The sequence below is a fragment of the Anabrus simplex genome, chromosome 6, assembly GCF_040414725.1.
Source record: "Anabrus simplex isolate iqAnaSimp1 chromosome 6, ASM4041472v1, whole genome shotgun sequence".
Lineage (NCBI taxonomy): Eukaryota > Metazoa > Arthropoda > Insecta > Orthoptera > Tettigoniidae > Anabrus > Anabrus simplex.
Genome location: NC_090270.1, coordinates 130,618,226 through 130,762,404, shown reverse-complemented (window position 1 = coordinate 130,762,404; position 144,179 = coordinate 130,618,226). Strand labels below are relative to the sequence as shown.

Sequence of the window (144,179 nt, the reverse complement as noted above, 5' to 3'; positions counted from 1 at the left end):
ATGGTTTTCCGTGGTTTCCCATTTTCACACCAGGCAAATGCTGGGGCTGTACCTTAATTAAGGCCACGGCCGCTTCCTTCCAACTCCTAGGCCTTTCCTATCCCATCGTCGCCATAAGACCTATCTGTGTCGGTGCGACGTAAAGCCCCTAGCAAAAAAAAAAAACCCCTGAGCCAAGCCTTTCTACATTTACAATTTAACAAAGTAAGAATCCCTGTCAATTACTAGCTACAGCATTTTAAAATGAATTCTCCGTACCCTTCGCGTCATGCATAATAGAATGGCATTACTCAGCCTTGTTGTTCCTCAATGACATCTCGGTTAGCTGTAGACTGCATCTGCTGGCTGCGAATGCTACTGCAAAAAACTCCATGGTCCTAGGCACGGAAAATATTCAGTATATATGGCACAGATCCAGCCACAGTTAATACCCGTTCCGTTCGTATGCGTCACCGCGCATTAACCGACCCGATTTCTGATTCAATGTCCCGGAATCAAATATATTAAAACTGGGTATTTTAATCGTATCCGTATAGCTTATTGATAGCACGACTCCGAATTAACCCCTGTATCACTGCTCATTATATCCGCCTCCCTTCTTTGTCTCGGGCGACAGAGATAATAATTCTATTATTTCAGACTTATTGTTCAAATATCGTCGAAATAATTCGAGCGTGCAATCAATTACATCCCCGTTCTTAACCCTCAAGGAGTCACTCACTCATCTGAAACGTTAGTAGTCGCGCGGGGTGTTGACAACACCCCGACTATCATTTCACAATACAACGTACCTAAAGACTTTTTTCTCCAAAAATGTATTTTATTATGTGTAATATAGATTTACAAACGAGACTAGCATATGAAAATCTTGAAATGCGCATTATTCATCTACAAAAATCCAAGCATACGAAAATATTGACATTTTTAATAAATTTCTGCATTTCAGGACCAACAAATTAATGCAAGTATATTTTTGAATTATACTCAATGTTTCTGTTATCAGATTGAAGTAAAGACATGTAAGAATACATTCAACATAACACAAGGTCAGAAACTTGGTCTGTATCACTTTGTGGTTCACCCGAATCTTGGTAATATTTTTTCACATATATTCCTCGTGTTTTAGACACATCATTCTACAACAGCGATCACAGTACGATTTAGGCTTTACATCTTTGTTTCTGGGGCATAGTGTGCACTGTGATTGTATCGGAGCTCGTTCTAGGATGTTTGCAGTTTTACTGGGGTCATCAGCACCAGTTAGTTTTTCCACCTTTCTCCGAATGGTTTTCGGCAGGCTTTCGGTATAGACGCTTTTATGCATTGTGGAATTCACTGATTCCCTTCCAGGTTTACGCACATCATCCACGAGTAGCGATAAACACCCGAGCACTGACTTAACACTTTTAGCACGGGTCCTGCCACCAGGGAGATGTAATACTATGTTTTGTTGACGCGTCCTAACGTTCCTTGGAGGGGGATCTTTCTTTCACTTAGTCTGTTTATCTTTACCCAAGTAATGATTTCCTCCTTCATGGTGAACTGAATCTTTATTACTCTGTCTCTCATTATCTACTTCACTATCAGTCTCTGTATCACTGCCTTGGATAAGTTCCTCACAATTGTCGCTTTCTTCTGGATCTGATTTATCGAAATCTTCTTCATAACTTTCATCTTCTTCTAAAACTTTGCGTATTCTAGCCTCCTGTCGTTCATAGCTACACATTTTCACAGAAAATGAGACTATCACCACTAAAGCGAGAACTGAGTACTGAGCCGGAAATGTTACGATAGTGGTCGCTTGGGGGTATGGCGACACCCCGCGTGTGTAGGAAGAGCGCTAACGCCTGTCACAACAATTCTAATTATAAGCACCCGCTCAACACTTCATGATGAAGGTCACATTGAGAGGTATAAGGGATTACAGCACGCTAAACGAAGTCGATCGCAAGATTTCGCCTACAAAATGAACGTGGGGTGTTGTCAACACCCCGCGCGACTCTTTGAGGGTTAATTCTACTCATACACCACTTGAATTAAGTCGTTTAAACTATTCTCTACATTAAAAGTTCACACACAAAGGAAACTGCAGCCCGAGCCTGACACACGTGCGTCCCTCGCGAGATAAAAGCGAGGAATGCCGCAAGGTAACGCCTCCCGCTTCTTACAATATCAACTAGGAAAATTTACCCTTTAAAAATGTCTATACATCCAATTCACGGGGTATTTGAGGCGCAATAGTGCGATAAACATGTGACCGGTGATCTTATAAGATGGTTAAGTTTCTCCCGGACGATATCTGATCTCACAATCCAGACAGGCCCCGATTTCAAGTAGTTAGCGCCCTGGGCAAACAATATTTAGCCGCCCGCCCCTCTGCTCGTTCTAAAAAAATAATTATTTACAAATTAAATATTACAGTTTTCAAGATTATAAGTTTTAAAACATCACATTATGCAAATACAGTTAATTCTCATAATTAAAGTTATCAAAGCCAAATAAAGATAAGAGCCAAATAAGAATGAGGCTTTTTTTATTTAAAAAGCCGTTGGTTCAGTTTGATAGTTTGTATGTAAGTAAATAATTTTAGAAACAATACATGTTTTCTTCATAAAATTTAAATATATAGATTACATTCAGGTTTTAAAGTTAGAATAGTTTAAAGTGTTTTATATAGTCTAATAAAATAATTGGAATAATTTGTGGAATGTAAAAGTAATTTGAATGTAATGAATTTAAGACGTAATTCACGCAGGCCATAATTACTCGATCCGCCGGCCGCCGCCCCTCAAAAACTGGCGCCCTGGGCAAATGCCCAGTCCGCCCATTTGTAAATCGGGGCCTGAATCCAGAGTAATAAATAAATACATGTCCTCATTTTCAACTAACACAAGGGACTTCCCCGCTGTCAAGTGGCTGTCGAGAAAATAAACACATGGTCCCTGTAACTTTCCAGTCTTATATAACCACTTATTCCTTCTTTTGTTGGAAATTATCGCCATAAAGGACGTCACAAACCCTCATAAAATTCACTGATGACGAACAGCTCTTTTGGATTTCTGTATAATGCATTATTATTAAAATCATTAATTTCCTTGATATTAGAAACGAAGTTGGCCATGCTGTTTTTGAAAAGTGGGTTCGAGATTACGATTGCGAAAAGTTTTCCCTCCCCCTTTCACAGACCACTTGTGGTCGGGATAACCCCACTCCTCTTGTCATCCTGGGATTACCTCGCTCAGCTTGGTGGAGACACATCCCACCTTCATGCTAGGCGTTCCACGCTTCGAGTTCCCGCGTACTTGCTTCCAGACAAATAAAATGCGTGTTCTCTTGATCCTTCGTCCTTGTTTCATGTGTCCCTGTCGGGTACACTACCCTCCCGCCAAGATTGCACGGAGAGAAGTTCGAACCAAGACCCTACCAGAAGCAGCCAAACATACTCCTCCAGCCCGTTCTCACTTCCATATAACCGCCTTCATTGCCGATAAACAACTAATTCTTCCTAAATTAATCGAAGCACTGGAAGCAAAGATCACCGAGGCGGTGCATTTAAATACACTGCAACTATGCTGCCTTTCTAAATTAATACCGGTGATAAGTAGTTCTGTCGCAAGCTCAAGCAACATTGGGCGTGGTTGGTACCTAGATGGGTGACCATCCAGGTCCCACCTCATAACACAGGAAAAATCGTAATAACTGTTATATATGTTAGCCATGTCATCATCGGTGCTTCTACGGAACAAATCGTCTTCTCCATCCACAATATCTATAATCATTTAAAGTCAATAATTATTGCACCAGAGGTACACCTTCTCCGTCCATTTTAAACGACACGCCTTCTAGAAGGCCTTCTGTGCGGTGAACCCTGAACTATGTGTCTGAAGATACTTGGCTCTTTTATCTTCAGATGTCTCTACATCGGTCTATGTGCCGCCTCTGGCGAGAGGACGCACAGGTAATTTTTAAAAGAATGTTGTATTTTCTATAGTAGTAAACCTTAAGTGTTTGTATTTTTTTAATGTGCTGAGGTTGTTAGCACTACTACGGCGTCCTCCTTCCTCATGTTATGGACCATTCATAAAATTGTATGTTTATTTTTCTAGCCAATTAAAATTGGGAGTGTGTACAGGCATTCTGCCTAGGTCGAGAGAGATCTGGAACCTTCCCCTCTGCTATAAAAGCTGGGCGCTTTAGGGCCGTTTTGTCATCTTCATCGCTCCGTTCTAAGTGCTTGTAGTCGGAAGGCCCAGCAACTGAAGGTAATGGCAGACATCTTTTAATATGTAAAGTAAACTCGTGTCCTCATCCCGAGGTGGTGCAGCTCTTTTCAAGCACACCCCCAATGGAGGTGAGCTGCATCGAACCACCCCCCCGAGGACGGCAGCTAATAACACTAACCGTTACACTACGGAGGCGGACCTTTTAATATGTGATAGCTCCAGACAATTAAATTGAGGGGAGGGTTTTCTAACTTATTTCTTAATGTAAATTCCTATAGGCTAGTTTAAGATCGCCTTTTAAATATAAATTTTCGATAAGTCTAAGGACACTGTTCAAATCCCTGCGGGGGAATATGTAAATTTAGGGAATAAAGACTATTCACCCACTATTAATTCCCATTTAACTTGATATGGGAATCACTATGATTTTCTAATACTCTAAATTCTTCAAACCATTTTGGAACTTAATATGTCGCATCTAGTCATCCCTCTGTAGTACAGGCTTAGCCTCTGTAAATTCGGGCCAAAAGCCCATGTAGGATTTTAAGTGTATTTCAAAAGAAGTCAGTGGCGGCGCGTTCTGTATGTTCAGTGGTTCAGTGAACCCCCTAGAAATAGATAAGTCTAAGTAAAATGATTTATCAGAGCCTATTCCTTAAATTTGCTCTGTATACAGCGCGCGTAGCGGTATTTTTGACATCAACACTCGGTTGCTCTCCGGAACCAGCGAAGAGGTTCAATTTCAGGACTGAACGCGCGGGGCCGTGAGACGTATGGAGGGTGCGCATGGCGAGGGGCTATGAGGAGCAGGGAAAACATAGCCCTGGAATCGCTGGCAACTGGACCAGCGATAGACACGAGTTACATCGAGCAGTTCCGGAATTAGCCGAAGCATTGTCAGAGCGCGCGGTTAAAATTTGCTGTATGTGGTAGGTTTTGAAGGGAATTTGGCGATTTTGCCATTCTGATGTAATTAACCGCAATGAGCCAGAATATTTTGCTAACTACGGTTTGGATAGCATCAATAGGCGTAAGTGGCCTAAGTTTATGTAATCAAATGAAACTTTTCATTAGTAATACGTGTTTTATGAAAAGTAAACAGCAAAATACGTCAACAAATAAATAACAGCAGTCTGCCTAACACGTTCTTGAAGAAGTTATTCCTGCGTAAGCAACGTCTTCAAAATGAGGGGAAATTGGATCAGCTTAAAGTAATTGCACCTCATATCCTCTGCCTTTCATTCTTCATTGTTTGGGTAACTTCTTCGAGCTGTAGCCGTGTCTCTGCAAAGCAAAGTCATGTTTCTAATCAAGCAATGTCACTATTTTACATCTATGTAAACATCAAGTAACAATAATAATCTGAACACGTTATTTTCCACAGCAGTGAACCCCCACGCGCCGCCACTGAAAGGAGTGCAAGTGTTTCGTCTCCTAGCATTGTGTTCATGGTTGAACCTCTTAAACCTTTTCTTTTGTACTTCTAGGCCATTTAGTATGGGCATTCATTACCCCTGTTAAATCGTAATTATTGATAGGCGAGTGTATAATAGACTGTCAAGCTGAAATGACAGTAAGTACAGTTTTCAAAGTTTACCTAGTGTAAATTTGGATAAGAAATTGGTGCCTTGAAGAGGCTGTATTGTATTAATGTTTGAAGCTCAAAATACTCTACGATGTAAGTAATTGGAGCAAATATGCTCTTTAAAATAATGTACCTTTAGAGCTACCATTCTCAATCATTTTTAAACTATTGTATCGAAAATCTTCCCCATTGTACCTGACTTTTGACTTGAAGTCATTGTTGTTATTAGAGCTGTCGAGCTCATCGTTATTCCATTTAACTGTTATTTGTTGTTGTTCATTCAGATTATCTTATCAAATTTTAAACTCAAAGAAAAAAGGAAAGAAGTAAAAGTTCAAAATTGAGTGCTTTAACTTATACTCTGATATTTTCTTTGTTCACCCATTCACCCTGGTACCTTATTACATCTCTGTAAACCACGGAGATCCCGTAACAATAATAATACACAACTCTACAATTTTTTTAACTAATTTCAAAATTCATCTGCACACATTTAAGCACTCTACTCTATTCCAATGGTATAATCAACCTATTTTTCTCTTTCTATTTATTAAATAGAAATTCTCATTAACTAAAACTACAATTCATTTCTAACTCTTAACAATACCGGCAGAGGAGCGCTTATAGCGCAGCAGTACCAATTACATCCGGCGCCAATGCTCACCTAGGAGGTAAGCGCCCCCAGCGGTGATTCATTACTTTGATGGAGAACATTATGAAGTGAAGTGTAATTTCAGCGAATAGTGTAATCTCAGGCTCCCACTCAGTGCTTCAAATAATAGAAGTGCAGATAAAATAAAGTAGTGCCGCGCTCAACATTGCAGTACCATTTCAACATATACAAATGCAGTTATTATTATTATTATTATTATTATTATTATTATTATTATTATTTCCAACACCAGTATTGCTATTATAAATATTCAAATATAAACATTGCAATATTATTATAATTATTAGTAGTAGTATTAATATTATTATGATTATTTAGTATCTCATTCCACCTCTTAATACTGCAGTTACCAAGCAAATCGTTCTCAATTACGAGTTCTCAAGTAATCAATGACCAGATGTTAGCGCATTTACCATATGTTTTGACAACACTGACACCCAAAACAGTGTCCGCTACTTTTAAGAATGGAATATCTTAAGAAATCGTAGGTTCAATATTACTATCGTAATTGTAAAATAATAAGAAAACAAAACACCTGAAGTTAAGGATATGAAGAACTAAACGCCAAACAAGAAGCTTGCAAATCACATATAAAATGTGTACAAATGTATCTGATACACTACGTAAATAAGAGTATACCATGTATATTTGAAGATTTCAATAAACGGGGGATAGCGGGGGAAGATTATAGTGGGGTACAATGCTGGTCTCTCCTCGGAGTGTACCTTGGGGGCTAGGTGATCTCTGCGCCAGAAATAAAATAAAACCATAATTAAATTTACGTATGCACTAACATACACGTTTATATATTAAATAAAACTCTTATACTTCCATTCAAAGGCTTAAGAGCTACCCGTTTAGCTGGCGGTCCGCCTGTCCGAAAGCAGGACAGGAATGAAACAACTTCGGTTCGGTTCGGTTCGTAACACTACTACTACTACGTAGAAACAGTTTAAGTTAATGTTGAATTTCTAGGTTCTTCCTTCGGGATTTTGTGAAAGCATTTGAATGCCCTTCTATCATATTGTTTCTCACGGCAGCAGGTGAACGGATACTTTTGAGACTATTTCCTTCTTTGATCCCTAACTGGTGACTGGCAGTGGAGCCAAGCCCCCTAGCCAAACTGCTAGGAGAGCTCTGAACAATGTGCACGGAATTGCATCACTTCCTTACTGTTAGTGGCGAAGACATGGCGTCGTTGATGTTAAGACGTGGCCCTTCCTCGATGTTCTTGAGCCAGGATTTCTAATACGCTGTTCGCTGGATCGCCTATAGCAGAGGTTTCAAAGTGTGTTACGCGTACCACTAGGGGTAAGCGGCTTCATCTCAAGGGGTGCGCAAATGTATCGTAGCTCCTATCTGTTTTCGGCGAAAAATGAAATGGCGTATGGTTTTTTGTGCCGGGAGTGTCCGAGGACATGTTTAGGTCTTTTGATTTGACACCCGTAGGCGAACTGCGCGTTGTGATGAGGATGAAATGATGATGAAGACGACACATACACCCAGCCCCCTTGCCGGTGAAATTAACCCATAATGGTTAAAATTCCCGACCCTGCCGGGAATCGAACCCGGGACCCCTATGACAAAAGGTCAGCACGCTAATCATTTAGCCATGGAGCCGGACTCTGTTTTCGATAAGCAGTTCAGAAAAGAAAGAGTTGAGCCAGCTCATTTTCAATAAACTCTTGTTTGGATTTAGTGTTTTTGTCTACCACTACACAGACCCTTTTCGAACTAATAATTGACTAGGATCGCAAAATTCCTAACTTATGCTGCATTGCTCTTTTTAAAATATTTTGTATCGAAATCCACTAATTCACTTCAATTGTTCTTCAGTAAGTATGTATAGGTCCGCCTCTGTGGTGTAGTGGTTAGTGTGATTAGCTGCCACCCCCGGCGGCCCGGGTTTCATTCCCGGCTCTGCCACGAAATTTGAAAAGTGGTACGAGGGCTGGAACGGGGTTCACTCAGAATCGGGCGGTTAACTGAGTAGAGGGGGGTTCGATTCCCCCCTTTCCCCCTCAGTCATCCTGGAAGCGGTTTTCCATCGTTTCCCACTTCTCCTCCAGGAAAATGCCGGGATGGTACCTGACTTAAGGCCACGGCCATTTCATTCCCTCTTCCTTGTCTATCCCTTCCAATCTTCCCATCCCCCCGCAAGGCCCTTGTTCAGCATAGCAGGTGAGGCTGCCTGGGCGAGGTACTGGTCATCCTCCCCAGTTGTATCCCCCGACGCAATGTCTCACGCTCCAGGACACTGCCCTTGAGGCGATAGAGGTGGGATTCCTCGGTTGTGTCCCATTTGCGATCAGCCCCATTTGCGATCACAGCAAAAGTTGTCCCATTTGCGATCACTCCCATTGCACTGGAAAACAAGACCAGTTCGTGTCCCATTTGCGATCACTGTAGCAGCCTAGCAGGGTTTTCCAACGTCCATGTAGCAGGGGGGCTGCTAATTAGGGCGTACTCCACACAACCTCTCTCTTGAAGGCTTTTTGAGGTAATATTACTCTGTAGTTTTTAACATACTGTAATTATTCCAGCTGTAGACATCCATCGTTGATGTAGCTCTTGTTGTTATGTAGTTATCGGCGTGCAGGTTATTGAGACGAATAAAAGCAAGCCTTGTGTTTTATGTAATGGATACTCTTACAGAAATTCACGGAAAAGTCAGGAATGTTTGGTGACATGGGTTTTATGTCGCCGGCTTTATATCGGACCGACACAGATAGGTATTATGGGGACAATGGGATAGGAAAGGGCTAGGAGTGGGAAGGAAGCGGCCGTGGCCTTAATTAAGGTACAGCCCCAGCATTCCTTTCCTTGTTGTGAAAATAGGAAACCAAGGAAAACCATCTTCAGGGCTACCGACAACGTGATTCGAACCCACTATTTCCCGAATGCAATCTCATCTTTTCGCGCTATCATTATCGGATTATCATTTCTCAACTTATTTTAATCTAAATATTTTCTTAGCATTAAGTTCTAGAACCTTTTACATCTAATCCGAGCTTACGGACAAAAATTATCATTTTATTTATATAGGTGAAAGTAGGCTAAGTGGCCGCGCGTTTAAACGCGCTACGGCTATGGAGACAAGCTCTACATTCGGGAAACGTGTGGGTTCGAACCCCACCGTCGGCTGTTTTCAGAATGGTTTTCTGTGGTTTAATATTTTCACTTCCAGGCAAATGACGGTACAGTTCCTATTCATAGGCCAGAGCTGAGTCCTCCCACCACTTACCCAATTTCTTTCACCATAACACATTTCATCTTCATTAGCTCCTTAACTGAGTTTGGTGCCGGGAAGGGCATCCAGCCGTAGAAACATCCCGGATAAATTAATCTAATCTCATCCCGACCTGGTATCAAGAAATGAGACTAAGGGGTAGACATACATACATATAGATGAAAGTAGGCTAATTATATTTTGAGCAACTGCTTACTTAACGTGTCAGTATGATGTTTGAACAGTTTGAGCATTATTTAAGCAGTAATTTAATAGTGTTCCCTACTGTATAAGAAAGTGTAGGTAAACTGTTAAGTTTAAATGAGATAAGTTACAATTGCTTCAAAAAGGATAGCACGATCGAAGAAGCAAAGTGTTACAGCAAAATCCTTTGTTTTGAAATTGGAAAGTGTAAAATTCAACGGTTTTAATACGCCCATCGCTTGTCCTACTTCTTAAAACTCATTTAACCGCCTTTACGCCCACAACCATCTAGTAACTCTAAATAAAATGTTCATTTGAGTCCTATTTATTCTCTGTCAGTCCCGATATTATCGCATCAGTCCCAAACGGTAAATATAAGTAATTTAAATGAGTTTCAACATACGATTCGTAAGAATCCTAGTATGTAGTTTCGCCAGTTACTTGAGGGATGCCTTCCTGTACCAGACCTTCAGATGTCACTGATAAGAGTGATAGCAAATGGGACGACACCGGTTCCAGGCTGAGTCCGAGGGAAAAACCAACATTGGAGGGTAAGTAGATTAAGAAAGAAAAGAAAGTGTGTATAGTACAATACTAATTGTCTAATTGTTGAATAAATAATAGTACTCGTATCGTTGCTAGGTAATGAAAATTCACGAGAAAACCACGTTCTCCACCTGCCTTGTGAAGGCTTGAGAATAGAAGACTCCAACGGTCGAAGAATTGAGCTATCGTTAAGCACTGAAAATGGCAGGAATAGTTCTCCGACCCTTGCTGACCGCTCAGTTTTGGCTTCTTCTGTAAAGTTTACTCCGAAGGAGTTACGGGGTTTCCTTTGACCAGCGACGATATACACACAATACATTATTGTTATTATTTGGGAGTGGTGGTGGTGACTATTGTTTTAAGAGGAAGTAAAACTGGGCAACCGTTCTCTGTTATTATTGTGTCTGCCTTCTATTAGAGGAGCTAGAGTAAAACGGAACGTCGAAATTGACGTGCAGACAGCCAGATGGCGTCAAATTGAAATGTCTGCACACGGTAGCTGAGGTCATACGATTATTTATTTATTTATTTATTTATTTATTTATTTATTTATTTATTTATTTATTTATTTATTTATTTATTTATTTATTTATTTATTTATTTATTGGGGAACAGGGTAGTGTAGTGGCTTATCTGTTTGCCTGTCATCACGGCGACCGTGGTTTGATTGCCGGTTTTGCTGGGGTGGGATTTTCACCCATGGTGTCAGGAAGGGCGTGCGAATATAAATCCCCGGTCACAACTCTTTCATGCCTCAGAGCGTGCATGGAGCGGAAAAAAGCTGCGGAAGATGGTTATAATTAATATTATTTGGCATCCACCAACAATCATTTGTTATTTCTGGTACAATCGCAATATACCCGTACTTCAGGGGTACGAAGATAAAACAATTGGATTTTGGGGGTACGCCAACAAAAAGTTTGAATAACACTGATTGGTCCATAGGGTTAGTCGCTGTCGCTAGAGTAGTTAGTGCAATAGTCGAGTAGTCTTTATTTGAAAAAACATGACCAAAACATTGTGATGCAGTACCGTAGTCGCTTTTGAGTGTATCGTTGATGGGTGCCTGGTGGACGCGCATTTCACGAACGTCTTCGTTTCTAATACGTTCGTGTATAAAAATCGTCGGTATCTGACGTACGGTAGCGCATTTGGAATGCCTCGAGGTTTTCGAGGTAGTCCTTGACGAGTGCTATAGGAGTTTCAGGAGGATATGTGTCCGAAAGAGGCGGCGTAATATTCTTCCTATTCCAAAAAGGTGTTAAGTAGAAAGTTATAGCCTCTTGGATACTGTCGGAATCTGAACTTTTATATATATATTTTTTACTAATTGTTTTACGTCGCACCCACACAGAAAGATCTTATGGCGACAATGTGTTAAGAAAGGGCCAGAAGTGGGTAGGAGGCGGCAATGGCCTTAGTTAAGGTACAGCCCCAGCATTTACCTGGTGTGAAAATGGGAAACTCCGGATCTTCAGGACTGCCGACAGTGGGGTTCGAACCCACTATCTTCCGGATGCAAGCTCACAGCTGAGCGCCGCTAACCGCACGGCCAGCTCCCTCGGTGATTATGTTTATTTATTTATTTTTTGCTATTGGCTTTACGTCGCACCGACACAGGTAGGTCTTATGGCGACGATGGGACAGGAAAGGGCTAGGACTGGGAAGGAAGCGGCCGTGGCCTTAATTAAGGTATGAAAATGGGAAACCACGGAAAACCATCTTCAGGGCTGCCTACAGTGGGGTTCGAACCTACTATCTCCCGAATACTGCATACTGGCCGCACTTAAGCGACTGCAGCTGTCGAGCTCGGTCGCTGATTATTGTTTTAAAAGGAAGTTCAATTGGGAAACCATCCTCTATTAAAACTAATTAGAGGGGGAAACTAGAAGAGTTCCGACACTTCGAAAAATGAAGGTATCGGCAAAAAAAAGGGAATGGCCATGAAGGGTGTGAAAATGAAAACCGTCTGTGGATGGTGGCGGTAGAATAACACCCATGGTATCTCCTGACTGTCGTAAGAGGCGACTAAAGGGGGCCCCAGTGGCTCTGAACTTTGGAGCGTGGGATGGCGACCACTAGGCCATGAGCTGAGTCCTGGCATTTTTTTTCGACTTACTTGTGCCAGGCTCCTCACTTTCATCTATCCTGTCCGACTTCTCTTGGTCAACTCTTGTTCTTTTCCGACCCCGACACTATTAGGTTTGCGAGAGCTAGGGAGCCTTCCATTTTCACGCCCTTCGCGGCCCTTGTCTTCCTTTGGCCGATATCTTCATTTTTCGAAGTGTCGGATCCCTTCCATTTTTCTCTGATTAATGTTATATAGAGGATGGTTGTCTAGTTGTACTTCCTCTTAAAACAATAATCACCACCACCACCACCACAACCTTCCGTTTTTTCCTCTGATTAGTGTTATATAAAGGATGGTTGCCTAGCTGTACTTCCTCTTAAAACAATAACCACCACCACCACCACCACCACCACCACCACCACTGTGAAAATGAAAGACTCCCTAGTTTTCGAAAACGTAATGCTGGGGTCCAGCAAGGGGACTCGAATCGGCTAACCACGGAGTCGGAACATTAAAGAATGGACGACTTAACGATCATGGCCACCAGGCGTGTTATCCAGTTTCTTTGAAATCATTTAGGAAAAGGCTAGGAAAACAACAGATAGGGAATCTGCCATTGGGCGACTGCCCTAGCAGATCAGTATTGATTGATTGATTGATTGATTCATTCATTCATTCATTCATTCATTCATTCATTGATTCATTGATTGATTGATCAGTATAAAATTGTATCTCACGTTCTTTTATGTGCTCTTCTTTGTTATTAGATCTGCATATATTTATTTGATTAATTTATGTTACAATGGCAGTTAGTTACAGCGTCCGGATATTGGGATGAGTGGCCAGTCTGTTGTACTTCGGTTCAGAAGGCCCCGAGTTCGATTCCAGGCGGGGCCGGAGATTTTGTGTATGGTTAATTCCTATAACTCTGGGACTGGGTGTTTGTGTTTGTCCCAACACATTCCTCTTCAAATCCACACAACACACCACACTACTAACCACCAAAGAAACGCGTAATAGTAAATGCATCCCCTCACATAGGGTTGGCGTCAGAAATGGCATCAGGACGTAAAACAGGCCAGATCCCCATGTGCGACACAGTTCGCGCCCGCGGCAGAAGAGAAAGAAGAAGTGGCAGTTAGTTACGGCGGAAGATACCTCTGGTTCTTCTTGTAATTATATTTCTATTCAACGTAGAGTATGCTGCACCCCGGAATATCACGGGACATCCGCGTTTTTTCTTTCTTCTGTTTTTTTCGTGGAATCCAACCACAGGGACGTGAATTTTTCATTTCATAAATCTACCCAGGAGAAGTAGTCTAGGATGATAGAGTCCGTTTTGAAATAATATTTGCCGAATAATTATTGTAAGTCCTACATTATGGCGAGACTTGTGGAGCCGTACGTTGTCCTGCTGATGAAAAAATGGTGTTCAACCTCACTGGTAGGTGAATGCGTAAATGATGTCTGAACAATAGGCACGTGAATCCACGGAAGCGTTAACAATTTGGTTCACTATCCGTGCTGTTGATATGACAATCCAAACTCCGATTTATTATAAATGTGAAAGGATGTTTTTCGAACCTCACGAGAATTTTCTGATGAACAGATGCATGAAATGTTCTGAATGAATAAACCTGGAATGGTAAAACTACGCCTTGTCAATGAGAAAATTTCTACCAAAGGCGTCAAGTCCATGCCAGTTGACGACTGCCTAAACTACATCAATCACTACTGATCTGTTAGGGCAGTCACCTAGGTGGCAGATTCCCTATCTGTTGCTTTCCTAGCCTTTTCTTGAATGATTTCAAAGAAATTCGAAATTTATTGAACATCTCCCTTGGTAAGTTATATCAATCCCTAACTCCCCTTCCTATAAACGAACATTTGCCCCAATTCGTCCTCTTGAATTCCAACTTTATCTTCATATTGTGATCTTTCATACTTTTATAGACACCACTCAGACTTATTCGTCTACTAATGTCATTCCACGCCATTCCTTCACTGACAACTCGGAACATACCACTTAGTCGAGCAGCTCGTTTTCTTTCTCCCAAATCTTCCTAGTCCAAACTTTGCAAATTTTTGTAACGCTACTCTTTTGTCGGAAATCACCAGGAACAAATCGGGTTTCTTTTCTTTGGACTTTTTCCAGTTCTTGAATCAAGTAATCCTGGTGAGGGCGCCATACTCTGGAACCATACTCTAGTTGGGGTCTTACCAGAGACTTGTATGCCCTCTCCTTTACATTCTTAGTACAACCCCTAAACACCATCATAACCATGTGCAGAAATCTGTACCCTTTATTTGCAATCCCATTCGTGTGATGACGCCATTGAAGATCTTTCCTTATATTAACACCTAGGTACTTACAGTGATCCCCATAAATAACTTTTACTCCATCAACGCAGTAATTAAAGCTGAGGGGACTTTCCCTATTTGTTAAACTCACAAACTGACTTTTAACCCCGTTTATCATCATACCATTGCCTGCTCTCCATCTCACAACTTTATCGAGGTCATTTTGCAGTTGCTCAGTACCGCACTGTCTTCTCGCTATCTGTCTCCCTGAATTCATGAACAGCTGCATATTTTTAGTGAGAAAGTGGAGATTTCTCGCTACGGCTTATGCTGTCTGGAAAGATACAGGTTTCTTGCGCTAATTTATGAAATGATTTACCGGGCTTCGCAATATCGCATAGGAGATTTCATCCACTTCTTCCTCAGCTAAAACTGAAGACCTACCACTTCCCGCGACATCGTCTGCATGTCTAGCATCACGAAACTTCCTTACCAAATATAGCACTGCTCTGAATACAAATAAACTAAAGCACCTTGGCCATGTATTTTTCCAAGTTTAAAATATTTACCGATGCACAGTTATGTGTAGTAGTTGCGTTAATGGTCTCGTTTTTATGGTAAATTAACGATGTTCCTGCTGTTGTTTGTATAACGGCTCTTTAGCTCTTCTTACTTGCAATTTCTTCCGGGTTGTTTTGCTGAGGTTCTTTACTGCTAAGAATATCTCAACAATTATTATCAGACTCTCACAATAGACAGCTGAGAAAGAGTTCCGCATTGTAGAGCTTCAGAGAAACGGTTTTAATTCCATCACGTTGGTCGCCACCTTCATCGCGCTGATTTGACTGTAGTGGTGGTGGTGATTATTGTTTTAAGAGGAAGTACAACTAGGTAACCATCCTCCCTTGACACTAACGAGAGAGAAAATGGAAGAGATCCAATACTTCGAAGAATGAAGGTATCGGTGAAAGAAAGGGAAGGCCAACACGAGCGTGAAAATAAGACTTCCTAGGCCTCGCGAACGTAATACCGCATTTGTGGGAAGAGAACAAGAGTTGAATGAAGGAGGCCAGATGAAATGTGAAATGTCGTATGGCTTTTAGTGCCGGGATATCCCAGGACAGGTTCGGCTCGCCAGGTGCAGGTCTTTCTATTTGACCCCTGTAGGCGACCTGCGTGTCGTGATGAGGATGAAATGATGACGAGGACAACACATATACCCATCCCCCGTGCCACGACCCGGCCGGGAATCGAACCCGGGACCCGAAGGCCAGTACGCTGACCGTTCAGCCAACGAGTCCGACAGGGAGGCCAGATAGGAAAGAATAATAATAACTGTTACGGAGATTTCCGTGGTAGTTAGAGGTGAAATAAGGTGCGGGGGTGAACGGGTCTCAGGCTACGAAATTAAAGTTAATTTAAAATTTAACAAGGTTATATTTTCTTTTCAAAATTAAGAAATAACAAGCATGGCAGGTACAGAGTAGCAAAGCCACTATTCGAGAATGTACAATTACAGAGTTACAGGATGGGCTCCGAGAGCCAAACCCACAATACATGAACAATTAGCCCAATCTTACGATATACAGAAATTCAACAAAGGGGCAGAAGACCCCAATCATGCCCAGGAGCACTTGTTCCCAATTACACAGTAAAGCCTCCTCGAGGCATACAACACTCAATTTTCGAGAAAGAGCCATTCGCTCTCAACATTAAGCCTATTAAAGGCCACACCAAACTCCACCTTCAAGTTGTCCTCTAAGGACATAGATACAGGGGTAAAATACCCAACCTACTGAGGCCTATTAAGTAAGAAAAAGGTTAATTACATGACCTCTAAAATAACCACTTGAGAGGAGGCGATCTGCACTCCTAATACACTTGTTTAAAAACCTAATCTGGCACTAGGCCGCTAATGCAAGGGCTAATCCCATACTAAAGAGGTGACTTAAGAAAGAAACAATTTACATTACTGTTACGGAAGAATCGGTTGAGAAAAATAAGTTCACCTCAGAACAATATGAGTGGGAGCTCGAGAGGGTTAAGCACTCTCTATCCCAATATGTAGTTTAAAAGATAGAATAAATACAAGGTGTCTTTACATTTTAGGGAAAGTTACATGGTGGAAACGCTTCGGACCCGCCCCGAGAGTTAAACTGCTGAGCTAGCAAGAAAAGAAGTTATTATACGGCCATTACCTGTTGTTGAACTGCTGCCCGAAGAAAGAGGCGCTACCCGCCCCCTGCTATGTACTTTACACACTGAAAGTTAGTACTGAAGTGGCCCGGAGACCCTAAAATCAGCAGTTTATATACTCTCGCGGAAAGTTCGAGGCGTTTGGGGAATGAGAACACCCTCCCACAAAAACTTTATTGGCTAACCAAGAAAACCCCTACACAATATGAAGAAGAAACACATAATTGGTGGAAAATTAATTCAAGAAATTCGGGATTGGCTAAATTCAAAACAAGGGGAAAGAAAGGGTTAATATTGCCAACTTAAACAATGACTGAAAGAAATTTAACAAAGAACAAACTTATGAATTCAAAATTTCTCCAAAAGCATAGTTCTTTCACTTCACACTAGGGTGCACCATTGTAGTTCTTCAGTAGTGTCCTCTAGAAGAGAAGGTTCACACTTCTTACTACAGGTAAAACAAAAATACATCGAAAACGACCCAGTTCAGAAACTTCAAAATTTCCAAGTAGTGACATCTTCTGAGAAACTTGAAAATTAACACCTTAAATAAAGTTCAGACTTTCTCCAGCAGAGGAGTTTCAACTGGCGCAAAATTTTAAATTAGTGGTGTGGAGGTGTACCGCCCGGTACAATAACAATGCCATTTTTACGTCCCATTAACTACTTTTACGGCTTTCGGAGGCGCCGAGGTGCCGGACGTTAGTCCCTCATTAGTTCCTTAATGTGCAGTAAATCTATCGGCAGGAAGCTTACGTATTTGAACACCTTCAAATACCATCGGACTGAGCCAGGGTCGAACCTGCCAAGTTGGGATCAGATAGGAAAGATAAGTAGCCCAGTGACATGAAAGATTTAGCCTGCTAAACATATTCGTTACTGCGCTCCTGACTGAAGCTCAGTGAACTACGGCCGCCATGACAGTTGCAGGCAAGAGAAGTTGACACTTCGATACTGGGCAAGCCGCATGTCACTTCAGCTTACCCGTATTATCAGTTCATGAATAGATGTGGCTATTTTTGTTGCAAAAATAAAGTCATTTAAAAGTAGCAAGTTCACGCGTTGTTTGAAAACATTGTTAAAATTATATTAATAATAGGACTTTTAATGAAATAAGCGCACCAAATCTGGCGGCCGTTTTGATTGGAAAGAATATGAACCGCATTAATTCGTAATAATATGCGATTTCCATTGTACCGGCTGGTACACCTCTACGCCACACATTTTAATTTTCCGCCTTAAAGTACTCCTCTACTGGAGAAACTCTGAACTTTAACAACTGTATCAACTCATAAGTTTTCTCAGAAGATGTCACTACCGTAAATTTTTTGATTACGAAGTTGTCAGTACTCTGTGGAGTTCAAATTGTTTTGTTTTCTATTGATCAAGAAGTGTGGACATTCTCTGATAGATGTCTCTACAAAAAAAACTATGATCATGCACCCTGGTGCGAAGTTAAGGAACTTTTTGAAGAAATGTTGGATTCATAAGTTTTCTCTTTACTAAATTTCGTTTTTTTCATTTGTGGGTTGGCAATATTAATCTTTTCTTTCCGCCAGTTTTGAATCGAGCCAATCCAGAATTTCTGTAATTAATTTTTGACCAATCATGTATTTCTTCTTCGACTTTGAGTGTATTTTTAATACGGACCAATAAAGAAAGAGGGTGTGGCTTGATTATACATGAAAGGTCTCGAATCTTCCACGAGGGTATAAAACTGCTGATTTTTTGGTCTCTCGGCCATTTGAACAACATCTAGCATAGTGTATGGAAGTGTAGCAGGAGGCGGGAAGCGCCCCTTTCATCAGGCAGCTGCTCTTCAACAAGGTAATGGCCGCTTAACATCTTTATTTTTTGCTAGCTCAGCAGTTTAACCCGCGGGGAAGGTCCGAAACCTTTATTATGTAACCTATCTTCAAACATGTAAATTGCCGTCACTTTTGTAAAACTTCATATATCTTTAATTGTAAATCGGGGATAGAGAGTGCTTTGCCCTCTCGAGCTCTCCTTCATTTTGAATTTGAGGTGACTACGTTTTCGTAACCGTTCTTCTACCCTTCCTTTATGTGTTAAATTTATTCGGTATACGAGTCACCTCCATAGTTTGGGAATAGCCCCTGTTTCATCGGCCTAGTGCCTCTTAAGTTTTAAGAAGTTTCATGTAGGAGTGCTGATTCACGCCTCCATTCAGTTTTGCATTTTGGGCCATTAACCTATTATTTTTCTACTAAGGCCCATTCGGTTGGGTACAAGATACCCCTGTTTCTTTGTAAGTGTGCCTTGAGGGCAGTTAATAGTAAAGTCTGTTGTGGCCTTTGATAGGCTCAGAATATTGAGAGCGGGTCAGCTCTTTTATTTGTGGTAAATGTGCCTCTACGAGGCTTGACATTGCTAGGTGGGAGCAAGTGCTCCATGTAATTAGGGGATTTCTGCCCTTTAGTAATATGTGGTTGTGAGCTGAGTGCTCAGAAATTGTAAAAATTAGGGCTTGTGGCCCGGATTGTTAAAGTGTCTCTAAATCTTGGCTTTCCTAGTCTTGTACCTGATTTGACTTGTTATTATTTGTTAAAATCTGAAGTTTTATGTGAAAATTGTTAAGTTTTGCTATTTTTGAAAATATAACCTTTAATGCAATTTTAACCAATATCTCAGCTTTGTAGTTAGACCCATTCCACCGGGCGAGTTGGCCGTGCGCGTAGAGGCGCGCGGCTGAGAGCTTGCATAGTAGGTTCGAATCCCACTATAGGCAGCCCTGAAGATGGTTTTCCGTGGTTTCCCATTTTCACACCAGGCAAATGCTGGGGCTGTACCTTAATTAAGGCCACGGGTGCTTCCTTCCAACTCCTAGGCCTTTCCTATCCCATCGTCGCCATAAGACCTATCTGTGTCGGTGCGACGTAAAGCCCCTAGCAAAAAAAAAAAAGACCCATTCCAGCCCGCACCTTCTTTCACCTCTGCATTCCACGGGTAACCCCGTAACATCCATTATCAAGGTGCCCATGTCATGAGCAGCATTTAACTTCATCAATCGCCATCAGAAAGGGGTTAACGTTACATTTCACAAGTAGGTCCAACGTATGAACAACTATTTGCAAGTTGTTTTAGGTATAAGCATAAACCCAATTTCATATCCAATATGCTATTCTAATTATGACATTATTTTTCTTTAAGGTTTCCTTTGAACTCCCCCTGTGGGTTGTGGCGGTAGATTAACACACACAGCATCCGCTGCCTGTTGTAAGAGGCGACTAAATGGGATTGGAATCACTTACCAAGGGAGATGTTCAATAAATTTCCAATTTCTTTGAAATCATTTAGGAAAAGGCTAGGAAAGCAACAGATAGGGAATCTGCCACCTGGGCGACTGCCCTAAATGCAAATCAGTATTGATTGATTGATTGATTGATTGATTGATTGATTGATTGATTGATTGATTGATCAAAGGCTCTTAACTTGGTAGCGTGGGTTGGTGACCATGGGACCCATACATGAGTCCTCGTGTTGCTTCTACTTGTTATTTGTTATTTTCTGACCCCAGCGTCATTAGAGCATTCTAGGAGTGGGGAGTCTTTCAATTTCACGCCCTTCGTGTCCCTTGCCGGCCGGTTGCCTATTCTGACGCCAAACTTATGTGGAGGGATGTATTTACTATTTAGTGTTTTTCCGGGTGGTTTGGAGTCTGGTGTGGTGTATGTACATGTAAATTAAGATGTGTATTAAGTCGAACTCAAATACCCCGCCGCCAGTCTAGACGAATTAGCCAGATGCGTTGAAAATCCTCAGCACGGTCGGGAATCGAATCCCAGGCCCTCTGAACCGAAGGCCATTGCACTGACCACTCAGCGAAGGAGCCAGACAAAAACAAGCTACGTTGTTGTATATTATTGAACGATGTATAAATAGGTTCAAGGCATGAGTGTTCAATACAGCCACTACTGACACACTTTTACCTAATTTACGACGGAACGTTGCATTGCCATTTGATGTCTATCAATTGGGCAACGGTTATTACAACAGACGTATTCAAGGTCTGTCCGAGGCTCAGAACAATTCAGTTCTTATCACTTGGGTAGCCACAACCTCGACCAATATAACAATGTTCATTAAGATCCAACTACTGTTCGTAATAATAAGTAAAGAGGTAAGCGACATGGTGCGGTGGACACTAAAACAAGTTAGATAAAAAAATGCACTCTTCTAGTGATGTTTGTCGACATTGACTATTTCTTCGGAAACATCATTAGAATGCACCGCTACCGTCATCGATGGCACGTTCAAACAACTGAGAAAGTTCAATGTAATAATGTTTTCCCCTACTTGTAGGTTTAGGTCAGTATGTGAGAACTATGTGTCCTCATCCGAGTCTGACATTGGCTGTCTGCACGATGGCAACTCTTCCTCCTTTACTTATGACTGTATTAGTGGTGGTAGTGGTGGTGGTTACTGTTTTAAGAGGAACAAAAATAAACACCACCACTTTGTTCTCAAACTTGCTATCTCTCTTCAAAGCATTACCCAGGGCTAAAATCAGCATGTAGGGCCAATTCCAAAACTTTGGAAATAAGGGAAACACAGAACATAATAATAATTTGCTACTTATTCTTCTTTTTTCCATAGCTTTTTCCTCAAACTGTGCTGCACAAATAGACTTAGCCCTGTTTTACGACGAGATGTCCTTCCTGGCGCCAATGGTCTGTGGAAGGATGTATTCACTGTTGTGTGTATTGTGACAACGTTCCACTTTGCAGGCTTGTATTCACTGATAACTGGCGTTACGAAAATTAGCTTGCAGACTGTTTCTGGCAAAATGAAAAAAGATAGGCCCCATCTAAATGCCACAACGATAAATTTAGCGTGATGAAGCGACCTCTCTCCATGGAGACCTCGTGCTTTCAACACTCGATTTCGCGCAGTCGACGCACTCCGGAGCGTAGCGAGTGAATATGTCGACCGATTTAATATATTCCAGTCTCATTTTGTTCGCAAATAGATAGGTTAAGAAATACACTGACTGACAGAGCAAATGCAACACCAAGGAGGAGTGGTTCGAAAGGGATGAAAGTTGGGGAAAAAACAGAGTCGGCACGGAAGAATAATTGATGTTTATTTCAAACCGATATGCAGGTTACACAATGCGCACGGCATCGACTCAGTAGGATGTAGGACCACCGCGAGCGGCGATGCACGCAGAAACACGTCGAGGTAGAGAGTCAATAAGAGTGCGGATGGTGTCCTGAGGGATGGTTCTCCATTCTCTGTCAACCATTTGCCACAGTTGGTCGTCCGTACGAGGCTGGGGCAGAGTTTGCAAACGGCGTCCAATGAGATCCCACACGTGTTCGATTGGTGAGAGATCCGGAGAGTACGCTGGCCACGGAAGCATCTGTACACCTCGTAGAGCCTGTTGGGAGATGCGAGCAGTGTGTGGGCGGGCATTATCCTGCTGAAACAGAGCATTGGGCAGCCCCTGAAGGTACGGGAGTGCCACCGGCCGCAGCACATGCTGCACGTAGCGGTGGGCATTTAACGTGCCTTGAATACGCACTAGAGGTGACGTGGAATCATACGCAATAGCGCCCCAAACCATGATGCCGCGTTGTCTAGCGGTAGGGCGCTCCACAGTTACTGCCGGATTTGACCTTTCTCCACGCCGACGCCACACTCGTCTGCGGTGACTATCACTGACAGAACAGAAGCGTGACTCATCGGAGAACACGACGTTCCGCCATTCCCTCATCCAAGTCGCTCTAGCCCGGCACCATGCCAGGCGTGCACGTCTATGCTGTGGAGTCAATGGTAGTCTTCTGAGCGGACGCCGGGAGTGCAGGCCTCCTTCAACCAATCGACGGGAAATTGTTCTGGTCGATATTGGAACAGCCAGGGTGTCTTGCACATGCTGAAGAATGGCGGTTGACGTGGCGTGCGGGGCTGCCACCGCTTGGCGGCGGATGCGCCGATCCTCGCGTGCTGACGTCACTCGGGCTGCGCCTGGACTCCTCGCACGTGCCACATGTCCCTGCGCCAACCATCTTCGCCACAGGCGCTGCACCGTGGACACATCCCTATGGGTATCGGCTGCGATTTGACGAAGCGACCAACCTGCCCTTATCAGCCCGATCACCATACCCCTCGTAAAGTCGTCTGTCTGCTGGAAATGCCTCCGTTGACGGCGGCCTGGCATTCTTAGCTATACACGTGTCCTGTGGCACACGACAACACGTTCTACAATGACTGTCGGCTGAGAAATCACGGTACGAAGTGGGCCATTCGCCAACGCCGTGTCCCATTTATCGTTCGCTCCGTGCGCAGCACAGCGGCGCATTTCACATCATGAGCATACCTCAGTGACGTCAGCCTACCCTGCAATTGGCATAAAGTTCTGACCACTCCTTCTTGGTGTTGCATTTGCTCTGTCAGTCAGTGTGTAAGTGACACTATAGCGGGTACAAGTTCATATCTGAATGAGTGATTGTGAACACTGAATATTTGCAACAATTATTTGCAATGCGATTTTACCGGTTCAATATAAATTCCAACCCCTCAATCAATCAATCAATCAATCAAACAATCAATCAATCAATCAATCAATCAATCAATCAATCAATCAATCAATCAAACACTACTGGTCTGCATTTAGGGATGTCACCCACGTGGTAGATTCCCTATTGTTTGTTTACTTCGTCTTTTCTTACATGATATCAAAGAACTTAAATAGATAGATAGATGGATAGATAGATAGATAGATAGATAGATAGATAGATAGATAGATAGATAGATAGATATATGGTGGTGGAGGTGGTGGTGGTGGTGATTATTGTTTTAAGAGGAAGTACAACTAGGCAGCCATCCTCTATATAACACTATTCAGAGAGTAAAAAATCCAAGGGACTCGACACTTCGAAAAATGAAGGTATCGGCCAAAGGAAGACAAGGGCCACGAAGGACGTGAAAATGAAAGACTTCTTAGACCGCGCAACCTAATGACAAGAGTTAACCAAGAAAGATTGGACAGGATAGATGAAAGTGAGGAGCGTAGTACAAGTAAGAGAGAGGTAGATAGATAGATATCTTTATTGGCGTAATTAATATCATTAGTCCTTCTCTTACACCAAAATAGCGACGATGGGATAGGACAGGGTGAGGGATGAGGAGGAAACGACCTTAGCCTTAATTAAGCTACAGCTCCTAGAATTTGCCTGGTGTGAAAATGGGAAACTACAAAAAAACACTTCAGGGCTGCCGACAATAGGAATCGCGGTGGTGGTGGTGGTGGTGGTGATGATTGTTGTTTTAAGAGGAAGTACAATTAGGCAACCATGCTCTGTTTAACACTAATCAAAGAGAAAAATGGAAGGGATCTGGCACTTCGAAAAATGAAGAAATCGGCCAAAGAAAGACGAGGGCCACGAAGGGCGTGAACATGAAATCTCCCTAGGCCTCGGAATCTAATACTGTCGGGGTCGGAAACGAACAAGAATTGATCAAGAGAGGTCGGACAGGACAGATGAAAGTGAGGAGCTTGGTGCATGTAAGTGTAATGCCAAGACTCAGCTAAGGGCCCAGTGGCCGCCAACCCACGCTCCTAAGTTGAGAGCAGCTCGGCCCCTTTAAGTCACCTCTTACGACAGGCGGAGGATACCGTGGGTGTTAGTATACTTCCCCCACCCACAGGGGGTCAGTAGGGATCGAACCCACAGTCTCCCGAATGGATGCTCGGAACTACATGAACTGTAAATGTGAAAAATCATACATCCAATAGTAATGTATTGAATGTAGACAGGTTTACTAGACATCAAGGCGACCTTGAACTTTAGAAAGGTTATAGCTCCTCAGGTAAATCCCACATGAGAGCGTCACAGCACCTCAGGCAATTTCCGTAGGATTACCACCCAAGTGATGCTTGGAATACAAGTTATGTTCTGCAGTTCTGCATGAAGATACACTATTAGCATAAGTTTTCAGGCAAGTAAAATAGCATGAAACTCATCATTAAAAGACCAGTGAGAATTTTGTAAGCGTTAAATATACTACATTGTTGTTAAAATATAGTTAAGTGTAGTTGAATACTAACAAGAACTCCTATACACTACAAGCATGCCAATTCCACTGTAGCTCAATCGGAAACCGAAAGTTATTGGTTCGGAACCCATCGGTGTCCGGTTAGCAATTTTTGCTCTGTGCTGTCCTGTATTGCTGCCACTTGAGTTAGAATACTCAAGTCTCTAATAACCGAGTGTTGTTGGTCAGTTTAATATGTCATAAAGACATTTATAATCAGTATTTCATATGATATTTTGTCTAAAAGTGTATGTCTATTATTTTGTAAGATACAAGAATGTCTTTCGTTTGCCATATTTGACCATTTCTGGTCGGTTAGACTGTCTGTACTAACCTGCAATCTTCGCTTGTTTTATTCTCATTGATGTTTCTCCTATAGTAGGTTGTGTGAGGTCTTTTATGATGTTTTATCGAGAAGATTGTCTTGTCTTGTTCTTTTAGGAGACATAATGCCCAAGTAACACACGCTTCCTAGTAAGCAATATACAACTAGGAAATGCCACGAAATAATGTAATATGCGAAAACCTTTCAGTGAGGCGAACAGAAGTAAGGACAGCTATGACAGCTATTCCACTGTAGCTCAATCGGAAACCGAAAGTTATTGGTTCGGAACCCATCGGTGTCCGGTTAGCAATTTTTGCTCTGTGCTGTCCTGTATTGCTGCCACTTGAGTTAGAATACTCAAGTCTCTAATAACCGAGTGTTGTTGGTCAGTTTAATATGTCATAAAGACATTTATAATCAGTATTTCATATGATATTTTGTCTAAAAGTGTATGTCTATTATTTTGTAAGATACAAGAATGTCTTTCGTTTGCCATATTTGACCATTTCTGGTCGGTTAGACTGTCTGTACTAACCTGCAATCTTCGCTTGTTTTATTCTCATTGATGTTTCTCCTATAGTAGGTTGTGTGAGGTCTTTTATGATGTTTTATCGAGAAGATTGTCTTGTCTTGTTCTTTTAGGAGACATAATGCCCAAGTAACACACGCTTCCTAGTAAGCAATATACAACTAGGAAATGCCACGAAATAATGTAATATGCGAAAACCTTTCAGTGAGGCGAACAGAAGTAAGGACAGCTATGACAGCTAAAAGTCATTCACTTAATGCTTACCTCCTCCGATCGCGCTACACGTACGGTAGCAGTTTTTTCTGGTTTAAAGTGAAGGTTGACGTAATTCTTTCCCATGCCGTTCGAATACCTTGCTTCAGTAATTCAGAATTAATGTTAGCCTGAATGTTTAAAAAATGTTCAATTTTGACTTAATGCTTTTCAGTATCAGTAGGTTCATTTTTTAAAATATTGGAGTTACAATAGGAAGTATGAAAGTGAGAAGCCAGATACAAGTAAATGGAAGTAATGTCAAGTTCAGCCAAGCATACCAATGAAGGTACATAATAATAATAAAATAATGCTATTTGTTTTACGTCCCACTAACCACTTTTAAAGTCTTCGGAGACGCCGAGGTGCCGGAATTTAGTCCCGCAGGAGTTCTTTAACGTGCCAGTAAATCTACCGACACGGGGCTGTCGTATTTGAGTACCTTCAAATACCACCGGACTGAGCCAGGATCGAACCTGCCAAGTTGGGGTTAGAAGGCCAGCGCCTTCACCGTCTGAGCCACTCAGCCCGGCAATGAAAGTACAGTAAGTACTGTAACCATTAGATGAATATTAATAAATAATTTCTTGAATATCATAAAATATATCATAAATAAAAAATATAAAAACTTAATAAAATTTGATCGAAATGTCCGTAGTATGGGCGCCAGAGTTCACCAGAATGGATCCCTCGAATTTTGATAGAGCATGATAAACTTTATATCCCAGGGCGTGTACATAATGCTGCGTACTGGTACATCTGCTGCAGGCCTTACCTAACCTCCTGAAAATGACTAAATAGGTAGGAACTGCACCTAGGTTTATCAATAACTCCAATGATTCTAAAATAGCTAACTATATTCTTAACAAAATCCGTGCATGAGCACCTCATCAACACACAAAATTATACATGTAATACACACATAAAATATTGCTGGAAGACTCCATATTTATAACAACAACAATGAAACAGTGGGAAAACGAAAGCGAGAACTAAACTACCATTTGTAGATGGTCCGATGAACAATGTACATATATGTAACTTAGATAAATACCCTTCACTGTCTCTGTATCAATACTACTTGTCGATTCTCATAATCATGACTTCTAACATCACACAGATACTGTACCTTGTAATACTGTGTTCACATATTTTAACACTTGTTGTAAAGATCTATACATTTGAGTGACACACGCTGTCGACCCTGAACATAAATGATGGAAAGTCTGAGATAGCTTTCACCAACATGTAATGCCAAATGACATACTGACAACAACAACAACAACAACAATAATAATAATAATAATAATAATAATAATAATAATAATAATAATAATAATAATAATAATAATAATAATTGTACCGGGCGGTACACCTCCGCGCCGCTAATTCAAACATTGCGCCAGTTGAAACTCCTCTACTGGAGGAAGCCTGAACTTTAACAACCATGTTAATTCTAAAGTTTCTCAGAAGATGTCGCTATTGAAAATTTTGAAGAGTTCTGAACTGTGTCTTTTTCGATTTATATTTGTTTTCTCTGTAGTGAGAAGTGTGAACATTCTCTTCGAGACGGCACTACGGAAGAACTACAATTGTGCACCCTGGTGCGAAGTGAAGGAACTGTTTTTTTGAGAAATTTTGTGTTCATAAGTTTGTTCTTTGTTAAATTTCTTTCAGTCATTTTTTGGGTTGGCAGTATAACCCTTCTCTTTACGCTTGTTTTGAATTTAGCCAATCCCAAATTTCTTTAATTAATTTTTGACCAATAACGTATGTCTTCTCCGATATGGATATGTTGCTTGATCCTAGCCAATAAAATTGAAGGGGGTGTGGGTTCTCATTCATGAAACGTCTCGAATTTTCCACGAGGGTATATAAACTGCTGATTTTCTGGTCTCCCGGCCACTTCAGTAACATCTTTCCTAGTGTGATTATGTAGCAGGGGGCGGGAAGCGCCTCTTCCTTCGGGCAGCAGTTCTTCCATAAGGTAATGGCCTTTTAATAACTTAATTTCGTGCTAGCTCAGCAGTTTAACCCTCGGGGCAGGTTCGAAACTTTTATCATGTAACCTTCCTTTAAAATGTAACTTCCTTTAAAATGTAAAAGACACTTGGTATAAATTCCGTCTCTTTAACTACAAATCGGGATAGAGAGTGCCTAACCCTCTCGAGCTCCCTCTCATATTGTTTTTGAGGTGACTACGTTTTCATAACCGTTTTTCTTCGCTTCATAATGTAATAAATTTTCCTATCGTGTCACCTCCGTAATGTGGGATTAGCCCTTGCATAAGCGGCCTAAGAGCCAAATAGGTTTTAAAAAGGTGTATTGGGAGTGCAAGTTACGCCTCCATTCAACTCAGAATTTTGGGCCATGTAATTGACCTGTTTCTTTACTTAATAGGCCTCAGTAGATTGGGTATTATTACCCCTGTTCTTGTGTGCCTGGAGGGCAGACTGAAGGTTGAGTTTGGTGTGGCCTTTGAATAGGCTTGACTTTGAGAGCGGGTTGCTCTTTCTTAAATTTGGTTTCTGTGTGCCTCAAGCAGGCTTAACTGGGTAATTGGGAGCTAGTGCTCTTTGGTATGATTGGGGTTTTCTGCCCCTTTGTTGAACCTTATACATAAGTAAAGTTGGGCTCATTGCTCAAGGATTGTGTGTCTGGGGGCTCGAAGCCCAAAACCATTAACAAATTGTAATTGTACATTCTTAATTTGTTGATATGCTACTGAGTACCTGTCATACTTGTTATTTCTTGATCTTGAAAAGAAAATATAACCTTTGTTAAAGTTTTAAATTAACTTTAATTTCGTAAGTTGAGACCTTCTTTCACCTCTAACTACCACGGATAACTCCGTAATAATAATAATAATAATAATAATAATAATAATAATAATAATAATAATAATTATAAATCGGATACTGACAATGATATCTCTAACTTCTACATACAGTGCGAGGGTGTGATATAAGTACTATCACAGTACGTGAATAATAAATAGGCGCATCTTAAGCATTTTAGAATGAAAGAAGTCGGTAATGCTTATTTATCTGGCTGATGAAAATCGAGATTTTGCTCTTATATCCCTCTATTTCCTTATCCACAAAACATTCATGGACGAGGAACAAGAATTATGTTCAATTTACAGAAGAGCTAAATGGAAAGCCTGCTTGGCGCCTGCGTGGGATGCTCGGCCGAGAGGTTTGTAGTTTCCATCATCGTCTTCGTTATCTGTACCGGTATCACCTGCACTCTGCATCTAGTCGTCGTCTGGTTCATCTTCCATTGTGCAGTCAACATCAGTTTCACAAAGCCACTTATCATCATCATCGGTTTGAACATCAGCTTTCAAGACTTACAAATCTTAGACGTTTGTCTGTGTATCTTCATTTTAATGTTGATCGTCATTTTGATCCATTTCAACTGCCATTGTCGGCCGAAAATTACGTCAAGGTTTTTCAAATGTTGGCACTTTTATTTTTTCCAAGCCTTTGCAATATTGTGTAAATAGCATCATAGATCTTATTGCCACAAATAGGTTGCTGCCTTCTTCTGTCTTCTCTAAAATGGTTTCAACATATTTCCGGCGATATTTGCTCTATAAGCCTAATTCACACGGAGATTGTTTTCTGGAGTCAAGTACTTGAAACCTCTAAACTTGAAGCCAATACTTTTAATCAGACGGGGAAAGCGCTCGCCAACTCTTCTCAGAAGCACATGTAAACTTCAATGGTTTAATATTGTACTCAGCTAGTAACTGTGAATGTACATTCAGTTTATTGAAATGGAGATGCTAAGTGTAACACAAGAATGCGTACAGCTAATTTGCACATTACTATTGCATGAATTACAAAAATGTCTTAAAAAGAAGAAGAAAAGGGGAAACTTGGGTTAAAGGATGGATTAGAAGAAGGGCTTTGCATGGGGCATCTAGCAGCTTGTTGAACGAAGTAGCTAGAGAAGATTTGTTAGCTTATAGGTTCATAAATGTCGAGAAACTGTAATGCTTATAAAACTTACGCTTTTATAGTCTGCATTCAACTTATTGTTAGAAGCATTCATTAATATATACCAACAAATATACTTAAAAACTTCGAAAAAATGCGCGTGCTCTGTTTTCTAGTTGATTTGCCTACAGGTCAGGGTTCAGGCTGGGCGAGTAATGGAGCCAATTCAGTCACGTCACAGGAAAGTGGACGCAAAAGTTGACGGCTCGGCAACTCAAATTTACTTGCAGGGAAAGTTAAAACTTGACTGTCCTGACGTAATAAATTCGCAGGAAGTTGAAGGAAAATCGACTTGCTTCAAGTACTTAGCTCCAGTAAACTATCCCCGTGTGAATTAGGCTTTAGCCATTAAATTATTCCTTGATCCACGAGTTGGATGACTGAAATGACGTTGAGTGGAAGAAATATAGCTTTTATCCCCGCACCCCCACCCACCTTTTAAAAAGTTTTTGTTCAGATGGATGCGATGGCGCGTTATCCAATACCTAAAGGGCACGTACAGGGAGTTGTTTAGCCTTCATATGCTGTTCAACTGCAGGCGTTATTTGAGGAAATGTCTATAGTTCAGTATGGCGATTTCCTCTTGGCGATATACACATGATCCGATATGCCATATTCCTTAACATTTTTTCAAACAGTGAAACAAACGCATTTGAAACTAAATCATCAGCTGATGACATCTCGCCTGAAATTGCCACGTTTTGAATCTCAGGCATTTTTTTCCAGCGATGCAACCAGCCTTCGCTCACAGTAAACTTTTTTTTTGCTAGTTATTTTACGTCGCACCGACACAGGTCTTACGGCGACGATGGGACAGGAAAGGGCTAGGAGTGGGAAGGAAGCGACCGTGGCATTAATTAAGGTACAGCCCCAGCATTTGCCTGGTGTGAAAATGGGAAACCACCGAAAACTCTTTTCAGGGCTGCCGACAGTGGGGTTCGAACCTACTATCTCCCGAATATTGGATACTGGCCGCACTTAAGCGACTGCAGCTATCGAGCTCGGTGAAACTTATACTGTTTTCCTTTCAATGATTTATTCATAATAAACGCCCTGCTTTGATAATGGGGCCAGAAAGTGGAGTTCCTCTTCTTCCTTTCCTGAGAAACCACATCCACAAAGCATGATCTAACAGTTCAGATGTAGGCTTTTTCAATATTTTATGATTTTCAAGTCCTTCTTTAAAAACCGTCATTGTATCCATTTCCGCTTCTTTCCTATATTTTTCGTTCATTTGTAATTTTATTGTAGGGACTCACTTTTGTCTAATCGCTCAGGTACGTTTAAAATATCTTCTAAAATATAGAACGTGACGTGTTCACGCTTTTTGGTTGCCATAATGTGACGAGTAAGCAAACTGAAAGCATTTTTTACAATAAAACACACACACACACACACACACACACACACACACATGCACGCGGGAAAAACGTTCACCTAGTCAAGAAATACTGGTATAATGATAAAGCATCAGAATTCTCTGGTTGGTCAAGTATCACCAGCTGACTCAACAATGAATTGTGCGAAACCTTTCAAGTGCAGACATAAAATGTAGGGCCTACATACGTATTTTAAAAGTACAGTACATGTCTGGCCCTGCGTCATAGTCGGATTATGTGGGGAGTCCAACCATCGGAGGTCGGACAGACGCTGTCTGCTGGGGCATAGAAAATAAAAGTCTTGGATCGTGTTACAGAAGAGTGTTGAAGGTGAAGATTAGAGATGGAGAGATACTGAATCTCATTGCTGAAAGGAAAACGATATGAGGACATTTGATCAGAAGAAGGGTAGATTATTCGGATATATGAAGGACATGAACATGACGATAAAAGACTTTCAACGTATTAGGTCGTGTTACGTACATGTAGTACGTGTTGAATATATGTTAAGTACTGAACAAAAATGGCCAGCCGGACACCAGTGGGATCCGAACCCACAACCTCCCGATTTCGCGTCAGTTGCTCTTCCAATCTCTTCAACACGTACTACATGTACGTAACACGACCTAATACGTTGAAAGTCTGTTTCGATGACGATAAAACTTAAGTAGATTGAGTCTGAACGTCCACCGCTATCAAGAGATCACCCCTCTAAAAGACCGCTTTCTAAAGGAACCGATTTTAATTCCCATAAGGATAATGCATTTTGTACCTCTATTTAAAGGCCACCCCTTTCCGCGACCATCAAACATGCTTTCTTCTTGGTCTGACCTCTTTTAAAACACCACCTGGTAAAGGCACAGCAACTTCTTCTTTTTCTACCGCTTTTCCCACACGTGTGGGTTCGCGGGTGCGAACTGCGTCGCACATGTGGATTTGGTCCTGTTTTACAGCCGGATGCCCTTCCTGCCGCCAACCATATATGGAGGGATGTAATCACTATTGATGTGTAATTAAGGTACAGCCTAATAATAATAATAATAATAATAATAATAATAATAATAATAATAATAATAATAATAATAATAATAATGGCGTATGACCAGGTGCAGGTCTTTCGCCGTATAGGCGACCTACGCGTCTGTAAGGATGGAGCCCTACCTAAGATGAAATCTAATGATGAAGACGACACGTGCACCTAGCCTCCGAGCCATAGGAATTAACTAACGAAAGTTAAAATCCTCGTCCCGACCAGAAATCAAAGCCGGGGCCCCTTGACCAAAGGCTAGCTTGCTAATCATTTAGCCATAGACCCGGACTACAGCCTGGTATGAAAATAGGAAACCACGGAAAACCATCTTCGGTGCTGCCGACGGCCGGATTCGAACCCACCATCTCCCGAATGCAAGCTCACAGCTTTGCAACCTTAACCGCACTGGCGTTCTGTCGTGAGGGAGGGAAGATATGGTTATAGCAAGAAGCGTCTAATCTTTGGAAGAATGGGTGAAAGTTTTACGCGATAGCAGAAAAGGATTATCAGAAAGAAAAATAGCGGAAAAATTTAAGTGTGATAAAACTCAGATCAATTCTATTCTGACATCGAAACAGCATTTTAAAGGACTGGAACACGGTTATAAACTACGGTGCGAAAATAAAACGTCAAGAAATGTTCGGTGATGCCAATAACCTGCTGCTTGATTGGTTCAAAAGTCTAAAAACATTAATATTAATAGATCGTTAATGAAAGGAAAATCCCCAGAAATAGCTGCAAACATCGGGGTTACGGATTTTTCTGCAAGCGACAGCTGGCTTGAAAGATTTCGCGAGCGCAGTAACAGTTTTCCGGCCAGTTAGTGGTGAAGCAGACGATTAGGTGACGTAACATTCGTGGACTAGAAAAATCGCATTTCGCCGGTTACTGAAGGTTACGAAATGAAATACATCTACAGTATTGACGAAACAGGATTATTTTATCGATCTTTGCCATCCAAATCAATGGCGATTAATAAGGCTTGGATTTTTAAGTGAAAAACATTTTTATATAATTGTACAGTTACGAGCACATAATATTTACATTTTTTAATTAATAAGCTAGATTTAAGACATGATATAGGATTTTGGGCTTGTGCCGTGTCAGGAAAATAAGGTAAAATTATTTACGTTTTCACAAGGAAGACTTCTCCAAGAATGACTTCTTAATTTAGATGTTATAATACACTGACTTAGCAAATGTCATGGAATAGTCACCTAATAGAATGTGGGACCTCGTCTGGCCCTGCAAACTGCAGTAAGACGCCGTGGAAGTGAGTCTACAAGTCCCTGGTAGTCCTCTGGACGCAGCTGACACCAAATCGTTTGCAGAGCGGCCGCCAATGCTGGTCTGTTCGTGGGTGCAGGATCCATGGCACGGAGCCTGCGTTCCAGGACATCCAGATATGCTCGATAGGGTTAATGCCATGGCAGTCGTTAGACCTCCGCTGCATGTTCCTGGAACCATTCCCGGGCGACGTGGGAGCGATGTGGCGGCGCGTTATCATCTTGAAACACCGCAGAACCGTCTGGGCGCTGGAAGGCAAAAAATGGGTGGATATTGTCTCCGAGCAGCTCAACATACTGCGTACCATTCAAAGTCTCTTTCGGAACAACTAGGGGGCCCATTCCATACCAGGAAAATTCACCCCAGACCATAACAGAGACACCAACGCCCTGGACCACACCTTCGAGGCAGGCGGGATCCATCGCTTCATGTGGTCTGCACCATGCACGGTGCCTCCCATCGGCATGGTGCAGTTGAAATCGGGATTCGTCCGACCATATCCCGTTACGCCATTGTTCCAGTGTCCATCCCTGGTGACTGGCGACAAATACGCGTCGTTGTGCCCGATGACGTTGGGTTAACAGTGGCACCCGTGTGCGGCGCCTGCTCCCATACCCCACAGATCCCATGTTCCTACGGATTGTCCACTGGGAGACGTGTCTAGCGCGGCCTGTGTTGAATTGAGCCGTGATTTGTTGTACGGTTGCCCGTCTGTCACTAGTGACAATCCGCCTCAGATGTCGCCAATCACGGTCATCGAGGATGGCTGGACGGCCGGTCGTTCGTCTGTTGTGGACGGTGACACCTGCATTCAACCATTCACGATACACCCTGGACACGGTTGATCGCGTGAAGTCGAATTCCCGCACCACTTCCGAAATCGCACTTCCCATCCGTCGGCCACCGACCACCACACGCCGTTCGAACGGTGTCAGCTCACGACGACGTTCCATGTTACACTTGTCACATGCACAGCCTCTGCTTACAAGGTCTCCTACACAACTGCCGCTGGCACAGGGGCCGTGTGGTGCGCAGACAACACACCTGCGCATCAGTGCTCCACTACCCCATGACATTTGCTCAGTCAGTGTAGAAATCGCCGCCGTCTCGATCCTCTTATGGAGACGGCGGTGATAGAAATGGAGGAGGTACTGTACGTTTTTTTTTCTTTGTTATGACTTTCGTCCATAGGACATTTGGCCATCAAAATGTACAATGACAAAAATTGCTACTGGAAGAGAAAGAAAAAGACAAGTTAAAAGACATACAAAACAGAAATGACCTAGAACAGAGCAAGAAAGGAAGCAAACACACTTGAAATAAAGACACTTGTTCTTTAGATATTAACACCAGTTTTTGTCAAGTATGTTGCAATTGCACCGTACACACTTAAGTCTCCAGTTGCCAGTAATAGCTGAATATGTGTGGGTAAGAGAACCCGAAGGTGCACAAGGGTAGTGAACAATTCTCTGCGAAAGAATACAGTTCTGTTGCACTCGAAGATAATGTGGTTCACATCTCTCGTGTTTCTTGCGCTATGCGGACATTGTGCTGATTGGAGGACTCCAACCCTGTTGAGGTGAGCGGGGAATGAAGCATGGTTGAATCTCATCCGAATGATAGTAGATACTTGGCCTCTGGCCTATCTGACGTCTTGATACCATGATTTGAGGGGGATAGCTGGTTGAATGCAGGCATAGTATCGTCCTTTGTGTTGAGTAGTCCTGTTCCACAGAGCTGTCCATTCAACACATGTTTTCCTTCTGCTAAATACATAAAAATCAACACAAGGGAGGCGTAATGAGAGGAATAAGCCAGTGCGTGCAGCTTGTTTGGCCAGACTGTCAACCAGATCATTGTATGGAAGTCTTGAGTGTCCTTTCACCCATACAAATGACACACATTTTCCGCGCGATTTCATAACAGACGATAATTCTAATATTTCATAGATGTAGGAGTGTGTTCGTACGTTTCGTCGAGGATGTCCCAATTTCCTAACAGCATTTTGAGAATCTGAAATGATAAGTATCTTATGAACGTTTCTGGATTGTGAGTAATACAATGCCTCTCGGATGACGACAAGCTCAGCAGTGTAGTTGGATGCTTCAACGGGAAGAGAAAAATGGCCTATTCCTGTGTTTGCACACAAAAATATGCAAAACCAACTGAATCTGTAAACTTTGCACCGTCGGTATAAATGTGGATGTAGTCGGACCAAATAGATTAAATAAAATCAATTACGTGTTTATTTGGAGCAGGCTTTTCTGATAGGTACCTGGGGACATAATATGTGGAAGCTGGAGATATAGAACAGGCGTACTCAAACTGGAATGCCGGAATTGTGTGGGACTTCAAAGTCAAGGGTAGACAGAACTTCAGTTCTCTTCAAACATTCTAGAAGTAGAGGTGGATGTTTTCCATGACGTTCGCTATCCTAGTTATGCAGAAGGTGTAGGCTCCTGAACAACGGGTGATCCTCCAGAGTAGAACGTTGAAGGAGAAATTTTGTTGCCAGTAGTTTCCTTCTCAAGTGCAGGGGTAGTTCATGAGCTTCGACCTGTAGAGCATTTGTAGGCGTTGACGACATAGCATCGAGACATACTCTGAAAGCACGGAATTGTAGGACATTTATTTTTTCCAGAACATACTTCTGAGCGTTGCTGTACAACACACTGCCATAGTCAATAACTCTCCGTATCAAGGAGCGGTAAAGATTTAGCAAAGAGTCGGGAGCAGCGCCCCACCAAGTGCGGATTAAGAAACGAAGGACGTTCAGTGCAAGCAGTGACCGTGTCTGGATGTAAGCAATATGTCCACTCTAAGTTAGTTTGCTATCCAAATGCATCCCCAGGAGGCGGACAGTAGACTTCACAGGAAAAGAATATGGTCCAAGTTGAATTGTAGGAGACGGAACAACCAGTTTCTGTTTGGTGAATATAGTGACGGACGATTTTGTAAAAGAAAGTGCAAGTCCACTCTGTGTAGTCCATTCTTGAAGACATTGTGACGCTGTGTGCAGACGCTGAAGGGTAATTGTCAAATTGATTGGAGATGTATAAATGCAGACGTATCAGCATATTGCAAGACACGGATGGCGGGACTAAATATTGCGTCCAAGTCAGAGGTGTAGACAGCATACAGTAAAGGACTTAATACACTGCCATGTGGAATGCCTTGAGAGACTGCACGCGGTTTTAATAACAGCAGGGCCGTTCCGAACGTATATGGTGCGTTCTTTAAACAAACTCGCAATCCCGAAGATAAGAGTTCTTGGTAGTTTCAATGCTGCTAACTTACGCAGCTGTAGAGATACGTCCACATTGTCGTAAGCAGAACCAATGTACAAACAAAGTTCGGCCAGATAACCCCGAGTTTGAAAAGTACGCTCGATGTCAGTGGTGAGTATGCTGAGATGATCCATGATTCCGCGTCCTCTTCGAAATCCATATTGAGATACAGGCAGTAACCTGTAGTGTTCCAGAAACCACTCTAATCGGTTTTAACCACCCGTCCAAGTGTTTTAACTACGCAAGAGGATAAAACTATTGATCTGTATGATGTTGCATCTTGAGAATCCTTGCCGGGCTTTAGTATGGGTACCACTATTTGAGTAGTCCAGTCTCCTGTTAGTGGGCCATGTGTCCATACGGAATTAAAAATCTGGACAAGGAGAATTTGAGCCGAGTGAGGCAATTTACTAAGCATGGAGTATTGTATGTTATTCTTTCCCGGAGCAGTATTCTTACAGTCTTTAAGAGCCCGCTGAAGCTCATGCAATGTAAATGGTCGTGTGAGGAAGTGATTGGGATAGTCTCAGACGTCACCCATGGTATCTAGTGGTGGAGGCACGAACGGAGGTGCAATAACGTCAACAAACTGTTCTCCCAGCTCTGCAATGTTGGACGGAAAGGATGTAGTGTGGCTATCTTTCCGGGGGCCTCTGATTTGCGACCATATTGTAGTTAGAGGGGTATCTTTATTAATACGTTCACAAAAACTCCTCCAGCCTCGACGTTTTCGTTCTTCTAAGTAACGTTTCAGTTTGGCATTCGTCTGTTGGTACAACACATAATTATTCCAAGTAGGTTGGTGCCGGTATTGGTTAAAAGCTTGCTTACGCTTTGCAATCATCAATGAACATCCTCGGTCTCACCAGCGCCTCCTAGAGAACAAGGCCTGGCAATACGAATGAGCATATACTCTATCTACCTTGACGAATGAGAGTAGCTGATGACGTATGTTGAAGGAGGCCCATGCCAGTAACTCAGTTAGCTTGTTGCTGCTTGGTGTATGAGGACGCGTTTCCCTATTATGTGTGTTTTTCATCGATTATATTAATGTTAATTGAGTCTTGTGTGTTAACACTCGCTTAATATTCCTATTAGTGTAAGTTCAGTTAAAGGTGATAGTACTTATACATTGTTAATATTGATCAATTGTGTTTAAAGTGCCGGCATGGCCACCACGTGAGGTTAGAACTGAGTTTATTTTTAATGGTGTGTTGTGAATTGCGATCACTGTTTTTCAAATTATGAATAACGATGCCTCAGAAATGCAGTGTTCCAAACTGTAAGGGCAATTATCGCACTGGCCCTAAAGTGAGTGTTTTCTCGTTTCCAACTGACGACTCGGAGAGAGCTAAGTGGTTACGAGCTATTCGCAGAGATGATTTCGTTTCTTCCAAAACTGCAAATGTAAGTCTTACTTATTAGTGTATTATATATGATTTCAATCATTCAATCACTTAAGTTGTGGAATGGTCCTTGAAATGGAGCCCTGTGTTGTAGGTGTGCGAGCTCCATTTCAAAACTCATGAGGTTGAAAAGACGACCAGCATGTATGATGAGAGAAATGGGAAATAATTGACTGCACCTTTATCTCATCCAAGGCTTGTGAAAGGTTTGTGGATAGGTCTCTTATATCTTTGCTATTTATGAATGAAATAGTAGATTTTTAGGGTGATTTATATCTTACTGATTTAAGCATTTGCTGTATTAAATTGACCCGTTATTACATTTAGTTTGAAATGTGCTGAGTATTCACATTACTTCATAGGACTACTGTTGTGGGTATAGTGATATTCTGGGAAAACTTATAAGACCTAAATTATGAAGGTATGTAAGGTATTGGCTTTCAAGTATTCCTTCTGTGCTGGACCCTTAACTGCAAGTCAGGCAGTTCTGTTTATTATATCGCATGAGGAAAAATACCACTTAGTGTGGGTTGATATTTTTAGTTCAGGCTAGACAGCAATGTTATTGTGTTTATTGAAACTATGTTAGGTTCTGTATAATTATTATAAGTTCAATGATTTTTCTCTGTCTCCTTGTGTGCTATTCATTTTATATTAAAATCAACCAAATATATCTAAGACATGACATGGTCCTGTGAAGTAAGTGGTGCCATGAATTAATAGACGAGCGCATTTATATCTAGGCGAATGCATTCTAACTTGGTCTAAACGTTTCAGGAGCTGTTCCTTCTCAGTTTCCAAACTGCCCAGAGTACTTGTCTGATACGACATCTGCCCACCGAGAAGCTCCAGACGATAGGCGTTGTCGAGTAGACAATGAAAGTTTAGCCAAGGCTCTTGCTCAAAGTTTAGAGACCTATGAAGCTCATGTCAGTACTGTTTCTATCAAGAACTTCCAGGAATTTAAAGAAAAATTAAGTTCAATATCTGTAAAACAAGACTGGAACTGCTCTGAAAAGGAATAAATTTAGTAGCTCTATTTTCCATAGTAGTTTCTTTAGAAGATAAAACAGTAATAACACAAGAGCACTTTTATTTTATCATATTTATTGCCAGGTGTTATGTTCTCAGGGAGTGATGTTACATTTGAGAGGGCACCTTTTATGTTAAACAGGTATTTTGTCATTTAACAAATACGGTTCATTACCTTGGTGGCACATCTCCTACAAAATCATTAACCATCCTTTCCTTTTGTCTGTGGTAAGCTGAGGCTTTCTCATTTTTTTTAGTACATTACTATTATTAATCACTGAGTTGATGAACCTCTATTAATTCCATTCAAAGGGAATGTGTAAACTCTGAATTCAGGGCTAATCACTGTAAGTTCCTTCAGTAGTAAACATTCCTGTTTGAGTAATTGTGAATTCAATTATGAATTTCCTCTTCCAGCATTATAGCCTATTCACACTCTGGTTATGAATTTCCTCTTGGAGAAAGTACTCCTTCCAGCTTTTGTTATGTAATGAATCTAACATGCATCTGTGAAAAATTGGGGATTAATTACTTAATAATTGATCTCATGTGCGTCATATCTATATAATGCAGCTGGTTCATAAAGCGTGAAATGAGTAGTTCAGTGTGTGTTCTGCTACTTTTTTATTAATGTAATGACAGGGATGCAAGTTCTTAATATGGTTTCTTAGGATTTTAACAATTAATGTTCATTTTATATTTTCTTATATCATGTTCACCTCATGTCCATTTCAATTTTAAGCAACCTGGTGAAGTTAAATTGAAAACAATTTCAGAAAATGTCTGGCTGAAGGTCAGTTCAAATGTAATAAGAATTGGCATGCTACTTTTCAAATTTAAGAATTTCAATTTTTTCCCTGTTCTGGTTATTTGAATCAGGGTCCAAAATCATATAAGTTCATTTATTTACACTAGGGAATGCGAATGTAATTTTGATAACTTGATGAACAAACTATTGTTGGCATGTACTATAATCATTCTCTTTGCATAACAGCCAAATTGTGTGAGCTATTCACCCCCTTAATTTATGTGAGGCTTCTATTGTAAAAAAAAATGTTTACCTGTTTTCATGACCGATAGCACTGAGCATCACAGCTTGCATGTTCTTGGACTGCTACTAACATACTGTAAGTAAGGTAGTTTATACGTTATTATTTTTAACTAATAGCTTTTTCTGTACTTACGTGTTGTTTTTTATCTTTCATCAACAAGTTCAGTTCTGTAAAAGCTTGCTTTTTTTTTGCGTCGCACCGACAGAGAGAGGTCTTATGGCGAGTTTTGTAAAAGGAGCTGATCATTTTTGACTCTTAAATATACGTAAGAAAGTGTCATATAGACATATTATTAAAGTTGTTCAGTATTAAGACTCTTAAAATATTCTTCTTTGCATTTTTAATTGTTCTTTCTAATTATTACGGTATATTACTCATTTCGCTTCCGATATGCGCGTCTACGAGAAAGAATATTCGTAGAATGCGCTTCAACCAACGTATTTTTCAATTTTTGTAACGAATTAGCTTCATCTACTATCCACTCGCACTGAGCCGTGGTGGTCACGGCTGAGCCCAGTCGCGTGACGTCACGAATCGTATTGCCAGGCCTTGTTCTCTAGGAGGCGCTGGGTCTCACCAAGGGGTTGGAGGTCCTGTTTTAAGAGTGTATGGGTGCTTTTCAGGTATTGAAACGTGAGCGGAAAAATTATTATTTTCAGGAAAGCGGTGTAGTCTTCTTACTGGGTTAACGGAGTCCACAATAACTGGAGATCGTTGTCGAATTTAGAAGTGTATGCGCACCAGTCTGAAAGTTTTTTATTCCATTTGGTGGATGGGTAAATAGTGCATGGTAAGATATAAAGAGTATGCAACAACATTTCAATCGTATAATGGTCCGAACCGATGACATATGGCAAAGTTTTCCAAGACACTGTATTCAAGAGAGTAGAAGGGCACAATGTAACATCAACAGCAGAAGGACACTGTCCAAGTCGATGGACGAGAGTTGGAAATCCATTATTTATTTATTATTTATTTAGCGTATGGCTTATACAGACAATATCAGTAATATATATATATATATACATATTTACAGCTGAGAAACAAATTAAATTGTGCTTTCCATTATTTAAAATAACAAAGTTAAATTCGTCATCGGTGAACGTACAACCCCAGGCTTCACAATGTGCATTCAGATCCCCACATATTAAATGTGGCGGATCGAGTTGTGATATCAGAGTGTACCATTCGTTATGTTCAATCACACATCGAGGGGGGGCAACACATTGATAACAGTGTAAAAGGCTTGAGAGGCAAGTTTATCCTTACAGCTAAGGCCTGAAAAGACGTCACATGTCTAAAATAAAGATGGATCATTTTGAGTCGTACTTGTGAGGAAACAAGGAGAACTGCTTCACCATAACCATCTACACGATCATCTCTGTACACGCTGAAGTCCCTAAACCGCACCTCCAGATCTGGAGATGTCCAACTTTCAGATATGGCAACGACAGAAATCTGTCTGTCATGAATCTCCTTTAATAAACTGTCTTTGTTAGCTGTCAAAGAATGAGCGTTCCTTTAAATTAATTGCCATTGTTAATGCACAGAGAAATTATTTCACGTAATTCTTCAGACGTTGGAGGGCCTGTCGAAGATGAGGTTATTCCTTGTAAAATATGTAAAATAAGAGTGTGAACATTGGATATTAAGGCATCCATCACAAAAGGAGAATTATTCTATGATACAGAGTTATCCACGTTTATTTGAGGGGGAATACGATGAGGTTGAGTTGTGTAGGTATTTTGTCTGATATGGCCTTGTGGAAGTTCATGAGGGGAATAAAACAGAGGTGGTTGTTCATAAGCACGGGAGACAGGTGGTGGGGCTAGGCGAGGCTTTTTGAAGGCAGTGAATCTATTAGAGCGCTGCGTTGGGAGCGAGGGGAAGGTTCGTTCATCTTCGATGGGAAGGGTTGATCCCCCTACCTCTGCGTAGGAACGGTGTTCCAAAAAGTTGAGTGCGTCCTTGAAAGGAATATTCCAAGTAGCTGATAGTTCGTTCACCTTCTGCTGTTTAGAGTATTCTGGACAATCTTTACTTGTGGCAATAAGTGCACCATTACAATGCACACACACAAATTGCAAGGATGAGCACTGTTCTACAGGGTGTTGATTACCACATTTAGCGCAATATAGCTGAGTGTGGCCAAACCGTAAACACTTAAAACATTGGCGTACAGGAGTAACGTATGGGGCGACCTCACACCGCATACCGTAAATAGACACACTGTCCGGCAAAAACTGGGAATCGAATTGTACTACACATGTGTGAAGAGGGATACTCTCTTGTGTGCCATTGTGATGGATTTTCTTCATCATACGCCGTACCCTGAGAATGTTAATGGGGGAACAAATGTTTTGTAGGAGCTCTTCGTCACCTAGACTGACATCAACGTTACGGATAACTCCTTGGCGAGTAATTACATAAGCTGGAACATAAGCTTGCAATTGATTCTCAGCAAACAGGGGAGACTCTACAAGTAAGTTCGCAGCGCGAGCTGTTTTTAAGTCAATCTTGATTCTGTTCCGTCCGATGGGGCTAATGTTCAAAATGCTAGATCTAAGTGTTTTCAGACTACTGTAGAGCAATTTCCCTAATCCCATGGGATGAAATTTTCTAATATTGTCTGCCGTACCATAGAATAGAATACTCCCGTCTCCCAGTTCCAGATCGCCTGAAACTGGGGAGAGAGCATTCGTTTGCAATTCATTAGGTTCGATACATGACTTATATTTCCCTCTCACTGTTTGACTATTACTATATTAAATATAATTTATTTTGTCCTAGACGTTAACAATATTATATAGTCTAGGACAACATGTATCTTCCCCTTCCTTAGCTTATTTAATACAATTTCCATATTACTACATTTAATATTAATTATAATATAAACTGGCTACCTACTACTACTGCCCGGACGCGCCATAAACCCTGGTTAATAGAAAGGCCACCTTCCCTGTGATGGCACGACCGGCCCTACCCATGGGTCCCAAAAGAGGACCCCCGCTACCTCTACCAGATGACAGTGCAGCTCTCTCACCATTTTATTTGCGGCCGACCACTTGGGGCTGGAACCGCTCTCGTCCTGTTCCCCGCCTCTCTCATTCCTCATCCCACATATATCTGCATCGTTCTTTGGGGTAGGCGGGTCCTACCCCACCCTGTTACGAGCATGACTTCCTCTCCTTTATCCATTCCCTATACATAAATAGTGAGAAAGCAGCACATGCCCTCATATACACTAAATGCCCTCCAAATATTTATTTTTCCGTACGTCAGTTCCCCTACATACTTTTAGTTGGTGCCAAACTCTTTTCATTTCTTTCTGCCACATGCTTCTTAAAATACAAAAAAGCTATTTTTCCTGGGGTGATCCATTCTTTATTTAACAATTTAGCTATTGTATAAAATTCCTTCTCTCTTTCTACTTTTAATTTATATTCATCACCAAAATATTTAGTTCTCAGTGCATTTGTTCCCTTACACGTTCTCAATAAATGAGCCTCTTCCATTATTTCTCCACAGAATAAACAATGATTTTCATTATGGTTCTCCCTCAGTTCTTTACTTTTATATAAGCCCATAAGCCACCACACCACACCACACCTCTTAGTTCTCTATTTGGGATTCTTTCTTTTCTTATTGACATGTTTTGAATAATTCCGCAAAATTTTCCTAATGTTCTTTCTGTTTCACATTCTGCCCTACTCATCTGTTTCTCTATGTCCCTCACTCTAATCGTTAATTTTTTAATGAATCTCTTCTCTTTACTGTACATCTCTTTGTCCCAATATTCTCCCATTCCTATTTTATCTAGCATACTTTTCACTTTCGATAGCCAATAATCATCATCTGAGGGTTTCATCTGGTGTTGGCATGCTAGGTTCAATATTTCCATCCCCTCTGCCCTTCTTAATCTTAACCAATATTTTACTATCTTCCTGCTTATATCTGCTTGGATGCTGATATCTTCACATATACTTCTAGCTCCACTATTTGCTGTGCATTCCGGTAGACCCATTATTATTTTACAGAATTTATTACTTATTGCATCTAGTTCTTTTTATCTACTTCGATACCCCATACTTCTACACATACAGTGATATTGATGCCACAAGAACATTAAAAACATTTTTGTGTAACTTGTATTCCATATTTGGCATCTTCCTTTCTAACGACCTTAAACTTGATAGGGCGGCCAATCCTTTCAATTTGGCCCGTTTTATTTGTTCCTTCCACATCCCGTTCGATGTTTTTATGATTCCTAGATATTCTAATTTATTAACAACTTCTAATTCAACACCGTCTAACCACCAGCGCCTTTCGTTTCTCATTAATTTATTTCCTCTTTTACAAACCATTACTTTTGTTTTCTTGATATTTATTTTCAAATTCCATGTACTACAGTATTCGGCCGTTTTCTTAAGACTATTTTGCATACCGACTGTCGTTAGTGAGAACAGAAGGATGTCGTCTGCGAAGACTAGGCCAGGAATTTCTTTGTTGTTTAAGCAAGGGCTTGTCCTATCCTTCTTCTCCTCACGTTCCATTACATCCTTAACAAAAGCAAAAACAGAATTGGTGATAGTTTACATCCCTGCTAAGTCCAATATTCGAGTGTACCCTGCCTACTATTAGATCTTCCTTAACTTTAATCGAGCATATCACTTCTGCGTATAATTCTTCTATGGCTTTAATCATTTTATTTGGCATCCCTATTCCAGCCAGTTTCTCAACGACCGCCCGTCTGCTAACGGAATCAAAAGCTTTTTGCAGGTCTATTGCTGCAATATATAATCTACCACCTCCCCTTCTTATGTATTTATCTATTAATGTTTTAATTATATATTGTCTATAGTTCTCATTCTTTTCCTAAATCCTGAGTGGTGCACTGATAGTATAGAGTAAACTTCTGCCCATTTCATAATTCTTTTAGCTAAGATACCGGTGTAAATCTTACTGATTGTATCCACAAAGGTAATACCCCTTTGTTCGTGTTAGATCTTTCCATCTTTCTCTTATATATCGGGCAAATTACTCCTTCCTGCCAACATCTGGAAATTTTTCTGCCATCAAAGATTTTGTTAAATATTTTAGTTACTATTTCTAGCATCTGGATGTTATTTCCTATCTCTTTTCTTAATTCATACGTAATTCCATTAGCAGCACTTGATTTTCCGCCCTTCCTTTTTTTAATGTATCTAGTGCCTCATCTGTGGTTATTATATCGTCTAGTACAGACAGAGTAAACTCCACATGTCTCACTATACCAGTCTCATTTTTCTTTCTTTCCACGTGTCTTTACCCCCCAATAACCCCTTAAAATACGTTAACCACTCCTCATTGGATATGCTTACTTGATTACAGGTTTTATACTCTTTACATATTGTGCTAATTCTTTTCCTGCTTTCTTAGTTTCATTTTCTTTAGAGTACTTATGTAATAATTTTGCCTCTTTGTCTGCCAGTTCCTTTTTTTCGCTTATTAAATCTTTGAATTCCTTCCTCTTTTTACAAAAATCTGTTCGTAAATCCGAGATCCCTCATTTCTGTACATTTTCAATGCCTTGATCACTTGATTTTTCTTTTCTTTACACTCCTCAGTATACCATACATTTTGTTTATATTGCCTTCTCTTACTCACAACCATTCTTTTACCAGCTACTTCTATTGATCTTTCAAGCATTCTTATTACTTCATCTATGTTATTATCCTCTATCATATGCTCAATACCTATCTTCAAAATTTCAAAGGTTTTACCCCTATAATAGTCCCTAAATTCGTCTCCTTTTCTCTGTTCGTCGATGAAATATTGTTTACCTTCTTGTTTACCTTCATCTCTTAATATACGTAAATGATTTAGGGAACAATATAACATCAGACATTAGATTGTATGCAGATGACATAATTGTTTATAGGGTAATAAATACCATTGAGGATTGTTCAGAATTGCAAAGGGGCCTTGAGAGTATCCAACAATGGGTTGAAGAGAATAACATGAAGGTTAATGGAGGCAAATCAACTGTTACAACATTTACAAACAGGAGTTTTAAAACTGAATTTGAATATACTTTGGATGGGGTAGTTATCTCAAAAGATGGCAAGTGCAAATATTTAGGTGTAAGATTTGAAAGTAATTTGCACTGGAAGGGTCATGTGGATGACATTGTTGGGAAAGCATACAGATCGTTACATGTCATAATGAGGCTACTTAAAGGATGCAACAAAGAATTAAAAGAGAAAAGTTACTTAAGTATGGTTCGTCCATTATTGGAATATGCAAACAGTGTTTGGGATCCTCATCAAGAATACCTAATTAAAGAAATAGATAGTGTGTAGGGGAAAGCAGCAAGCTTTGCAACAGGGGATTTCAGGAGAAAGAGTAGTGTAACAGAAATGTTAAAGGAACTAGGGTGGGAAACTTTAAGTAAGAGAAGGGAGAAAACTAGACCTATACAGGAGAAGAAGCATGGGGAGATATCCGTGAGAGGCTTCAGTTGGAAAATAATTATATCGACAGGACTGACCACAAATATAAAATTAGAAGGAATTTTAGCAGAAGCGATTAGGGTAAATTTTCATTCATTGGGAAGGGCGTGAAGGAGTGGAACAGTTTACCAGGTGTAGTGTTTGATCCTTTTCCAAAATCTGTACAGATATTCAAAAAGAGAATAAACAACAACAGAGAAAATAAACGAAATGTTAGAGGGCATTCGACCAGTGCAGGTTAATGTAAATAAAAATCTGTACAGATATTCAAAAAGAGAATAAACAACAACAGAGAAAATAAACGAAATGTTAGAGGCCATTCGACCAGTGCAGGTTAATGTAAATAAAAAATGTGTGTGAATAAATTAATTCCATCCCCTGGTCTAAGGAGTTTGGACAGCCAAAGTAGGGGACTGCCTGTAGGGGTGAAGTACAGTGGGGACTTCGAGGGTCCTGGGACCGCTACGGTAGCTGTGAAGGCCCTTCAGGAACTCTGAAAAGTGGTGGTAAAAGGGGCTCTGGTTAAGACGCAGCAGGTCGTTATGCTTCTTAGGTTCCAGAATGGGTAAAGAAAAGAAAAAGTAAATAAATGCAATGTAAATTTTAATCTTATACCAGTTGTACAGTATCATTTGAAGTAATTCCACATACTGTATATGTTGACTATATTTTTAAGTAGTACAGGAGATATTATAAGTAGAATTTTGTAAACAATGTAAATTTATTAAGGATGAGCTGTGTGTTTAATAGAAAAAATTGTTAGCGTAAATTATATAATATTGTATTATAGGAAAATGTTATTCTCTTGTTAATTTAATATTTAGTGCTTGACAATAATGTCAATAATGTATTTTAGTGTACCATTTGCCACCGAGGTAGACACCTCATTTGCAAATAAAGAGATTTTGATTTGATTTGATCTCTCAGTAATCGAATAGCAACTGGGAAATGATGAGACGCTGTCCATTTTTTTACCTGAATGTCCTTAATATAAGTTTGAGCCTCTCTAGATGCCAACACCAAGTCTATAAAACGCCCTTCTGACTCGACTATGTATGTTAGGTTACCTGATTCGTCCCCCGGCCAGCCCCCATTCAAGATGTACAACTCCTCTATCACACACATTTCCAGTAATTTCTCTCCGTTTTTGTTACATTCTTTTTCTTTGCTTCTCCTTCTTTCTATTAATATTTCATTAGTTTCTTTATCGTATAATGGAGTATTTAAGCCAACCCTTGCGTTGAAATCACCAATTATAATTATTCCCGCTTCTTCATTTCCTAATTTAATCTGGTTTACAACATCAATAAGCTCTTCAAAGAAGTTTTTCTTCTCAAACGGAGACCCCGATGGGTGGTTGTAACCAAAACCAATGAAAATCTCTCTCCCACTCTGGTTTCCTTTCTTTACTTTTACTCAAATCATTTCCTCACATCCCGATTCCCATAGCTCTACCTGCTTGCATATTTCGTCTTTTACGATCACTGATATCCCTCCCGGGTAACGTCCTTTCAGACTCCTTTTATGTTTTGTTCTACTCCAGACCTTAAAACCTGGTATTTTCACATTTTTGTTAGGCGACAACCAAGTCTCTACTATCCCAATAATCTCACTATCTCTCATTAGATCTATAAATTCATCATTTCCCAGTTTGCTTAATATAGCCTTGATATTTATTAATCCCACGACCCAGTCTATTTATTTGTTCGTGGGTATATCTGATGTCGCCAAGGGCTTACTTCTCGTCATTCGTGCTTTTTCTAACTGTGTAATGGATCCACTTGGGGAGCCAACTATTTCCTCTTCTAACCCACTAGCTTCCTCAGACCTTGTAAACCCTTTTTTTGCCCAAATGTCTTTCAAATTTAACGTTGGCTTACGTTTCTTTTCTTCTTTTCTCCCTGTGATGTCTTGCCTCCTAGGAACCACCTCTTCTTCTTGAGTCAACACCTTACTGCATGACTTTTTTTTCTTCCTGAAAAAATCCTACTGCTTAAACATAGTGTCCTGACTTAGGGGAAAATAGTTTTAAAAATCTTAACTTTGTTGTTGGTTTATGGTTTGTGCCATATATGGGACAGCATGAAATAACGGTTATCATTCGATGGTATCAGTGGTAACTTGGAAACAGAAAATAGCATACCGGTACATTCAGAGAGGGTTAAACATATCTAGTTAAAAGTACTACACTTAATCTATGAAAATGACAAAATGTTTCAGAAATTACACTAATTTAACAAGTCCTCACAAACCATGGTGCAATAATAGTGAGTTCTTATGACACTTGTGCACAAATACAGCAGGTTCTTACAACATGACACTAATCTAGCTAGTCCTCATGAAACTTCATGAAGCAATTTCTGCATTGCACTTCTGACAAGTTACAAAATATTTTCCTGTGCAGTCTGGGTACTTGCAACGACCATGTTTTTCCAGCCAGATTGGCATGTGATTTACTCCTTCCTGTCATACAACGCGCTGTAGGACTTCTGTTGCAGACCCCCTCTTCGTTTTAATATCCAGTTGTTTTTGGACTTCGTTGCTTGGCCTACCTCGTTTTCTTGATACCGTTTTCCCTGCTCTACAGAGGGCATTCGCAACAGCTACCTTGAAATCAACCAGGGACATGTAGTAGAAGTTATTTATTCTTCAGAGCAACCAGCTATTTACACAAACTGCATCTATGAGGTGAAAGAATATCTTCAGATACTACTTCTTTGAACTGATTTGAATCCTGTAATATGTCATATCTCTTTCCTTCTATACGTAATGTACTATCATCATCTGATAGATCAGGGTCGTCACTAATATTCCCGTCGGGTATAATTAGTATGCGAGTTGAAGAGGAACAAAGCTTTCCTACATCCATTGCAGTAAACCAACTGAAAGGAAAGAGATTGGACTGTTATAATTCCAGTAGCAAGAAATAGGTTATGTCACAACTGGATGTTGTGCCATATCTGTCACAAACCTAATTTGAAAGATTATAATTACTCCAGTAGACAAATGTTCAAATTTACCTCTTTACAGCTGTCCTGACATATCAATGCTTCCACAGTAATTTTATAAAAACACAAATCGATATATTACTGTACAAAATACAACTCTCTTGTGGTCAGATATCTAGTCCAACTGCTTACAATACAAACAAGGAAAGAAAGTCAAAAATTTCCTCAATCCCTCAGCTGATGGCACATGCTGCTCGCATCCAGTTATTGTTGATAGTGTACCATATATTTCACTCTATGCAGTAACGAAATAAACATTTCAATATACGCTATATAAAAATAAAACCGGTGTGTGCCATATCTGTCACAGTATGCGGTAAGGGGTTAATTTTCTGAGTTGGTGATGCCTCGTTTCGATCGCCGCGTCATCCAGTTCACTGTCCCTGCTTTGTTGGTTGCCACACACACACACCTGCTGACTCGGATCTATTCCCGTCATTCACTAGACCGCTGGCCTTCCATATAGCTCACGCATCAGGTAATATCCCAGCTCGCGGAGCTGACTAACAGTCCACATCCTGCTCAGAATCGGCCACTATTATAAGTCTGTTTCCACGGTTAAATGCTTTTAGGCCCCAGTGCCACGCCTTCCCTTGATGAAAACGTAATGTTCGCATATTTTCCATTTCTTCTTGGTCCAATTCTTTCTTAATCCATATTTTTGTGCCCTTCAAGTTTTTCGTATTTTCCAAAATGTTTCGAGCCTTCAAACTAGATCCCATACATACTTTTAACTGGTCTTTTTCCCATATTCCTTCCTAATCTAAAGGCACTATCGATATCACTCTCGTTGCACTCGACCTTCAAACTCTCCCTTATTAAGGAAAGTATTCTGTCTAATATATCGTTAAAGTTCTCTCTTTTTTCTTTCTACCACCCCGCAGATTATTATGTTTCTCTTCCTATCTTCCTTCGCTCGTGTCTTTCTTTTTCTTCGAGGTTCCTTAAACCTTTCTTCTAGCTCCAGTACTTTCGTCCTCATCCCATCTATGTCGTTTTTATTCTGCAGTACGCTCTCTTTGATATCCTTGAGTTCTGATTGTATGAATGTCTTCAGATCCTTGAATTAATTTTTTGTTCCGTTAACATTTCCTTGGTCTTCTCCGCTTGACGTTCTTGCATTGCCTCCTTGAGCTTCTCAATATCTTCCCATGACAGCCCAGGGCCAGGATTTAGCACCACTCCACCGATCACTAGTAGCACGGGCCTCGAATAGACGACCCACGCATAAGAATGCCTCTACGTAACCCGGTAAACAACCACGGATAAGACTATAGTAAAGAGCGGCTCGAATTGCCTATCGAGCTTCGAACCGCTCTCCTCCTACTTTCTGTGCTGGCCTCGGCAACTCGAGCACATGGGGGTGGTACGTTCGCAAGAAGAAAAAACAAATACTTAAGATGGAGCCTTATATAATAGGAAAGTAGGATCTCTGGGTTCAACTGTCTACTGGATACTGCTTAGGACTACTATAAATGACAAGAATCATATAATGCAGGTTACGAAGACTAATTTATTCAGAATTATGACATTAAAAAGAGAACAAATCCATACAATGAATTCTCTGCATACGGGAGGAAAAGAAAATAATTAACACTTTCAATTGACTCGCCTGAGGGCGTCGCCTGTACAAAGGTATAATTGAGGTTTTGCGACGAACATCGTCTATCATTCCCTCATTAGTTTCGTACCTTTGTCGTTAAATTTATTATTCTGTCGATCACACCGTGTTGATCTGAGCTGATGTCCCCCTACCTAATACATTCTATTCTTAGCACGTAATTAACCGATTCCTACACTACTTGATAGCCACATTAAAAAAAAAGATATTTACATAATAAACACAGACAAAGACACACATACCACTGGGCTAAACCCCGGACTCCCTTAGTCTGGCACCAAGACCACAACGTTGAACATCGATTCTGTTTGAATTCAAAGTAATACACACTAACACTAAACACAATCATATATACACATCATGTAAAAAATGGGGCCATTCCTGTAAGAAAAACGGTTATCAATATCTTCTGCCCCAGCGCAAGCTTAGTGGAAGCTTGCACAAGGTGGCCCTCTCTGACCTGGGCTCGAACTGGACGCCTTCCGACTGAGAGGTACATGTCTGAAAATTCCTAAATTAACTACGGTCTCATACTACCGGATATTGGGGGGATCCATAATTATTTATTAACTACCTTCTAAATCACAGTGATATTATCATTTACATAAGTGTTCTTAGACGAACCATTTAAAACAAACAGGCACGGTGTGAAAACCCAGAGCCCCGAGTCTTTAAATACAGTAGTACGGCAGGGCCGCTTTGTTGCGAGGAGAGCGAAGGAAAAAAAAAGGGAAGGCCATTCGTGCTCCTACTGTCACTCATTCATTGGCTTCGCGGGATTCCTGACCCCTCGCAATTACAACGGCCAGCTCTCCTTTCCCGGAGACACATATTTTTGCCCCACTTCATTTGTTTATGCCATCTTACCGCAGAATTCCCAAGAAATACTCATTTATTCTCTACCCTCTCATTCTTATCGTAGAGCGCCGAATGTGGGCAACATCACTTCCAAACTATCTCATCGTAAATCTATCTTGGCATTCTGCCCTCCCATTATGTCTCATATCGCGTATCTTCTTTCCTTGGGCATAGGACTCTCATGATTCCTCTGTTCCATGGTTCTCATTCTCTTCGCTCATTGCCCAAAGATATGTATATTATATGTATTTTGACCATACATTAAAGACTCCGGCCTCTCTGTGTCTCATCCCGGTTACATACAAAATAACACTCCAGACAATTCTGGTCAAATAATCAAGAATCACGGGAAACTCGCAAATTTTCCCTCACAATTACCTAAATAACACAGTACCTGTACTTCTCTCAGCCGGGACTTCTTCTCTCTTGCTGCACATGCCATAATCATATGCGTAAGCTAGGCATGCATTGTCTGACTGACCCATGAGTTTCCCCAGCATATACGATAGCCATATTGGACCTTAACTAACAACCTTTGGACATGGTCTTCCCTGCTCATCAACACTATTGTACCAACCACCCCTAGGGGAACTCAAAATATTCTTCTATCCTTGTTTTCCATACTTGCTAGGATATTCTAAATATTACTAATAATTATCCCTCACGAAAAACTAATCGCTAAGGAAGAAATCGGTCGTCCGGTGAGTTAGCTCCCTTGAAATTACGTTATTATGATAAAGAACAATAAAATTTCCGTATTAGGACATGCATTATTTTACAACATTTAGGTATTAGAAAGGAAAAGCTCATCCTATGACCCCGGTTATATATTATCGTGCTAAGAAAATTGCATTTTGACATCAACTCATCTGTTTGGTGGCCGTGGTTTTTCCTTCCACGGGAGACCCATGGCGGAGCTTACTGCTGCATGGCTTCGGCGCTGGAGACGAGCGTGTTGTCCTTCGACCCTGGTCCACACAAGTCTGTCATCCTGGTTGGCTCGTTCACTGCTAAAATCTTAAAGTAATCCAAAGGGGTAACACTCCACAACTCGTCACACGGTCCTCTGTTTACCGCGAAACAGACACAGAATTTACACAATAAACAGGCAGGTCATTCTAATCACAGGCGGGTGCATTCACATAATGAATCGGGTGGCTCACGGTACTTGAGAAGCCTGACTCAGAGTAGCGATTTGGATGATACCAATTTATTGATACCACGTGCTCATTTAGGCTGGCATTGTTCATAGCCGACTCCCGTTACTCGTTCATAAATTATGCTCGCAGCTTAATTAATTGACTCGCGGCACAGAGACATTTGCCTAGGCTCGCTTGGCTATTACTTGGCTTCCCATCTACACTTCACAAGGCTTTTATAATTCACGGTCGCGACGGACACAATAACTCTTAGTAAGCGGTCAATAGGTTTCGGACTGTAAAAACTGGAACACAATGTAACACACTGTCCTCTCTCAACGACCCCCTAGGAACTGTGTCCAGCGAGGGCCAGCTCGGCCTTTATTATCTTCACGCCGGAAGACTGGGGCGTAGATCTTTCACGGTTCATTAAGGACAACAGCTCCTTTCATCCCAGGAATTCAAGACATTTAAATGGTGCGTATTGTAACCCTCTCTTTCCACTTCCACTGAACCAGGTGCGAACGACCTGCGATCGGCAGTTCTCACGTAATTCGATTCCCGCCTTGAATTATTTAATTAGCGTCGTTTGATGGGTGGAGTCATCTTTGAGCGCGATTCTTAGCTTGGGGGACGCTTTCCATTCACATGTGTTAGCAATACGTTACAGCTGGACATCTGGTGACCACATTTCGCCCCTTGAATAAAGTATTCCATATTTTCAGTCTGGGATACGCAGAAAATTCAGCTCTATTCATTGGTGGGCCTCCCATAATTTTTCCATGTCTGGATCAAAATATCCTATAATTTTTACGCGCCAAAATTCGACGTTGCCGTCCGTGGAACGTGCATAAAAACCGAAAGTTCCTTCTGTTAGTTTGGAACCCTGGGAAACTAGGCCACACCTCGGGGCGTGTTTGACTACCGTAGCGTCGCGTCGTATCTCCAACTCTGTATGCAAGTTGAGAGGGCTTTTTCACAAAGGCTTGGCTCCAGTCCGACCTTCCTTTTGTTTTCCAGGCGACCTTTCGCGGGTTTCGTTCTGGCCATCCGCCGCTCGATCCCTTCGCCCATCATCCTACGCGACTTTTAGAAATGATTTTAATAGGGTAGAAAGGCACCTATGATCTCAATGAGCCGTACAGGACACTGTACGGTTTAATTCTCCGCCTGCTTCACCAAAGAAAAATCACGAACTCGGAAAGTAGTTGCTGGCGAAGTTCGCGTAAATTGCTGACCGTCTCAGTCAACTCTGTGTTCTCGAGCTGGACCTGGTAACACAGATTAATTAAAGTGTTCCGAAGACCGGCCCTCTAAGAGCATTCTGGACAATCTTCACAGGCTGATGCCTCAGACGCGCTTCTTTCTTCCCCGACAATGTGATTCACGGCGTCATCGGCATCCATTTCTTCCATCGGATCCGGGTTGTCCTCGTCATCTTCGGCTTCTCCGGGTTCTTCTTCCTCCGGACCTTGTTCAGGGTGTTGTCCTGGGGCGAGGTAAAGTTTGATATTCGCAGCATTGTAAATGGTCTATGTTCTCCCGTCCATTGACTGTACTTTGTAAGCGTCAATCTCTCGGTTCTGGATTATCTTCCCAAGCTGAGAGCCCCTCGTGCCCGCTTTAGTCACCTCTTAGGACAGGCAGGGGATGCCGTGGGTGTTATTCTACCACCCACACCCACAGGGGGTAAAGCAGTGTTACTTGCTTCAAAATTGAAAGGCTGGCACCTCCTGCAGGATGGCACCAAAGTAAATTCTTTTCGTCAACGCAAAAGGAATTTGAGCAGTTACTTTCTAAACAGGAGGACCTAGTTCTCTGTAATCATTATTATTTGATGAAGTCCCTGGGTGTTGAATATAAACCTGAAAATTGGCGTTTGTTCATTGACTCCTCGAAAAGAAGCTTGAAAGGAGTCTTGCTACATAATGGAAACAAGTTTCCATCTATTCCTATAGCCAACGCAGTTGGTATTAAGGAGAGCATCTCTTGCTATCCAGTATCCGGCATGATGACTATTCATTGCAGATATGTGCAGATTTTAACCCTTTGAACCCCAAGAGTAAAAATAATTTTCATAAATTTTGTATTTGTGCTGTTCTATACTAATTGGTCACATTCAAATGCATTTTTGCCATTTTCAAAAAAATTCCCTCCTAGACTTGGATTTTTTAACATGTTGCTTCAGAGCTACATTGGGGCTCAGTGGTAATTTGAAGAAAAATAAACTGAAAATTTAAATTTTCTACTCTTACTTTATTAAGACATTACACAGTACTAGAAATATTACAGTATCATAATTAAGACATTACACACTACAAGAAACATTAAAATATCATAATAACATGTTTTAGAACACTGGATGATGGGAGAAACGTCACATTACTTTAACAACATTCCTTTACAAGCACTATAATTCCAGTAACAAATACAGTACACAATTAAGGCCTACTTGGTATGGAACAGAGGGAAGCAATTTTTTGCTGCCTGTTAAGTCATCAGCCCAGAGGCTGGTTGGATCCTCAAGTGAGTGAGTCCACCTGGGGAAAATTTGCATCTAGCTTTACCAGAGTATCCCAGCCAGTGTTCAGACACGTCGTACCGAATGTCATCATTTGGGCGTACTGCAAATTTTCGCCTTTTAGCGGGTTCTTTGAGTGCTTCACTGAAGCGACGTTTTGTATCTTTCCCCTGCCTTGATCTCGTAAGCGCGCTTGCAATATTTGCCTGAAATTTTGCCATCGAATATTAACATTTTCTACGTCGTTGAGCCTGATGTCTACGGTACAACAACCATCCATTCATAACGGCAACACTAATGCATCAGTATATAATTCTACTGTACCTCTTCACTGATCTCAAATCAATTCTGTACAATTCCTGAAGCATACCAGCCAAATCTACCCCTCCCATGAAGAAGTTATACTCTTTTGTAACACTGACGCAATCTACTTCCATGGTTACTTTTTGTGATGCATTCCACCTCTTACATTTCGCTACTGGATCAATTGCAGCATAAGCTGATATAAAATTCACTGCTTTTCTGTCATACCATCTTATAAGTGCCACATTGCTGTCCTTTTCCACACGTCAGTCATGGCTGCCTCTTCCAGAGCGTTTTAATTCAGCTTCAGACTTTAGGGCACACTTGCCCATCCTGTCATTCCGTATTGTGGCCACACAGAATAATCCCCTTTCTTCAGTGCAATGGCAAGTTGAAGAGAAGAAAACCAGTTTTTATGTTCAGGAAGCTCATTTGTGAGAGCCACAACTATGCTTGACGAAATACGGCTGTTTCATCTTCTGAGTCCTCAAAATCTGACAATCTATTTCAGAATTCAGAATTCCATCTGATAACTGTTCAAGAATATCAATAAGGTTCTTTTCATTCCTTATTTGTGTTGGTTTCATCTTGGCTATTGGCATAAAACAACTATAAAATGGAATTACAATCCGGTTGGTAAAAGTTAGGCTAGAATTATTTGTTTATACTTAACCCCAATGTAGCTTGAGAGCAACACCATTTTCTAATCAGATATATTCACTAGCTATCATACATATTCCAGTTTATCATGGTACATAATCTTACAACAGTACATTAAATTTACAAATACACTAATATAAAAAGTTAACTCACCATTAATTATTCTGAAACGTGATTTTGTAACACTGGCGGTACTAGATCACAGCCAACTGCTTCACTTCACATACTAAACACACACACTGCCACCTAGATCAGTGTTGTAAGTGGCATCTGTAGTCATTTTATGAAAATGCACACCTGTAGATTCATGGCAACAATGGGGTTGAAGGGACCAGTCTAATTAAAAACTGGTGAGGTGTCCTTGAAATACACGTTGCTTAGGAGCAACACTGGTACCGGTAGCGAAAGGGTTAAAGTGATAACTATATTACTTGGATTACAACTTGGGTACGGTGTACATAATTTTGCTGTTTATTGTGCATGTAGGTTAGCAGATATAAAAGCAACAATTATGTTTAAAAAACTGGCCAAAGAAGAGTCATTATATCCCGGACAGGCAAATATTGTTCATCAACCACTTGTAAGTGCTGAAGAAAGTCTTATTGCCTCCATTACACACAAAACTAGGTTTGATTAAGAATTTTGTGAACGCAATGGATCGTGACGGGAGTGCATTTCTGTTCATGACAACCAAGTTTCCAACGATCGGTGAAGCAAAAACAAAAGAGGGAATATTTGTTGACCCGCACATTAGAGAACTAATGAAAGATTCACAGTATGAAAGCCTGTTAAATATACAAGAACGAGTTGCATGTATCTCTTTCAAAACCGTTATCATAAACGTTCTAGAAAACTAGAACTGAACTTTACAGAAAACTTCTCAATGAGCTGATTCAGAACTTCAAGGTCATGGGATGTATTATGTCTTTGAAAATACACATGTTGGACTCCAATCTTAACTTCTTCCCTGAGAGCCTCGGCGTTGTCAGCAACGAGCATGGCAAGCGTTTCCATCAGGGCATCGCTGAAATGGGAAGACGCTACCAGGGAAAATGGACTCCGGATATGTCGGCAGACTACTGTCGGACACTCAAGAGAGATGTCCCTTAAGCAAAGTACTGTCGAAAATCTATTTCATATTCATTTTAGATACCTGTGTTACGTACAAGTTATTATTGCGGTGCCACTTCCATACCCGGTGGGCAGACTTACGAATGATAAAAATCATACAAAAATGATGTGCAACAATACCTTAAGTAGTAGAAAGGAGAGATTCCTCCTTTACGCTTACCAAAAACCTACCATACCGCCCCAGAAATTTTCTTACTTAAAAGAAGAATTATGATCGAGTCTATGTAAATCAGCTGAATGCGACCATGTGCTATGTTCCTTTTGGCCGGTCAATATTCGTGCTGTGTTCCTTTTCACCGGCCAACCGTCGTATTTTCTCCGATAGAGCTCGCATTGTCTGCAAGTACAGGGCTCCCATATTCGCTAAAGGTAAGAAAACCACGAATTTCAAAGTTCACCGTCAATCAAAGTTCGGTAAAAGTAAGAACACCGCCAATCGGTAAAAGTAAGAAATCACTTTACAAGGGACATGGCGTGTACTGGATGTGAATGTTCTCTCCGCGACATAACCTTGTGTACTGATGAAGTAAAATTCACAGACCAATGGTTTTGTCACTAAGCTACCCTAACCTATCCAGACCAACGGTTTTGTCACTAACGTACCCAGACCAATTCTTTCATTTGTGGGTTGATAAATAACAGAAACTGATTAGAGTATCCATGTATTTAGAGGGTAAAACTACAGTTATTTTATTTATTTGGCGTGTGATGAATAATAACAACATATAAACTATTTACACAATCAGTAGCAGCTGCAAGTCTCTCTGTGTCCACCATACTACCAAGTGTGGAGTGTGAAATCACATTTGTTACACAGAGTTAAATAAACAACATTTCCTCCCTCTTTTAAATTATACTAATAATCTCTATGGTGAGAATCTTACTGGTCTGCGACGTGTGCGTGCAGATCTGCATTGTATGATTCGGGTAGCCGGTGCAGCTAGTGTTGGTGTTTGATTTCCATGGATCACTTGTGGCGTCCTACCGCCTGGTGCCAGGAAGATCCGAACACGTCGTGGCCTAGGTGGAATTTCGACAGGTTCCCCACAGGTCGATTCCTGTTCTCTCTGTTCGGCTGTGTTCCTGAAAATTGCCTATCTTGGTCGATGTGATAATTATTCGTTTCCCCTGGTGGTTGATCTCATAATGTAGATCTCCGATGCGGGCTGCAATGGTACCGGGAAGCCACTTGTCAAGGTTCGGGTTGCCAGATAGGAAGTAAACGGACTGTCCCGCTTCGAGTGTGCGCAACGCCGAGTCCATTTCTGCTTTCTGTTTTTTGCAGACTCTAATGCGAACATCTTCGGGTCTCGCCAGGTTGAGACGTGTCCGAAGATCTAGTCCCAGAAATACAGCAGTTGAGATAGAGATTGTCCAGTAGTAGAGTGTGATGCTTTTCGGAATTGACGAAGGAACTCGTTCAGATTGGTCTGCAGAGTTCCCTTGGTGATCATAATCGCGTAGGGGCCGTCCTTCACTGTTTGGACATACCGTTCTGTTTGGCCATTAGTTGATGGGTGGTGCGGCGCTGTAAGCTTGTGGTACTTCACACCACTGTTCTTCAGGAAGGCCTTGAATTCTTCTGCGATGTACTGCCTACCGTAGTCCGAGACGACGGTGACTGAAGTGCAGTACGCTGTAATAAAAGTCGTCGATCAGGGGTATTGTTGCTGCTGCTGTCGTTGAGGTAATCGGCTTGACCTCGAGCAACTTGCTGTAGGCGTCTACAACAATCAGAAGCATGATGTCGGCTACTGGGCCTGCATAGTCAATGCTGATGCGTTCCCACGGTGCCTTCGGGTACTCCCAGGGATGCTGACGGAACTTGGGTGGAGCGTGTGCATGGGTTGCGCATCTGATTCAGGACTTCACGACCTTTTCAATGACGTCGATGCCTGGCAATAACATGAAGGAACGTGCCATTCCCTTCATTTTGGGGATTCCGAGGTGAGCTGCGTGCAGGTCGTTGAGGGTGGCATCTCGTAGTGCAGGTGAAACTACTACTCTGTGCTCAAACATCAAGCAGTTGGCGGTGAGTGTGTATTTCGCCTCGGGTGCCTTGAAGATATGGCGAATGAGATCTTGGCCTCTTTCGAGAAGCTTTACAATTCTGTCAAGATGAGGGCCCTTCCTTGTCTCATGCGCGATCGCTTCGGATTTGACGGCTAACTGCTGCGTCTGGTGAACTGTAAATAAATCACAATCGTCGTAATCCCCTGTCTCTTCCCTCTGGTTCGGGTTTGAGTTTTGGATCTTGTTGACAGTCGATGGTAACGGCGTTCTGGAGCAATAGTGAGCGTTGGCGTTTTGCTTCGACGTTTTAAAAGACACAGTATAGTTGAAGTATGCGAGATAGTCGGCATAATAGGCCATGCGACTAATGCACAGGACTGGTAGTGACTTCTCTGGGTGCAGGATCTGTGATAGGGGTTCGTGATCTGTGATCAACGTGAAGTGGTGAGCGTACAGATAGTTGAAAAACTTCTGTACTGCCCATACGATGGCGAGCGCTTCCTTATAGATCTGGGGGTACGTCTATTCTGTTGCCAACATTGTCTGACTAGCTTATGCAATAGGCCGTTCGTGTCCGTTGCTGAGCCGGTGTGACAGCACTGCGCAAAGACTGGTTGTGCTGGTGTCTGTTGCCAGCAAAATTGGCAATGCTGGATTGTATTACATAATGACTTGCGGCGTGTTTAGAGCATCCTTGTTGTCCTGGTAAGCCCTGTCACCCTCTGGCGCCCCTATGATGGGATCCTTCAACAGCATGTCCCTGAGTGGTCGATATCTTGTTGACAGGTTGTGGATGAAGGTGCTGTAATACGTCACTTTTCCCAGAAACAACAGGAGTTCTTCTGGAGTCGTAGGTTTCGGCGCATCTCGTACAGCTCGGATGTGAACGTCAGACTTAAGGATGCCTGATGTATCGATCTTGTGACCAACAGCTTCCAGGGCAGGTTCAGCAAAGCTCGGCTGAGCTTCAGGCCGTGTACACGAAAGCGCTCCACAGTCGCAGTGAGGGCCACTATCAGGTTTTCAAAACTGTCGGCAAAAACTATGGCGTCGTCAAAGAAACTTAGGACATTTGGGAGGTTCTGTAAACGTGTCACTTCACCGCTGTCAGATTGCGGGGATGTTGGCTGCTCCGTAGACAGCACGCGTTGGGCGGATCAGGCCATGGGTTGGAGTATTGAGCGTGAGGGCATGACTGAAATTCATCGTCAACCTCGAGATGAGTGTACGCGTCCGTGGCGTCCAGGTGGTAGAAGAGGGTGGCGCCACGCATCCGGTTGAACAGGTGCTCCACTTTCGGAATCGGGTGTTCACAGATGATGATCCCCGGGTTTCGAGTAGGTTTGTAGTGACCCATAATTCTCAACTTTCCGTTCTTCTTCACGACGACATGAGATGCTGATGCCCACTCTGAGTATTCTACTCTCTTGTAAAAATCAGATTCGATTTTGGCATCGATATCTCTAGCATAGGTACCTCTCAGGGCCACAGGAAATTCACGTGCTTGGGAGAAGATAGCGCTAGCGCCATCCTTCAGATGCATCTTCGCTGGTGGGCTTGACAGCTTCCTGGAGGTATCGCTGAAGACATCCTGGTACTGGTTGACGACGGCATCAAGTTCCTTTAGCTGGTCCAGGAACAGAGACTGCTTAACGGAGAGTAGATGGATATGTCCAGTTCTTCCAAACATTTGCTCGAAATTTATCTCTCGTGCGAACTCAGGGATCTACTGCCGACCAATGAGCGTCTCAAATTCATCATCGATGATGTAGAGGTCAAGGCTCCTCGAGTTGGTGCCAATGGTGACGGTGACAGGCAACTTGCCGATGCAGTTAATACGGTGGCCAGTGTAGCTCGCAATTTTTCCGATCAGTATTCTGCAAAAGAAAGCTTGGTTTTATCACACCTAACCTCAATTTGCTCATCATCGAACAGGGTGCACCGGTGTCGAGTTCCGCCTTGACGGTGGTTCCCTCTATGTTGATATCTTTCAACTGCTTCCCTGGAGACTGTATTGCTTCGACGACCTCAACTTTGTTGAGATGATGTATGGCATCAATGCTGTTGGCTGGTTGCTCTTCTTCGGTCACGTGATTTGTCTTGCGCTGTTTTGGTTTGGACCTACAAACTTTACCACTGTGACATTTCTTACCACACGTCCGCAAATCAGCGTTGAGGAAACTGAACTGACTGCGTGGATGGTCCCCGCTGCACCCAGCGCACGACGATGACGGCAGTTCACGTGGCGTTCCTTGATTGGCTGGATGCGATCCTTGTTGAGGCCTCGGTTGGTCAGATAGCGGTAGCGATTGATCGATTTCTCACGACGCTATTGGTTGCAGCCCATCCGCGACAGTGGCTTTGCTTAGCCTATTCGGTTGGTTGAATCTGGTTTTAGGTTATGTTCGAGTTTTTGACCTCATCAGTAGTGTTCCGGGTGGCTTCGAGAGTGCGGGCTAACTCGTACGCAGCTGTGAAACTGTCCGCCTTTTTAGCAATAACTCCGTCGCACATGTCCCTCGACTCTAAATAAAACTTTGAGCAGTTGTTCAATTAGCATGCGGCCTCAAAATTATCCATACAGTGTGCTGCTGCTTCCCTTAATCTGAGAGTGAAGCTGGCGATCGTCTCCCCTGCCCTCTGCACGACGCCTCGGAATTTTATGATCTCTGCATATTTATTGGCCAATCAATTTCGACTGGATTTCGCTGTATGTGGTAGTTTCCGGGTTGATGGGGCTTATGAGGAACGTTAAAGCATCGTTGGGTTCGGCGCCCGTGTAGACACGTGCGTACTGCTTGTGTTCTTCTTCTGGAACCTTACTCAGAACGAGCGCCCAGGTGAACCGCGTGATATAGTCCCCTAAGTTGGTCCCATCGGCAGCTCGATATGCTGGCATCGAGAACTGTGGTGGTCGATGCTGTGTTTCTGACGCTGACTCGTTCCCGGTGCCACCTCGCGCGGTGGATTCCCTGAGAGCGTTGGCGATCATCCCAAGAAAGCCTGAAGAATTCCCGAGCATATTCCTTGTGACATGATGAAGGAGGGTGGTTCACTAATTTACTGATACTCTAACACGTGAGGTGTTGAACTTCGTTCGATAGGACGTGGTCGCGTTGAGGTTAACATTTGCACGAGTTTCACTTCACTATTTATCGGGTACGCGCGATGTTATTTATCAGTCTCGCTTAGGGAGGATCGTTCACTCGTTCACTAATATCCTAACCAGCGTAATGTCGAGCTTCGTTCAGTAGCACGTGGTCGCGTTGAGGTTAAGTTTCGCGCGCGAGTTTCACTTCACTTCACTTTTTCTCGATTGCACGCGACGTTATTTATTCATCTCACTTCTGACATCACTTTCGTATTTGCGGGTTAATAAATAACACAAACTGATTAGAGACTCCGTGTATTTAGAGGATAAAACTACAGTTAAGTACTGAGCAAACAAATCTCGTGGTTAGTAGCTGCAAGTCTCTCTATGTCCACCATACTACCAACTGTGGAGTGTGAAACACAACAGTCACAAACCTACCATAACATATCCAGACCAATGGTGGTGTCTCGCGGGATACTAGATGCCTAATGGCCACATCGCGAATCTAACCTGGAGACTTACGCCCCCCAAACCCTATTTGTTTCCCCTAGGCCAACGGTCTACTCTCGTGAAAAAAGTATAGACACCTGAGTTAATACGTTAATAAAATATTTATCCCACATGGACACAAGCTATACCAAAATTTATCTTATTTTATTCTACGTTTAATTATGTGGAGTAGATATTTTTATCGTGCCCAGTTAAAATTTAACCGCAGGCTGAAAACATGCGGGATTTTTTTTCCATTCCCAACGAAACGCTCAATGTGAAAATTCATAATTTTAAAAGTATTGATCTAATCTTTACCAAACTTTAATACATCTTAAAGTGACTTATTGTCGATTGGTATACCATGCTTTTATTCATATGGTATTTGTGAAAAAGGTTGTTGTAAATCTTATGAAACAACATTTTCTCATCACTGGGTGACCATAGCTGTGAAAAAATTAGGCTTGTTTTGAAGCTAATGAGAATGTCAGGCTAAAATTTAAACTGCCTTCTGTCTGCATGCAATTGCTGATTTTATATTTAATTGAGTGGTATTGAGAGAAGAAAGCAGCGTATCCGCTGAGCGGTGTTTTCCATTTGGCCTATTTGCCGTGCCAACGGAACTCTCACTGTTATGTATCAGCTTTGAGTCATGCAGACCTATTTCGCAATTAATGTGTTGTGAAAAAGTGGAATTAGGGAATAGCATGCTAAATGACGAAGATTGGTATTTTTCCGCATCACTCGGAACTTTAAAATAATACAAAACGTTTCACCAGATGAACCCATCCCGCCATTATTATTGATATCTTGAAGAGACGATACATTTCGAATAAGCCATATCACTTAGGCCCAAGTGAAGATAAATTTCAATGACCTGGTCAATAATCGAAGCCGGGACCTTTGTATCCGAAAACCAACACGCTTACCGTTCAGCTTCGGAGTCTGACAAAGAGAGAAGAATTTTTTGGCACACACTGCAAGCGGTTTAAATTTTTCCTGCCCGGGAAAGGCCAACGATGAAAGATATACTCAGAACCTTTACATTCCTTTAAGAACCGAGCAGTGAAAATTCTCACAATATCTTTCATTTTGCGCACGTTTCTCTTTGTTCTTGTAGAAGTGAGACATTTTGAAGAAACGATGACTTCTTCTTTACTTCTGAGGAAAGTAAGTTTCCAATTAATTCTGCGAAGTGCACTGATGCATTAATTACAAACGAAACGAAGAGACGGAACGTAGCCTAAATACGAAATATACTACGTAATTCTATCGCTGATATATGGAGAGCTAGTCCAATAAAGGTTTTAAACAACTAATGAAACAACAAATATCCACTTATTGTACAGCAGGGAACGCCCAATTGATGTTCAATCCGGCAACGTTTCTAGGGTTTTCAGGGCCAAGTGCACTGTTTTTGCCGGCCGGTAGGCTGTTTTCTTCTCACACAACCACCCAATTAAATGTAAATTATTATAAAACCAACAATTGCATGCAGGCAAAAAGCAGTTTTAATTTTAGCCTCACATTCTCATGAGTTACATAATAATCTGATTTTTTAAATGGCTGTGATCGCCCAGTAATGAGAAGATGTTGCTTCACAAAATTTACAACAACCTTTTTAATAAACATCAGATTAAATAAGAACTTGGTATACAGATCAACAATAAGTTACTTTAAGACATATTAAAGTTTGGTAACGATCAGATCAATACATTTTAAGTTATGCATTTTCAAAGTGAGCGCTCCGTTGGAAACGGATCAAATACCGGCATTTTTTAAATTTAACTTCTCTTATCATTTTGACTGGGAAGGATAAAAATTTCTACTCCACAGAATTAAACGTAGAATAAAATAAGCTAAATTTTGGTGTAGCTCGTTACACATGTTATGTGCGACAAAGGATATACTTGTTATTAACGAATTAACTCGGGTGTTTGTACAGTTTTCCACGAAAATAGTCACTAGCCGGATCTATCAAATCGAGACCTATGGTTTTGTCACTCCGCGGACCTAACCTATCCGGCCCAATGGTTTTGTCACTCGCTGCACCTAACCAATCCAGCACAATGGTCTTGTCATTAAGAATGCATAAGTTTGCAAGCCTGCCGAGTGTTACATTATGCCATCCGAGCCGCGCCATGTTGGATCTCTAACCTCACTTTCGCCCACCCGGTAGGTACGGAATTAGTTTTACCATTCTACCTTAGGTGTTACACATATTAAAATTTATAATCAACGGCAATGTTATTCATGCAATTACTCCAAAATTATTGTGATGGAAAAGTTCTTTAAATTGATTTGAAATCAGCACAAAAAATTCAATAAGAATCCCCCGTTGTACTTCTTTAACTTTCAAAAACTGAAATTTTGTTGACCAATATAATTTACAGTGACCAGTTATTTTAAGAGTTATTTATTACACTTTAAATGGCGCAAAATATTTGACAAAAATGTTCCATACTATTAGTAACAATTTTCATTTTTCAAAACAAAGCAGTCTTTGGCAGGCACATATGGTGAGAATCTTCCGATGGCGTTGGTCTCTTCTACTTCCCAAATTCCATGTTCTTTCCATAATATATTCAGTAACTTTTTAAAACAACTCTGTCAAACATTTATAATTATACCTACTTATAAATCACTCTTGACAGCTTTCTTTCATAGGAGGCAGCAGTATATTTTATTAACCAGTAGGCTAACTGAAATTAGAGTACAGGTACGTCATCATTTCGCACTGAAATTGACTTTGCTCCACATAGGACTATTGGTTCTGTCTCATATCATACATGCATAAACGAGTTTCGGACTCAGTTTACTCTTTCGTTAATTCCTTTTATAGGAATTGCAAAGATTACAGTACTTACGTAGCTATAATATCAGAAGCAGCTTGCCGGCGCTTGCGGTAACGAGGTTTCCCGTGGGTAAAGGGCAAATAACGATATCTGATCATGTGGTTGATCCGTTGTTTCATTGTTAAGAAAAACAGTAATATAAAGTATCCAAGTAATATGGGCCAATATACAGGAAAATTAAGGCTTTCTAAAAGCGTACAAATAACCGCAATTATAGTTGATACTGTTACGGAGTGCCAAAACTTAAACTCCGGAAGACGACGAATAAATGGACGAAATTCATCACTTGCACTCTGTGGAAGCACTGGTCCGTCGTCATCTGGGAAAAGTGCTGCAAGAGCTGGATCCGTCTGTGGTGTTAGAAATCCTATGAAGAGGTTAAGATGATAAATTCCTAGGGTATACGCGACGATATACCATCCTTGAAGTAGTAGTACTCGCAGATAAAATATGGCGATGAGAAACACAACCGAAGTCCAACGAAGTTTTACGTACGGTGTAACCTTATCCAGTGCATTCTGATACATTTGGGAAATTCTTCCTCGTATACCACAATGGGAACCCGTATCTGGATCACTTTCTTTCATAATTTGGGTTTTTATTGCACTTCTTAAGAGCTGAAGAGAACGAGCATTGTTTTTATTCTAAGAGGCTAGTATTCAATCACAAAAGTTTTACTTTATAGCAACATCTTTGAAGCACCTTCTACGCTGATCGTAGCAGAAAATCTCTGGACTAATAGTTTTATATGACGAAACAGACGTTCACTCACTACTGATTTTTGTTTACCACATACATTAACTGCTTTCATGTTGCATTGCAGTTTTGCCAACAGTGACGCAGTACATGGTTATCGGCCACTCAGCGTTGGCAACGTATATACACGTTACTTGGAGAAAGTAGTTAAGTGGCATCTTTTGGGGTAAGTTAGAATTAGATGGGAAGAGCGTTTACATTATTTATTATATTCAACATTCGAATACAATAAAATAATAATCCATGTTGTTTCACTTTAGTTAACCGTGCTAGGTTCCAAATCCTTGCTTCAAAGGGTGAAATACGTGTAAAATATAAGATAGGAATTTATTCTATGATCTTATAAATACCAAGGAGAATAGCGGTATAATTATTCTTTCACTCTATGTATGAAAACTTGAAACAAGCGCGAGTGTCTGGTGCAAGCAAAGCATGGCTGCTCAGCATATACTAGATGCTGTTGAGGAGGATGCTGCCGATTTACAATTTCCAAAAGGTTTATATAAATTATATTCAATTGACATATATATTATGCTTAGCTGTAGATCGATAAGAACTTTCCTTTTTATTTCGATTTGCTTACTGACAGTTTCGGTAGTTGAATAGGTTAGGTTTGTTATGTAGTTTATTTGATGAATACATGCCAAATTTCGAGTTGAAATGCCATTTTATGGAAAGGTAACGATTGGTTGATTTTCTCGCTTTTTTCGATCAAGCTGTCCTCAACACTTCTTGGCATTTCTGTAATTTGTAAATGTAGCTCAATACATTGTACATTTATAGGTGTATTTTTCAAAGCTACTTATCGTAAATACTTTCATCAAAAAAGAGGGTTTTAAAACATCAGAGAACGTCGTAATATTCATGTCATTTTATTTTCGAATTGACTCACATTAATACTGAACGTGACATGGTATCAACTTGTACTGTATGAACAAGTGTCCTCTAAACTTGTCACAGTTTCAGCATTCTGAATATTAGAGTGATTTTTTTTCTAACATGAAATTATGTATGCTAGGGACCGCTTTCTTACCACAGTTTGTTACATTAATTGTTCTACCGAGCTCGATAGCTGCAGTCGCTTAAGTGCGGTCAGTATCCAGTATTCGGGAGATAGTAGGTTCGAACCCCACTGTCGGCAGCCCTGAAGATGGTTTTCCGTGGTTTCCCATTTTCACACCAGGCAAATGCTGGGGCTGTACCTTAATTAAGGCCACGGCCGCTTCCTTCCCACTCCTAGCCCTTCCCTGTCCCATCGTCGCCATAAGACCTATCTGTGTCGGCGCGTCGTAAAACAACTAGCTAAAAAAACATTAATCGTTCTAGTTTGTACCAGCATGTTGTGTAGTGTTTTTCGCATTATATGTGGTGACACAAATTGCAAAATAATCATACTTTTGTCGGGCTGATAGCTCACGTTAGTAGAACGCTGGCCTGCCCAGCTCAAGTTGGTGGGTCAGTCTGACCAGTCCAGTAGTATTTGAGGATGAGCAAATACGTCAGGTTCATGTCGACAGATTTACCGACACGTAAACGAACTCCCGCAGGAGAAAATTCCGCTCCCTCAACATCTCTGAAAAGTAGTTAATGAGACATTAACTGGAATCATTATAAACATACTTTTGGATGAACTGTTCTTGAGTTCCCTCATATATCACTGTTAGTTGTGTTTGTAGCTTAATATTTCTAACCTGTTCATCATGTAATTGTGGGAGCTCTTCAATTTCAGAAAGGTATCTCTCGACCCCTGATCATTTATTGGATGGTTATTTTTATTATATTTATGGCACTTACATTGGAGCCTCTGTGGCTCAGGCGACTTCTCACCGCTGGGTTCGTTGGTTCAAATTCCGGTCACTCCAAGCAGAGGCAGGACAGTTTTTTTTCTCCAGGTCATATTTCATTCCAGCAACACACTCAAATGTCATTTCATTTCATTTGTCAGTCATTAATCATTGCTCCAGAGGAGTGCGACAGGCTTCCCAGCCGGCTTGGTTCATTCCATCCCTGACCCGGTCACTGACTGGAAAACAGGTTGTAGGTTTATGGCACTTACTCACATGTCGTGCATTTATAGCATAGTTTGAAGGCTGTATACTCTCTCTGGCTACTGCCATGCAGCTACGGTTTGGTTGAAGATATCTGCACCAGACTTAGTTACCCTGTAGCTTCCGTCGTGCGATTTTTAGACGTTTATACAGGGCTAGGTTGATAATTGGCACGTTATTTAATTTTTCTTTGAGTGAAGCCATTGTCGTCTCCCTGTTAACATAATGTGCTGTATGTTTATTAATCATCAACAGCAGTTGGAACTGAATTTGTACCGGTAGTAAAGTTCTTTGGAATTGTATTTGCAGAACTGCACTTAATTATAAAAACCAGGACAAGATCTGGATGCCCTTATGATCTATGTGGAGAAGATATACTTTGCTGATGCAGATATTTTGTCTCATTCTGATGTAGATATGTTTTTATAGAATATTGTTAGAAGGTTGTTATCAAGAAGGTTTTCTGGAGTGTGATCTGAAGATTAATCTGTTAGGTCATCAGCCCAGAGGCTGGTTGGATCTCCAAATAGCACCACCAAAGGCTATGCAGTTATAGGAAAACCACAAAAACCAATGGCAGTACCTAAATGAGGCGTACTAGGCAAGACGAGGAGTGAGGTAGTTTGCCATTGCTTTCCTCACTGGGCCAGGCAGTGCTATTGTAGCACAACTGACCCTATGAGCAACACCTTTCATAACACTCAGACGCACTGGTTGTGCTCTGAATGTCATTACTCAGCATGACCCACGTCCCAGCAGCTTCCATATTGTCACAGCCATGGGACTTCATTGGAAGCTACACTTTGCTCTGGCCTGTGCCAAGAGATGGATGCAAAAGTACTGCATCCATCAAGAAATGACAGCAGGCAGCTGAAGATTAATACCAGTCTGAATCTAAATTAAAATCACCTTTTGAGTAAATGACCTGATATTTGCACTGGATTTGTTGCACATGATAGGATTGTATTGGTAGGTTGTTGGGTCTCAGAAAACAGATCTCGCGTTTTTATTAAGTTACTGCTTGTGAATTCTATTCACAGGATCTCAACATTGGTCCCAAGTGGCTCTGCCCAGGTTTTGCATTGATGGTCATTCCCCCCCCAGATGTTTTGATGTGGCTATCCGGAATAAAATTTATGATTCTGGGAATATTTCTAAATTGCATACTACGTACTCTAGCCACTTTCCTCTCGTGCTCACTATAGATGGCTTTGGTGCTCTTGAGGTATGGTCACAGGTCGGCCTGTTTTGAAACAAACTTTTAACTGCTCACAGTAAATAGCATGTTAATACTATTTTTCATATTAAATTACTTCATTTCTGTGATGTGTTGAAGAATTAGTCTGAGAATAGATTTTGTCACACGCTACAACAGAATACAGCAGTCTGAAAGAGAAAGGAATGTAGGATTGTGGTAGCACCAAACAACCGTACCGTACTAAGCCCTTCCTTCTGTGTTAGCTGTCGGAACAGTTCTTTTAATATTACCACTAAAGGTTACAAACCAGTGGCCTAAACAGGTGAATAGTCTATTAACCAAGCAACACTAATGACCTAAACAGACCCACGCTGTTGTTCAGGGGACACTAGAGGCCTGTAGGCTGCTTTGTGGCTCTAACCTGGGAGCTTGCGCTCTTTGACCCTCTTTGCTTTCATCCAGGTGTAATTCATTTTTTGTCCACACTCTAACATAGAATTTGCTGCTGTGTAATTTTGTTGTTGTGTAGGTTAATGCGTCAATGATGGAGGTCCTGTTTACTGAATTCTGGCATCGTCTGAGCGATGTCCTCCCAGATTTTTAATGTGTTTTTTGGGTACCCACAATCAAATCTGTATGGTGCTGTGTTAAGCAATAATACTTTCATAGTTTAAAAGTTTGTTGCATCACCTAGTTGTGAAATATCAATTCAAAGACAATTTTTGGGTGGTTATATTCAGTTATTGGCAAATCAGATGCAGTTACCAAATTGTTCATCTGTTAATAATGTTACTACGTAGCCTATTTTTACAGTTTTTGTAGATTAGATGCTAAGATGCCAGAATTTTGTTCAACGGGAGTTCTTTTGCATGCTGGTAAATCTACCAACTCCAAGATGGCATATTTCAGCACCTTAAAATACCACCAGACTGAACGGCAATTGAACCTGCTAACTCCAGGAGATAGTGGGTCCGAATCCCACTGTCGGCAGCCCTGAAGATGGTTTTCCGTGGTTTCCTATTTTCACACCAGGCAAATACTGGGGCTGTACCTTAATTAAGGCCATGGCTGCTTCCTTCCCACTCCCAGGCCTTTCCTCTCCCATCGTCCCCATAAGACCTATCTGTGTCGGTGCGACGTAAAGCAAATTGTAAAAAGAAAGAACCTGCTAACTTGGGCTCAGAAGGTCAGCGCTTGATTGGGACACAAATCATACTTCTATGAATTCGAACAAAATAATGATCACATAAACCAACTTAATTTTTATGAATAATGTAAGTAGATGAAAAACACAGGATTAGCTTTGAGAGAGGTTTATACACATATTATTTTTGTTATGGTGTTATCCGTGGAAGGCACAGGTGAAAGAAGGTGCAGGCTGAAATGGGTCTAACTACAAGTCTTAAAGATGAATTTAAAATTTAAATAAAGGTTATATTTTCAACAGATAACAACATTTAACAATTTTCACTAGGTGAAATAACAAAGAAAGTCAGGTACAATGCAACTTTACAAAAGAAAGCACAAGTTAAGGGGTCTTTACAAATTCTGGGCTACGAGCCCAAATTCGTCAATCCTTGAGCTCTCAGCTCACAACCACAAAATACCAAAGGGCAGAATGCCCCTAATTACATGGAGCAATCAAAATGTCAAGTCTCCCCGAGGCACCTTTCAAAATACCAGAAAGAGCTGACCCGCTCTCAATCTTTCAAGCCTATTAAGAGGCCATAAACGGACTTTACTACAAACTGCCCTCAAGGCTCACTTATAAATAAACAGGGGTAACTTGTACCCACTCTACTGGGCCTAAAATGAAAAATAATAGGTTACTTTAAATGGCCCTAAATGCAAAAGGAATGGAGGCGTGAGTTAACTCTCCTAAATACACATTTTAAAACCTAAGAGGCACTAGGCCGATTACACAGGGGCTAATCCCAATCTGTGGAGGTGACTAGTATACAAAATAAATTTAACACATTAAGAAGGAAGAGAAAAACGGTTACGAGAACATAGTCGCCTCAAATTAAAAAATGAAGGGGAGCTCGAGAGGGTAAAGCACTCTCTATCCCCGATTTACAGTTGAAGAAATTTGTAGTTTTTACATAGATTGAAAAGGGATTTACATTTTAAAGAGATGGGTTACATATTAAAGGTTTCGAACCTTCCCCACGAGTTAAATTGCTGAGCTAGCAAGAAAAGATGTTAAACGGTTATTACCTTGTTGAAGATCTGTTGCCCGAAGAAAGAGGTGCTTCCCGCCCCCTGCTCCATATCCACATGCTAAGCTAGATGTTATTGAAGTGGCGCGGAGACAAGAAAATCAGCAGTTTTTATACCCTCGAGGAAAATTCGAGACCTTTCATGAATGATAAAGACCCGCCCACAAACGTTTATTGGCTAACAGCAAAAGTTACACACAAATCGATGAAGAAACACCTTATTGGTGGGAAATTAATTACATAAATTTAGGATTGGTTAAATTCAAAACAGGTGGAAAGAAAGCTTAATATTGCCAACCCCCAAATGAAAGAACAAAATTTAGTAAAGACAAAACTTATGAATACAAAATTTCTCCAAGAAAGTTCATTGCACCGGGCGAGTTGGCCGTGCGCGTAGAGGCGCGCGGCTGTTAGCTTGCATCCGGGAGATAGTAGGTTCGAATCCCACTATCGGCAGCCCTGAAAATGGTTTTCCGTGGTTTCCCATTTTCACACCAGGCAAATGCTGGGGCTGTACCTTACTTAAGGCCATGGCCACTTACTTCCAACTCCTAGGCCTTTCCTATCCCATCGTCGCCATAAGACCTATCTGTGTCCGCGCGACGTAAAGCCCTTAGCATTACTCACAAAGTTCATTGCTTCACACCAGAGTGCACTATCATAGTTTTTTAGTAGAAACATCTGTTAGAGAATGTCCACACTTCTTAATCAACAAAAGCAAATCAAAAACACCCAGTGACATCTTCTGATAAACAGTAGAGTTGATTCAGTTGTTACAGTTCAGGGTTTCTCCTGTAGAGAGGTACTTTAAGGCGGAAAATTCAAATTTGCAGCGTAGAGGTGTACCAACCGATTCAGTTTTAATAGACTTTCCTGGTGTTATGATGCTGTCAGTTTATCTCCTTGCCCTACACTGCTTTGATGAATACTGTTCACACTGTATGCCTCTTGCATGAAGCAATCTGTGGAATCATTCTCTAAATCTACTACTGCTACTACTACTACTATTATTTATTTTTCCATATTCTCTGAATCCTCTAGGACAGTGAATAATTCATCACAACTGTATGGCTGAGAGCATCATAGAAGAAAAGGATGGTTCTCTAATTATGCTCTGAATATGAATAATTTAAGCGGATGAGGCAGTCACATTCTAAAATATTTCTATGCAATGTATGTTGATTCTCCACAAGTAAAAATACAGGCCCTGTACACCAACCTTAGTAACATTATTAAGGAGTAGAATTTATGCAAATCTTACTTGGAATTCCTTTTAGAGGAGAGATGTGTTCATTGCGATGTCCTGGAACTCACCATTCTGCCCCCAGAAGTACATTTACTTTTATGAACTAATGAAGAGCAGCATTGGGTATTGTCCATTGCAGAAGTAGCTACTTGTATGATGTCATTCCTGTCAATCATAGTAATTATATTTTATTACCAACCCGGCAGAATAAAAGCACAAATATACCTGATATAGGCGGTGATGTGTCGTATCGGACATACAATGCTCTGCTATCGTCCTAGGCCAACTGTTATTGCCCTGGGACATTGTGTGTTTTGAAAAAAATATGGAAAAAAAAGTTGTAACTGTAATCACCTCATGCCAGTCTGTTATAAAAAATTATTACTGTTCTAATTCAATTTTCCACCACTAGCCTTCATAGAATGCACTACTGTCGCCCTACCCTAACCAGTGCAGACCAATGGTGTTTACACAAGAAACTAGAGGCTTAAGGCCACCATGGCTCTCTACCCTACCCTATCCAGACTAGTGGTCGTGTCCACCCGTACCCTAACTAAGCCAGACCAATGGTCTTGTCCACCCCTATCCTAACCTATCCAGACCAATGGTGTTTACACAGAAAACAGTCTTGTATTACTTTAACTTCCATTCTTTCCTCTCCTCCTCATCTTAGTTCTTAACTAGAGAGGTTGGCAGCCCTGACCATGTCCTTTGCGAGAAGTAAACAAAACGCAGTCACTCCGCTTGGAGCGGAGGCACTAATATTGGTGAGGACTGTCTGTAGAATTTATCCAGTTTTCCTTTGAATCCAGTACTACTCTGTATCTACAGTAGCTGCCAGTTTGGTGGCCATGATCGTTAAAGACATAAAGTGTAACATAGTGGTTAGCCAGTTTGAGTCCCATTGTTGGAAACAAATTTCACCACCAGAATGTTGGCTGGCAGAGTGCTCAAGAACCTCTACATTAACTTCTATTTTTAATTCAAGAAAAGTGTTTACTTTTTGCCATTTTTGTGTCGGATGATGATGTCATGGACATATGTCGAAACCGGTCCCATAACATATTAAATATGTTGCTACATTAATTTGTGCAACAATATTATTGTATTGAATAGGTGGAACATCTTTCTCTTTTTAGCATTGTAATTATTAGTTCAGTACGGATCAGTGATTAAGTTTTTAACTTTAAATGTAGAAGGGGTTGCCGTGAAACAAGCTGTAAGTAAGTTTCGTTGAGCACCTGAATCACAAAACAGGATGAGGTAACAACTAATAGCTGAATGAAGAGGAGACACATAGATGTACCACCCGGAAAAGGTATGACAGCTTCAGATTTTGACACTGCAGAGAAGATTCCTAGCTGTAGTGACACCAACAGGAACTATCGTTCAAAGAACAGTAAAGACACCCGAATAGAGGATTCAAGTAAAAATGATGATGATATCTGTGCTGAATGAAAAGAGATTTCACTCCATGAAGAAGAATCTACTTCTGACTGAAGAACTTCCTACTCGCAAAAATCGTACCTTCGAATCTGATAAGACTATTGGAACACACGTAATCGTAATATTAAAAGGCAAAAACTGTCCCGGAACTGTAACAAAATTTTCAAGTGAGGTGCAGTTGTCAGTGCAATGGATAGCACTGGGATGTGGCCGGATATCAAGGATAAAATCTAGAAGCAGATGACGAAATATGGTGTAAAATTAATCCAGCCATACAAAGAGGAATACTTGAAATCTATGACATACCAAAACTCACAAAACACAGCGCAATGTAAACAGTTTGTAAACTATTCTCTCTTGAATGATGCAAATATTTCAAGTGTTTATATCTGAGGGATTAAAAAATCTACAGTGTTTTGTATTATTATTATTATTATTATTATTATTATGGTTGTGGAAGAAATTCTCTTTTTATATTTAGCCAAAGTCTTAAGTAACCACTTAATGGGGGTAACTTTGTGACATCTGCACCAAATGTGGAAATGCAATGATAAAAGGGATGGTGTCACAAAGTAGCCCCACCTAACGGGGTAACATTGTGACAAGTTCTTATTGAAATATTGAGTGATTAAATGCGAATATACGTCTAAACATTGTTGCAAAACATGAATAAAGGATGGAGCATACAGTAATATAGGAAAAAACTTAATACATAATGATATTATTCCGATTATATTGAAGAAATCGTCAAAACTGTCACAAAGTAACCCCAGTTTACGGCATTTCATAGCCTGTTTAAAAAGCATTGTTACATCTAAATATTTAAAATCAACAATGTGATATATTGGTTGTCAATATGGATCAATTTACTATAGACTATTATGGTTAAGATTATATCAATTACATACCACATAATAGAGTATCCCCTTACAAGTCTTCCTAGCCCAAAGTTTACAACATTTTCTTAATACTACTCCTTTGTCGGAAGTCACCCAGAACAAACCGGGCTGCTTTCCTTTGGACCTTTTCCATTTCTGTTAATTATTAGTACTGGTGTGGGGGGCCGATGACCTTCGATGTTAGGCCCCTTAAAACAACAAGCATCATCATCATCATCAGTACTGGTGTGGGTCCCATACACTGAAACCATACTGTAATTGTGGTCTTACCAGAGACTTACACGCCTTTTCCTTTACATGCTGACTACAACCCGTAAATACTCTCATAACCATGTGAAGAGATCTGTAACCTTTAATAACAACCTCATCAACCTCATTAATATTATTACCCCCAATGAATTATTGCAGACACGTCAGTAGCAAAAACCAATAGTAGTTATGATGTTGGTTTTTGTTGTTTTGAGGTTCATCAGTCCTGTAACAATAAATATGACTTACTGTATCCCAGCAAGTACTGGAAATGTTCTCCTTTAGCCTGTAGATAAGTGTTATAGTGAGATATTTCTGTTTAGCCTGTTTCTTCGGCATCTGGTATTTTCGGAATTTCTCTGAGTGAAATCATTTCTACTGTACAGGAGTTGGCCTACTTGTGTACACTTTTTCCTATAAACTGACTAAATATTAATGTTTATGACTGTCAGATCAGGACTAAATATTAATGTTTATGACTGTCAGATCAGGAGAATGTGGTAGCCAAGAAATCTACTTGTATAATTCTGTACTTGTAAACATTATTCACTGTACCTTGTTGAATTGTTCTCTGTTCATGCAGGAGCTGCATCTTATTGGCAGTGTCCAACTGTCTTCTTGTATTCAGTCACGGAAAATTCCATTAAGAAATCTTTGTAATGGATCAGAAAACTGGTTGAAAGAAAAGCGTTGTGGTTTTGTTGCTGTAATAATATGCTGAATAGCAAATATTGCGTCATGGAATGCAGTTTCATTAGATTAATGTTGGATTCTCATGTGTCCACCACTATTTATATAGCAAATTTACATGCCAAACCAGAGAGCGGCGCATGATTCAGGGTTTAATTTACTTCTGTGTGCCTCATGAAAATTGCTGTAATGTGTCTTCACAGCTAGGTGTCAGAGGCTTTTGTATTTAGGCTAAGTTACTTTATTAGGCTTATATTTCTTTTTCATAGTTACCTTCTGTACAGAAAAATATGAAACATAAATTGCTGCGTGCTAGTTTCATGGAAATTATTTTAGTCTTTCTCAAGTTTTCTGAAGCTGGCTAAACAGTCTTTCTGTCATGTTTCTAGAAGCTTTCCCTCTGTTGAAAATGAAAATCCATATCTGTTTCCAGTTTCAACCAGGTCAGGAATGGAATGTGGCTGGCTGCCAAAGCCTGTTGCACTGCTCTGGGGCAATGATTAGACTGACAAATTAAATGAACTGATAGCGGAGAGTGTTGCTGGAATGAAAGATGACAGGAACAACCGGAGTACCCGGAGAAAACCCTGTACCGCCTCCGCTTTGTCCAGCACAAATCACACAGGGAGTGACCACGATTTGAACAACGGAACCCAGTGGAGAGAGGCCGGCGTGCTGCTGCCTGAACACGGCGACTCTGGTGTCGTGAAAGAGTCGACTGGAGAGGGGAATGGCGCTCTGTTGTCTTCAGTGACAAGAGTAGGTTCTGTCTGTATGCAGTGATGTACACGAGTACAGCGTAGACCTGGTGAGCGACCTATTCCGGAGTGCATTCGCCCATGACACCCAGGTCCCATCCGAGGCTTTGTGGTGTGGGGGTGGCATCAGTTACAACTCGTGGTCACAGTTGGTGTTTCTGCAGGTAACGTAACAGTGCCTTCTACAATGCACAGGTTGTTGTGCCGTAGGCCTACTATTGCCATTTGCTCGAAAGGAAGGTGCTGTGCCTCTTAAGCAGGACACTGCATGTCCACATACAGTTGCTGCGGCGCAACGTACTGTACGTGGTGTATAATAGCTGCCCTGGCAGGAAGATCACCGGATCTCTCTCCAGTTGAACATGTATGGGACATGAAGCATAGCCTGCAAAAAAACCATTGCAAAATTGCATTAAAAGTGCAAGATGCTTGGGAAAATCTATCACTGGATGAAATTCAACATCGTTTGCATGCACGAATATATGTCTGCATTGTTGCCAGAGAGGGGTACACTGTGAATTGATGCGATTGTTTTGGGCACCCTTTATTGTGACGTGTTTCATTTGGTCTGAAGTATACTCTTGCAGTGGTAAACTACCTGTCATATTGCTTGTGAATGAAATGACTTTGTTCTTGAGGATGTTACAGGTTTTTTTTTTTTTTTTTTTCGTCAGTGTACATTTATAAAGGTGGTTAATTAATGGAGGATTGCATATTAAGCTTTGAAAGGTAGAACAGTCGATTATATAGGGGCAGTCAAATGAAAACCGAACACCCGCCATAACACACATTCCGTGCGAAAGGTGGCAGCACTGTTGTTATGTATCGATACTGCCTTCGCTGTGGTAGGAAAACTATGTAATGGCAACTGAGAGATGCACGCTGTTGTTGGGTTATGTCTTTATTGGTGCACGAACTGATGTAGTGTGGTCGTCCAGCTGTAGAAATGGAGGCAAGAAGAGAAGTGCGTTTCGTTTTCTGGTGGCTGAGGGCGCTGGAATATGTAAAACTCATTGTTGCATGTCTGTTGTGTATGGCAAACACTGCATGTCCGAGTGGCATAGGAGATTCCGAGAAGGGCGCATATCATTGCAAGATGATGCGGGTGTAGGATAGGCCCATCGAGCTGTTACTCCTGATGTGTGAGGGCGGATTGATGGCCTTATCTGGGAAAATCTACGAATCATGGAGGAAGAAATTCATGTTCAGGTCGGCATTAGGCGTGGCTCTGTGCATGCTATTATCAAACATAATTTGCATTTCTGAAAAATTTGCGCGCAGTGGGTTCCGTGTCAACTGACAGAGGGACAAAAGATTGACAGCATGCATCATGTCTGAGTCATCCTTCAGCGGTAGCACGAGGAAGAGTATGTGTTTCTGTCCCGTATTGTAACGGGACGAAGTGTAGTCCCAACATTTCGAACCCGAGGACACACCTCAAAGCCAACAATGGAAACATCGCAATTCTCCCCCACCAAAGAAATCCAAAGCTGTTCACACAAGTTCCGGTAAAGTCATAATAACCTTCTTCTTTGATTGCAGGGGCCCTCTGCTTGTTGACTTCCTCGAGCATTGAACCACAATGCACAGCGGTATGAAGACATCAATAACGAACTTCATTCCGGTTCCATATTGACTTCAAATATCTAAGATGAAATTCTAAAAGAATTTAATTATATAAAGTCCACCTGTTCAATAAACTTCTGCCATTTAATAAACGGTCTGTTTAAAAAGCTACACACCGGGCGAGTTGGCCGTGCGCGTAGAAGCGTGCGGCTGTGAGCTTGCATCCGGGAGATAGTAGGCTCGAATCCCACTATCGGCAGCCCTGAAGATGGTTTTCCGTGGTTTCCCATTTTCACACCAGGCAAATGCTGGGGCTGTACTTTAATTAAGGCCACGGCCGATTCCTTCCAACTCCTAGGCCTTTACTATCCCATTGTCGCCATAAGACCTATCTGTGTCAGTGCGACATAAAGCCCCTAGCAAAAAAATAAAAAATAAAAAGCTACATAGTTGTTTAAAAAATTACCTAGGACATGTTTCAACCTAGCCTAGAGGTCATCATCAGCTAAAATAACAAGGACCGAGCTCGATAGCTGCAGTCGTTTAAGTGCGGCCAATATCCAGTATTCGGGAGACAGTAGGTTCGAACCCCACTGTCGGCAGCCCTGAAGATGGTTTTCCGTGGTTTCCCATTTTCACACCAGGCAAATGCTGGGGCTGTACCTTAATTAAGGCCACGGCCACTTCCTTCCCACTCCTAGCCCTTCCCTGTCCCATCGTCGCCATAAGACCTATCTGTGTCGGTGCGACGTAAAGCAAAAAAAAAACAAAGAAGACACAACAAAAACAGTGATAGCCTACATAAAATATCAGAGATAAAATACAATCAACAAATGCAATGGGAGTTTATGTTAAAAAGTACATAGCTTCATTATTAAAAGTACATTCAACAAATACAATGGAAATCTGTTAAGAATGTACATGGATTCAAACTTGGACGAATTTAGTTGTAAGCGTGGGTCCAACTGTATTTAATACAATACTTGGTTGGCTGGAGGAAATACTTAAAAGAATTATGAAGACAGTTAGATGTTGTTCTAATTTGTCATGTTTCTGGGAACGGAGTGAAGTTTTTGAAAAATCCGTTATATTGCATCACGGAGAATACAAGTATATCCAGGATCTGAAAGTGGAAACAGAAAGCCTCCCCTCACCCGCCGTTTCTCCCTCCCAGTGCAACATCGCAACGGTTTTGCAGCTCTTCATATTATCTTTTACTCCTACGTCATTTATCGTTCTCATACTCTTGTTTTCTGTCACACATGAAAGAATACCCGTGTTTAATTCTAAGAACATCGCTGGGATAAGTATGCTGTATTTGGAAGTTCTGGAGAAGTAATAATGTACCTTATCCATAACTGGTGAAGCTACTGGTTCTGCTATAATAGAACTGGAAAAGTTATCTTCAGCATTTTTTATTTAGTTTTTTTCCTGTTTCTGCTTCAGTGTGATGTACATCAGTTACTAGAATGTAATGATTAAACTTACTGGAATGTAACAATTACAATTTTATTTCAACAAGTAAATTAAAAGTGAAAATTACTTTTTTAAATAACTGTTAAAATTAAAAATTAATAATTTTCATGAAGTATTTTACAAATGAAAATTACTTCTTTTTAAATTAACAGTTAAAAGTAAAAAAAAATTCATTGCAAATAATCAGATTACTCAATTGCTTCCCAACTCTGTTCATAACACTAGCCTGCAAAATGAAACTTTTTTTGTGCAGTGAAAACAAAACTAGGTGGGTTTTATGAATTTCTTAATGCAGAATTTGAGAAAAAAATTAGTTTTGGCGAATCACGTCTGGTTTGGTGGCAATTTTACAAAATATTATTTTGTTCTTACGTAAAATTGTTGATACTTAGTATTGATTAAATTTGATGTATTAATGTAAATTTCAGCTTGCAAAACCTAATCATATTTTGCATGCATTTAATACACATAAATGCTGCTTTGTAAGCAAGTAGATAGTATGTATTATATTTTTAATGTATATTGAAAAACGTGAAACTGAGGCATAAAGCGCCTATTTAGTTTCGATTGTACAGTGGCTTTTAAATTAATATAACCGTACCTTGAATAAAAATTGCATGGTTAAACATACATAGTTTTGTTACTTACATTATGTACAGGTTAGATTCACACCTCCGTCTTTTCCCGTTTTCCGTGGAATTTCTGGGTTTTTGAAGTTCTTGAATGATCTCTAGAAGGGTCGTCTCGTGCAATCGACCAACAGTAATCGGCCATCATATTCACATCCCAACGTCCCTGATAGCGTCGTTCTGCATCTTTGAGATCCTGGTAAAACCTTTCACCTTGTTCTTCACTGACAGCTCCTAAATTTAGAGGGAAATAATCCAGATGCGAAGCTAAGAAATGAAGCTTAAGGCTCATATTACAACCGAGATCCTTAAACTTTACCAACATTTTCCTTACAATTTCTTTGTATTGAGGGTCCTTAATGTTGCCAAGGAATTGAATGCGTTCCATGCCTTTCTCAATTTTGGTCATTGTGTCTGTGAAAATTTTATCCTTCATCTGTTTATGAATCTGTGGTCCATCAAATACGCCTTCTTTGATTTTTGCATCTAATAATGAGGGAAATTTAGTGGATAAATATTGGAAGCATAGGCTACTTTTATCTAATGCCTCGACATACAGTTTCATCAATCCAAATTTGATGTGCAAGGATGGAAGTAGAATTTTTTCACGGTCAATAAGACTTACATTCAAGACATTTTTGGATTCTGGTTGTAGTTATTTCCTTTCTGTCCAATTCACTGTATCCCAATGTTTATCCCGTGCCCTGCTATCCCATTCGCATAGGAAACAGGGAAATTTTGTATAACCTTTTTGTTCCAGCAACAATCCGATGATCTTCAAATCACCGCAAATTTGCCACCCATGCTCATGATATTTAATTTTTTCAAGCACCAACTTTAAGGTCTCGTATGTTTCAGACATTTTTGTGGAGTGTGCAAGTGGACGGATGCCAGAACATTTGTATTATGAAGCAAAAAGCCTTTAAACTTATTTTGGAAGAGTCAATAAAAAAACGCCAGTTACTAGGATCATACTCTTTCTCTCCCAATCGACGTAGAAGATCTGAAACATCCGTACAAAATACAAGTTCATCTTCTTGAGTATAATACTTTCGGACTGTTATCTTTGAAAGGAAACTGCTGTATCAGTCCATCATAAACATTGCATAAAGGCTGGGGCAGCCCCATGTCTGTAGATTTACTGGCACGTAAAAGAACCCCTGCGGGACTAAATTCCGGCACCTTAGCTTCTCCGAAGACCTTAAAAAGTAGTTAGTGGGATGTAAAGCAAATATTATTATTATTATTATTATTATTATTATTATTATTATTATTATTGCTACTGTGTAGAATGGTGGTAAAATGCCCAAATTTCTAGGTATTCTACCTTAGATTTAGGGGTATAAATGATTTGCATTTAAGGATATTTAGAAATCCTTGTTTTAAATGTACAATATTCTGAATAAATATTCTTGTTCTAAAGAAGGTGTGATAGTTCACGTCAGTGTACTTCGGTGATATGTTTAGGGAAGCATTTCTGTTGGGTTGATAAAACTGCTTACCGAAAAACATTTGCTTATTTTGTACTGTCTTTGTACATGAAAGAATTGCGAAAGTACAAACAAGTATTGAATCAAGTTTTATATATATATACTGTAGCTCTAAATAATAGTCTTCTTCCTCCTTAGCTTATCACTATTGTTAGGGTCACTGTTCCTAAATATCCTATTCCATTTCTTCCTGTTGAGTGTGTCGTCCTTGCATAGTCCCTTCTCCCTCATATCCTCTGCTGCACATTCCCTCCATCTCTTCGGCCTCCCTCTTCCTTGTCTTCCCTTCATCTGCAGGCTGTTTACCATCCTTCCACATAGTTCTCTCATATAAATTATGGTAGTAACCATAAATGGGCGTGTTTTCACATAGTGTTGGAACTTATATTTTAAGGCTGTCTTTTTGTACCAGTCTGTCAAGTTCTTTGTTGGTCTGGTACCCTTTAGGTTTGATTATTTTCAAATGATTACTCTAACACTTTTAGGTAATCATTTTTTTGTAAGACTAATTGGTTAATGCATAAGAATGCTTGATTGAAACTTTTCTACATAATGTTGGCATTGATATAATCTGTCCAACATTCTGGGGTGAATTTGAAATAAAAATACAGTAATTACTTTGCAGCTGTTATTCATTTAAGATTTAAAAGGGAAGGACGTACACCTAGAATGACACATTTTCTCCTCTGGTTGCAGACTGGCCCAGTATGGTGGTACAGGAAATGGAATCTCCTGGCCCACTGTGCTACACCTGCGGTCTATCCCTGAAGGAGCCTTACATTCGTTGTGCTGAGTGTTATGAGATTAAAATATGTCCTGGTTGCTTCTCCTGTGGAGCAGAAGCTGATCCTCATAAGAACGATCATAGTTACATTGTGGTGCAGAATGACTTCAATTTCTTTGAAGGTTCATCATGGACCGCTCGAGAAGAATTGGAACTTTTGGATGCACTACTGGAATGTGGGCTGGGTAACTGGAGTGATATATCTCGACGGGTGCAGACACATTCCGCTCAGGAGTGCGAGAGACATTACATGAAGAATTATGTTGAAAATCACTACATTCCTGAACTTCCACAGTTCAGAGAACCTGTTTCAGGTGGAACTGGTCCTATGCCTTTTTTTGATTTCAAGCTAACAGACTCGGATGACCCTCCACGATACGTACCTAGTTCTAGCAGCTCTCGAGCAATGGCAGGATACAATGCTGTTCGTAGTGATTTTGAGATAGAATATGATAATTTTGCCGAGGCTGATATTTGTGAACTGAAAGCTGATACTTTTGATGACGAAGATGAATATCAAGAACTTGGTAGGGCCCTGCAAGCAGGAGTTGTTGCAAGGTATAACGAGCGTCTAAGGGAACGAGTCCGTCGAAAGAAGATCCTTCGAGATCATGGTCTTATTGTTATACGCAAGACACTTTCCTGGCTGCAACGGTATGATTCAACAATTACACGATCTATAGTTGAAAGGTTATTTCCGTTTATGAGACTTGTTAGTGATGAAGATTTCACTTTAATTTTAGAAGGCCTTCATCATGCTGGAGAATTGCGTCTATACATGGCTCGCTTACAGGAGCTTCGTGAGATGGGTTTGACTAGATTTGCCAGTGGTCGTATTTATCAGCAGTTAGAACAGCACCGTGAAGAATTTCTTAAGGAAAGACGTTCCTATATGTCTAATCCAGCATATTGTTGGCAGAGTGTTTCTGACACAGGACTTGTACCTTCTCTACCAATGGTTACTTCGCCCTGTGGTCCAATGCGACGCCAAGCACCTCCTCTTGATATCGTTGGCTTACCTGGATATGAACATTTGTCTCAAGCTGAGCGTCAGCTCTGTTCTACTGCAAGAATAGTTCCCGAGTCATACTTGACTTTCCGAAGATTATTGACTGCTGAATACAAACGTAATGGGGGACTGAAATTGGCTCAAGCCAGATCTTTAATTAAGATAGATGTGAATAAGACCAAGAAACTGTATGATTTTCTCTTACAAGAAGGTTACATACAACAACCACCTTGAATCAGATACCTAACATGGAATTTAGTGTTGACAAGGCACAAGCTGATCAGCAAGACAGAATGTCTTTAATTAGATGTGTATAATTTTTCAGCTATGTGGCATTGGATGTTTTTGAGGCTATTTTATCTTAACTCATTTGAGCAACCAAATTGTCATTGGTCCACATAAGGTCATATTTTGTCATTCTTGGAAACCTTTCTGATTGTAGACTCGGAAACTACTAGGAAATCCTTATACATGGTTTTCTTTTGATGAGTATGTTCATACCATAAATTGAAGGTTCAGATTGTAAGCAAAGTAATGTTGCAGAGATTTAGTTCGAGGATTTCACTAACAGTTATTACTAATTCTAACTTGACTAAGAACGTTTAAGAGGTAATATTTCTAAACAAAAATTGAGAAAGGTATGTATATTACGCATTGGATTTTGCATTTATAAGTTGGATATTTTCAAAGGAAGCAGACACAGTTTGAAAAAAACTGGTAAATATCCCTTTTCCTGCAAATTCTTGTGTATAACGAGTCTTGGCCCTGTTGTATAGCAGCAGCACTGTCACCTTGGATGGCATTATGCTGGTATCCATGTTTTCATAATAATCACTGGTTCTTCACGTAGACATTTCTTTACAACATGTAAAGAAAACTTGTTTATTTTTTTTTTCAAAATGGAAGAAAGTTATCCCTAGAAAGGCTAGAAAATGGACTGTTTACACCAGGCAAATGCTGGGGCTGTGGCTTAATTAAAGCCATGGCCGTTCCCTTTCCATTCCTAGCCCTTTCCGATCCTACTGTTGCCATAAGACCTATCTGTGTTGGTGTGTTAGTACGACATAAAGCAGATTGTAAATGAAGAAAGAATAGATTGAAGAATCAGAAACTATTTGATTAGAACACAGAATAATTTAAAGGCTGCTAAACGTAGGATACATTTGCTTGAAACAGGTTTTTTTTTTTTTGGATGTAAAATTAAACGCTAAATTTTCATCTCTCGGCAAAAAGCAGGAAATTTTAGTCGATACAATGTTAAAGAAATGTTAATTTAAAAAAAAGGAAAACAGTAGTGAGTTTCTTTTGAATCCTCTACTTTTAAAAATGGTCTCCCAGAGGCACTGCTTAAATTGTGAGTTGCTGCCTTTACATTCTGAGGCTCACTTAAGAGAACTGGCGAAGGCGTTAAATGCCCTTATGGTATAAATTATGATATACTCACATCTGCTCATTTAGACCCTAACTTATTCCAACATTTTATTGGCATTTGAGCTAATCATTGCTTCAGTAAATCAGTTGCTAGTGGGATAAATTATCAGTATTTTTTCAGAGGGTTTAGAAGGTAGTGAAACAACTGAAAATTTCGCACAGGATCTCAGCTTTCTGATTGACGCATTAAATGCATCAATTCCTACACAGTCATTGTATAAACGATCAGAAGCTTATGAGAGACCATATTACATGGCAGAACATTCTTTTAGAAGATTAAAATACATTCGCTTCTCAAAAAAAAAGTTGGAATATAGTGGGACTGTAGAAGGCACTTAAGATTGTGTCCGACAGTTTTACTTGATAATGTACCTGTTTCACTAACACTTAATGTTATGGTTCTACTAAGAGTGATGTGATTGGAATGATGGATTGGAAAGTTTATACATTGTTGCGAGTGGAAATAGTAATTGTCTTGGCAAAACTGTCGTTTGCTAATAGTTTCTGGAGAGATTATATTCCTTGAGTTTTTGGATGATTTAAATGTAATTACAGTGAAATCGTTGCAGTTAGGATGCTGTGAAGAGCATGTGTTCTGTTTACTCCCCAAATTTGTATTCCGCTACTTGAAATGCTGATTCTTCTTTTTCTTCTTCACAAAAGAGCTAAGAAGGAAATTATCTACCTCAGCGAAAGCAAAATCATCTCACAATTACCCCCAAATTGTCCAGCTGCTGCAGTGCGATTTCATACTTCTAATTCCATACGTTAAAAGAATTTCGTGTGGCTATTTCTAGCCGAGTGCAGCCCTTGTAAGGCAGACCCTCCGATGATGGTGGGCGCCATCTGCCATGTGTAGGTAACTGTGTGTTATTGTGGTGGAGGATAGTGTTATGTGTGGTGTGTGAGTTGCAGGGATGTTGGGGACAGCACAAACACCCAGCCCCCGGGCCATAGGAATTAACCAGTGAAGGTTAAAATCCCCGACCCGGCCGGGAATCGAACCCGGGACCCTCTGAACCAAAGGCCAGTACGCTGACCATTCAGCCAACGAGTCGGACATTCCATACGTTATGGTATTAGTATAGGCAACTGTTTGTGGTGAAAATTTTTGCCTAATTTCATCATTTAAAAAATTGATATGTTTTTTGCTGTTTTTATTTTATTTTGCCAATTTTGCTAAATTTGTTGACACTTCTCAGCTATAAAAGCTAACCAAAAGATAGTCAATGGCATATTTGCAGTAAAATATATTTTATTTTTATGTATGTACAAGAAACATGACTGGTATGTTTCTGCTGAAAACACATATTACTTATTATATCAAAGCACAAATGTTTGGAAAAATTTTATCCTGACACTTGAACAAGTAGAGCCCAGCCTACATATATAAGTTACAATAGTCTGAGAAAGACAGATACCGTGAGTTCCATACAGTATTACTGGGAGTCATAGCTTTTCCCCGGTCAAAATACTGTTACGAATAAAACTACATCTGTTTCATTACTCTAATTTATTTCAGGATGATGCAATAAATGCACACACACACACATACATATACACACTTTTAATCAGCTATGAATGGCCATACTTAATAATTACTGTCTATTTACAAGTCCCTCTTCCTTGCGGCACAGCAGGCGGTCCAGCCCGTTGCTATACCTGCGGACGGTTAATCCTTACCTTCACTTTCCTAAGTCCAGTCACCTCGTACAGCAGCTTTGTGTACGCTGGATCTGAACACAGGGCTACAGGCCACTCGACACACGATGACTGTTTGTTAGTTCAACTCGACAGACAGTCCAGTAATTCACACAATCACATGCAATAAACAACTAAACAGCTCAACAGTATTCAACAGCAGGACGATACAACAGCGAACATTAATACAGGTCCATTTACCCTCACACTCACGATAGCAGGTTCTCTCCCTGACTCACGGCAATCCTCAGTCCACAGAAACACATAAACACATAGTACTCCCAGGTAGTGCACGTCTTCCTTTCCGTACATCGTCTACAGTCCAATTACTCTGATACTGACACACCAACAACAGCTCCTGGTTCAGACCTCGGTGGGACATTAGCAACAGCCAACACCTCTGTTCCCCTCAGCCCAGCCACCAAACCCCAACACACTGAGTCTCACACTGACTCCACCACGGAGCCCAACTCTGATCCCAAGTCCAGCCACCAACACTGACTCGAGCACCACCGCGGAACCCAACTCTGACCCCCTGTCCGCAGCTAGCCACCCTTATAGGCTTGGGTGATTTGAGCCAGAATTTTCGCGAGGTTTCTAGAGGCTGAACATTTCCCATTGAATCTCCAAGGAACTCGCAGCTAAGCCGGCCAGCGAGAACAAGACACGGAAAGACTGGCCCCACACCATAAGCCGGCTGGGAGATCACAGGTCTTCTGGGTCACTAGCCCCTTTCTGGAAGTTCCGAAAGGGGCTACCACGGGCTGGCATGTAACAGTATGTTGAAAAATGGCCTCACTATCAATATTACTTACTGGGATCCATAATGCCTTCACTGCAGCTTCTACAAAATGCCCATATTCTGATTTCAGAGAAGGAAGGATGGTAAGAATCAATATCTATACCTGCTGTACATAAACTACCAACTAGATCCCTAAATAGTATGTATGATTCAAGATATTCTTATGTTGAAAGTTCTCGTAGGATGGGAATTTGCTTTATTAGATGAGACTTCATCATCTTTAAAATCACCTTTCATTATACTTGCTGGATCAAGAGCGATTCCACATAATTTTGTCAATTACTTTGCAATTTTGCTTTAAAAGTAAATAGTTCAATGTTTTGAGCTAAATTTGTGAAATTTAGCTTTTTGATTTCATGCTTTGTGAAAAACAGTTACCTTTTGGTATTAGTTATAAAAGTAACAGAAAGCTCATAAGATACTGATCTCTCTAGTCAGCTAATGTTAATTTTGTGTAATAGGCCTACTCTACTTGAAACAATAAGTGATCAGTTGAATACAGCAGACTGAAAGGGAGGAGGACATTATCGTAGAGATTTCTTGGCTTGTTAATACACGGATAACATTTACTCCAAATTGTCCTCAATGCTGTTCATCACCTTCCTAACGTAACTACACAAGTTTATTGGCGAAATGCTGCACATTGTACAAATCTCTATATATAAAGTAAGAGTTTTGTCTGTACTTTGCTCAGAATGGGGAAAAAAAAAAAAAAAAAAAAAAATCTTCTATATGTCATGCCCACAGTAAGAAGGAAATGCAATTTTTAATTTTTCATCACGTGCGCATCACAAGAAAATGGCAGAAGTTGGGGAAGAAAGTACTAAACTTTAGGTTATAAATAATTTCATTCACGCCGAGTGATATGGTAGTTTAGGGGAAGGCTTAAACTTAATTTTCATATCAGAGACTTATCTTTTTTTTTTTCTCTCTGAACTATGATTGCTTTGTTGTAAACTTTACATTCAGAGATTATTGGCTTTTATAAAAGCAGAGGTACTCAGCCATTATCCCACTCATTGTTTTGCCTACACAAACTTCATTCACATGGCGACTATCAAATTAAGTAACACAAAACATCTTTTTGTCTTTTGTTATGCTGGATTTAAAATATATCTTGAAACATTCTTTGAATTCAATAATTTCTTCCGTTCCAAAGAAATGCACAGGAAATTTCTTCTTTTCAGCCAGGCTGAGTGGCTCAGATGGTTGAGGTGCCGGCCTTCTGACCCCAACTTGGCAGTTTCGATCCTGGCTCAGTCCGATGGTATTTGAAGGTGCTATTCGTCAGCCTTGTGTCGGTAGATTTACTGGCACATAAAAGAACTCTTGCAGGACTAAATTCCGACTGCTTGGCGTCTCCTAAAACCATAAAAGAAAAGTAGTTAGTGGGACGTAAAGCCAATAATATTATTATTCTTTTGCTACTTCCACCCATCCTTCATACATCTCCATTGCCTCCACACGTCTCTTCATCTTTTCATTCACAGTGAAGTGCTGGTCGCAAGGCAAGAATGAATATACTTTGATGGGGAATATCTGAGTAACCTTAAAAATTCTACGCTGAGGCACTTCAAATGAACAAATACTCTATTATGGTCATATTGTGGTTCTGTCCATCTGAAAACTAAAATAGCTCTTTACGACCTTCATGCATATAGTTCTTAATTTAGGTGTATAGACAGGAAAGGACTTCATTAACTCCCTTTTTCAATTTTGTTTCTGGCTCTGTAAACATTACTCTCTTACTGGGCCTCAAATGTGTAACTGCAAAATTATGGAGGCACAGTTGTCTTTTGTAGACAACTTCACAAACTGGAAGATGAGGGAAGGGGAATATTGTGCTGAAAGTCAAAACTGATTGCTTCTGCATTTTCATTATTCTGAACTTTCAGTTGCCTCTTTCATCGATGTTTTGAACTTCTTGGCGTTTGCTTTGTGAAGTTTCAGAGCATCTTGTAAACTTTTTCAGATTACTCCATGTGTTTCAATACCTATTTGACAAAATATTCTTCACAAAAAGCACAGACATTGGTTCTTGGTCAGCCAAATGGAAAGTTGAAATGTTCCTGATAACAGCACAGGTAATATTCGTGCTTTAATGTACACGTTAAATGCTTTGAATTGGTTCCACTTTTATTTGCAAGTATGTTTTGGGATAATGTTTTTCCAGGAATAATGTATACATTTGCATTACATCTAAATTGGAACGTAAATACTTCTCTTTTGCTCAAGATCCATAATGTTGCACTCAGTATGGATAGGCGCGTATGTGACTGTTGATTTGTTCTTTGAGTTAGTCAAATTTAGGTCTTTGCCTGTTACGGCATCCTGTTGTTATTTATTCACTGTTGTTTGGCAACAAACCGGTACCATATAGGTTTGTCAAGCATCTTACTCTTCCAACATGTATTCCGAACAAGCTTGCAAATCTTTCACGGCGTACAGTGGATTCTTCCCCAAGCAAAACCTAAATATAAAATGAAATGTCACCTCAAGCATGATATGTGTGGAAAGTAAAATTTCTAAGAATGAGCTCCATCATACCGCATACGTATACTGTTTTTCACGCTACATGGAATTCTCTCCTTTCTCTGGTCGCCTTCTGACAATAATACATTCACGTATCAGTCCATACAAACAAGCATGTTGGACATCCTTGAAGGTTAATGTATTCAAATTAACAGTAACTCCTTTGCTTCATCCGAAAATTTACCCAGACATCCTCTTTTATGTCTTAAGCAACAGGAAAGGTAGATCTAGATTACATTTTCAAAGCCAGTTTTAGTAAAATGTAAGGTTAAACCTGTGTACGCAGTGCTAATTAAAAATAATAAATTAGGTGGAGTAAACACCAGTTACACCAGACAATTCATTTCCTTTTATATGGTAGGCATTCATAAGATAAAAGTATTTGTTCAAAATAAACTCTTCAAAGAAAAAAATATTTAGTTTCTGGGAAACGTATTGAATCTTTACATACCTGCAAGAACTGCCTGTTTTGCAGGTCTCAGTCTTCTTACCACTTGCACTTGTTATGCTCTTTAGCTTTTCTTAACTATTTAATTTTATGTTTCCACCACTCTCATTTAATTTCCTTTTACCTTTAAATTTACTACATTCATCAACTACATCCACACGGTCCACCATTTTAGCACATTGTCTGCTGTTTTGTAACAGCAGCGATATGCAAGACGGAAGGCGAGTTCAAGAATCTCTCAAGTCCAGGACTTGGGATTCTCTTGAAATCACTGTAACATTCAGTTATTATACACAACAGTGAAATCCAAAGTTGGGTAGTTTTTGTTGTCACTGGATGTGGTCCACTTCAGCATGCCACGAAAAACCCAATTTGGTGAAAACATCGACTTGGGATATTTTTGAAATCACCATTTCAGATACTGCATAACAAAAGTCATATAGAATACAATTTCCGATCATTTATGTCTTGTACAGTTTTACCGTAGTGTATAGAAGAGGAAGTGTAAGCTTTCCACAAGCTACCGTGGACCACCACACAGATGGCACTGGTAACACCTATGCTGCGACACGCAATTTACAGTACTATTGCTTCTATCTATATAATAAACTTATACATGCAACTAACAATGCCACTCCACTTCCAAATAAGCTGAGAGCGATAAAAGGTACAACGAAGGTATGGACTTCCCTTCAGGCTTCTCAGATGGAAGCAGTGGTATTATGTCATCTTTGGATTGGCCATGGTATAGTAACGCACTCCTATTTACTGAAAGGAGAACCCCCTCCGGTGTGTATTTGCAGCTATCATCTTACCGTGGTTACACATCCTTACGGAGTGCGTGGACCTGGTCGATCTGCGGTATAGTCTAGAACTCCCGAGTACCATCTCCCTCATCCTGCGAGATGACGAGCAGTCAGCTGACTTCGTCATCAGTTTTATGAGGGATAGTGGTTTGTTCTACCTCATATAAACGTACTGTTTCGTATTAGCCTTTGTGTTATTGTTCACTACATTTCATTAATTTGACTCTGTTTTAGTTTGTGTTTGTATATTTTAATGTGGTTTGTAAAATAGTAATTTGCATAATATGATGTATTATTGCATTTTAAGGCAATGTCTTATTCTACCATAATCTATCATCATTTTACCGAAACCGAGCTCGATAGCTGGAGTCGCTTAAGTGCGGCCAGTATTCGGGAGATAGTAGGTTCGAACCCCACTGTCGGCAGCCCTGAAAATGGTTTTCCGTGTTTCCCATTTTCACACCAGGCAAATGCTGGGGCTGTACCTTCATTAAGGCCACGGCCACTTCCTTCCCACTCCTAGCCCTTCCCTGTCCCATCGTCGCCATAAGACCTATCTGTGTCCGTGCGACGTAAAGCACCTAGCAAGAAAAAAAAAGCTTTTACCGAAAATAAGGCATTGCAAATTAGATCCACTGATTATTTTAAATTCACAATCATTGTTCATCTTCATTTGTTTTAAATTCTAGTCAGTGGATACATTTTAGTATTTGAATTATCATCTTGTACCATTAGGGGTCGATGACCTTAGATGTTTGGCCTCTTTTAAACAACAAGCATCATCATCAACAGTGTAACTAACGTTTAAAGATGATTTCAGCAGCAGGACACTATGGAGTATTTTGAGATGATTTAGCTGTCTTGGAAGTAGCCAACTCTCTTTGTATCTCCTTTTGTGCTGAAGAAGAATGAACACCCTAAGTAATGAAATACAAGTTTAAGTAGCATACACAACACAGGATCTTAACAGCATTCCAGTTGTGACGACTTCACGTTAAATATATGCCCCCACAAACTATTAGCACATGATAGCATTTCCGCAACTACCTTTTCCACTCACAACAGCACATTAAACCCTTTCTGATGCATACATAAGATGTGCTGTTCCTTATTTACCCTAATCTTTAATTAATGTAGGTGGAGTAGGTACCGGTACATTCGGTCGGTTTGCCGTGGAGGAAAGATGGGCATAATTTACTCTACGTCACTTCTTAAATATTTCACGCTATGCATCTGGCTAAATGATACACTAAGCATTCTTTGCCAAAACTCTGCTCACTGAAGTCGAGTAAACTGTTTTTCCAGTCTGGCATTTGAATTTCACCTTCAAGATTCACAATTTAATCCTGATTTTATCTTCAGCTTGTGTTTTTCACTGCACTATTTTTGTACTCAATAGGCTTTTGCAAGAATACACACATGATTAACAAGAGATATCAAGGGGTATTCAGTCCTCTACTCACAGTCTCTGCCAGAGGATACAGCAAGTTTAGTTGGTACGTAAATAGACTGCAACGTTTGTAAATGCTGAAAGTCAATAGAAGTCACAACTTTATCACAAGATACCAGAATGGCGTTCTAGGGGAGCTTGATTAAATTTTGCTGTCAAAACTTGGCTGTAATTGTTTTCCTACAAATATTCGGTCACTTCTAAAGTGCTTTCTAAGGTAACTCTCAAAGACTCCAGCGTTCTTTGTGAAACAAATGTATTTTGAGTATCTCTGATTAGGATATTCTGCCACTTCACTGAAGTGCCAATGTGCTTGGGTAGGGATGGATGAATTTAATGAGTAAATCAGGCCGTTTAAATTACGTGTGAAATTTTCCGCTGTTTCACTGTCTTGAAATTCTCTGAATTAATATCCCTGTTCGTTGTACACTTCAAGACTTGATTCAAGCCACTGAAGAGGGAATTTCTGTTGCCCATTTCTGGGCAGACATTGTGTGAAACATGTTTTGTGACATAAAATGTATTCTGTTTTATTTGTATATAATACCTTATTTATATTTTTAAGTTTCTCAACACTCTGACACAAAATAAATAAATAAATAAATAAATAATAAATGAATAAGTGACAGATCTACTGAATAGTTGAAATGCCTGTCTTACATTGATTCGTTGAAACGAATTAGGACCAAAATGGGCAAAGGTGAGTTTATAGCAAACTTTTAATCCAGAAAATTCGGGAGATGTGTCACATTCGTAAAATTTCCTGTAAAATGAATACATTATTTCTTACACACTTAAATATATTTGGCGCATCTGTAATTGCTCATGGTTTCCTGCTAGTAAGCCGGATTGCAAATTGGACACTGTAGATTCCTTATATTGCTGGATATTCCTAAGCATTTCCAGAACGTTTTATTTGACTGGCTACCATTTCATGTTAACCTAATGATTCTTACACCCACTTGCTCTAACAGTATGATGACCTGAATGAGAATTTTTGCAACTGTGTCATCAGGGGAGCATTCCGACTACCATATATTGCTATGGGTTGGATCCAGTTGTACAGCAAGGGAACAAACATGAAAACTAGAGCAAGATTTGTCAATTGATCCTTGCATTCATCTGAAGTAAATGTTTCCAAAACAACAAAACCGTTAACTTGTAACTAATCAGAGTTAAACTGAATTTCTTCTGTAAGCTTTACCTCATCAAATATCAGCATCCCTTGGTGTTCATGCTCCTTTTTTCCACTAAAAAAATTGTGCTATGGCAGCGATAACATGATCATTTATGCCATACTTAAGAGCCTTCACCAATTTTCTCAAATGAGCTTCAAAAGGCAAAGGCAGCAAGTCATAATTTAAGCAGTGCTGATAACCCTTGGGAGACTGTTTTTAAGAGAATAAATTCCAAGAGAAATTCATCACTATATCTCATTCTTTTTTTCTTTCTACTTTCCAGATTCTCTGCTATTATTTAGGAAAAGACTGGGTAAACAACAGACAGTGAATCTGTCACCTGGACAACTGCCATAAACACAGATCAGTGGTGATTGTGGTAGGACATTTCTTAAAAATTGTATGAGATATAATTTTCTGCTTTTTTGCTGAGAGTGGCAAATTGTTTTGATTGTGTGAAACTGCTCTTTGATTTTATAGGCCTATCTGAAATTATTTTTATCAAGCAAATATATTTTATTTTAGCTTTATCGACAGTTGATTTTGTGTAATGAAATTAAGTTTCTGATTCTTCAGTTTCCTCTCTAACAAAGTAATTGTTTTCTTACAAGTATTTGCAGCATTAGTGCTGCCTTCAACTGCTAAGCATACAAGCCAATCACTGACATTTATGTTCTGATTAGGACTTTTGATAGAGACATTTGTTCATATGGATCGACTCTTCATGGGAGAGTTACGTTCTTGACTGTTGTAGAGAAATATTAGGGTAGATTAGGAAACATATTGGGGAATGCATAACTGGGTTTAATTTCCTCCGCTGTCTTGATGCCTCTACTCTTTCTCCGTTCACTGTAAATGCATCGTCTTTTAGAAAGAAGTTCTTGCAAAAATTAGTTTCACACATGAAACAATTATGAGTTTGTTTTCTGTCTTTTCTTTGGACAGCCTTCTTGCATTTGAAGAAAAAGCTACTTTCTTGAGGCGGTCTAAATAAATGCCTACCTGAAGATAATCAGTCATATCCAGGTCTATAGCCGGGTATGAAACACGTGCATGTTGCGGCAGTACCTCCCATGCTGAAACACGCTGTCTTCAAGAATAATAGTGATTTAAACTACTTTTTTTTTTAAAAACATACAATTTGCACTATTCACTCATGAATACACCAGTAATATAAACTGCTTAAACATCTTAATGGTGATAATGGAGAGGAATATAAATTACAATGTCTTAACACAAATGTAACTTGCACTATTCTGACAAGAATATTAACATATTAATGACCTATGTAGAGTTCATTTTAATGTTTGTCTGTGTCTTTTACAGCATAATGGGAAAATTGATGGTGGGTTTTAATGAAAATTGGTATTTTGGTTTAGGATAAGGTTGAGTAGGATCTTAAACTGTCAGGTGTCTGAGCAATTTTACCAGGAGGTGGGGCTTCAGGAGGGGCCTAAAGCATTAAAGTCAATGTATCTCTCTTACAGTTGGTTTTACACAAAAATAGCTCGTGGCAAATTTTTGTTCTATATTTTTTTCCGATACAGTGTAAAATAAGGGAATACCGAGCTCGATAGCTGCAGTCACTTAAGTGCGGCCAGTATCCAGTAATCGGGAGATAGTGGGTTCGAGCCCCGCTATTGGCAGCCCTGAAGATGGTTTTCCATGGTTTCCCATTTTCACACCAGGCAAATGCCGGGGCTGTACCTTAATTAAGGCCACGGCCGCTTCCTTCCACTTCCTAGGACTTTCCTATCTGTGTCAGTGTGACATTAAAAAAAAAGAAAAAAAAAAAAAAGAGTAGTATCGTAGCAGTGATGTGAAAGTTGAAGTCCTTGAGCCAGTAACTAGCTCTGTAGTCTGTAAAGAGAGTTGCTGTGGAGATCGTTCCAGCAATGTTTTCAATGCTTTGTCTTGTACACCTGTTGGTATTTTTTAATAATAACCTGATACTTGGCTTTCTTTCATACAGGGAGGAATAGGTCAAATTAAGATTGTCAATAATGAAAAAAGATACGAAAGTGCAAAGGGCTACAGAGAACAAAGAAGCGAGTACATCACAGGAAGCCAATGACAGGGAGAGGCCATGCCCACTGATGTTCTTCAGAATTTGGGGAACAATATGAGGGTGGACAAAAGTCATCACGTCCATATTGAGTGATAGTCCTGTCAACAACTAGTGTAGCAGTATGAGAGAGGATGCCGGGCTGAGTGGCTCAGACGGTTGAGGCGCTGGCCTTCTGACCCCAACTTGGCAGGTTCGATCCTGGCTCAGTCCGGTGGTATTTGAAGGTGCTCAAATACGTCAGCCTCGTGTCGGTAGATTTACTGGCACGTAAAATAACTTCTGTGGGACTAAATTCCGGCACCTCGGCGTCTCCGAAAACCGTAAAAGAGTAGTTAGTGGGACGTAAAGCAAATAACATTATACATTATTATTATTATTATTATTATTATTATTATTATTATTATTATTAGTATGAGAGAGGAAATATTTTATTATGAGTGACCATATCAGGTGACAAGGTGTTGCAAAGTTCGACACCAGTTCTTCTGCACAAGGATCCACTTATTTTTTTTGTCAGAAAGTGTACACTCTTCATAACATAGCCTGTGTTCTCAAGAACTATAACTGATAAAATAAATGAAATGGAAAATATGTGCTAAAAGTATGAAAAATAATTACTGTTTATTAAACCATAAAAGGTAGATTATTTTTTCTAATAAAACCTGCTCAGCATTCATTTACCCGCAGGGAGAGAATCGCGTTGTAGTGTGTTTTACTTCAATTCTTGCGGAACTTTTATTCTTTCTACTATGTTGACACTGTTGCAAGATCTAAATTCACTAACAAATATGAATAAAAGCACTCTAAAGAAACTTCAACACTACAAGGGAATGTTTAGCATAATATTGCTACCTCTGAATATGGTTAAACAAGATTTTTTTCTTTTTGTGTTAATTTACTCTTTATTTATTTCTGTAAGGTAAATAACACGAATGAAACAGAATTCTCAGGGGAAAAAAAGTACTTGCAGGGATGTAGCCAGCAGGATCGGTAAAATCGAAAGCTGGATTTTAGATTGTAAACTGAACATACCATTCGCTGTAAAATTCTTGACTTTGAATGTATTGTTCTTGTTCTGTACTGCAATCTGAATATCTACATAATTAACTTATATCAGTGTCTTTATAATGACAAATTATGCATGCGTGCACCACACACACACACACGCACACACACACAACCACCTTTATTATTTTCTATCAATTTGTAACTGTAACCCTCACCTCGGTTGATCCTGGCTGTTGTTGAGTACTTTGGTTTATCTTCAACAGTATGTACTATATTGTAATTGCAGTATTATTAAAAATGTTATTGTTAATAAATGATATAACTGTTACAAAATATTCTTTTTAATGCTCTGTTATCGGTAAATTTTTATATTAATAAACGTGTTATTTAATAAAAAAAATCTTACAAATCATTTCAGAAATAACTTTGCTTCCTCTGATTGAACCTAATAAAGCTGCTGTAAGTGATTTTGTGAGGAGGATTGTCTACAAATATTCTGTTATTCTGACCTTTCACATTGATAAATTTTCTTACTGTTGGTAAAAGGTAAAAGCAAGCCTTGGACCTATGGGAGTAATGGAGTCCCACTCCCATTTGACAGGCGAGGGACTCCTTGGAAAAAACTTGGCGAACAAAATGGAATTCGATGGGGAGCTAGTTCGTGAACCATGGGCAACGGCTGAGTGGCCTAGTAAGTGGTCCTGAGAGTCGGGATACCAGTTACTATGGAATGGGAGTGGGCATCTCGGACATATTCTGAGTCCTGGCCCTCCTTGTGCTCAGGCGGCTAGGACTATACAAGCCACCGGTGGTCCATAACCCGTTAGAGGAGAGATCCTCACTTGGACTATGTGTAAGTAGGGTAGCATCCTGCTTCATGAATCTACCGAGCTCAGAACATTTTAAGCAAGCCTCGGACCTATGGGAGTAACGGAGTCCCACTCCCATTTGACAGGCGAGGGACTCCTTGGAAACAACTTGGCGAACGAAATGGAATTCGATGGGGAGCTATCAATATTAATGGGGCTTATGGAAGAAAGAAAGTAGAACTGGCTGAGTCAGCAAAGAGGATGCATCTGGATGTGCTAGGAGTAAGTGATATTCGGGTAAGGGGAGATAACGAGGAAGATATAGGAGATTATAAAGTGTACTTGACGGGTGTTAGAAAGGGAAGGGCAGAGTCTGGGGTAGGGCTCTTTATCAGGAATACCATTGTACGGAACATAGTTTATGTTAGGCACGTAAATGAGCGAATGATGTGGGTAGATTTATCAGTTGGAGGAATTAGGACTAGAATTGTGTCCGTGTATTCACCATGTGAGGGTGCAAATGAGGATGAAGTTGACAAGTTTTATGAAGCATTGAGTGACATCGTGATCGGGGTCAACAGCAAGGATAGAATAGTGCTAATAGGCGATTTCAATGCGAGAGTTGGGAATAGAACTGAAGGATACGAAAGGGTGATTGGTAAATGTGGGGAAGATATGGAAGCTAATGGGAATGGGAAGCGTTTGCTGGACTTCTGTGCTAGTGTGGGTTTAGCTGTTACGAATACATTCTTCAAGCATAAGGCTATTCACCGCTACACATGGGAGGCTAGGGGTACCAGATCCATAATAGACTATATCTTAACAGACTTTGAATTCCGGAAATCTGTTAGGAATGTACGAGTTTTCCGGGGATTTTTCGATGATACAGACCACTATCTGATCTGTAGTGAACTAAGTATCTCTAGGCCTAAGGTAGAGAAAGTGAAATCTGTCTGCAAACGAATAAGGGTAGAAAATCTCCAGGACGAGGAAATTAGACAGAAGTACATGGATATGATTAGTGAGAAGTTTCGAACAGTAGACAGTAAGCAGATTCAGGATATAGACAGTGAATGGATGGCATACAGGGATGCTGTAGTAGAAACAGCAAGGGAATGCCTGGGAACAACTGTGTGTAAAGATGGGAAAAGGCGAACATCTTGGTGATGAAGTGAGAGCAGCCTGTAAACGTAAAAAGAAGGCTTATCAGAAATGGCTCCAAACAAGGGCCGAGGCAGACGGATTTGTACGTAGATGAAAGAAACAGAGCGAAACAAATAGTTGTTGAATCCAAAAAGAAGTCATGGGAAGATTTTGGTAATAATCTGGAAAGGCTAGGTCAAGCAGCAGGGAAACCTTTCTGGACAGTAATAAAGAATCTTAGGAAGGGAGGGAAAATGGAAATGAAAAGTGTTTTGAGTAATTCAGGTGAACTCGTAATAGATTCCAGGGAATCACTGGAGAGGTGGAGGGAATATTTTGAACATCTTCTCAGTGTAAAAGGATATAATCCTGGTGGTGTTGCAAACAGCCAAGCTCATGGGGAGGAGGAAAATGATGTTGGTGAAATTATGCTTGAGGAAGTGGAAAGGATGGTAAGAAAACTCCATTGTCATAAGGCAGCAGGAATAGATGAAATTAGACCTGAAATGGTGAAGTATAGTGAGAAGGGAGGGATGAAATGGCTTCATAGAGTAGTAAAATTAGCATGGAGTGTTGGTAAGGTACTTTCAGATTGGACAAAAGCAGTAATTGCACCTATCTATAAGCAAGGGAACAGGAAGGATTGCAACAATTACCGAGGTATCTCAATGATTAGTATACCAGGCAAAGTATTCACTGGCATCTTGGAAGGGAGGGTGCGATCAATCGTTGAGAGGAAGTTGGATGAAAACCAGTGTGGTTTCAGACCACAGAGAGGCTGTCAGGATCAGATTTTCAGTATGCGCCAGGTAATTGAAAAATGCTACGAGAGGAATAGGCAGTTGTGTTTGTTTCGTAGATCTAGAGAAAGCATACGACAGGGTACCGAGGGAAAAGATGTTCACTATACTGGGGGACTATGGAATTAAAGGTAGATTATTAAAATCAATCAAAGGCATTTATGTTGACAATTGGGCTTCAGTGAGAATTGATGGTAGAAAGAGTTCATGGTTCAGGGTACTTAGAGGGGTTAGACAAGGCTGCAATCTTTCACCTTTGCTGTTTATAGTTTACATGGATCATTTGCTGAAAGGTACAAAATGGCAGGGAGGGATTCAGTTAGGTGGAAATGTAGTAAGCAGTTTGGCCTATGCTGACGACTTGGTCTTAATGGTAGACTGTGCCGAAAGCCTGCAGTCTAATATCTTGGAACTTGAAAATAGGTGCAATGAGTATGGTACAAAAATTAGCCTCTCGAAGACTAAATTGATGTCAGTAGGTAAGAAATTCAACAGAATTGAATGTCAGATTGGTGATACAAAGCTAGAACAGGTCGATGATTTCAAGTATTTAGGTTGTGTGTTCTCCCAGGATGGTAATATAGTAAATGAAATTGAATCAAGGTGTTGTAAAGCTAATGCAGTGAGCTCGCAGTTGCGATCAGCAGTATTCTGTAGGAAGGAAGTCAGCTCTCAGACGAAACTTTTACATTGGTCTGTTTTCAGACCAACATTGCTTTACGGGAGTGAAAGCTGGGTAGACTCAGGATATCTTATTCATAAGTTAGAAGTAACAGACATGAAAGTAGCAAGAATGATTGCTGGTACAAACATGTGGGAACAATGGCAGAAGGGTACTTGAAATGAGGAGATAAAGGCTAATTTAGGAATGAACTCGATGGATGAAGCTGTACGCATAAACCGGCTTCGGTGGTGGGGTCATGTGAGGCGAATGGAGGAGGATAGGTTACCTAGGAGAATAATGGACTCTGCTATTGAGGGTAAGAGAAGTAGAGGTAGACCAAGACGACGATGGTTCGATTCAGTTTCTAACGATTTAAAGATAAGAGGTATGGAACTAAATGAGGCCACAACACTAGTTGCAAATCGACGATTGTGGCGACTTTTAGTAAATTCTCAGAGGCTTGCAGACTGAACGCTGAAAGGCATAACAGTCTGTAATGATAATGTATGTATGGTAAAAGGAAGTATTCATATGCAATTTTTGTATACGTATTTACTATTTCTTGCCAAAACACACCAGATCTTTGCAGTGGTTATAAATGAAATAATGCTTTTTGGCTGAAACTATTTTAAATGCTTGGTAATAGTTAACTATATAAAACAAAAGACCATTCATAGGCCAAAGTAAGTTAGTATTCTTTCAGATAATGAACATCATGGGAATCACTATACAACCACGATTTTTAGTATGCGACTACAATTTTGTTTAATAATGGTCTACAGGCCCTTTAGAATGGAATGGTGGTGGTGATTACTGATTTAAGAGGATGTACAACTGGGGAACCATCCTCTATTAACACTAAACAGAGGGATCTGACACTTTGAAAAATGAAGGTATTAGCCAAAAAAAGATGAGGGCTATGAAGGGCGTGAAAATGAAGACTCCTTGGGATTCGCAAATTTAATACTGTCGGGGTCGAAAAAGAAAGTGTTGACCAAGAGAGGTCAGTTAAGATAGATATAAGTGAGGAACCTGACACAAGTGGAAGAAGTGTTGGGACTTGGTAAGGGCTCCATAGTCATCGCTAACACATGCTCTCAAGAGCTCCTGGGGCCCATTTTAGTTGCCTCTTATGACAGACAAGGGTTATCATGGGTGTTATCTACTGCCCCCACCAAAAGGGGTATCTTTAGCATGGACTCAAGGTTATCTTTCAAATTTTCTCAAATTTGGTATTGGTGCAGTTCAGGAAGAGCATTACGTGAACATAGGTAGATGTAAGAATGTGACAGTGGCAAAAAGGGGCAATCGTATTTGGCCGTGCCCATGGCCATACGGTGCGTGAAGTTGCTGGATTTGTTAGTGTTCAACATGTCTACAAATATTGGTGTACTACAAGTGCCCACAAAGCACATTGTCAGAATTGTGGCCGGAGAAAGATCCTGACTGAGAGGACCGGAGGACACGTTTCACGGCTTGTGAATCCAAGTCGCTTCAAACCCGACAGGCTTTGCTGTAGTCGGTGATTGAAGGTCCATCCCAACCTGTTAGCTAGAGAACATTGCGATAGGAGCTGCAAGCAATGAACCTTTGGAATTGGTCACCTCGCAAGAGGCCATTGCTCACACAGGCACATAAAGCTGCAAGTTTTCAGTGGGCTAGATATCATCGAATGTGGACAGTAACTGACTGGTGGAACGTAATGTGATCTGACGAATTATGTTTTTGCCTGAATTCCAATGACACGTCGTTGATTGCACCGAAGGCCAACTGAAGCATTTCATCCTGGATATGTGCAATGTGAGGTTCAACAAGAGGTTGGTCTGTGATGTTTTGGGGGTGTTGTTTGTATCATTGATTGGGGCCACCCACTGAGGTGACCGTTAACATGAACTAGCATGTTTATTTAAACATTCTGGATGATCAGGTGTAGCCTTTCAGTCAACATCTGCATGATGAGTATTGCTGTTCATATACTGATTTTTCAAGATGGCAACAACAAAGTTAATTGGGCTGGACACGTATGTGACTGGTTTTATGAACACTTCCCTACCCTATTACATCTTGATTGGTGTGCAAAAGCACCTGACTTGAACCTCATTGAAAATCTATGGGACATGTTGGAACAACAGGTAAAACACCAACGTCAGCATCCCCGCAATTTGGTGGAATTGCGCGATCAAATCCTCGGCGAGTGGTTTAACCTGGATGGGATGTACCTGCACAACTTTGTGGACTCGCTTCCTAATTGAATCCAGGTGGTCATCAAGTCCAGAGGCAGAGTTGCATGGTATTAAATGATACTTGTAATGATTTCTCCAGGGGTGACTAATAATCTATATATATATATATATAAAACAAGAGTTTTGTCTGTACATTGCTCAGAATTTGAAAATAATGGTATTTCTCTATCAGTCATGTCCACAGTAACAAGGAAATGCACTTTTTTCTTTTCCGTAATTTCTGTATGTATGTATGTATGTACACGCATCACTAGAAAACGGCTAAAGAGAATTTATTGAAAATCGGTATGCGAAGTCGGGGAATAAGTCGCTACAATCAAAGCCATAAATAGTTTTATTCACGCTGATAGAAATGGTAGTTTAGTGAAAGGCCTAAAATGTAATTCTTAAATATTTGTTATTAGTGATCCTATCTCATTGAAAACTGGTATACAAAGTCGGATAATGAGTCGCTATGATCTAGGCTTCAAATCATTTTATTCACCCTAAATGAAATGGTAGTTTAGGGGAAGGCTTAAAATTTAATTTTATCCGGGAGATAGTAGGTTCGAATCCCACTATCGGCAGCCCTGAAAATGATTTTCCGTGGTTTCCTATTTTCACACCAGGCAAATGCTGGGGCTGTACCTTAATTAAGGCCATGGCCGCTTCCTTCCAACTCCTTGTCCTTTCCTATCCCATCGTCGCCATAAAACCTATCTGTGTCGGTGCGACGTAAAGCCCCTAGCAAAAAAATAAAATTGAATTCTCAAATATTTATATTATTAGTGATCGTTACGATAAATACTACATAACCAAAGTTATATAGAATTAAATATCCGACCATTTATGTCTTATACATTTTTACCGTACTGGCTCTGATAACACAGATATTCATGAATTTGCATTTTGGTTGCTAAGTCCATATTGACGCCGAGCCACGAGAAAATGGGTTAACAGGTTTTAATGAAAATCGGTTTATAGAGTCTGGGAAAAAGAAACTACCCTGAATGAAATTGTAGTTTAGGGGAAGGTGTGTAAAATTTTATTTTTAAATAAATACCTATGTATTTGGTCCTATCAAAAAGTACTACATAACAAAAGTTACAGAGAATGCAATTTCCGATCCTTTGTGTCTTATTCAGTTTTACCGTACCGACTATGATAAGAGTGGTATTTCTGAGTCGAAAGAAAACTAAATGTGAAGGCCTACAATATCGAAAGCGCATAACATTGATCAACAATAACATTACATTGACCATTGTTTGTTGTGATGTTATTTGTCTCTTATGCTGCCTCTCAACTCCGACAGATGGGATTATTGCTGTGTACCGAGTATAATAGCCTGACTGAATATTAACGGGAAATAGCCGGGGAGTTAAGAAAACTTTCTTCTTTAGCATGCAATTCTCTGGTTCATACATTTTCTGATACAGCTGGTACGTAACACACACTGGTTCTTCATAGTATTCCAGTTATTTGATCCCTATTCTGATGCGCTGTTTTGAATGAGCAGTGTACATACTTAAGGCAGAAGCTGACTTAGTAGTGGTACTGGTAGTATGGCCTGGTGTAGAATAACAATTTAGGCCTATTCCAAATTATAGCAGCACAATTCACTAAATGACTCAAAATTCAACCGAGAAAAGAGCCATTTCTTAAGAAAAGCTTCTTCATCTTCACTTTTATTCAATTCTGCATTCATTTTATTCCAAATTATCAGTGAAGAGGGGTTTCTCCTCGGGCTTGGAGGTAAAATTTGCCTCCAAGCCAGATAGATTTTTCCGCCGCCAGTATAGTGAATTGATATTTTCCTACTCATCGGGTACTTCTAAGAAACAGATTAGTAAAAGGGCATAGTTTATGCCCTGAGAGTCTCCTAAATTCGACCCTCTCCCCGCCGAAAAAAGACAGAGTGTTCACGAATCACGGCTGTGTACAGCTTGGTCATTCCAGCTCTGGAACTTTGGACTGTTAGATCGGCAGTGTAGTCCCGTTCTTTAAAAGTGGGAAACGGTGTGGTGTTTCATTTGATCGAGTATGTCATATGAAAGCATTGCTTTTAATCGCGCCATTCCTACTGACGTCATTGTAATGTATGTTCATTTCAGTTATGAAAACCACTAAGACAGTCTTTCTGAGGATGTAAAAAGGCAGGTGGAGAGTGAGTGTCTACCATTATAATGAAAACTCTCCAACCCGATTGTGACTGATGGTATGCAAGTGGGTCTACCATTACAGAGAAAATTCCCTAACTCAGTCTTCATATGAGGAAAAATGTTCGGCGACTTCCCGGTCGCGTTCCAAGGGTAATGTTAAGGGCTATGCAATTTAATACAATCTTACTCACAACGTGTACACTAGAATTTCGTATGCAATGCAGAATTCCGTAGCGAAGCACGGCTACATCAGCTAGTAATAATAATAAAAGATAAAATATTCTACCAGTTCATGTAGTTCTGATAATGTTCATGGTACTCAAAATATCACGTCCTGAAAAGCCATTGTAAGTCCCATCACATATATATCTGTGCTGTGCCTCCTGAAACTTCCTAATTGACTGCAACCTGTGAGGCAGTGCAGCAACAGTGGCTATAATAATTTTTACCGGTAAAAAAGCAAAGGAATGATGTACAGAAAAAGATGCTGGACAAGCGACCTATACAGTTGTTTAGCACGTGTTCCCAACCTTCTTTCTGTGGCGGAAGATGAAGGTTTTGGAGCCTTTTGTACTGGATTAAACTCTGTTTACGTCTTGCCTGACAGGATTATTTCTTCATCTCATTCCGGCAGCATCTGAAGTGTTTGACACTCGTCCATCAACATATTTAATATTTTTTATATTTTAACTACAGATATTTGAATATCTAGGAATACACAGAGCTATGTAGCAGTCGCGGCGGTTTTCATAAATTAAGGTTTCGAAGTATTGGTTCTCGGAATGTAAATGGGTCTATGCAAACATTGTTGAATGTGAGTGACGAGCTGGCGAAAGGGGCAGTGGAAGAGCAGAAAGCGAGATGAAGATACAGTATTGCTGTCTATAAGGTGTGGTTAGGGTCTACAAGAGGCAACAGGTATAGTGATATTTCTCCTGAAAGTTGATCTGCGGCTTGTATTATGTTTTTTGAATATCCTAATACTACAGTGTAACAGGTACACATGAGCATGATACTGGCAAGTAACCATTTGTCCATTATCCCTAGTTCATACTGTTTTCAACTGTTGCCAGTGTACCATTTCCTGCATCATTCATACCATTATGTGGCTTTTACATTCTTTCACCAGTGGTACTGCATTTTTGCTATCCATTTAATCTTTGAACAAATTGTCAACTATCGCACCCAAAAGATTGTTGAATGTACTTTCATTGGAAAACAAAATATCTTTTCAGAATTAGTGTCCCTTGTTTGCATATTTTGAAGCAAATTCCACCCCTTTTTATTTTGTGTATAAAAGGCTTCTTCCTTGCTGCTTTGCCTTCATCACCTGCTCCATGGAGAGGGATTCCAAATTGTTTGATGTGTACTAATCATTCCAGAAGTTGAAGTGAGATAATCCATTTGTTCAGCACCAGTAACTGGATGCTTTGAGATTTCGTGAACCTTTTGGCATGTTTCTCAACGAGATATTACTCATGATCTTCTCTGGAGCTTAAATTACCTGCCAGTACACTCCAGAACTTATACTGATGATGTACTGGACAGTCGCATGGGATTGTATCACTCATTTCACTATCTCTCAGGTGCTTAGTTCCTGTTGAAAGAATGAAACTATGCAATTCTTACAAGCATCATGGAACTCGTTCGAGTTGCACCCCATAACGTAGCAGTATCAGACTTGTGTAAATACAATGCATAACTCCTGTGATCATGGTCATTGGCCTTCACCCTGTAAGGAGTGGGACATACAACAGGTATATATTTAACCTCTTAACATACCAATTATTTACAAAATTGTGATTTTTTAAATTGTTAAAATGGGGCTATTTATTGAAAACTAATGACAGTGGTAACAATAAAAATACATTTTTCGAACTTAACAATGAAATATAAGGCATTGAAAAGTTCTTGTTTTAAAATCCCGAGTATACTCGTGATATTTTTTTACGGGTTCTAAAATAGATAACACAGCACTAAACAGATGGCAAGTAATACAACATGACACTCAATACTGTTCATATGTTTGTGGCTGTGTGAAATGCCCTAAAACAAGGATCAACACACAATGCTACATCGGGAGGGAAAGCCGCGAAAACGAACTGCCTGAGTCACTGACATCCACTACGGTTGAGTCAGAGATGTCTGTTGGCAAAAATAGGACCCTGAAGTAATAATTTCATAAACATTTGGCGGAAATATTGAGAAACAAAAAGAAACGAGTATATTCGGGCTTTTAAATTAGGTACCGATCAATGAGCGACATTCCCGAGTATACTCGGGATTTTATTTTATATAAATGTATAAAACCCCGAGTATACTCGGGCTTTCATGTTAAGAGGTTAAAAATGTGAAATGCATTTTTATCTTTTATGTACCACTGTATTGAATTTACTTGAGTATTTTCTGAATACTATGTATTGGCATATCCACTGCAATTGTATTCAGTATCGTATTGCTAAAAGATGTGGACTCAAAGAAGGTAGTAGTATATAGACAACTTTTTTTACTCACTGTATATCTAGAAATGTTTTATTCAGGGAGGTCAGGTAATCTTTCTGTAAAGTCTGGAGTAGCGCTCGTCACACAGCAATTTGAAGGTCATGTCAGTTGCATTATTGGCATCTGGCTGGCAACTCTGTGCTTTGTGCAATTAGAGTCCGAGTGCTGCTATCACAGGAGCCAGGTGCTGCACCAGTCAGCCACTTCTGGCCAGAAGATAATCCGACTTCACCACTGTATCCAACAGTACCATATTAACTGAAGTCATTATATAATAGTTGATGTTACTTCTGGATTGGAAAGATCAGCCGGTGTTAACACCTCACCGTTGCCCAGGGAACGCCTGAATGTAAATCATACACTCTTCGGGGAGACTCTTTCCGCGTCTATTCGAAGAAAACCCATTCAGCAATGACATCATCACAATGGAACAAGTAATTTCCTCTATTTCTGAAGTAAAACAGGCACAGTGGTTAAGGTTGATGGAAGAGATTGACATGGGTAGAAGTAGTCAAAAAGCTTGGCGATTACTTAGGCGACTCAGTAGTGATCCTAATAAAACTTCAACACATTCCAGTGTCACAGCAAACCAAATAGCTGAACAGAGCAATAGATCAGTGTAAGAATGATAAGGCTGCCGGCCTAGATGAAATATGCGTTGAGCAAATTAAGCAATTTGGACCTGTTGCTAAACAATGGTTACTAGAACTGTACAATAACTGTATAAACATCTGCAAGTTACCACGTGTGTGGAGGAAAGCCAGAGTAATCGCAATTCTCTAACCAGGAAAAGACCCAAATGATCTGAAAAATTACAGACCTATCTCACTGTTGTGTTATCTGTACAAGATCCTAGAACGGACTGAACCGTAACTGAAACTTCATGATTATGATTATTACTATTTAAAGGAATCTACTATGCAGGTCATACTCCTGAAATAGGTATTTGTATCTCAGTCAAAATTTTCCTGATCTGCCTGTTAGGAGAAGGAGCTAGCAGAGAACAGAGTAAAATAAGTTACCATTCTGCATAATCTTGTGCTCTATTCTCATTCAAATGTATAACTTGATTTGACACTTGTTTGTTCCTTTCCTTACCTGTATTATATACAAATACAAAACAAGAATAACCATTTTCTAATTGTTACATGAATGAATAGATGAACTAAAAATAAATAAACCACTACTACTGCTAGCAGCAATTTTGAGTTGCAAAAATGTCTTCCAAAACAAGGTAGTAGTTGCTTAGCATGGTCGCTAATGGCTCTAAATAATTAAACAAATAGTCTTCTGCATTGAATGAAACATGAATATATTAGTTTAAATCAGTCATTTGTGAACTTTCTCATCCTAGTTAACTTCTACTATTCCCACAGGTTTGCTGCTATTTTCGGTTCAGTTAGTGTATATGTAGGTTAGAAGTTATCTTGTTACGAACAATGGATGAAGTGCCTGTTGTGAACAGAGATTATTATATACTAGCTGATGTACCCGTGCTTCGCTACGAGATTCTCAGAAAGACTGACTTTCTTGTTTTCCTAACTGAAGTCACTTTAGGCTATTACAAAAACGTCCGTAGGAATGTAGCGATTAAGGGGAGGTTGTACCTTCCTAGGGGGCAAAATATCAAAAAAAATTTTTTTGCTCATAAACATTCCTTGGAGTGTACTTTACTAGATAAATATGTTTTCGAATGGCATTCTAGCCATTAAAGGCTTTAAATATTAATTTCCTTTAAGAGCAGCACAACTTGCCACGCCCCCTTTCGCCATCTGTCAACTTCTTGAACTTCAGATATTTAATTTTAGCGGTATGTTGATTTATGTGAAGATATTTCGTTTTCAGGGTTGGCTCCTCTGTTCACGCGGAACGTCTTTCACTTGTTTCTTGTGTTTCCGGCGCGTTTTCTGGACATGTTTACATCCGAAAGTTTGTTTTTGTGACAACATGCCTCGAATTGGAAGAGTGTATAAGAAATGTAAAGGAGGGCCTGGAAGAAAGCCGAAAGCAAGTATAGTTAGTGGTAATAATAGTGCAAATTATACGGATTTTGTCCGTGGGAGTGGTGCAGGCTGTTCTAGGTTCTAGGTTAGATTCAACATGTGCTTCAACTTCATCAGTGATTGTAAGTGATAATTCTGGCAGTGAAAATATTAGTGCCAGTGCTTCCAGAAGAAAGCTGAGTACTGATTCAAGTATAGGATCTTTTGTAAGTACTCAATCTAATAATGAAGAACATACAAGTGGCAATGTTATCATAGATATTGAATTGTTGTCATCTGCCATATCTTCATTTGCAGTCTGTAAAGCATGCCATGTTAGTGACAGTTTATTTTGTTGTGAAGATACCACTGCAAGATATGGACTTGCTAGTAAACTATTTCTGAAATGCAGGAACTGTAAAGCTCAGTATTCATTTCGTACCAGTAGGAAGGTTGACAGTGGGTATGAAACTAACATTAGGTTTGTGTATGGATTGCGTACTATAGGTAAAGGTGAATTAGCTGGTAAGACACTATGTGCAGTCATGAATCTCCCAAGTGGCCCAACAAGATTCCAGAAGTATACAGGTACATTATGTGAAGCTGCTAAGCATTGTGCTATTGCCTCTATGAAGGCTGCTGTCAGTGATGCAATTGAAATTAATGATAATTCTACAGATATTGCTGTGGCTGTTGATGGAACGTGGCAGCGTAGAGGGCATACTAGTCTGAATGGAGTAGTAACTGTAACAAGCATGGATAATGGCAAAGTGCTAGATGTAGAGGTACTGAGTAAGTACTGTCATAAGTGTAGATTTATAAAAGATAATGAAAAACTTAAATTACATAAAGAAAGTTCTGAATGTAGTGTAAATTTTGAAGGGTCCAGTGGGAATATGGAAGCTGCAGGTGCAGTAAACATTTTTTCCAGGTCAGTTGATATGTTTGGGGTAAGGTATGTAAAATATTTAGGGGATGGAGACAGTAAGAGCTTCAAAAGTGTGGTAGAAGCAAAGCCATATGGAGATGTCAGTGTGGAAAAGCTGGAATGTATTGGACATGTCCAGAAAAGGATGGGAACCCGCCTTCGCAAGTTGAGGAAAGATATGAAAGGCATAAAATTACCAGATGGAAAACCACTATCTGGGAAAGGTAGACTCACAGACAAGGAGATAGACAGTTTGCAGAACTATTATGGTATGGCTATTAGAAGGAACTGTGACAGTGAGATGAAAATGAAGCAGGATATCTGGGCAATTTATTTTCATAAACTATCAACTGACACGGAGTCTTGTCATGCCTTGTGCCCAAAAGGACCAACCTCATGGTGCAAATACAACCGTGCTATAGCAGCTGGTGAACAGTATAATCATAGGCACTCATTGCCGGTTGAAGTGTGCAATGTAATAAAGCCAGTTTTTAGAAGTTTGACTGATCAAAACCTGTTGCGTAAATGTTTGCATGGTAAAACACAGAACCCAAATGAATCATTTAATAGTGTAATATGGTCTAGAATTCCTAAAACAGTATTTGTAGTTAAGGATACATTGAATTTGGGTGTATATGATGCAGTTGTGTCATTTAATGATGGTAATGTTGGTAGAGTTAGGCTGCTTCAAAGGTTAGGCATAAAACCTGGGGAAAATATGGTGAAGGCATGTTCCGAGTTGGATGCTGTCCGTGTCAAGAAAGCAGATTATGAAGTTACTATGATGGCTAGGAAGGCAAGAATGCACTCAAGGAATGCTAAAAGGGCCAGGGAGGATAAAGAAAATGCAGATGACCCAGGATATGGTGCAAGGATGTTCTAAAGTGAGTAACAAACTATGTTCAACTTTGAAACCTGTTTTCTGAGATTTTATATTTTTAATCTTTAAGTACATTTTTCTCAGGAACTAAACATCACAGAACAGTATAACTTAAATACCACACAGGTACTGGGATTAACATTATTGATGCATTTGTTGAAGAGTTTAAGTTTAATATTTCAAGAAATTATGAATTAATAAAAGTGAAATATTTGGATATTTTGGAAATTCTTTTAATAACTTGCAAAAAATTCTGTAAAAATTACATGATAAAAGGTACTTGCCTACACAAATAGGTCAAAGAAGAGAAACCCTTCCTCTACCAGCTATTAAAATTTTGTAACATTATCATGAACAGTTCAGGAGAAAAATGTACCTAAAAGTGACCAATTTAACATTGTGGGTATACAAGGTACAACCTCCCCTTAAAAGCAATGTTATCATATAAAACACTTGATCAAATGAAAAGCCGCACATTTTCTCACTTTTAACTAACAGCACTACAGTGCCAATCTAACATTCCAAAGTTCCAGAGCTGGAATGACCAGGCCGCAGATAGCCGCAAACACTCCTCTGCCTTTATTCCGTTAAATATGCACGCTGCTTATTCCAATCAGTGCCTCAGAGTAGGGATTGAATAGCTCGAATGCTATGATGAACCAGTGTGTTACGTACCAGTAGTATCAGAAAATTTATGAACCAGAGGAATGACATGCTAAAGAAGAATGTTATCTAACTCCCCAGCTACTTCCCGCCAATATTCAGGCAGGCTGTTACATTTGGTACGACCGGGCGAGTTAGCGTGTGCTTAGGGGCGTTCAGCTGTGAGCTTGCACCCAGGTGATAGTGGATTCGAACCCCATTGTCGGCAGTCCAGAAGATGGCATTCCGTTGTTTCCCTTTTTCACACCAGGCAAATGCTGGGGCTGTACCTTAATTAACGCCAAGGCCACTTCCTTCACACTCATAGCCCTTTCCTATCTCATCGTCGCCATAAGACCTATCTGTTTCAGTGCAACGTAAAGCAAATTTTTAAAAATATACTGTACGCAGCAGTAATTCTATCTATCGGATATGAATGGCAACAGAAGACACAAAGCACATCACAACAAACAACGGTCAACGCAGTGTTATTGTTGATCAATTTAACTTAGTTTTCTTTCGACTCTGTGATATTAGGGTGTCTTTAAAAAAATATTTATAGTGTAGACTATAGTTCATTATTCTCCGACTTTACACACCGATTTTCATTAAATTCTGTTTACCAATCTTCTTGTGACCCGGCGCTGATATAGACTTAGTAACAAAAATCCAAATTCATTAATATCACTGTGATCATAACCAGTACGGTAACAGTGTATAAGACATAAATGATCAGAATTTTAATATTATATAACTTTAGTTATGTAGTATTTATAGATACAACCACAAACAACATAAATATTTGAGAATTAAATTTTTGGCATTCCCCTAAACTACCATTTCTCTCACCGTGAATAAAATTATTTATATCCTAGATTATAGCAATGTATTCCCCGGCTTCGCCTACAGATTTTCATCAAGATAGGGCCATTAATAACATAAATATTTCAGAATTAACTTTTAGGCCTTCCCCTAGGCTACCATTTCACTCAGCCTGAATAAAATCATTTATGGCCTAGATTGTAGCGACTTACTTCCCGACTTTGCATACCGATTTTCATTAAATTCTCTTAAGCCGTTTTCTCATGATGTGTGTACATACATACAGACAGAAATGACGGAAAATTAAAAAATGCATTTCCTTGTTACTGTGGACATGGCTGATACAAAAATACCATCCTTTTTAAATTCTGAGCAATGTACAGACAAAACTTTTATTTTATATATATATATATAATTTTTTAGCCTACATAGGTCTACTTAGTCAGGTTTATTGTGTGTGTGTGTGTATATATATATATAGAGAGAGAGAGAGATTCATTGTGGAACCATGAACTTCTGAATTTTGTAGGTTACCGCTGTGGATAAAGCGAACTAATGCAATATAGAATATAGGCCTACATTGCTGTAAATGTTACAGTTTGTGTAAATACATTATATAGTATATTGTATACATTGTATATTGCTAACTATAGAGATGGGATTTTACAATTCCCAGTGAACTATAGATACAGAAGATAAATTTCTCCCCAATATAATGAAACTTGTGGGCTACACCCTATCCTCACAACTCAGGGACTAAAAAATCTTCTGTGATTTGGTGTGTCTGTGGTACTTAGAGATGAGTCTAACATTATTAGCACTTATTATACTACACTGCGATGTCAGCTTGCATTTGGGAGATAGTGGGTTTGAACCCCACTGTCGGCAGCCCTGAAGAAGGTTTTCTGTAGTTTTCCATTTTCACACCAGGCAAATGCTGGGGCTGTACCTTATTTAAGGCTACAGTTGTTTCCTTCCCACTCCTAGCCCTTTCCTATCCTGTCATGGTCATAAGACATACACTATGTGATCAAAAGTATCCGGACACCCCCAAAAACATACGTTTTTCATCTTAGGTGCATTGTGCTGCCACCTACTGCCAGGTACTCCATAGCCATTCGACATCGTGAGAGAGCAGAATGGGGTGTTCCGCGGAACTCACGGACTTCTTCCACACTCCTAAACATCCCTAGGTCCACTGTTTCTGATGAGATAGTGAAGGGACACGTACAGTATGAAAGCGTGATAGGCAGGCATCTATCTAGACCATCACACAGGAATTCCAAACTGCATCAGGATCCACTCCAAGTACTATGACAGTTCGGCGGGAGGTGAGAAAACTTGGATTTCATGGTCGAGCGGCTGCCCATAAGCCACACATCACGCAGGTCAATGCCAAACGACGCCTCGCTTAGTGTAAGGAGCGTAAACATTGGACGATCGAACAATGGAAAAACGTTGTGTGGATTGACGAATCACGGTACACAATGTGGCGATCCGATAGCAGGGTGTGGGTATGGCGAATGCCCGGTGAATGTCATCTGCCAGCGTGTGTAGTGCCAACAGTAAAATTCAAAGGCGGTGGTGTTATGGTGTGGTCGTGCTTTTCATGGAGGGGGCTTGCACCCTTGTTGTTTTGCGTGGCACTATCACAGCACAGGCCTACATTGATGTTTTAAGCACCTTCTTGCTTCCCACTGTTGAAGAGCACTTCGGGGATGGCGATAGGATCTTTCAACATGATCGAGCACCTATTCATAATGCACGGCCTGTGGCGGAGTGGTTACACGACAATAACATCCCTGTAATGGACTGGCCTGCACAGAGTCCGGACCTGAATCCTATAGAACACCTTTAGGATGTTTTGGAACGCCAACTTCGTGCCAGGCCTCACCGACCAACATCGCTACCTCTCCTCAGTGCAGCGCTCCATGAAGAATGGGCAGCCATTCCCCAAGCAACCTTCCAGCACCTGATTGAACGTATGCCTGCGGGAGTGGAAGCTGTCATCAAGGCTATGGTGGGCCAATACCATATTGAATTCCAGCATTATCGATGGAGGGCGCCACGTACTTGTACGTCATGTTCAGCCAGGTGTCCGGATACTTTTGATCGCGTAGTGTATCTGTGTTGAATCCAGGCATTTGGCACGCAATCCACTGATAAGAAATTGTATACCATCTCCTCCTTTACCCTGCCAGCCAGCAGTCTGATGGCGAAATGAATTCGACCAATGGGATTTGAACCAGCTAACTATGATGATGTCAGACCTTAAAGACTTGAACCTTAACAATTATGACCACCAGGTGGGCTTACTTGAAGATGAGAACTGGTTAGAAGTTATCTTGTCACGAACAATGGACGAAGTGCCTGTTGTCAACAGGGATTATTATTATTATTACTGTATTATTATTATTTATTTTCCTTAAGTTGTAGCTGGACACCCTCTAGTTTCCTCATATTTTCTGTTGTCATTGGGTGCCAAGGAGGAGGACCATACAGTAATATGGGCCACACCTGGGAAATATAAGCCATTCGTAGTGCTTTATTTCTTCTTCCTGAGAGACATGTACAGACAAAACCTAGTGCTCTGTATGCCTTGCACCTTACTTCCTCCACATTCTTATTCCATTTTAGATTGTCCGTTATGTGAACATCGAGCAGTTTGATTTAGTTAGAAGTCTGTAGTTGGATTCCACATAGAGTAGGCTGGTTCTGGAGTGGTTGTCTTCCTCTGCTTAGTGTTGTATATAAATATTAAGAATTATAAATATATATTTTATTTACCTTACACACAGAGCTATACTATCCAGGTCCGATTGGAATTGTACAATATCATCATTGTATTTCATGGCTCTGTAAATTACTGTGTTATCGGCACACTACGCCATGGTCGAATTTTTCACAATCTGGTAAGTCGAGAGCATAAATCGTGTACAGGAGGGGTGAGGAAGTAGTTGGTTTTCTTAGATCTCTGCAGTTACTGAATGAGTGAGATATTGTGGATAATATAAGACAACTTGTTTGTATAGCCTCAGCATTAGAGAAAGAATTCTGCTTCTTAAACTTGGCTTATTTGTTGGAGAAATGTTCATTTAAATTACTCCTCATTTAAAAAAATTGAAATATGAAAAGTTAAAGTACATTTATTTTAATGAATTTCTAATTTGACATTGTATAAGTCTGCATACAACGTAATTATTGTTCTTGAAAAGAGCAGTATTACCTTTTGTAAGATGACGTAAGTACTGTTAAGAAAGAAGCCATACTCTCCAGTGTCGACTGAGTTAAATGTACAGTAACTTAAAAGCTTTTCAGTCTGTTGAACACACAAGTTCAGGATAAATATTACACTATAACATACCTGGTAAACAAGAAATAAAATATTAAAATAAAATATCTATAGATTAGAAAGGTTTACTAAGAAAGCAGTTTTCTCCAGTCTGTCTGTTCATTCCACTGGACCAATTTGCTTCATTTTTTTTTTTTTTTTGTTCTCTCCAGAATTACCTGCCAGTGAATCATAAGGCAGTGATAGGTCTCTTAAGTTCATTCAGCTTTGAGTGATCGCAAAATAGAGTCTCTAAATAACCGCTCCAATAATAGCAGGCGAAGACTTACCCTAGCCCGCAATACATTCTGTACTTAGCGGTTTGCACACAGTTAAGGAGCAATATCTGTACGTAAAGATATCAGCGAATCTAAACAATTTAAAATGACGGCGACTATAGGCAAACTTGCAGTTTCTGGAGAGAAATACGTGGGAGTAAGACACATCCAGCTTTACATTAACATGTAAATAATAAAAAATTGGAGTTGAATCCACTATTTTTGGGATTGCTGAGATGAATAGCGACACTCCAGATGACACTTAAGTCCAAGTTCAGAAGGGGTGAAAAATAAAATATAAAAAATGATTGAGGTTAGTGTTAAATCCCCAGTTTTCGAGTTCACTAGCCTAATTGGTGACAGTCTCATTGACAGTTGAAATTGTGTACACCATATCTATAGGGCGTCATGTAAATACGTACAGTTATCATTTATTTTTATTATTTATTTCTCAGACTGTATGAGCTGCAACAAGGGCAAACCTTCATGTGAAACAAAATAATCTAAAACGAAAACTTTTATTCGAAAACACTACAATAACTCTGAAACTACAACATAGTTCGAAAATTTTTAATAATGTCACAAATAAAGAAATCTACAAAAATCCATTTGCAAGACATTCAAGAAGTATAAAGGCAGCGCATGGAGGAGTTTATCAAGACACGTTAATCTGATCTATTTATAACAAATGTTGTAGAGCAACACAGGTCCTGTAGTTAAATATTAGTGTGTATTTTATTCCTTGTTTATTAGTGTGTATTTTTTTACAGGTATGTTGTAGTGTAATATTTATATTGAGGTTGTATGTATAACTGACTGAAAAGATTTAAGTTATATTGATGTAAGTACTGACAGTATTATCTCATCTCACTTTTCAGTTTGACATGCTTCTAGCGTTGGGTGATTGTTGTACCCTGACCTTACATACAGATGATATTTTTCACAGAATTTGAGACTGCAGAAACACTTCTCATCTCAGAAGTCCACATGCTGTTGGAACATCGAAAGGCTCAGAATGAGAGTGCAGAGGAAGAGCAAGAATTCTCTGAAGTTTTCATGAAAACTCTCACCTATACCAACAGGTTTCGCAAGTTCAAAAACAAAGAAACTATTTCAGCTGTGCGCGCGTAAGTATCATCGTGTTGTTTTCCTATTTCTTTTTTGTTGGTTTCTGGAGTTGTTTGAGGAAACATATTGTAGTCTCTTTGGTGAGGTTGCTATTAAATATTGGGTTGATTTTGGTTTTCTTTTATGGTATCAGCAGAAAAGAGAGAGATCATGAGCGCTTCTAATCGCTAATGTTCTTCCGAGAAGGTAAGGATGGGGAAAAAGTCCTCAACTAGAGTACATTCAATTTTACTGAGTTATTAATTCTTCAAGCTGTTGATTGGTGTCAGTAGTACTTTCAGCATCCTATGGAAATCAAGCAAATTACATTCCTCTTCTTCCCTACTATACCTCTTAATGCTACCTTATGATTTTTGTTTCCCTGGAACTACTTAACCAGTAGTGGTACTATTCGAAAATTGAACCAACGTATTGACAAAAAAGTAGGCCTAGTGGATATTCAAAATCGGTTGAACAGGAAATGTTTCCTAAGCATTTGTTAGTAGGTTGTCTGTGGAAAAGGGATACAGGAGAAATAAGAAACAATTTTAGATGAAGTTGTATGTTCTGTAATGCCATGTATCAGTGACCATATTATATCATTTTAATTGAAATTAAATGTTTTATGTATGTATATCAATATGTCAGCCCTGTGATGTAAGGTTAGCATGCCTACTTCTCACCCCAAGGCCCCAGGTTCGATTCCTGGCCAGGACAGGGATTTTTACCTGGATCTGAAGGCTGGTTCGAGGTCCACTCAGCCTACGTGATTACAATTGAGGAGCTGTCCGAAGGCGAGATGGCAGCCCCAGTCTAGAAAGCCAAGAATAATGGCTAAGAGGATTCGTCGTGCTGACCACACGACGCCTCGTAATCAGTATGCCTTTGGGCTGAGCCGTGGTCAGTTGGTAGGCCTTGACCCTTCCGGGCTGTTACATCGTGTGGTTTGGTTTGGTATTCCTATATTTCATTCTGAGCTTATAATCATGCTTATAGATTCCTGAAAACATTGATCTTATTAGATAGATCCTGATGAAACTGATTTATGGAATGGAGTCCCAAAAAATCAAATTGTTTTCAGGTATTAGGTAAAATAAAATATTTCTGCACTGGACGATCTGTTCCTTGTAAGTGCCCCACTCTTATATTTTGATGCCCACCAGGCTTAAAAGAACTGCATCAGCCACCTGCTTTTCCCTGCAAACATAAGCACTACAAGACATGTTGTTCCTATCTCCAGTACACTTTTCATGAGCTGTGTAAACAAAAAATCTTCATTGCTTTTAAACCAAAATTAACTAGTAATTTTTTAGCAGGTGTCCAGCCTTCTGTATTGGCTTGACCAACAACATTACAGCTAAACAGCTCTGTAGGTACTGTAGTATCTACAAATCTCTGAACTTTGTTCTTCTGATCTCCATTGTCATCCAAGTTAACTGAAACTTATTTGGTGATGGCTTTACTGTTAAAACTCCTGAAACATTTAGCTTTGTTCTCTCATCCACTTGCCTTCCTATCAAGCTTTGTAGCAATGTTTCAATGCACAATAATCTGGAGAGCCACTCCATTTCTTTCAATGGTCATGAAGGTGATGGTGAGTTTAATCCCACCATGAGCAACCTCGAAGGTGATTTTCTAGTTTCCTATTTCCATACCGTGCATATGATGGGACTGCCTTCCTTTCTGAACATTGCCCTTCCCCGCCCCAAATTTTCTGAAGTCCCTTCTTTTTTGGTGCAAAGTCAGAACACACAAAGGGGGGAGGGAAATCCCTTCCAGTGAGGAAAGTTTTCTTTAAATTGTGGATCACCTGTAATTTTTTGATGTGACGATGTCTCACTCTGCAGGCCTGGTTATGTGAAATATAGCTTTTCAGAACTCAACGTGGCAAACAATAAGTGATACACTGAGTGGCATGAAAACACCCAATAAATGATGTGTAATTATCTGTTTAATCAAAGTGGAACACTTCAACCAATTTTTTAAGATGGGGGTATCTATGTCATTGGCGTTGCTTTGCAAGCAAACAGTGAACTTTGATCATTTATTGTACTAGCCTTAATTTTTTTCCCCCGCGCAACCTGGAAAATACATCGCTCTATGCAAGCTAGTGATGTTTCCCCGATCTTGTAGCACTTATTGTACCTTTTATTGTTCCCCTTTCAATTACACGTGTTTGTAGGATCTTTCTGTGATTGTCTTAATCAGCTTTCTGGAGTAAACATGCCGTTAAGCCCTGAACAAGCTGCAAAAGCTGTTGCAATGGTAGAAGATGGTCGCAGCATGCATTATGTTGCAGAAGTGTGGAGGACTACACCTTCTATGATTTCCAGAACTGTACGAAGGTACAGGGAAACTGGAGACTTTCCAAGGAGACCAGGATCAGGCCCGAGAAGAGCAACATCGGAGAGAGATGACTGCTTCTTACAACTTCAAGTTCTCTGCAACAGTCACACCACCGGTGTTGAAGCACAAAATCAACTCCACCAGGTTCAAGGGGTCAATGTTAGTGAGAGAGCCATTCGAAGAAGACTGCTAGAAGCCAATCATAAGTCCAAAAGACCTGCTAGATGTCCGGAACTTGCCAGAGAGCATCGTACAGCTTAACGACGTTTCACAAGGGAACATCTTGGCTGGACAGTACAACAATGGGATCAAATGTTGTTCACCAGTGAGTTGCAGTTTGGCCTCCGATCACCTGACGGAAGAGAGAGAGTCTAGAGAAGGCCAGGGGAAAGGTATTCCCCCTGCACTTCTCATTCAGGATGCCTTTGCAGGGTGGTTCTGTGATGATGTGGGCAGGAATCAATACAGCTGCAAGGACGGATTTGGTCTTTGTGAAGAATGGGAGACTTACCGTATATCAGTATGTGGAGGAAATCCTTCTGGAGCGTGTTGTGCCTTTCGCTCCATTTATTGGTGATGATATTACACGAATGCACTATAATGCATGCCCACATATTGTGAGAATTGTGCAAGAGTTCTTGGATGAAACAGGGATTCGTGCTATCATTTGGCCTGCTCGAAGTCCTGATTTGAATCCTGTTGAGCATGTTTGGGACCAGCTGGGGAGAAGAGCCCATTAGCACTATCCAGAGACCCTACAGGATCGACGGAATGTCCTCCTGGAAGAATGCGAAATGATTCCTCAACAGGACATTACCACATTAATCAGGAGCATGCCTGAAAGGTTGAATGCTGTCATTGGTGCAAGAGGTGGCAATACACGCTTTTGAAGATGCGAACAGAGGTTCCCAAGATTGCCTCCTTGGTCTGTGAAGTGAAAGTGTGAAGTGTATATCATCAAAACAGAAGTGCCTTACTTTTATGAGCTTACTAAGGCCCGGTTTCACAGTTTGAGTTTAAGCCGAAGCTTTAGTAAGCCACGCACGCCGCTTAAGCAAGGCTTACTCTTTGGCTTAAATACTACGAGTTTCACAGTAGGGGGACCATGTGCAGCTTTACTAAGCTGAACATCTCCGAAGTTGGTAATGCTTGCGCATGCGCAATGATTCAGTTCTCATCTTTGTTTACATCCGTACTAGTGTATTCTAAGTTCCTTGACATCCGTAGCCTATGATTGATTGACTTGTAGGTTATACATCGTTTATCAGCCAAGATAATTTAGAAGAGTGAACGGAAAATGTGATTCCAATAATAGTAACAAAAATAAAGTTTAAAAATGGTCACTCGCCCGTCCTGCTGACACGTACTACCACTACAGTCTAAAAGGCCATAACTTCTGAACCATTCATGCAAATAATGTCCTGACAAGGTTATTGTAATCCTTATAAAATACTGGAGGAGGTCAAACAATTTATTTCGATGAGGAATTCGAGGATAATATCGAAATATTTATTTAATGTTAAGGAGTTATATTTTTTACCGCTGAGTATAGCATAAAATGGCTTTTAGAGGGCAAACGGTTGGAAATTGGTATATACCATCGCGGACTTTTTTGTAGAGGTTTCTGTGCTCTACAATTCATACACTTACACTTGGGGTCTATCGTTGATGGTTCACGCAGCGTAAGCCAAGAAAGCAAGTGACCGACCGACATTTTTGTCTCTTTTACTGTATATCGGAACACGGAAACTGTATTATTTCACGAGCCTCGAAATATATTCAGAAATATAAGTTATTTAATCTTAATGTTATTGGTTTTACGTCCCACTAACTATGAATTTGAGCACCTTCACCACAGGACTGAGACAGGATCGAACCTGCCAAGTTGGGCTATAAGAAGGCCAGCGCTCTACCATCTGAACTGAATCCTTAGCTTAAACCTCAGTTTCATACAGCTTAAGCCAGTCACAGATAAGCTCGGCTTACCACTTGCACTCCCCACTGTGAAACTCGTCCAGAGTTTAAGCTCCCGCTTAAGCCCGATCCAAGGCTTAAGCGTATACTGTGAAACCGGGCCTAAATATTTCCTTGAAATGTGCATCTCTGGCTTAATTTGTTCAATTTGTTCATAATCGTCTATTCTTTTTGTTGTTAGACCCTTAGATGCGACCGTACCACAATAGTCTATTATAAGATAGTGGATTAGTGTCGTAAAAGTATAATAAATTTAAAATAAATTTCAGTTTTGAAAGAAATGTAAGTGTTGGGTTTTCGTGCCCCTCAGTGTATAATTAGTAGTCCAGTATCACTAGGTAGTTCAAGGCCTTGGCTAAATGCCACACCGATAAATTTAGCTCAGTGATTTAATGCAACCTCTCCGTGTGGGGACCTTGTGCTTGGAGCATTCGATTATGTGCATTTAATACACTGATGTTCATTAGTAACTAGTGGGCAGAAATATTCATTTCAGGCAAGGAAATCTGTACAGCCCTCAGATCAAAGTCATATAGAAGCTTAACACTAGCACACAACTAAAGAGCGAGGGGAGACAGAGTGAGCGAAGATAAGCATGTCAACTCATTGAGGCAATGCTTATACACTGACTTAGCAAATATCATGGGATAGTCTCCTAATAGCGTGTGGGGCCTCCTCTGGCTTTGTGAACTGCAGTGAGACGGAAGTGAGTCGACAAGTCCCTGGTAGTCCTCTGGACGCAGCTGACACCAAGTCGTTTGCAGAGCAGCCACCAATGCTGGTTTGTTCGTGGGTGAAGGATCCATGGCACGGAGCCTGGGTTCCAGGACATCCCAGATATGTTCAATAGGGTTCATATCGGGGCTCCTGGGTGGCCATGGCAGTCGTTGGACCTCCGCTCCATGTTCCTGGAACCATTCCCGGGCGATGTGGGAGTGATGTGGCGGCGCGTTACCATCTTGAAACACCGCAGAACCGTCTGGGCGCTGGAAGGCAAAAAAAAAAAAAAGGTGGAGATGGTCTCCGAGCAGCTCAAGATATCAACATACCGCATACCATTAAAAGTCTTCCAGAACAACTAGGGGGCCCATTCCATACAAGGAAAATGCACCCCAGACCATAACAGACACACCAGTGCCCTGGACCACACCTTTGAGGCAGGCGGGATCCATCGCTTCATGTGGTCTGTGCCATACACGGTGCCTCCCATCAGTATGGTGCAGTTGAAATCGTGATTTGTCCGACCATATCACGTTACGCCATTGTTCCAGTGTCCATCCCTGGTGACTGGCGACAAATGCGCGTCGTTGTGCCCGATGACGTTGGGTTAACATAGGCACCCGTGTGCGGCGCCTGCTCCCATACCCCATACAACCCATGTTCCTACGAATTGTCCACTGGGAGACGTGTCTAGCATGGCCTGTGTTGAATTGAGCCGTGATTTGTTGCACGGTTGCCCATCTGTCACTATTGACAATCCATCTCAGATGTCCACGGTCATCGGGGGTGGCTGGACGGCCGGTCGTTCGTCTGTTGTGGACGGTGACACCTGCATTCAACCATTCACGATACACCCTGGGCATGGTTGATCGTGTGGAGCCGAATTCCCGCACCACTTCCGAAATCGCACTTCCCATCCATCGGGCACCAACCACCACACGCCGTTCGAACGGTGTCAGCTCACGACGACGTTCCATGTTACACCTGTCACATGCACAGCCACTGCTCATAAGGTCTCTTATACAACTGCCGCTGGCACAGGGGGCGTGTGGTGCGCAGACAACACACCTGCACATCAGTGCTCCGCTATCCCATGACATTCGCTCAGTCATTGTATTTACAAAGACTTGTAAGTGACAGTTCCTGAAAATATAAAGGACTTCTTCAGTGAAAAAATACGAATGAAAGGCATACCTATTGTGTATTTCTGTTTTACATACTGTATTCTTCGAAATGGCCACTCATATTTCTAGGTTGCCAGGGCAAACGGATATAATTCAGAAAATGGCTTGCACCCTTCTAGATAAATATTAACATTGGCTTTACGTTGCACCGATACAGATAGATCTTATGGCGACGATGGGGTAGGAAAGGCCTAGGAGTTGGAAGGAAGCGGCCATGGCCTTAATTAAGGTCCTAACAGTTCAAGTAAACATGTTAAATACCTGGCAAGATGGCCGTGCGGTTAGCGGCGCGCGGCTGTGGGCTTGCATCCGGGAGATAGTGGGTTCGAGCCCCACTGTCGACATCCCTGAAGATGGTTTTCCTTGGTTTCCCATTTTCACACCTGGCAAATGCTGGGGCTGTACCTTAATTAAGGCCACGTCCGCTTCCTTCCCACTCCTAGGCCTTTCCTATCCCATCATCGCCATAAGACTTGTCTGTGTCAGTGCGACATAAAGCCAATTGTAAAAAAAGAAATCACCACTACCACCATCCAAAATCAGACATGCTCCAGGCATTGTCATAAAAACACAGTGGAACATTCCCTCTCCTGTCCTCTCCTGTAATGTTAAATTTTTAATGTATGTGTTCTATCAACCACATAACCTGCTCTCCATCTGCTACCTTATATATTTCACTGTGTGATATTTTGCAAAAATTAATGAAATATAAGATATTTTGATTTCAATAATGCTGGTTTGGAATGTAGTATGGTCAAACTATGTGCACTTGTATGATTTTCCCTGACATTTCTTTTCATGGCAACTATTTATGCATGAATGAGTTAAAAATTTCAGTATGAAGTGAATGACTCAATATTGATGTTAAACACTGGTCGTTGAGATAAGTGTTCCAGGTGGGCCGTGAGAAACGAACAGCAAAAGAAATGAACTACATTAAACCCTGTTTACCTTTTGTGTGATAGGAGGACTATTTCCTCATCCCTCATTCTAGCACACCGTCCAAACAAGTGAGTTTTGTAATGAGTAGAGCCGTGCAGTCCATGTTGAACAGTTGCCAAATTCAAGGCGTATGAGTTGAGATTGCAATTCATCACAAATGTCCTAATGGTTAAATTAATACTGACATTCCTACTCTGTTCTGTTACTTGTTGGCCAGTTGCAGAGATTGTTTAGTTCTTTGTAGTGCGTTGTATTAGGCTTATTGGTGGCAATACATACAGGAGCATAGTTTCTCAAAACAGTTCCACATGGTCTTCCCACGTTACATTTCGTGTTTCACACTGTGTTGTAACTCAATCTTGTCAATGCGATTTACAGTTTGTAGACAAAGACTCTGTTACAGGGAAACTGTTTCTAATTTGAGAAACGTGTTGTAGGAAAGCAAACAACAACAACAACAGAAGATCATTTTAAAATCTCAATTTTACCAATGCATGTAGTTCTGATAATGTTCATGATACTCAATTAAAGGGTTCTGAAGAGCCATCATACATGCCAACTTGTGTACCTGTCTCTTCTGAGTCTTTGTCATCGATTGCAACCTGTGGGGCAGTGAAGCAACAATAGGTATCATCATTTATTGAAAAGGAAATGAGTAACTTAGAGAAAAAGAAGCTAGACAAGTCATTTCCACAGTTGTTTACCACAGATTTCCAGCCTTTATTGTGTGGAAGAAGTGAAAAGATTTTTTTAGCCTTCTGTACTAGATTCACTGAGTGAGTTGGCTACGCAGTTTGGGTCACATAGTTGTTAGCTTGTATTTGGGAGATGGTGGGCTTGACCTCCACTGTCAGCAGCCCTCAATAGGGTTTTCCATGGTTTTCCATTTTTACACCAGGCAAATATTGGGGCTTTACCTTAAATAAGACCACAGTTGCATCCCTCCTGTCCTATCTTATTGCTGACATAGGACCAGTCTGTGTTGCTTGGGACATAAGAAACAAACAGCAAAAGAAATGTACTACATTAAACCCTGTTTACCTTTTGCCTGATAGGAAGACTATCTCCTCATCCCTCATTCTAGCAGTATGTGAACAATGTATGATACTCGCTTATCAACATACTGTGTAATGACAGGTTCCAATGTCCATTTAACTACAGATCCTTTGACATCTAGGAATACAGAGGCTACCTAGCTGTCACTGCACATTTTGTAAATGAATGTTTCAAAGTATTAGTTCTGAGAATATAAATGGGTCACTGCAAAAATTTGTTGAAATTGAATTGGGTATTGAAATGGACAGTTGAATTGAAGGAAACGAGATAGAGATATATTGACGATTGTTAGACACCATGTGTACTCCCGGACCGAAAATACCCTGTATTGGATTTTCTTTTTGTAAATAAATCTGAAAGAGAAAATTTGCCTGATGGCTGACAGTTTTAATCTTGAGTTTTAACCCAAATCCTGCTTACATCCAAAGATCAGACAAAAGAAATATTGTTCATATGAACTGATTCCCTTATAGGGACAGCTATCAGGTGGATTATCTAACTCCTAGTACTCCAACCTATTACTACAGTTTAATGGATGCACTGGAACATGATACTAGAAAGTAATCATGTGTCCCAACCCTACTTGAAACTAGAATATTATATTTAGTTATAGACCTACATACTTCTGTAATATTTATTTTAGTTGAACAGATATAATTTATATTATAACACAAATACTGGCTGCTTGTCACAGTGCAATTTGGGAATTGGTTACATATTACCAAGTTTTACTCAATTCTCTTTTGATTAGGACTGTTCAGAATTAATGAAACTGAATGTGAAATTTTTATTTAGGGTTAATTTCTGGTTGTGTATTTGCAGCTTGCTAATGCAGAAGAAACTGCACAAGTTCGAGCTTGCATCATTGGCAAATTTGTGTCCAGAAACACCTGAAGAAGCCAAATCCCTTATTCCTAGGTATGTTTCTCAAAACTCTGCAGGATTTTGCTATTCTATATTTTGTCTATATAATTAAGCCTTGTATTATTTTCTTACTATAGGAATGAGGGGTATTTACTGAGCAGAGTGGCTGTGCTACGACTATAGAGCCAAACTCTACATTCAAGAGATGAGTGGATTCGACCTCCACCTTCAATTGTCTTGAGAATGGCTTTCTGTGGTTTCCCTTTTTCACTTCCAGGCAAATTCAGGGACAGTTTCTATTCATATAATACACCTTCTTTCTCAACTTCACCATCATTCACTTCATCTTCATTACCTATTCAACTAAATTTGGCAGCAGGAAGGGCATCCGGTCACAATAACATGCATAAAATGTCATCTCACCTCATCTCTGACCCCGTACCATGAAACAGGACTAAGGGATAGACATACAGGTATGAGGGGTATTTCTAAGTAAAGACAGTTTTACAATAGCCTGGCTGAGTAGCTCAGACGGTAGAGCACTGGCCTTCTGAGTCCAGCATGGCAGGTCAGTCTGGTGGTATTTGAAGGTGTTCAAATACGTAGACAAGTTAATAAGTATCTGCAATTTTGCTCTAGTTGTCTTTAGGTTGGCTCTATGGCATTTTGTGCTCACCAGGTGCTAGATGGCACCATTGTCTACATCTGTGATAGGTTTCAGTGTTGTCAGATCAGTACAGCTTGTGCTGTTGCGATGTAAAGATGGCTGCGCCACACTCTGTTTGCACCATGGAAGAACAGTGTTCCGTAATCCGTTTTTTGTGGTGTGAGGGTGTACCAGGAGCAGAAATTAATAGAAGACCTTGAGCACAATACGGGTACAATGTTTTGCCACAGCAAAGTGTTTACCAGTGGATTGGATAGTTCAAAACGAGTCGCACGAGTGTGAAAGATGAGGAAAGATCCGGGCGTCCATCTACAGCCGTAACTGATGCCAATATTGAACAAGTGCGTGATATGATCCTGAATAACAGACGAGTGACTATAGATGGTGTGGCAAACTGTATGCACATTAGCCATGGTTCTGCGTATGAAATCATGCATATCAGGTTTAACTTTCACAGAGTCTGTTAGTGATGGGTTCCAAAGCAACTCAGTGAAGAGCAGAAGTGGAATTGTGTGAGAATCTGTCAGCACCTACTGGACCGTCATGCTAACGAAGGTGAAACATTTCTGAAACGGATCATCATTGAAGATGAGATATAGGTTCATCACTTCGAACCAGAGAGCAAACGTCAGAGCATTGAATGGAAGCATCTCAGATCCCCAGTCAAAAAGAAATTCAAGAGTCAACCTTCTGTAGGAAAAGTGATGCTCACAATGTTTTGGGACTCTCAAGGCCAGTCTGGGAACATTACCAGGAAAAGGGGGAAACATTAAACAGTGAATGTTACAGTGATATGCTGGTAAACAAGTTGAAACCTGCAATTCGCAACAAACACAGAGGTCAATTGTTGGAAGGAGTTCTTTTGTTGCACGACAATACACATACTGCTCAAACTCTTCAGATGCTGCGATTCGAGGTGTTGGAGCATCCTGCATACAGTTCTGATCTCGCCCCGTTGGATTACCGTCTGTTTGGTCCACTTAAAATGCTCTGAGAGGCCATCGATTCAGCTCCGATCAATAGGTGAAGGAAGCGGTGTATACCTGGCTTGCTGTGCAACCAAAAACTTTTTTTTTTGTAGAGGGTATCAGAAAGTTTGTAGAATGGTGGATGATGTGCATTGAAAAGCAGGGTGAATATGTTGAAAAGTGATATCAGTAAAAAGTAATAATTGTAATAAATTATAAAAATTGTTTGCAGATAAAAGAACTTGTGCGGGACACAATTCCGGCACCTCTGTGTCTCCAAAAAACCAAAAAAGTAGTTTGTGTAAAAACAATAACATTATTAAAAATTTTGCAGTAAAATATGAAGAGCTAAATATTAATTTTCTACTTTTCTAAATATTTGTAATCTTTACATCTGTCATTATATTATTATTATCATCATTATTCTTGTTGTTATTATTATTATTATTATTATTATTATTATTATTAATGAATACATTACAGTTGGGAGAGATTCTGGTGTTAGTGTTGTAAATCTCTTGTGTTTAACATGAGCAGTTTTCTCTTCAGAAAATAATTTTTTGACAGTTCAAAAAATCTGTTCACATGCACAGAACTGAAGTGTTGTTTGTTGTCTGCTTTCATTTTTTTTTTTTAAGGCTCATAATTTTCCTGTTGTACTTAAGATCTGGGTTCTGCTTTAAAAATTAAGATCCAAACTCTTCAGTAGCCATGTTCAAAATATTCTCAAAGATATCTCTCATCACACTTACATGCCCTTCTTCTGAAGCTGTGAATTTTGTAGGAGATTGCATGGTGAAGTGTTTTCTGGGTCTAACAGTATGCATCTGCTTTTACAAATATTGTTGTCCTGTGTGTCATGGAGTCTGTTGGGAAACTCCACATTTGCCATAGTCTTGTGAATTTAGAATGCTTTTTGAATTTCATTGGTGATGTGTAGTCATTCCATCGTTTGCTACTTGGATTCAGGAGTTGCGTAGAACACTCATATCTCATCACCTATAATGATGTGACCCAATAGTCTGTCGCGTTCATGGCAGTTGGTCAAAAATGTCAGTGTACTGACACTTCCTCTGAAGAGGATCTTTGAAGCCTATCAGGAGCACCATTTCCTGAAAACCAAGTTTACTACGGAATGCTATAGGGAACTAACTTTGAAAATCCTGACAACTGCAATGACAGTGAGAAATCGAGTTGTCTGTTTAATTTTACTGTACCGGGTGAGCTGGCATGGTTAGGGGCGCGCAGCTGTGAGCTTGCATCCGGGAAATAGTGGGTTTGAACTCCACTGTCAGCAGCCCTGAAGATGGTTTTCTGTGGTTTCCCATTTTCACACCAGGCAAGGTTGTACCTTAATTAAGGCCGCTTCCTTCCCACTCCTAGGCTTTTCCTATCCCATCGTCGCCATAAGACCTATCTGCAGTGTCTACTGCAGGCATAACATCATCAATTATTATAAATGGCCATCCTGAGAGTGGGTCACCATGCATTTTCTCTCAACCTTTCTTGAATAACTTCACCCACATATGAACTATGACATCAGTCATACCACTGGGGCTGTATACTTTACAAATCTGGTGATGAATCTTTGCCAGTGTCACATTTTTGCTGTCAAAATGATCTTATTTTTCAAATGGTCTTAAATATTTAACTGACATAGTACAAAGCACACTCTAATGTCTGGCCATGCTTGCCATGCTACAGTAACCGAGTAGACCGTACAGCCAGGGACTCGACGCCGAGTGTTGGGCGGCGGAAAATAACCTGACTCCCCACAAGAGCCAACGGCTTCGGGCGGATGAGCTCTTGTGGGAGGGTAATGGGCCCTCAGCAGAGGAAATGCTGCTGAAATACCATTGAGCTGCAGCGTCTGTACCCCAGAGGGACGGCTGCAAAAGGCGTCTGTTCTCCAGGTTAGGGGCGGCCTAATTATATGCTGGCAGTAGCTATAAAATGCCCTCAGCGACAGACGAAGCGACCCGTCGGTTGAGGAATCATTTGTCGCATCTATGGCTACGTCTCTTCTAAATTCGGAACATACTAGGGCGTCCCCTCAAAGCGACGCGCGCCACTTACACCCGAGTGACGTGATAAATGAGCAAGGGTTACCTACTCATGGACGGGGTAGGCTAAAGAAGCTAGTTCAACCCAAACAACTACTGAGATTTGCTACTCTCAATATTGGTACGTTGACAGGCCGACATCGTGAACTAGCAGAAATGCTTAAAAACAGACGTGTCAACATTGCCTGCATCCAGGAAACCAAGTGGAAAGGTTCAAAGGCAAAAGAAATCGGAGATGGCTACAAACTCATCTATCATGGTACCAGTACACGAAATGGTGTAGCAATAGTCGTCGACCAGAACTACTGCAACAATGTCACCAGTGTCAATAGGGTGTCAGATAGGCTTATGTCTATCAAGATTGACTCAACTTCCATCACTGCCCACATTGTATCTTGCTATGCACCTCAAACTGGATGCACTGAGGATGAGAAGGATGAATTTTGGAACAGTCTGGATGCCCTCCTTCGAGCAATTCCCCAGGATGAGTCCATCATTCTTGGAGGAGATTTAAATGGACATGTCGGGTCTCACAAAGAAGGATATATGCGATGCCATGGAGGACATGGGTTTGGTGTGCGAAACGATGACGGATGTCGGATACTCGATTGCGCAGAGGCTCATGATCTGATTGTTACCAACACATATTTTAAAGAGAGGCCAACACATCTGGCTACTTATACAAGCGGTGGTCATGCTACTCAGATTGATTATTGGCTAATCCGTCAACAAGATTTTAAGCTGGTAACGGACACTAAAGTAATTCCGTATGACAGCATTGCCCCTCAACACTGATTGCTTGTCCTCGATATTCGTAGCAGTGTCACACAACCCAAACCTAAACCTAAGACTGGGCCTGACCGAATTAAGTGGTGGCGGATGAATGCCCAACGAAACGAGTTGATGACAGCCTTGGCAAACTTCTCCGTGAAGTCCGATCAATCGGTTCAAGACATGTGGAAAGATGCTGTGGAACAAATACATCAGGCGGCGACCAAAACGTTGGGAAAAACCATACCCGGACGAAAATATATTGATAAACAAACCTGGTGGTGGACAGACGAAGTCAAGCAAGCAATCAAGGAGAAAAAGAAAGCCTACAAGACTTGGTGGAACTCACGTCTTGATACTGATCTTCAGCAATATCGCGACCTGAAATCTGCAGCAAAAAGAGCTGTAGCTGCAGCAAAAGACCATTATTACCGGTCACTATGACCAGCTTGACACACCATCAGGAGAAAACAATATATATCGTCTTGCTAAGTCCCGTCACCGTTCAACTCAGGACATTGGACACGTAATGCACATCAAGGGAGCCGACGCCAAACTGCTACGAGATCAACAATCCATTCTCCAGCGTTGGGCAGATTACTTTAATAACATCAGCAACAAAGAATTTACGCATCCACCAATTTCTAGTCCTGATCCTATCGTAGGCCCTGTTCCCTCAATTACATCCGAGGAAGTAATGCTTGCCATTAGCAAAATGAAGCAGATGACTTACCAGCGGAAATCTGGAAAATGCTCGGAAAGCCTGCTTCAGAGTTCCTTGTCTCACTCTTCAACCAAATCATCGTCGAGAAACAGCTTCCACACACATGGACAACTAGCACAACAGTTCCAATCTGGAAGGGAAAAGGAGATGTGAGTGATTGCTCGACCTATCGCCCTATGCGACTCCTCTGTCATACTTTCAAGATCTTTGAACGTGTACTTGACAGCAGACTCAGATGTATTGTCTCTGTAACACCAAACCAGTGTGGATTTGTTAAGGGATGCAGTACCATCGATGCAGTCCATGCCACACGCCTCTTGATGGAAAAGCACAGAGAGAGACAGAAGAGTGTACACATGGCATTTCTAGACCTAGGAAAGGCTTTTGACCGTATCCCACACGAACTTATTTGGCGAGCTCTTCGCTGTCATGGCGTCCCTGAAGAGTATGTAAGCTGGGTGCAACTTCTGTATCGCAATTCCACTAGTGTTGTCCGGAGTCCTGCTGGAATCTCTCCGCCTTTCGATATCACTGTGGGTGTTCATCAAGGTTCTGCCCTTTCACCATTACTATTCATCCTCTGCATGGATACGGCAACAGCTGACATACAGACTTCACATCCCTGGACCCTTCTTTATGCCGATGATGTGGTACTTGCACAAGAAACCCGTCCTGAACTCCAGCATCAGGTTCAAACGTGGAAGAACAGACTGGCTGAAAATGGACTGCACCTCAATATCCAGAAGACAGAATACTTGGAATGTGGCCCCCAAACCAGAGGTACCATAAGTATCAGTGAAGAAGACCTGCAGAAGACCATGCAATTTAAGTACTTGGGATCCGTCGTCACCTCTGATACTCCGATGAGGGTAAATGCAGCTTGGCTCAAGTGGAGACAAGTCACTGGAGTCCTCTGTGATAAAAAGATGCCTCAATATCTAAAGGCAAAAGTTTATAAGAGTGTGGTACGGCCAGCAGCGATCTATGGGACTGAATGTCGCCCCATGACGAAACAACAGGAGCAAATGTTGACAACCATGGAGATGAAGATGCTTCGATGGTCCATGGGGCTGACCCGATGTGACCACATAAGGAACACGGACGTCCGGCAAAGGTTTGGTGTCACGCCCATCATAGACAAAGTGAGGGAAGCCCGTCTCCGCTGGTACGGCCACGTCATGAGAAAACAGGACGACTCAGTTGCCAAAACAGCGCTCCGCATCAACCCAGAGGGAACAAGACCACGAGGAAGACTGGCAAAGAGATGGACTGACAACATCAGGGCAGACATGCACAGTGTTGGCTTAACACCAGAAGATGTCAACGACAGACAGAAATGGAGGAGATGTAGCAAAGCAGCAGACCCTGCACGTCGGGATTAATGCTAAGAAAGAGAGAGAGAGTACAAAGCACACTCATTGTTACTGTAGCTACAAGTGGATGTCTATTTGTGAACATGTGCGATGTTACGAATGTGAATGATTTTGGGAAACAGTCCTTATTTCCAAAATATCTTTGTAGTCTTATCTTTTAAAGCAAAAGATTGTTATGAATAAAACACTGACTCTTTTATTGATCTAATTTAATGTAGGATGACCAAATTAATACACATACCCATTTAGATTTGAAAATGAACAACACCACATCACCAATTGGGGCTATTTACTAAGTTTCTTATCCTCACAGCAGGGCTCCAACTTGTCAATCTGTACCTGGAACGGGCAACCCTTCTATAATATCGATTAACCCTTTCCCTGCCAAACTAAAATGCTGTAGTACTACTATAACTGCCAACCTAAATTAAGATGAAATGTAAGGGTTTACTGAAAAATTTGTACTTGCCTCGGTTTTAAAGCTGTATAATTGAATTTCTTTTTTATGATTCGTGATATATCCATGTATGTCATGTGATTTACTTTGTTGTCATGTTTGTCTTTATGTTCAGAACAAATCCATTATTAATTTCCAGTTTTGTAATTAAATTTGCAAATTTGAATTGGTATTTGGCATAGTAATAATTATTTTTTAATAAATTTTAATGTCACTGTTAGAATCCCAATGTTGTCTTTTAAAATAAAAAGTTTCGAACCTACTATCGGCAGCCCTGAAGATGGTTTTCCGTGGTTTCCCGTTTTCACACCAGGCAAATGCTGGGGCTGTACCTTAATTAAGGCCACGGCTGCTTCCTTCCAACTCCTAGGCCTTTCCTATCCCATCGTCGCCATAAGACCTATCTGTGTCGGTGCGACGTAAAGCCCCTAGCAAAAAAATAAAAAAATTTTTAAAAATGTTTTAAATTTTTATGTTTAAAAATGTCCAAGTGATTTTAGTTTTTGAAATTTACAGTTGAGGTTAGTTTTGTCATGTTGACTTGCACCTCGCCAATTAATACTAAGATGTCCGGCTCCATGGCTAAATGGTTAGCGTGCTGGCCTTTGGTTACAGAGGTCCCGGGTTCGATTCCCGGCAGGGTCGGGAATTTTAACCATCATTGGTTAATTTCACTGGCACTGGGGCTGGGTGTATGTGTTGTCTTCATCATCATTTCATCCTCATCATGACGCGCAGGTCACCTACAGGTGTCAAATCGAAAGACCTGCACCTGGCGAGCCGAGCATGTCCTCGGACACTCCCGGCACTAAAAGCCATACGCCATTTCATTTCAATACTAAGATTATTGTGTCTTAACTTTCGTCACTAGTAGTAATAGATTATTATTAGGAGCAGCAGTCTTGAGGAGGGAAAACACCTGTAGGCCTAATATCTATGTCACGTTAGTTGTCACTATGTGTCTTACCTTTTTTAACTTTGCTGGAAGAAATATCACTGTCAGTTCCTAACAACATAGCCTTAAATTGTCTTCATCACAAAGGTATTCCGCATAATATTTTACCATCTTACCCTACGCAGATTCACAGTATAATATGCAAAAGCATGATAAAAACAATACTTCGCGCAAAACAAGCTTGCTGCACAACATTTGTGGCACATGACATGACATGCATGTGCCAACCTCATAAGGAAATAGAAAATAAGAAAGTTAATCTCTTTTCCAAAGAGAAAATCGTGTTTACTTGTGGGTAGAGATACCATGGATTAGCCAACATGCATTCAAGCAATTTATACGCCATATCTGGCCCATCTATCAGCCAAGAATAATATTCCCCTTGGTCAGTGGGGATTCAGAGGCCTCCTGTTTGTATCCAGAGCTATAGAATACGAAAATTTAGTTTCATGACGTGGAAAAAATCTTATTAACAGATCATAAGAGATTCTCTCCATTTTTAATTTTTTTTTTTTTTGCAATTGGCTTCACGTCGCACCAACACAGATAGGTCTCATGGCGACAATGGAATAGGGATGGCCTAGGAGTAGGAAGGAAGTGGCCATGGCCTTAATTAAGGTACAGCCCCAGCATTTGCCTGGTGTGAAAATGGGAAACCACGGAAAACGATCTTCAGGGCTGGCGACGGTGGGGTTCGAATCAATTATCTCCCGGATGCAAGTTCACAGTTGCGCGCCCCTAACCGCACGGCCAACTCACCCAGTTCTCTCCAAATTATCCAGTTTCATTTATATCTGAGATTGTAATCTCTGGCTAATAATAATTTTCCAGTAAAAATTATTAAGTATAATTTTATTGTTAAAATTATATAGGCTACTTAATGTAAGTTATGTATTCCAGACATGTATGGTCACCCTCACTGGAGGACGGATAATTTATTTCTAATAAATCTTGGCACTACTACTATTACAAAAGTATTAAAAGTTCCTAAGATTCCCCTCTTCTATTTCTGCCTGCATACATTGTCCAATCAGTTAAGTCCTCGTGCTGCTATCCTGAGAGCCAGTCAGCACCTGGTTGGAAGATAATGTGACTTCACTATTGTTTTATTAGTATACAGGAGAATACCATTATTAAGGAAGCCGAACCAGCTGGTAATTAACATTGTGCAAAATGTAATTTATAATGTAATTACAGGCATTTTTACCATTCAGGGAATAATGGAGATGTTTGCTATTATTATATGTTTCACAAACTTCCAAATACCTCTGCATACATTAGTTCTATCAAAACACTGTTCATATCTTGTACATTCTTACTGTACAAGCTATGATTCATTAACTGAAGTTCTGGGACTAGCATTGCTTACGTGGAAATATTGTTCAGTTGTCATGGTAACGAGTTAGGTGACATTGGTTTTGGTTATTGTCATGATTGTTTTTATAAACTACAAAACTGCACATTTATCAGCCCCAATATAGATCATGACTGTGGATATGGGAAGGAATGACCTCTGGGAAAATTGTGGGAGAAAGGAATTGTAAAATGGTTTCCACGACAACAGCAGTGGTATTGAATTAGCGTCTCTCAGCCACATAGTTCTAAGTTGTTTAACAACCCATCATTAACCAGTAGTACTGCTAGTCTACAGTAAGGCTGCAAGCATTGTCAATATGGTCACTTCTTTCTTTTACCGCCTTCAAATATCGATTGCTCATGGCATTTCAAAATAAACTATTATAGGATTTGTAGGCCTGATTTGTTTTACGAGATGACATGTTTGTGAGAATGAAAGTATTTTCTTTAAATGGCCATCAACTTCATTGGTAGAATTGGTGTACTAAAATACTTGTAAAAATCTTTCTTTTTACCATGCCGTTGGCAATATGAAACCAACATTTGATGAAAGTGTGTAGTATGGTAAAGTATTTACCAATTTTTTCTTGTCAAATATATGCAAATGTTTATTACAGTTTATACTTGCATTTAGTTGTAAACAAATATTGAGATTAATGTATGTTCCAGTTTCAAAATCATATAAATATGTTATAGATTCTAGCTTTGTTTAACTCATTAACTTAAGATGGTAATGTTCATTTCTGTGATTCATTTGCGAGTTGTAACTTTTATCCCTTAATAGCGAATTAGAATAGTCTTATTTGCTGGAAGGGATGAATTCATTGTGTAAAGCATGAAGTATGTTAAATCAAGGAGCAATTTTGATGTAAGTAATAGTCTAATTGCTAACAATTAATATCTTAATTTCTTTAACTTGTATATGTAGCCATGTTCAGTAAATACCAACAAGAACCAGTTTATTATGATTTGGGCCAAAATACTGAACTTAGCCACAATATAATCCTTGTTTTCCTGTATTTTGGGATCTAAGAATAGACCTATATATCGTGCAGTCTCGATACAGCACATTCATTGCTCACTACTGTTGATGCAAAGAAGCTTACTATGTACATTTTTTAAACATCATTACTATATGGTTTGAATACATTTCTTATGATCTTGCATTGTGTTTCAGCTTAGAGGGTCGTTTTGAAGATGAAGAACTTCGCCAGATCTTGGATGATATCCAGACGAAAAGAAGTCTACAATATTAGATTTGTGTGTTATACTTAACTGTACAGGACATGTATTTTTTATGAAGACTTTCACCCAACATGTACGTGTTATGTTATCTTGTTCATCATTTCAGTGACATAAGATGTGTAGAATCTTTATCAGATACAGTGTGCATTTTGCAGCAACAGGTAACAAATCATTGATTTGTGTACTTTCTTTGTTCTTAAACAATCTTGGTATAAGCCACTTCACAGTTCGTATTATCAGAAAGGATGTCGGAGCAAAAATGACAGTGAATTCATGTTTTCATATATTTTATTAATTCAGAACTTATATGTGTTTATATGTCCTTATTGATGTTTTTACCTTAGACCTAGTTTTTAATGTCAATCAGATGAAACTCTTCTTCTGAATTGAATTCCATGCTAGACTGATTATTTTACTTTGCCCATACCTTGGCAGTGTATCGTTCTTATTTTTCATTCCTTTGTGTCGTCTAGTTTATTTCACACTTATTGAAAATGCAATTTGTCATGCCACCAAGCACTGTGAATTTTTTTTTTTTTTTTTTTTAAGATCCTTTCAGTTTTATACTACTGCAAGATTGTTGCCATCAGTATGGCTATGCCCCTTAACTGCAGCGTTATTTGTTTTCTACCTTTCCATTTGCTCATCTTCACTCCCTTCTAGCATCTACCCCACATTCTTTCTCGTGATACTATGTCCTGTTCTTTCTTTTTTAATTATCTTTTGGTGTCTTGTCATCGATAACATTTTCACTGCAGTTCTGAATTTTGTTTCTTATGGTAAATGTTTATTTTTCAGTTCATTTTTGCTACACTTATTTCTGAATTCAGATGTAGCAGATATGATTACAGTATCTTCTTTTACCACTAACAAATGTATTATAATCATTTCAAAACTATGTTAACTTTCATCCAAACAAGAAAACCCCATGATGTTCAGCCCTGATCAGTTTTGGGCTACCAAGGGATTGTTGCTCAGCCCAAAGGCCTACAGATTACGAGATACAAGATGATGCATGATTAGCGTGACAAATCTAATATTCTTGGCTTTCTTAACTGGGGCCACTATCTCCCTATCAATAGCTCCTTAATTGTTCTCATGTTAGCTGAGTGGGCCTTGAGCCAGCCCTCAGATCCAAAAAAGAAATCTCTGACCTGGCCAGGAATCAGAAACAGAGTTGCTAATTCTAGATCACGATGCCAGCTTAACTTTTGACCATCCTTTTTATATTATTGAGGATAGATTGACTCTAAATGTTAATTTGGAAGCTAAAATAGTTTCTTGCTAGATATATATAACCTCTGTGGTTCTATCACTTGTACATTCTAATGTACTATGTAAAGATAAACAGTGGCATTTAAAATTAAATAATCTATTGCAAATTTTTTTAAGAAAGCCAACTTACGCAGCTACAATTGTTGTCATTTTCACTGCGTGGCAGTCTGTGGGTTATCATGTTGGGCAGCAGTGATCTTAAACCAAGGCTTGTGATGGACTGTATGTGCCGTGAGTTTGTTTTTATTGCAACTGCTTGTACTACTTGGTTCATTGTTCAGCTCAGCAATACACTATTGACAGTCATTAGTGAAAAGTAAAGTTGTATTAAATTATATTTAATTTTCTTAGTGATAATAAAAGTTTTATTTATGTATTTTTCTCATTCATTATTCACTAACCTAAGAGTCCATTTGAAACCAAAGTTTTTATAGACTAATAGTGTTATATTCAAACATGACGCTCATTGAAAATGTAAAGTACTTCAAAGTACTGTACATAGCAGTCATAAATTAAAGTAAAACCTATGTCATCTTCTTGGTTTTCCCACTCATCTCCTTCAGTAATAAATGCATTGAAGCGACATCCATCTTTAAGATGTACAATATTATAGGTTAGGATCCACCTTTCAATACTCCGTAATAAGATGGTAAAAAGTAGTTACAACCTGTTTAATGGGACCGGTTTCAACACATTTTAAGTGTCATCATCAGCCAATTTGCGAAGATCTTAAAACAACTAGCACATTGAATACAGGCAAAAAATTAACATTGTATCATAACGTAGCAATTCACTAAATGTTCAAAACACAATAATCACAGTCAAGAGAGTAAACAGAACATCACTATCTTGCGCCGAAAACAAATATAGCTGAAGTTCATAAGCAGGTCAAATATTCGCTTATGTAAAGTCGTTGCTAGGCAGGTCTTGTAGGCATTTGTTTCTCCGGCCGAAGAGCAAAAGGTGACGTGAATGAAGTCCTAGGAAAACAGTGTAGGATTTAATTTCGTCAAATTTCAAAGTGGATATATAGGTTTTATAAAATAATTTAAAACGTTAAAAAAGAATAAAGCCAAATAAAAAATATATTTAAAAAATAGGAAGAAATAATGAAAGAAATACGAGGTTCAATACGGAACAATAATGAAGTTTTTAACTTTAAATCCATCTTTAAGACGTTCATATGCACAATTTTGGTCTAAAACACTTGTCAAACATCTTGTTTCAGTATACAACTGTTTGCTGCTATTGGGGATGTGCCGGCAATGGACCAGGTGGAACCGGTTCCAATAATTTGAGAACCAATACTCTTGGCTCTGGAACCTGATCCATTTTTCTGTGAGAACAGTTAAGAACTACATGTAGCTAAATGATTGCAAGTAAGAAATGAAGAAGATATCAGTACAAGTTTTACTCTAATGACTAAAAAATTAACGTGAATTACTATGGGCAGGAAACAATTGCTCTTGTCTGCTTCTCATAGTAAAGTAGAATTTTCCCTTGTAATTTTTTGTCATCGGGACCGTAATTGCAAATAGAGAATCGATTGAATGGTGGTTTGGATTGATTGATAGGTTGATTGATTGATTCAGTTGCATTTGGTTAATAATGATTGAATCAAAACGTACCGTCTGATCCTGAGTCAGGCTTTACTGTACGCTTTTATGTCCCAGAATTTACATTATCCTGCAATTAAAAAAAAAAATTATCTGAGTCTCTTCTGTTTTCCCTATGTTCACAAAGTCCTCCTGTCCCCACTTTTACATTACTGAAATTTTGAATTTTCTGCCATTTACACCTTGTCGATCAGTAAACATAAAGCAAGATGGTGATTTTAAAAAAAGAAAGCACTTGGGATATGGAACGAATGAAATGCCTTTGTGGTGACCTTAACCTGTAGTCCTCATTTTTCTGGGAACATGCCTGCCACTCTGGGTCTATTAAATACCTCCACTTAGCAGGGTAATATAGCTCACAAACAATCTACAGAAAATTTACCTAGAATTTTCTAACAATAAAATACGACAGTAGAAGTCCGGTATAGCGAGGACTCCGTTGTAGCAACAGAAATTTTTTGTGCCTTGAAAATCTCTATATTAAACTTTGTTGGCCACAAAACTGTTACAGTGGCAGATAGGGGGTTCCTCACCGGTATACCGGCGGACTTGAGCAAAATAGCTCTCGTGGACCCAACACACACTTCACAACCTCATTAATCACCAATTCATACCTCACCAGTCGCCTCGCCTTTCCAGATCACAACTGGAATTGTAAACCCTGACCTCGGTCAAAAATGTTTCGATTGTAATGATCAGACTATCGCCAATCATGAAGAGTCTTCTGACAAATGAATCCACTGGCTCGGACATTCAACATCGCGGATCCGAGCAGAGGCACCATTTGGATACGGTGGGATGTCACGTAGAAGATCAAGGCGAGTCAGAGCGCCTGGAAGCCAAAGGAGCATGCAGCCGCAGCAAACTAAGAGAACACTTAAATTCCTTCTTTATATTTTGTTCTGCTATCCCTAGATCTCTTAAAGTATTCTTGTTACATATGAATGACTTAAAAGAGTTTGCTTGGTCTTGCATTAGCAGAAACTTCCACCCAATGAATATGGCACTTTTTTTTATCTGCAGTTAAGTTTCCACACTGAAACTTCTTCTTCCTGCAATGAAAGAACTTAATTAAAAATTTCTGTTTTAGGCTAAGTATGAAAATCTGGCATAACAATGTTCATGCACTATGTAGTTTAATGAATAAAACACATACAAGTTACGTTTTTCTGTTATTGCACTATTCACTCTGTATGATGACGTCCAACATTATTCTATTCACCAGTTCAAGATATTTCACAGCTGGTTTATTACAACCTTTCTTTAAAATGTATACTTTCCCCTCATCCTTTAGTGCCTACATACATTGTCCGCCCATTGCACGGTATGTATCTTACATTTTCTATTTAAATTGTTTATAATACTATGTGACACTCACATCATGCCTGTGCATTACAATGGTGTTCAGTTCATCAACTAAATCAGAACACTGTAGCTCTTGAGGTTATATGCGTGTTGGTAAGAAGAAAGCAGCATTTGTTGGATGATACGTGATACAAAATTTCTCTGCTGAAACCCCACTTTGGTCAAAAAGGAACTTACAACATTATTATAGGCAGCCATTCAATTTTTGGGTTCAGATTATGCAGGTTTTCGAACTGGTGGGGTTCGGATTAGTGGGGCTCCACTATATATCAAAATATTTGGGTTTTAATATTTCTGTGTATTTCAACTGCATACAGAAAGATTGTTCTCAAACTGAATACCACTAAGACACAGATTCTCTATCAACCAGCCCCTGGAGAAAGACATAGAGAGATCAATGTCTCCATTGACCTTGTGAGCCTTCAAGTAGTAAACTCCTTCCCTTACCTTGGCAGCATCTTCTCATCAAGCACAAATATAGATTTGGAAATCCAATTTAGAATCAACCGTGCTGGAGCATCCTTTGCCAAACTATGATTCCGAGTATTTGTATTTGTTTCTTCAAAATGGCGCCCGGTAATGACGACGTAGTGTTTTATTCTCCGAGTAAATTAACCGTAAAATGTGACGAAAAGTGCGGAAAATGTCGAAAATTAGTGAAAAATGGAATGTTGTGTGATTCATGTGATCGATGGTGGCATTATAAGTGCGGAAATTGCCCTAGAGACGTAAAAACTAATGAAAATGTTGACTGGATTTGTGAGCAGTGTGTTCGGAATGTTGTTGTTGGGGACGGCGTTGACGAAGCACCGAAAACAGTCGATGAGGAATATAAAAGTGCATTAGAAATTATAAACATTCTAAAAAAGGACAATGAGACTCTTAAAGTTGAAAATCAAGAATTAAAAGAAAGACTGCGATCGCTAGAATTTGGGACTGACCATTCTTCGAGTGATATACCGGTACAAGTAACAAACTCGAGCACGTGGTGTCATGTAGTTCGTGGATGGCCGGCTAAGAAGAAATCTACAACTGAATTTCCGGAAATAAACATTAGAAATAGGTTTTCTGCCCTAAATAATCTAATCCTGGAAGAAAGTGATCGCGCGCGTGAAACCAAATCATCGCGATCCGTTGCCGTGCCGAGTTTAAAATTTAGGCCTAGAATTCAGATTCAAGACCCAGTTAGGCCTAAATCAGCGAAGGTAGCTGTGTTTGGTGATAGCCAAGGAAGGGGAATTGCGGGAGTT

At 40.2% G+C, this 144,179-nt stretch overlaps 2 protein-coding genes and 1 pseudogene across 2 annotated transcripts; 2 read left to right on the top strand and 1 right to left on the bottom strand.

Annotated features, from left to right (window-relative positions):
• Nucleotides 1-66,557: 66,557 nt before the first annotated feature.
• Nucleotides 66,558-67,379, bottom strand: LOC136875548 (protein RER1 pseudogene; annotated as a pseudogene).
• Nucleotides 67,380-67,547: 168 nt separating this feature from the next.
• On the top strand, nucleotides 67,548-140,324 carry Polr2D (RNA polymerase II subunit D). The gene is made up of 4 exons (XM_068228341.1): nucleotides 67,548-67,774; nucleotides 118,848-119,028; nucleotides 128,053-128,148; nucleotides 138,606-140,324. Exons 2-4 carry the CDS (start codon nucleotides 118,889-118,891, stop codon nucleotides 138,682-138,684), a joined length of 315 nt encoding a protein of 104 aa, XP_068084442.1. The 5' UTR covers nucleotides 67,548-67,774; nucleotides 118,848-118,888; the 3' UTR covers nucleotides 138,685-140,324.
• Ada2a (Transcriptional adapter 2A) lies at nucleotides 68,035-87,625 on the top strand. Its single transcript, XM_067149922.2, has 2 exons — nucleotides 68,035-68,104; nucleotides 84,219-87,625. Exons 1-2 carry the CDS (start codon nucleotides 68,041-68,043, stop codon nucleotides 85,547-85,549), a joined length of 1,395 nt encoding a protein of 464 aa, XP_067006023.2. The 5' UTR covers nucleotides 68,035-68,040; the 3' UTR covers nucleotides 85,550-87,625.
• Nucleotides 140,325-144,179: the final 3,855 nt, after the last annotated feature.

Excerpts from the sequence above, each read along its gene's own strand:
- Ada2a (XM_067149922.2), top strand. The coding sequence starts at position 68,041 with ATGGCTGCTCAGCATATACTAGATGCTGTTGAGGAGGATGCTGCCGAT. Across the intron at positions 68,105-84,218 it reads CGATTTACAATTTCCAAAAG|ACTGGCCCAGTATGGTGGTA; the intron begins GTTTATATAAAT and ends CTCTGGTTGCAG.
- Polr2D (XM_068228341.1), top strand. The coding sequence starts at position 118,889 with ATGCTGTTGGAACATCGAAAGGCTCAGAATGAGAGTGCAGAGGAAGAG. Across the intron at positions 119,029-128,052 it reads ACTATTTCAGCTGTGCGCGC|CTTGCTAATGCAGAAGAAAC; the intron begins GTAAGTATCATC and ends GTGTATTTGCAG. Across the intron at positions 128,149-138,605 it reads GCCAAATCCCTTATTCCTAG|CTTAGAGGGTCGTTTTGAAG; the intron begins GTATGTTTCTCA and ends ATTGTGTTTCAG.